Genomic DNA, 144,179 nt, shown 5'->3' with positions numbered 1-144,179 from the left:
TTACTTGATATGAGCAGGTGTGTTCACAAATTTATTTTTCCTACACATTTTGGAGTAATGATCTTTATTTTTACAATACCTACACATCTGTCCAATAGCTGGACAAGATTTGTCATTCGCTAAATGACTAGGTATCCCACATTTGAAACAAATGTAATTGTTTCTTTTCGCATTTTGAGTACTAATCTTTGTTTTTTCCTTACAACTATCTTTTGATGATTTATTTTCTGCGTTATCATCATTCACCTTTTTCTTTACAATTTGAACTTCAGAAGTAGGTTTTTCGGCTAATTCTTTCATACCTAATTTCATATCTTCGAATCAACGACTAATGTCAATAGCTTTCTCTAAAGTAAGGTCTTTCGCAGCTAATAACTTCTCTTGTATTTTAGTATCCCCAATCTTGTGTACCAATTGATCATGCAACATTTGATCATGAAAATCTCCATACTTAAATTTTGCAGCAAGAATTATTAAACCATTGACAAATGATTCAACAGATTCATTGGGTAATTGGGCTCTACTTGAAAATGTATGTCTAGCAACCACTTCATTGACTTTTTTGATATACAATGTATCTAATTGAACATTTGCCATATCATATACATCAACATCATCATCATCTTCTTCATCAAGAAGAATAGGTGGTAGAAGACTTAACACACGTCTCCCTTCTGCACCTAAACAATGTTTAAGTATAGCAAGTTTACGCTTGTGCGTATATATTTCTCATCCAATAGACTCTAAATACGCTTCAAAGCCATCTTTCCACTGTTTCCAATCCAACACAGGATCACCTGGATTAGGTAAAAAAGATAACGGTGCAACAATACCTTCCATAGTAAATGCTTATACTTATTTAAAGAAACCACGATGTTGGGTGTCTGCAAAAAAAACATTTTGGTTAAAGAAAGTTAAATATGATGACTGGAGGTGGTGTGCAGATCACCGCAAAATTAATAAATTTCTAGTAGAGAATTTACACAGATGGTAGGCTATGTTGTGGACTGTATTTTAAAAACCACCACATACTTTCCATTTATTCAAAAATGGCCTCCGATATCCTTAGGGTTTGTTTCTGTGTCAGGTTGACGTTGCTCAGCCAGAAGAGAACAGGAAACACTTGAGCTAATCGTGTGATTGCACACGGAGCATATGCAGAGTGAGTTTTTCTTCATTCAATCACCAGACGGAGCACAAAATAGATGAAGCAGAATGCATGGAAGCAGAACGTGTGTGAATGACAGTGGCTTGCACGTGAAACAATGGAGCAGACTCGCGCTGTGACACTTCAGGAGGATGGCAAAACAACAGTAGCAGGTAAGCAACAGAGCCAAATCACAGCGCCACAGTACGCGCTCACCGAATCACAGTCTCAGGATAAATAAAGCACAAATGGTTTGCAGGTACTCACGACTGGAACCAATCGTCGGGTTTCCCTCTTGAAAACAATGTAGGCCCGCTTCCAATTAAGCGCCGAGTTCAACTTCTTGTCACAAAAGCAATGGAGACTCGTTTTAAACGCTGGATTTTCTTCTTGAAAACAGGGTAGGCCCTTTTTTTAAATACTCCTCTTGTCCTGATACCACAAAGACTCGTTTCTTCACACACGCCGAATTTTAAGTGCGTGTCATGAACCTCTTGATCTGCCACAATGTACTCTATGCGTCAGCAGCACTCCAGGCTTTTCCACAGGTTGAACCCGCTCGTCGCCAGTATAATGTTTCTCCTTCATGATGATGACAAGGCGTGGAGTATAAAGGAGGGATTTTCACGTTGCCGACAGCGGATCTCTATGACGTCCTGGTCAGGACCTGCTCATTGACACGCTACCGCACTTACATGCTGTGAACCACCCGGTGTGACGCACGCAACGTGCCGCCATCTTTTGGCTGCTTAACTTAGTTGTTTTTGCCAAACACATTTCCGTTATGAAGCTCATAGCATTTCGCCCTCCAGTAATTTTTCCTTCCTTTGTGTGTCAGTGACACGCACACTTTACCTTCACTACAGTTTCCACCTCTAGTTCAAAAATATTGAAGTAACCATTTCCTACAGCATGTCTGTGATGCGCTCACTTTTGTTGTAGTTACATGTATTATCAACAAGTTGGTGCGTGTTCGGTGATGCGCACACCATTTTTACTACTTTTTTTCTTTTCCTGTTGGTTGTTTCTCCATTGGATTAAGCCTCAGGTACTGTGTTCTCTTTGTTACAGATATCTGCACAAGTTGAAGATCCTCATTTCAGACATTCATATTTGGCTTTTATTTTTTCTCTATTGTTAATTAAGAACTGTTTGCGGTAAATTGTGCATTTATACTTCTAACTGTCCTTATTTCTACATGTACACTTATTTGTTGTGTTTTCTCCAACATGGCTTCTTCTAGCATGTCTCAACCTCCGCAATTTCTCTCAGGTATAGGTGATCCCATCTTGCCCTGGAAGAGATGGAAGCCTTTATTTGATTCATATTTATTAGCTATTGGGGGAGAAAACGTTCAGCCTTAAGGAAGCAAGCTACATTATTACACAACTTGGGGGTTGAAGGTAGACATTTGTACGACAGTTTGGATGAGATTGTTTTGGGGCGTGAAGAGGGTGAGCCTGAAAATGTTTACGACATGTTTCTTATGATGCTTGAAGAACATTTTGGGTCTAAAATTAACGTGGTTTTAGAGCTTCACAAATTCTTTTCTAGGGTCCAAGGTAAGCAAGAGAAGATTGGAGGTTATGTAGCTACCTTGAAGACGTTGGCTTGTACTTGCGAGTTTGAACAACTCACTGATTCTCTTATTAGGGACCAGATTGTGAGGTGCACCAATGGCACAAAAGTTCAGCAGAAGCTCCTTGCTAAGAACCCAGATCTCAAAGACACTTTGGCTATTGTGGAAAGTGTGGAGAATACTAATATGTGGGTGCGAGAGATGAAAGTAGAGAAAAACAGTGATATTTCAGTTGACGATAAATCAATTCATGAGATTAAGAAGGATGATCCCAAAAGGGCATTGAAGGGGACCCATGGTGAGAAGGATAAGAAACTTTCTGATTCAGAACAGGCCTGGTCTAGGAACAGCAGGCCTGGTTTTAAATGTTTCAGGTGTGGGAGTGAGAGGCATTTACCTAACAGCCCCAATTGTTTTGCAAGATCTGTCACTTGCAATAAATGTGGAAAAAAGGGTCATTCCGCACGTGTGTGCCGGAATAGCAGGAATCAAATGGTGCATTGTATTTAGGAGGAGAAAAAGTTTGTGTTTAGTGTCAGAGAGGATGGAAATGTGGATGGTGATAAGTTGGACATGCCTGAGTGTGCGGTATTGATTGGTGGGGAACAATTTCCTGTCTTTGCTGATTCGGGTTCACCTTACGCTATGGTGGGTGATGCTAATTGGGACACTGTTTTTGGTCTTGACAAACTTGAGCTATCTCCTCCAGACATCCACTCTGTTGGTTATGGTGGTGTCAAAATTGATGTTTTAGGATATGTAGTCAAAACAATTCAGTTCAAGGACAGAGAGACTGTTGGAAAGGTATATGTGGCAAAGAGGGGAGATAATCTTCTTGGGTGGAGACACCAGAGGGATATGGGGATCAATTTGGATCCCAATTCACCAGAGAAAGTGTTGCTTCTGTCTTCTAGTTCGTTATCTGATGATGTGTGTTCACAGTTCTCCAAGGTTTCCAGGGATGGTTTGGGTTTGCTCAAGCATTTTGAGCATACAATTATTCTGAAACAGAACGCCCAACCATTTGTTGGCAAAGTTAGGAAAGTTCCTCATATGATGATGGGTACTTTAGATCAGGAGCTTAAGAGACTGTTGGCTGCAGGTGTCATTGAAGAAATCGAATGTTCTGAGTGGTTGGCCCCAATTGTTTTGGTACCCAAAGATGGGGGCAAAGGGATTTGCATGTGAGAGGACTTACGCAGTTTAAACAAACATATTTGGGTTGACAGACAACCTTTGCCAAACATCTCAGAGACTGTTGCCCTGATCAAAGATGCAAAATGTTTCAGTGTTATGAACTTGTCTTCTGCTTACCACCAGGTTCTACTTCATCCGGACTCCAGACATTTGACATCATTTGTGACACCTCTGGGGGCTTTCAGATTCATTTGTATGCCTTTTGGCCTGGCATCTGCTGCGGACTGCTTCCAGAGGGTCATGAATAAAGTTCCTGAAGGGTTACCCAAGGTTCTCATTTCCCAAGATTACATTCTTGTTTATGGGAAGAATCAACAAGAACATGACAGACAGTGGTGTAAGGTTCTACAGCGACTCCAAGATGCAGGTCTGGTTATAAAAAAAGAAAACTGCAAATTTCGTGTGTCTTCTGTAAACTATTTAGAACATACTATCTCTGGTGAAGGGATCAGTCCTAAATTGGACCTTGCAGAAAGCATTGTTAAAGCTCCTGACAAAGATCAAGCTCAATCATTTTTAGGGTTGGCAGAATTCTGCTCCAAGTTTGTTCCGAATTTTGCTTGTGTTTCTTCACCCCTCAGGTTGCTGCTCAAGAAAGGAGCTCAATTGTCATGGTCTGATGATTGCTCCTCTGCTTTCAACTCCATTAAGAATGTAATTGGTTGTATGCCTACGTTAGGGCATTTTTATGCCTGCAAGAAAACTGTATTGTCCACAGATGCCAGCATGCTCGGGTTGGGGGCGGTCTTGTCACAGGTTGTGGATAGAGAATCCAGGATTGTGGCTTTTGCTTCTCGCTCACTCAGGGGTGCCGAAGAGCACTACTCAGTGATTGAGAGTGAGGCATTGGCGGTTTTCTGGGCTTTCCGTCATTTTAAATTTTATCTTTGGGGTTTACCTCTGGTTTCAGAACTGACCATCGCCCCCTGTGTCAAATTTTCACTTGCAGGGAAGATGACAATATTTCTCCCAGAATTGAGCATTGGGTAGAAGGGTTATCTGAGTTCAATTTTGTGGTTGAGTATGTGCCGGGACCGAAATATGCCATTGCAGACTGTTTTTCCAGGTTACCCTTGGATCAATCTGGTGTGGAGGTGGAGAATTCTCTTGTGGTATGGGTGCATGAGTCTGCTGTCAATTCTGATGAGTGGTCTTTTACTTCTCGCGACGACAATGATTTGGAAATGGTCAAAGATTTTTCAGTTAAGGGTTGGCCTGTGGACAAGGATGTACCTGAATCCCTGAAATGCTTCCTCAATGTTAAAGATGAACTGTGTGTTTTTGATGGGAAACTGTTGAGGGGTAATAGTGTTATACCTCCTCGCGATCTTAGGTCCAAGATTATCAATTTAGCCCACACGGGACATCTAGGGAGGAATCTGACCAAGGCCATGCTTTGTGAGTGGTACTGGTGGCCGACCATGGATCGGCAGATAGAGGAAGTTGTCAAAGACTGCTGGGAGTGTGCCAATAGCGACAAGAGCAAAAAGACTCGCACTGCACCTCTCTCACCTGTGGAAGTTCCCTCTGAGCCCTGGTCCAAGTTGGGTTTGGACATTGCTGGGCCTTTTGAGTTGTTTGCTCATGACGAGCGCTATGTGCTTTTGTTGGTGGACTACACCTCCAAGTGGGTGGTTACCAAATGTGTGCCTATTGTCAACTCTAGAACTGTTATTGAATTTCTCTCTGAGGAGTTTTCTAGAGAAGGTATTCCCAAGCACCTCATCACTGATAATGGCTTCCAATTTGTCTCCCATGAGATGAACACTTTCCTGAAAGAATTGTCCGTCACTCACTTTAAGACGGCCTTCTACTCGCCGCAAGCCAATGGCCTGTCTGAAAGTATGAATAGGTTGGTCAAGTGTTGTGCTCAGAGAGCTTTGCAGACTAGATCTTCTCTTTAAAAGATGCTCAGAGAGACATGGTGGGCTCATCGCAATACTCCCAAATGTTTGACGTCAGTTTCTCCGTTTTCAATTCTGAGAGGAAGGAAACCTCATGACAAGTTGAGTCCTGCTTGGTTGAAATTGGATGTGAATGATGTGGAGATGAATGAGCGAACTGGTTCTAGACGGAGACAATATCAAGAAAGATACAAAAGCTGGCTTGATCAGAAAAATTCCTCTTTGCTCAAACACTGGTGTGTTGGTGGTGAAGTGTTGATCAGGAATCCTGTTTTTTTGAGGAAGGGTCGCTCACGGTTTATGGGGCCCGTTATCATCAAGGTGGCCAGAAAGAATGTTGTTGTTTTGGATTCTGGTGAGGTATGGAGCATGTCTAGGTTAGTTAAATGTCAACCTGGTTCCAATGCTCATGGACGTGGTCGGGGCTAGGGCACAAGTAGGTCTGAGGGTTCTCGATATGCTTTTGATGACCCTGTTTCCGATGTTCCTGATTTTGGAAGTTACCGGAGATTGAAATGCAAGCCTACCTGGCACAAAGACTATCACATTTCCTAGATTCATGTGTTTGCTGTCCTGTGTTTTTTTTATGCTCTCTTTATAGTTCAATAAGGACATTTTTCCAAGCATTTTATGACTGTAATATTGTGCATTTTGGTTCTCTGCAGTTTCAATTTAGTTTACTGTAATTTTGCATTATTTTTATTTTGTTGTATCGGAGGGAAATGTGTTGTGGCCTACTTTACTAACCTCTCTCTTTTCCCTTTCCTCTACATCTCTGCCGTGTCTTTCTTTCTTTTCTATCCCTGTTGTTGGGATGTGTCATTACATGACAACAGAATGTTCTTGTTTTTGGTCTTGAGCTCTGGCAGTTGGAACTGAGCTGCTGTCTGAGCTGGTGGTTTCTTTATGTATTCCTGAATAAATCTGGTTGAGACTTCCAGATTGTCTCTTGAACTCTCTTACAGCCTCCCACACAAGTGAGATACCATCTTTCTCAGAAGACTTTGGGGGACACAGGCTGGGTGGAATATTGTTAATCCACGCAGGTTCCAGAACTTTCCACCACAGAAATGTGAGGAAAATGTGTTTTTTGGGACAATTTGTTAGGTATGCAAGGGATTCTGGGTAACAGAACCTGGTGAAAGTCAGCCAAGTCACCCCATCCTAGATTTCCCTGGGTGTCTAGTTTTCAAAAATGCATGGGTTTGATAGGTTTCCCTAGGTGTCGGCAGAGCTAGGGTTCAAAATCTACACCTAGGCACTTTGCAAAAAGAGGGTCAGTTTTCACTGTGAAAATGTGGTGTGTCCACGTTGTGTTTTGGGCCGTTTGCTGACGTGGGTACTTGGGCCTCCCACACAAGTGAGGTGCCATTTTCCTCAGTAGACTTTGGGGAAAGCGGGGTGGATGGAATTTTGTGGATCCATGCAGGTTCCAGAACTTTCCACCACTGAAATGTGAGGAAAATATAGTTTTTGGGACAATTTTTTAGGTTTGCAAGGGATTCTGGGTAACAGAACCTGGTGAGAGCCAGCCAAGTCACCCCATCTTGGTTCCCTTGGGTGTCTAGTTTTCCAAACTTTATTGGTTTGATAGGTTTCCCTAGGTGCCGGCAGAGCTAGGGTTCAAAATCTACAGGTAGGCACTTTGCAAAAAAAGTGTTCGTTTTCATTGTGAAAATGTGGTGTGTCCATGTTGCGTTTCGGGCCTTTCCTGTCGCAGGTACTTGGGCCTCCCACACAAGTGAGGTGCCATTTTTCTCGGAAGACTTTGGGGGACGCGGCGTAGGTGGAATTTTATGGATCCACGCTGAATCCAGAACTTTCCACCACAGAAATGTGAGGAAAATGTGGGTTTTTTGAAAATTATTTAGGTTTGCAAGGGATTCTGGGTAACAGAACCGGGTGAGAGCCAGCCAGGTCACCCCATCCTGTATTTCCCTGGGTGTCTAGTTTTCAAAAATGTATAGGTTTGATAGGTTGCCCTAGGTGTCGGCAGAGCTAGGGTTCAAAATCTACAGCTAGGCACGTTGCAAAAAAAGGGTCTGTTTTCACTGTGAAAATGTGGTGTGTCCATGTTGCGTTTTGGGTCGTTTCCTGTCGCAGCACTTGGCCTATCCACACAAGTGAGGTACCATTTTTCTCTGAAGACTTTGGGGAATGCGGGGTGGGTGGAATTTTGTGAATCCACACAGATTCCAGAACTTTCCACCACAGAAATGTGAGGAAAATGTGTTTTTTTGGACAAAGTTTTAGGTTTGCAAGGGATTCTGGGTAAAAGAACCTGGTGAGAGCCAGCCAAGTTACCCCATCCTGGATTCCCCTGGGTGTCGTGTTTTTAAAAATATATAGGTTTGATAGGTTTCCCTAGGTGCCGGCAGAGCTAGGGTTCAAAATCTACAGCTAGGCACTTTACAAAAAAAGGGTCAGTTTTCACTGTAAAAATAAAGTGTGTCCACGATGAGTTTTGAGCCGTTTCCTGTTGCGGGCACTAGGCCTACCCACACAAGTGAGGTACTATTTTTATTAGGAGACTTAGGGTAACACAGAATTGTAGAGCAACTGTTATTACCTATTGACTTTCAATGCATTTCTGCCTTCCAAATGAAAGACAATGTGTAAAAGAGAAAGTCATTAAAAAAAATTACCTAGAATTCTCATGCTAGTATGGGTACTTCCAATTTCGGAAATGTGCAAATATCTACTGTTTCTAAACTCTATATTTTTTTCTCATTTCAGAAATACATAGGTGTCTTTCATACCTATTTTTCCATGTATACATTTTCCCAGAATAAGTGCTATATACCCGGTACAAAATAAAAAACCATTGCAAGACGCTGCTTAGTTATTGGCTCTGGCTTCGTCAGGTTCTTGACAAACCTACAAGTCCTGTATATCCCTACAACCAGAAAGGTCTAGCGGATGTAATGGTATATTGCTTTCAAACAGCTGTCGTAATTAGAAGAAGTTACAGGTGAAAACGTTGACACAAATTTTTGTTTTTTTCAACTAATTTTCAATTTGTCCTATATTCAACGGTTAGTTTCTATAAAGAAACCTTGAAGGATCTACACAAATGACCCCTTGATGAATTTAGAATTTTGTCTACTTTTTAAAAATGTATAGGTTTCTATGATCTATGATTGCTTTCATACCCATTTCTACCATTAACTGGAAAGAGTTTGAAAACACAAAAAATAGCAAAAATAGGCTATGTCACAGAAAAATGCCAAAATTGTGTAAAACATTTTGGTTTTCTGAGAAAAGTCTGCTTGTCCCTGAAAGCGGGGAAGACAGTGATGTCAGCACCACAACCCCTTTTTTTATACCATTTGCAGGGGAAAAAGCAGACACTTTCATCTGTAGCCATGTTTTCCAATTATTCAAATAAAAAAAAATATACCTATATTGTGGGTCCCCTCCAGGGAAATCCACAAACCCTGGATACCTTTAGAATTCCAATGATGTTGGAAGAAAAGGACGCAAATTTAGCATGGATACCTAATGTGGTCAAAAAGTTACAGAGGCCTAATCGCGAACTACCCCAAATAGCCAAAAAAGGACTCAGCACTGGACGGGAAAAGGCCCAGCAGTTAAGGGGTTAAATTGAGAAGAACTGTCATTAACAAACACTTGATTAAATTAGAAAGATGCACGCTTTTGGGAGCGCAAAAGATAATGTCACTGGCCTAACATCTACGACAATCCGCATCCCCTTCTGTGCCAAAATGCTCTTGGTGCCACTGCAGAAAGACTGCATGAGCGACTTTGGTCTCGTATGATTTCGTGCTTTCCTACACTAATTAGTGTCTTTTTACTAGTGTCTGGATTTGGCTCTTAAATGCCATGAGATTAAAATTCCAAATACATTCATAATCTTTAGCAGTGTTTCGATTTTTGTCTACGCCTTGAAGCTTTCTGAACACGAATCTTGCAAAAACGAGCATCGGAGGTTCTGTGAGTCAGTAAATGATTGAAAGACGGGCAAATAAACCAAGGACTGTCCTGGTTTTTGATTGGTTACTGCATAAGTGCGCATGCTAATGTCTTGTGTACCACAAGGTTGCCTATAATACCCAGCCTGCTAGAGCTGAATGCCGCCTCTGTATTGGTCACATTTTAACACCTGTATTGTATTTTGTGGACTAAAATGTAAGTTCTGAGGACTGTTTTCCAGGTAGGTGGGGCTGTATATTGTAGAGAACCGATAGCATCCCTCCTGTAATCTGGCGAGACCGGTCGTTGTTCACTTTGTGAAGATGGCACATCACTTGAAGTGCAATTAGAAGTTATCAGCTACAAATTGTGCTCTGGCAAGCCTTCACTCCAGAAGATCCTGTGTCACATATTTCAGCACATATTCCCTTCTTGAGGCAGACAGATTTATTGTTTTCTTTTGGGTTTAATTGCTTCCCTTCATTGCGTTCTTTGTGTCTCCGCCGTCATGTGTCATAATGCTTTTATTGCACTCTTGATAGACGGCACAAAGAAGCAGCGGCGTGGAGGCACCGGCTTTCCGCCGACTTCTTCCTTGTATTCGGTTTATTTATTAAATTATTGACAGATTGTTCTTTACCTTGGAGTGATATGTTCAAAATATTCTCTAGCTGGTGAATATGCGATCCGCTGTCTGGATAAGAAGAAAATACGTTTTTTTTAACCTTATCTCTTAGTAGAACAATTATGGCATGTTTATTGGGCATTGAAAACGGAAATGCCTAAACAAACCTTCGGGAATACAGCACTGCTCATGGCTCTGATGTATAATAAACAAAATAATGCTTGTAACTGGAATATGCAGAGCCTAAATAACTACGATTTTGCAATAGCACCAATGATTAGTTTATAAGATGCTGTCTTCAGATGAATGCCTGTATCCACATCGAGCTGATGACTCTGAACTGAGGCTTACAACAAACAGTGGCAGCCCTGTAGCCCAAAGCTGGGGCTAATGAACAGTGTGAATGCTACAGTGGTTCAGTTTCCTAATTCAAAAACACCACATTAGCGACTTCAAATGGTTCGAAAAGATCCCATTCGGAGAAATCATGAAACTATTCTGTACCCTTAAACACTTATTATCAAAAATTATGTATTTTTCATTAATGGAAAATTCAAACGTACAATAATACAGAGGGTGCTCAAAAGGTTACACAAACATATGTCAATAACAAAGGACAAACTAAAGTGTAAAAACAAATAATATTCATGGCAAAAAAGGGAACAAAAGGAAAAATTTGTATACAAAAACGGGTTTGTAGGGTAACAAAAACAAACAACACTCAATGCTTCCTCTTATGTTTGCCAAGGAAGGCATCGACGGCGTTTCGGCCCCATTCTATTATCTGGTCATCATCAGGACAAAACAATTAAGGAGCAACCATCAGTTCTTCAACCAAGGCTGGTTCATCCCAAACAGCAGGAAAGTACAATTAATGTGCTGCGAGTCATTCAAATTATAGATCATTTGAGGGCAGGAGAAATTTGACGTGACTCTGGGAATCATAAAGTATTACGTTACATGGTCCCTCCGAGATCCAATCCATATAAATGAAGTTGTTTAAGAGAAAGTATCCACTCCTGAAATCAGTGTACTTTAATATATAATTTTTTTCCTTTTTTGCCATGATTATTATTTGTGTTTACACTTTAGTTTGTCGTTTGTTATTGACATATGACGCCTCTCTTGATGTCCCTGCACTGGCTCCCGATGCGAAAACGGGTGATTTTTAGGGCCTGGTACTAGTCTTCAAAGTCTTTCACAGTGTCGGAGCCCCCTACATTAGGAGCAGAATCAAGACCTATGCCCCTATCAGAACCTTGCGATCTTCAACCCAGAGGCTGTCGGTTGTGCCAAAATTCACCTGCTCTCGGTTGGACGGACGCTCGTTCCAGGTGACCGTTGCTAGGCTTTCGAATAGCCTGCTGAGACAGGAACAAGTTCTCCTCAGCTTTAGGAGAAAGCTAAAAACCTGGCTGTTTCAATTATAGTCGAGGCACCCGTAGACACTTCCTGCTGTTAGTCCTAGGGTTAAGTCAGCGCCGGCAAACTCTCAGGAGTAGCTGTGCGCTTTACAAATACCCTATAAGATAAGATAACATAACATATGTTTGTGTAACCTTTTGAGCACCCTCTGTATTATTATACATTTGAATTTTCCATTAATGAAAAATATAAAATTTTTGATAATAAGTGTTTAAGGGTGCTGAATTATTTAATGATTTCTCTGAATGGGATCTTTTTTAACCATTTGAAGTTGCTAATGTCGTGTTTTTGAACTAGGAACCTGAACCACTGTAGCATTCACTCAACTCTGAACTGACGTCACAATGGCAGGTGAAAATACAAAAAAATGAAAACGTACATATAGTATAAATTTTAGTTTGCTTATATGTGCAAAAACAAATCACACTGCTCAGCTGTTCTTGCTGCACTGGGGAAATGTAGAACTCTGCAAACATGAGGTTGTGCGAAGATGTGAAGAAAGGTAAGTATGTATGTATGTGTTATCTGTGTAGTGAAAACTTAGCCAAAAGACACTGGAGTGCTGGACAGGTGACTTGCACATTCATGCACTCATTAAAGCAACCTGGACACAATAATTGATTGTCCAGCCAGTGTTCTTTCTTTAAATAGGGAAAGTATTTTTATTCACCCACAGCTAAGAGGCCTATTACGATGTTGGGCGGAAACCGGCCGCAGCACAGACTCCCATAGAGATATGGGAGTTTCTGTGAATCCAGATATACAGGGGGGCGCTCCCATGGCAGGGATAAGGGCCCTGCTCTGGGCCCTGCTATTAGCCCCCTAAATCGCTTCCCGACAGTCTTTCCATGTCAGAAAGCCCAACATGGAAAGCCTTTCTGAAACCGACATCATAATCCTGACGGCGTAAACGCAGTTCTAAAGGGATTATGAGCGTCCTCTGACTGGCCAACAGGGTCCTTGAGCCTGTTGGAAGCCAGCCGGAATGACCAGCCGGTTAAACTACGACTGCCTTCTTTGTAGGAAGGTGGTCGGAGTTTAAGCAAAGGATGTCGGTCAGAAAGCCTCCGACCTGCAGTCAGATGCTTTCCAACCGACATCCTAATCGGCCCATTAATATTATAATCAAGATGACAAATGTTTGCTAGCTTTAAGGGAGAATTACAAACTGGAATTATTTCACAACAGGGGCCTTTCAGATTGACTAGTGGGCAAATCACATACCCAAAGACAATATCACAGTGGGCAACTAGCCCTGTAAATGTAGTTTTCGCCAGTTATCTTTGAGGTACTGTGCAAAATACCCATCTACTGGGACTAAAAACATAGATAATATTGACAACAAATGATAAATGTTTGTAAAAATGTAACACATAAGTTAGAAAAAGCATTCTGATTAAGGCCCAAAGTCTAATGGTGGTAAAAAGTGATTGTAGACAATATTAACAAAACTTATGCTACACAGTGACATGCATGTCATAGAAAAGTCAAAATGGAATAAATGCAGTAAGTACAAGGCTATGCCAGGTCTCCACTTGTGGAGACGAGGGCATATCAGGTAGGCTTGTTAAAAAATCAGAGACATGAAATTAATTGACAACTCCCAGAGGGGCTCGAGGAGACTACCTAAAACATGGGGAAGCAGAAGAAAATACACCTGCATAATGTACATAGGTTGTGCATGCTTTATTGAACATGACTGGGCACAGCTCTACTACATCAATGGATAGAAAATAAGAGCATGTTGTACACATTACATATAATATGAGGTGATCTAAGATAAGGCACAATTGAGCAAATACATCTCAAAGTGACATTTGTGCATAGAAAACATGTATTGTTGGACTTAAACTTCCCACTCAATAGTACAAATCGAATGCTAGGGGCCCAAATAACAAAAGTTTCTTATCTGTGTTCCTTCACCAAGGTGAACATCAGAAAAAAGAGGTAAGTGGCTCTGACCAAAAGGCTTCACTACATCTCTGGCTGATATTCCCTTCCTTTCCAACTACTATTAAAAGAAAAAAATATACAAACCAAAATACAGTGATGGACTATTGTAAATATACTTATTATACAGTTATTCATCACCCTGATGGACTTTAAGTTCTTCTCCTGTGTTTCATAGCAATGGACCCTTGGTTTCAAAGTTAATAATATACTTAGATTATTTTCTCCACAATAACTGGGTTCTGTTACTGCCTCTAAAATCATGTGGAATTTGTTCAATAGCAGAAGAAGAGAGAATATTTCTGTTACTGTAATGCATTTCATTGAAATCTCTGGCACTAGACTTGTGGGGGTCATTATTGTCAATAGTTCTCATATGTTCAGGAATTTATTTCTTATCCTGATGTATTCTACTTCCCATATATCTCTTTTGGCACAGGCACTCAAGTATATACACCCATACTGGTAGGTGCAGTTTAGGAATTGTGTAAATTATTTCATACCTCTCCCATCTGGGAATGGAAATTCCCTCCTACTTCTGCTTTTTTAGCAGGCTTCACATGTTCCCCAAAGAAAGAAGCCTCTGAGTTGACTGTGATCATATATTTTCATCACAGTAATATTACTACGGACCAGTATATCTCCAAGGGAACATCCCCTCCCATGGGTCATATTGTGTCTATCATCAATTGTCCTGTCCAGTATGGAATCACTTTTGCAGATGGGCCAGTTCTTTTGTGATATATTACTGATTATCCCTATCCCTGAGTTTCACCTGTAGGGCTTTCTTCAGGTTTCTATTTGTCACCGCACATTCATTGTCATATTATCTCTTGCCCTTATTCTTTCTATTTATATTTCTTGATCTCAGCTTGCCTGCTATTTCTGTCATTGTCCTAAAGAATGAACCCATAATAGAATGCGGGGCGGAATTCCAATCCTTACATGTATTAAAATCATTACGGTTTTCTTTTATAACTTTACCTATAGTAGCAGTATCGATTAAGTTTGACCGTTTAAGGCTGATGCCATTTGGGCCAAGGTGTCTAAATTATCTGTAAATTGTGGACCATTAGCACAGGAAGATTTGATTTTAAAGACTGCTGTCAAGGGGTAATGATCACTAAAGTAACTCCTGGTAACCATAAAGAATTTCAAGAGATTCTCTCCATGTTCAGAAACTAGGATATGGTCAATGGTGGACCTACAACCATTCCATTGGAAAGTGGGTACGAGTGGCAGCGCCAATACCCCCTCATTATGCTTGAAGTAAACACAGATTTTGGACACTATTTTATCACATTTACCTATATTAAAATCCCCAGCCCAAATTAAAATATAGTTACCTTTAATGTAGCTTATAAAAATTCCAGCTCTTTATCAAGATTAAGAATAAATCTAAATTTGTTGTTATCAAAGATGTTATTATAATGATTAACCAGGACAATATTACATTGTTCATCAGTTTGCAAGTGGAAGATGTGGAAGTAACGAGGATTAATGTAAAAACATTTTAATTTCAACTAATCAGTTATAGATATTAAAAGTGCAAGCCCCTCCTTGGCCCATCCCATTACTGAGGAAGTGACTGAGGTAAAAATGATTATAATGATTAACCAGGACAATATTACATTGTTCATCAGTTTGCAAGTGGAAGATGTGGAAGTAACGAGAATTAATGTAAAAACATTTTAATTTCAACTAATCAGTTATAGATATTAAAAGTGCAAGCCCCTCCTTGGCCCATCCCATTACTGAGGAAGTGACTGAGGTAAAAAAGGAAGAATATCCTTCCACCGCCCATGTTTCCTGTAGGAAAATTAGATGTGATGTTTTGATTATATCTTGCCATTCTGAGTTTCCCAATTTATTTGTTATCCCGCCATATTCCAGGATTTGACTACAAGATTAATATTATCAGAATTATTGTCGAGTGGAACCCCTCTATCATATTTTCAGCATTATCAGGTAGCACTCCACTATGCATCTTATTAACAAAATTACTGTTTAATAATGTCCCACTATCCATCCTCATTTGATCCTTATCTAGATGTTGCACATCCCTTGAGGTAATCTCATCGATTTTATCAAAATTTTGATCACAATCCTCTTTGTCGGAGTTAGAAAGGGGGGCAAATCGATTTGGAGTTGGAACTGTAAAAAAATATTAGGTTTGGATATAAGGTCAAGTCGATGTGAATGCTGTCTAAAGGGGGCTCCTGAATGGGTTGGACCCACCCGCATGTTAGGTAACATATCTGGTCTATAGAAGATGCCAAGTGATTCAGCTATGATACTCCCTTGTGTAGTCTCCTGATGGTTATTCCTATGTTTTAGTTCCCGAAGGAGGGATTTAACCACCATGGGGGAGTGCCAATTCACCTCAACACATTTACCCTGCCCGATATTCTTAGAGGAACCGGTCCAGTCTATCCTTCTTACCATAATTATTTCTTGATACAGGGGAGTAATATCCCCTGACTGTTTAGCCAACCAATGTACCACCTTAAAACAATAACATACGGGGTAGCCTCTGGTGGGAGGTGCAAAGTAGCAACAGGACAAGCTACAATATTCAAAAGAGTTATACTGTCTACGGGTCTTAAGGGTAGGTGCGGAAGGGTCAGACTAGGTGTATGGGGTAGTTACGATTTATTTATACTTGGACTACCCGCTTTGGATAAAACAACCCCAGAAGTTTCTGGTCTCTTTAAAAATGTTAAAACCTCTTTCACCAAAGTCTCCAAAGCAGCTTTCTTTTCCTTTAGTTCTTTCAGATCACTTGAGAGTTTTTCCTCCAAATCCCCCATCTTAGCATGTAAGATCTTAAGTGTCACTTCTAGGGATTTTTTTATGCTAGATGTCTTGTGCTTACGGCAGAGTCTGAGTATACCACTGATCTGGCTGGGTAGGTATTTCCCCACCTTAGGCCCAAGGACCGGCCTACCAGGTGGCTGTCAGCTTTTCTTTGCCGGGTGTGAATTTAGCTCACCGGCTATGGATTCTTCAGTAATAGAGGGGAGATCATTGGTGATGCAGGGGCCCTGGAACGGGTCAAAAATGCTTTTTATTATCTGTCTCGAGGATCCCATGGTTAGAAAAACAGTTTAGTTATTTGCCTTTTTCATTGCACTACGCAAAGCAGTCTTGTTTGCTGCCAGTCTCTCCTCAGCACTGATGATTTCACTGTTAAGTACACCCATGGCGTTAGTTAGATCATTTTTAATGGCATTGACTGGCTCAGTTGTATTTAAATCCTTCATTCCTTGATCTTGGGTAAGCTTGTGTTTCCCCATAATTGTTGCTAAGTGATCAGATGACAAAGTCTTATTAAGGATAAACAGGAAAGTGTTTACCAAATCCCAAATCCTATTAATTATATCCAAGATCACTGAGTTACAAGGCTAAAGAGGGTGGGCCCAGCACAGTCTCGTCCGGCTGCAGATGGGCGCAGATGGGCCTGCTCTTCGCCCGGTCTTCGCCTGGGCCATGCCTGTGCTGTCGGACGCGTCTGGAAGATTTATGGCACTCGAGCGCCTCTAATCACTGCTGCGGACTGAAAATACTGAAGGATGCTGAGGGGGAGTAGTCTCACCTCCCCTCCACTAGCAGGAAACCAAGATCCATGACTGCAGCAGGCAGCGAGCAGGGTTTTCTTTACGAGGGACAGAGTTTTGGCACAAATGGCCCCATTCACTGTTATGTGTCTGAGGTAGGCCCACATAGAACTGACTTCATCTTTTATACTGGGCACGCTTTCGTAAGTTGCTTTCCCCTTTATACAATAACCTTTTTATGCACATTTGCATGCGTGACAATGTTGGATTAGTTTCTCGGAAACTGCTGCGCTTACAGATCCTGCTTTGCCTAACATTATCACAATATGAACACCACGTAAAAGCTATCGGCACACATTGTGCAAATGTCATTCTGTTTTTCATCCGTGGAGCAACATGGCTATCTATAGACCAAAACAATGCTGGCTTACACAGAACTTGCAAGGATGCTTTTATTTGTGAATAAACAAGGATTTCCGAGTTTAGGCAGAGGAGCGCTTTGCTGACAAGGTCTCTACACCCTGATGCTTTGGCCCAGCAGCTTGCTGTCTTCTTCTTGCAAGGATGTCCAGCTCTGACCAAGATGGGGAGTTACATTGTTTCCCATCAGGTAAGCGAGGTTGGATCATCCAGTACGGGGATTCTTGACTGTACATGCACACACTCACCCTAGACACTTAGGGGCCGATTCCGATCCGGGTCGGAAAGCACTCCGACCGAGTCGAATCCGGAATGTTTTCCGACCGAGCCAGACCCCTACAGTCCGACCGAGCGAGTACGATGCACACGTATGCTGTTGGACTCGGTTCGGTTGGACTCCCATAGAAGCCAATGGGAGCCAGTTGTACGACGCGTACATGCGCTCCCATTGACTGAATGGGTACGTCTCGAACAAGTGCGCCCCCTACAGTGGGTATGCGTCGGTGCCATCCGCACCGTACATGCCTGTGTGCGGAAGGCCGATATGTCTCCCCCTGTGTGCGAGTCGTACGGCTGTGGGTATCGGGGGTCCGACGCGGACCCCCGAAGTCCAACTCCGGGAGCTTTTGCGAGCCGGACACTCTGGCTCGCACAGGCTGTCTGACGCATACATCGTACTGGCTCAGTCGTGAATCGCATCCATTGCATGCCACGGTTAGCTTACGACCGAGACGTACGGAGCGGTTCAGACCTGGAAACGACTCGATCGGTGAATTTCATGTAGCCCGCATCGTACTGGCTCGCTCGTACAACTGTATGAGTAGGGCAGAAAACACGCGTACGGCTCGTAGTTTTTCCGGCCGGATCGCGTTCGGTGCCCTTCCGACCCAGATCAGAATCGGCCCTTCAGGGTAGGGACTGCATAGTAGGAGTACCACCAATTCTCTATATTTTATTTTATGCATACATATATAAATTTTTTTACCAACATGGTGAAGCTTTTTATTATGTATGCAGTTCTAGTGCTTTTAGTAACATTCATTTGCTTCTGTCTATTGATCGTTGCAGCACACATATTTTATACAAGAATCAAACTGTTTCAATAAATATTGACAAACGTCCCTCTGTGTATTCCTTGTATGTTTCTCTGAGAGTACTAGAGAACGAGTGTCTAATCAAAAGAGTTCTAGATCTGTTATCACGCTTCCTGGGGGACCCAGGTTGTCATGTTAAGTGGTTGCCAGAAGCCATTTGCTGCCCGATTGGGGGACTTATGATAGCACTGGGAGCTAGCTGGTCTGTAGGACAACATATTCACACAGTTCCTACCGTGAGGTAGAAACTACATGACACCACATTCACTAGAAGCTCAAACTTGAGGATTTTCAACTTTTCTTTAGGAGCAGTGCACTATGATGGGGCTCAGGGACTCACTCCAGCAGAGGTCAGCAGGGTTCAGGTAGGTCCAGTTGCAGCAGGTCAGCTGGGCAGTTGATGGACAGCCTCTTTAGCTCACACAGAAGGTCAGTCAACTGACCCTTGGAGTCTCTCTGGTTAGCCTGGGATGAAGGCAAGCAGGCCCAATCATCCATCTCAGATGGCAAGGCTGGTGCCAGCCTTTGTGTGGGGGGAGTCTCGTTGCTACCCCCACCTCTGGTTCTGGACAGTTCTTCACCTGCCAAAGCTCCAAACTGTCTAGGGCAGACAAAGGGCAGGCCTGATGTTATATTCCTTTATGTATGCAGGAGGCAAAACCCTTTCAAAGTATAAGTGAGGCTGGGCACAGCTCCTCCAGATGGCCAATCCTTTCCACACTAAGCCCCTTTTGTGTTACTGTCTGGAAGTAATACAGAAACATCAACAGCAGAGGCATTCACCGTAATGCAACTCAGGACAACGTCAGAAGGTATAGATGGTTGGGACAAGAGCATGCCTACTTTAAAAAAATGTGAGATAATATTTTGTATAAGGGGTACATTTATGAGTGTATTTAAACTAAACTAGTCCAATATTGTCACGATGACCCACATCCACAATAAATGAAAAACACAATAGTCAATTGCCATTTAGAGATAAAGAAGAGATCAATACAATCAGGGTGCATTATTTAAAATCAATTGTATTTGAAACATGAAAATTGCAAAGGAAATTACGAGAGGTATAGGTACTTCAAAGGTATTGATGATAGGAACAATAGGTAAATAAAATTAACATTTCACTTATTATCAGAACTCAAAAACGCATTTCCTATACACCAGCACAAAGACAGACTGTCCTAAAGATAGGAACAAGGTCTCCTGAATTTGATTTAGACCTTAAAGATCTTAAAGAAACTTCCTACCTTCCAACCACTGTGGATGCCACACGGGGACCGCTGAGTTTTCCTGCGGCCATTGCCTTTTTTCAGATTACAACAAAGATTATTTCAACTGCGTCGGGCAAATTTAATTAAGTTTTCACTGATGGTCCCCTTTCCCCTTTTTGTCCAAGGCGCCGTCCCTTTGTTTAATAACACTGACCCAAATAACTTTGCATGTAAAACAAGCCTTGTGAGATCGGCAATTCAATTGTCCTTTCCCACCATATATTTTTCCTGATCATTTTATTTAGAGGTCTTGGATTTTCTTTAAGATCTTGTCCTGATGATGGTCACGTACACTCATCTGAACAGAGTCAGAAACGTCGACGCTCTCACCCATTTTTCCTTTAGCTCATGTTAAAATCAAAATTCAGGAGCTCCTGTGCTGGGAAGTCCTATTACTGCCAGTGCAAATGGACAGGAAAGCCATTTTAAAACATGTGCTGGACACTGGGGAAAACAAGTTCCCCAGCTACATGATGGTTCACTGGCTTCACTGATTGTAGGGATGCTTGGTATCAAACATCTTGTATTGATAAACCCACACTGATACTGATTCCAGCAATGGATTTACCAATACATGGACTCAGAGGGGCCCCTTAGAGGTGCCCCCTGAAATCCTAGCAGCCTCTGGTGCGATTCTTAACTGGTTTCTGTGAGCTTGCCATGTGATACAGTGTTCTGATCTCCTAGGGCGAGAGCCTCTGCTCTCAGGATGCCCAGAACAAAAACTTGTCCTGGAAGAGGGTGTAACACCCCCCACCACAGAATGAGCTGCTGATTAGCCTTCCTAGGCTGGCAAGCTTCAGAGAGTTGCCACCTTTAAAATGCAAATCTGGCTCCCCCTCACAGGAGAGAAAGCTGAATCTCATGTCCTGAGCACCCGGACAGGTAGGAAAATTAGCTAGTCAGTTAGACGTGCCCCCCAGGCTAGTAACACCCCTAATGTGGGCAGAACAGAGGTGGGCACGATTTTCAGAAGTAGCCATCTTTGTGATGGCATACTTAGGAATTCTGGGACACGATTATGCCCACTTCCATGAGGAAGTGGTCATATTGGGCCGAGGTGACCCCAAGGGTCAGTAGCCCCTTGGCTACTTCCCCACACACCCCTATTGTCCCAAAAGTGAGTATTTAGTAGAGCCCCTGGCATCAAAAGAGCAGATCCTGACAACCTACAAAGAAGAAGGACACGAAGAGCAGCAGTAGACTGAAGAGAGCACCTGACTTGGCCAATGGTGTCATCTGGGACCTCCAGCTATCCAGACCCCTAGTTCATTGTCGTTTTCCTTCCATCGGATAACACTATCAAACTCAAAAATTGCACTGTGTCCAGTTTTTGAACTGAAAAGAATGTATATTTAAAAACATACTTCCCTGAATTATTTCTCTGTGATGCCTAAACATATATAAATATACTTACTATTTTTATAAATTTGTCTGGGTCCCTTTCTCGAGTCATGTGTGTCATTTATTAATCATTGTGTGTATTTGCAGATGTCTTGCACTCCTCTTGGTTAAGCCTAAGGCTGCTCGACCACACTACCATTAAAAGTGCACCTTGGGATTGCTAAAGAAAGCCCATGTCCAATCATGAGGGAACCCATGGACTCTTTACATGGTGTATCATATTATCGATATATCACATACAGAGCCAGCTTCCTACACAGTCTGTGTGTGATTTCAATGGGTACAAGAGTTTATCCTCTGTACCCAGAATGACATATGCCGGGAATCTCAACATTTGAATCCTGAATTTGTTTAAGACCTCCACCTAGTATCTCAGAATTTTGGGCTAGGGCCAGAATAAATGCTGTAGTGTTCCAGTATTTCCACAATTCCTCCTGCAGAGATCATTCTTCCAGGGCACCTACATACGAACACTGCTAGGGGTAAATTACCAATAATGCACAATTTTGGTCAGGGTTTCTCTCACTGAAGCACTGGCTGCACTTAATCTGGACCTCACTAGTATCTCAGCTGATTCCTTGTGTATGGTGACCTTCCAATCTCAGCCTAACATCATAGCCGATCTGCTGCCCGGGTCGGATAGTATTAGAATCCAGGGCATTGCAGATTTCAGATATCAGTTTTGTGATTGAAGTGACAACATCAGATATTTCAATTGGTTTATCCAGAGCCTGTCTCTGAGAGAGTCGGATATAAGTAAGTGAAATATCCAGGAGGTAGTCCTCCATGTTATCATTCTCTACTCTTGCATAGGAGTTGTGTAGCTCTGTACAGATGTTCGGATCGAACTAAGCAGTGCTCCTGTCACCATCTCACTCTGATCCATCTGGGGCATGAAGGTTCAGGCAAATAGATATGAGAGCTTGATTGGATAACAACCTAGTTCTGATTGATGCTGCCACCACCTGTTCCGCTATACTCTGGGTTCCCATTAGGTAATCTCTCCTAGCATATGTTTTATGGGCTGCAAACATTTTTTTATAATCACGCCCCATTGGGTGTTTTTCCCTCCAGATGTCCCATATACCTAGGTCCACCAGCCATAGCTTAGTGTCCCTAGATTATTCCCCAGATTGGCCTGATCAAAGTGAGGAGCTGCCTACAGCATTGCCCATGACTATGTTGAAATCTCCAGGATGATGAGAACTCTGTCAGGTGTTTGAAATATTGTTGGGATTGTGCTTTTAAGGAAAGGTCCCTGTTTGTTGTTAGGGGTGTACAAAGAGGCTAGGTTTAAGAGCGGGCGCATCCTACCTGCAATCTGAGTGATAATGCCCTTCCATCTATATCCATTATTGTTTGTTAAACCGTCACTGTGAAGGAGGCAGAGCAAAGGATAGCCACCCCTTCTTTTTAGTGCTGTCTAAGGAGAAATATTGATGGGAGAACTACATAGAGTGATGTCTCTGTCAGTCACATGGCTGTATCTGTGTTTCCTACAGTAGGCAGATGTAAGCTCATGAATCCCTCAGGAAAGACAGAACAGCCCACGTCTTCACAGGGCCATTAAGGCCCCTCACACTGAGGCACAATACATAAATGGGAGGTGCCCTGGTGGTCATGTCTCACTGGGATGGTGGAGGCCAGCTGCTACAATGAGTGTTAAGACCAGGGCCACCCTACTAGGGGCAAGACATCTATGTGCAACACCAAGAGCTGGAGCATATATCTGGGGGGCACACAGAACACAGAATCCCAACAACAACGTAGAGCCAGAAAACAAGAAAGCAAACAAACCAGCAACCCTTCCCTGTGGAACCAGGGCTCCGACAACCCAGACTTTGTCTCTGAAGGGTGAGAAGTCTCTTCTCCATCCTTCAAGGGGTGCCCACTCTCCACCTGGGGCTGTGGGCCTCCAGCAGCACTCTTATGCCCTTGACAGTAGAGACCTTCTTGGTCTTCTTAGCTGACATGTCTTGAGAGGCTAAAAGATGGCCCTGGCAAGTGGAGGTGCCAGCCAGGATCAGGCACCATCAGTTCACCCTCCTGGTGAAACCACAAGCAGATCCCATGGTGAGATGGTCACCTCTCTCAGCTCCAGGAGGAGCCCCAATGATCAGGGTGCTGTCCATCCCACAAGTATGGCAGAGGGATTGGGCTAGTCTATGACCCATCATAGCCTTCTGCTTTTGAGCCCGGCTTTAAGCACTTGCCACAGCAATTGTTAAGAAAACCTGGGGAGGTCAAAGCATACCTCAGCTGCGGCCAGTAATGAGTTGGGCCTCCAACTACAGATCTCTGCCCCCCATGGTGCAACCTCCTCAGGTTGCTGGAATTGTCCAGCTTTTTGCATTGGGGATGTCAACGCCCTGCCCAAGGCCCACTTCAAAGGGAGTCTATGCTCCTCATTTATTTCCCTTGTCACTTTTCATGTGGGTATGTAATCTTATATGGCAGAGATGTTCCAGGGGTAGCCCGGAGTTACCTACCTCATGCCAAGTGTGGTCCCGTATACAGACTTGTCTGTTCAGTGGTGGTGGTACTCTGTCCCCCCACCACTCACCATAGTACCTTCTGAGCGGTGGCCTCCTGTAGTCCAAGGAGTCGCAGTCACTCTTGTGCTAACAGGTCTCCACAAAGGGCCTGGTGTCAGCATCCCCTGGGCCCCCACCAGGCTACCCCTTGTGCTCTGCTTGGCAGTGAAGTGTTTGAACCACATGCAGCTCTTGCATGCTAGGAAATAGACTTTCAGGCTGTGGCCACAGTGTTTTGGTAGTGGACAGATCTTGTCCCCTGGGAGCGATCTCCTCCTCAGCCGCTATACCTCCACAGCTCCCCAGCCAGGCACTCCTAACTGTCCTGCCCCAGGGGTGGGTCACTCCAGTGAGGCCAATGGTTCATTATTATTATTAATGCAATTTGTAGAGCGCACGGCTACCCCAAATAGGGGTGTCCCGGCGCTAGAGATAGGTGAGTGGTGACCCGAGAAAGCCAAAGGGACCTAAAAAAGCCATGTTTTCAATGATTTTCTGAAGCTAGATTCAGTATTAACCTTCCGCAAGGGCTCTGGAAGGTTGTTCCACAGTGATGCAGCTCCCACTGTGAAAGTCCTTCCACCCAAACGAGCCTTCGCAAAGCGCGGGGCTTGCAACAGCGTCTGAGAGTTTGAGCGTAACACCCGATTTTGTTTCTATATGCTCAGTCTTTGTTTCAGATATTTAGGACAATACCCATTTAAGGCCCGATACGCCAGAATCATGGCCTTAAATTGGATTCGCTTCTCCACTTTCAACCAGTGGAGCTTCTGTAAATACGGAGAGACATGTTGTTTAAAAGGTATTCGTAACACCAGTCTCGCAGCCGCATTCTGAATCATCTGGAGACGTCCTATGGCATATTTGGGTAGGCCTAAATAGAGACTATTCGCATAGTCTAACCTGGACGTGACTGTAGCGTGTACTATGGTTTTTCGACAGTCCTCCGGTACAAAGTGCAACATTTTTCGTAAATTTTTCAGGGTGCTAAAACAACTAGCAGACACCTGCTTAATTTGAGCAGAAAAGGAGAGATTTGCCTCCCATTTCACACCCAAATTCCTAGTACAGGAACCAGGTATTGGTGGTGTCCCCATCTCTGATGGCCACCACAGTGCTGGATCAGGAGCTAAGCCCTTGCCAAAAAACAAAACTTCAGTTTTTCCGGCATTGAGCTTTAGTTTATTAGCATTCATCCAGCATGCTATATCTTGAAGGCAGCCCTTAAAATTCTTGAAGGTATCTACCGACCGCTCCTTAAATGGAAAAACCAACTGGGTGTCATCAGCGTACGAAATCGCCTTGACCCCCCAGTTGGCAATAAGAGTGAAAAGCGGAGCTAGGTAGACATTAAACAACAGGGGGCTAAGGGCTGAGCCCTGGGGGACGCCACGTTTAATTGGCTTAGGTCTAGAAACAAATGATTGTTGAACAACTTTCTGGGAGCGCCCACTTAGGTAAGATTGAACCCAAGCTAGCACCGTCCCACCAAGACCCGCATTTTGTAGTCTCTGGATCAGGATGTCATGGTCTACCGTATCAAAAGCCGCGGACAGGTCCAGGAGCACCAGGAGTGCCGATGCTCCTGAATCCAGTGTCCATTTTACCGACTCTGCCACCTCGAGAAGAGCTGTCTCGGTACTAAAACCTGCCCGAAAACCCGATTGCGTGTCATGAAGAGCACGGTTCTGCTCTAAGAACGGGGTCAATTGGCGTTGAACCATTTTCTCCAGCATCTTGCCCGGGGCAGGAAGCAAAGATATGGGCCTCAAATTGCTAAGGTCACCCGGGTCGCCATTAACTTTCTTCCTCAGAGGGAGGAGAGATGCGTGTTTCCAAGAATCGGGAAAGATACCTGTCTCTAAGGAGGTATTCCAGATATGGCGAAGTCCCTCAATCAAAGATGGAGCTAACATTTTCCAAAACTTTGAAGGGCAGGGGTCATCTGGTGCGCCCGACCTACATTTCAATATTTCTGCTAATGCCTCCTGGTGCGATAGCTGGGTAAAGTTTAAAAGTGTTTCCCTCCCGCCACCATCTGCAGCTGTTTCCAGTTTTACCGTGGCCTCGGAGGGAGTAAAAGAGTCATAGACTTTAGAGATTTTATCGTCGAAGTAGTCAGCGATTTTTTCGCACCCTTCTGCAGAGGCTGTAACCTCGAGTTCACTAGCCTTGGGTTTAAAAAAGGATTTAACTACTTTAAAAACTTCTGTGCCAGAGTGGTTCGCATTCTGAATGCGTGCTACAAGGTAGTCTCGTCTAGCAGTTTTCAAAGCCTTATGGAGTTCTTTTGTCGCTTTTTTATAAACCACTTTGGCTAGATCACAATAGGCTACTCTCCATTGGCGTTCCAATTTTTTACAATGACTTTTTTGCTCTTTCAGGGACGCGGAGAACCATGGCGCCGAGGGAGAGCATCTATCTGGTTTCCTCATTCTAATTGGTGCGACAGCTTCCATTGCGTCCCCAATCCAATTCATGAGCCTTGGGAACCGCCACTGCAGTTTCAGCCAAGTGGAGAAAGGATCAAGCACATCTTGGCTCTGCCCCCAAAATGCTACTTATAGAATGTTGGCATTCCTGTGCTCAAAACAACAGTACCTTTCTGCCAGTAGCCAGGGTCACATGACTCTGGCTGTCTTTTCTGTAATGGGTTGTTCATTCCTTCCAGAAATGGAGCCATAGGGGATTTAGATGTTATAGGATGAGCCATTCTGGCAGGATGGCTGTGGGAGGAGATGTACCCAGCCCTGATTACATTTCAAAAAGGTTTGCCTGCAGCACACTCAAGGGACCTGACACCAGCCTTACAAGCTGTGGTTTATTCAGTATCAGCTTCGATGCATTTCAGCCTCAGTAGCCTTGATCAAATGACCAGCAGAGCATCCACCCACATATAAAGTGCATATAAAAGAAAACTGACTACAAAACCAAACTGGGTGCTATCTCAAACATGGTATTCCAACGTATTGAGACTAAATATAAATACACAGAAAATATTGTCATCAAATGATACTTTTGTGTAAAAATTGATTGCCTGATGTTTGTAAAAAGTGATTTCAGACAGTATTAACAAAACCTGTGAATTAAATAAGTGCAGCAATTATGAGGCTACGCCAGGTCACCACATGTGGAGAGGAGGGCATATCAGGAAGGAATGTTGGAAAATTATAGAAAAAAGTTGACAAGTTCCAGAATGGGGCTTGAGCAGGCCACCTAAAACATAGGGAATGACAAGAAAATACATCTGTGTAAAGCACATGAATTGTGCATACCTAATTGAACATGACTGGGCGCAGTTCTAATAGGTCAATGAATACAAAATAAGGGCATAATGCATGTAGTACATATAAGATGGTGTGTATGAATTCATTTTGTATTATACATTTTAGTATTTTCCTCTAACATCACTTTTTATAACCATCAAGTTGGAGCTTGGTCAGGATAGTGATTCTAATGTACTTGTTAAATTTCTACACAAATGTATCATTTGGTAACAGTATGAGTTTTAAATATGTTATAGCTGATATTCAATAAACCATGTTGTTGTAACAGCAAGTCTCCAGAGTGAGCACTGATTCCATTGTTTGATATATATATATGTATATATATATATTACCTACTGGCGGTCACCAGTAGGTAGTTATATTTAGGACTAAGTTTCCATAGGAAGAGCATTTTTTGTTTTGCTTATAACTTTGACGTTGTTTGATGAATCTTCATGAAATTTTCCAAACTAATTTTTTGTTCATATCATCTCCTTTGTTGAAAGTTTGGGGGTGATTCGTCAAGGGGCCGAGAAAAAGGGGGGTCCCAAAACATGTTTTCTCCATGCAATTTCCATAGGAAACTTTAGACAAGGCTACAGGTCGAACGGGTGAACGGGTGAATGGAATTACCCCAAATTTGGCAGGGAGAAGGGTCTTGGTCTAGAAAGCACGATTTTGTTTATTTGGTGTAAATCCATTCAGTAGTTTTGGAGAAATATCACAATTTACAGATATCGATATTTGGGAATTCTGTCATCTGATTGGCTGAGGCGATACAAGCACGAGCTTGCTGGTTATTGGCTGCGAACGGTTGCAACTCGGAAGTATTGGCAGCCATTTTGTGAATCCGTTGAAGCGAGTAAGGGGAAAAAGGGGCGAAAAAAGTTCAGGTGAAGCGAGTAAGGGGAAAACAGGGTGAAAAAAGTAGGAAAGAGGAGGGTAGGAGCGCTGTGAGCTCTGTTGGGTGGTTAGGATGTGCTGTACAGGGAGTGTGAAGCGAAGAATTCACCCCTACTGGTGTGAAAGTGCTGTTTTGTCTAGAGTGAGATGGTGCTGAGGTGAGGTGCCGGTACACTCGGGGATGAAACCGTAAACTGATGTGCTCTGGGCGCTGTAGCATAGCTGTGCAAGTGATGTTAGCATGTGTTTAGACTATAGCGGGAGTGGGAAGCAAACTACTCACTCCTACCGGTCTGAAGACTCGGGGATCAAAGCTGTGAGCTAATTGCTGTAAAGTGATGTGCTGTGGGTGCTGTGGGCGCTGCAGGATACTGGCCACTGTAGCATACCTATGTAAGTAGTGTTAGTATGCGTTTATACTATACAGGGAGTGGGAAGCAAACTACTCACCCCTACCGGTGTGAAGACTCGAATGCAGTGTTTTAGCAAGCAGGAATAAAGAAATAATCATGAAGAATATAATGCAGAATGTTGCAATGCCACAGAAGACAAATGGTGAAATCAGGTGTATCTAAGAAAGTGGCTGTGTGTAATAAAGCGATGGAGTCTGCAAGTTATATAAAAAGTGCCTTTATTTAAGTGACATAAATGGACCCACTGGTGCAAGAGCTAAGGCATCCAGCTGAGGCAAACTCCAACCGCTTCTGCTGTATTCAAACCTAAGCTCCTGCATCAGTGAATTCCACATTACATGTTACAGTTCCATGTGACATAAACAATACCTATTAGACATGAATGACTCTAAATTATATAATGAAAATAAATGTAAGATACGATTACCACATGTATCCTTTAAGAAAACAAAAAAAATACAAAAATAAATATTCCAAAATGTAATCATCAACCTTCTTAGGTACCCTGGTACTCCTTTTTTTGTAACACAAAATTATCAACAGCAGAACAGTCAGCAATCTCTTCTATAGTAGATTCAATCTGGTGCGTGTCAGAATTGGTAATAGTTCTTCGCACATCGGAAGTTTGAGGAGTAACACAAACATTGCGCTTCTCAGAAGCACATTTGGTACCCTTCTCATCAAACCATACATTATTGTCTTCAGCCCTTTCAAAAAAACATTCTTATGCAAGAGCTAAGGCATCGAGCTGAGGCAAACTCCAACCGCTTCTGCTGTATTCAAACCTAAGCTGCTGCATCAGTGAATTGCACATTACATGTTACAGTTCCACATGACATAAACAATAGCTATTAGACGTGAATGAGTAAATTCTATAATGAAAATAAAGGTAGGATACGATTACCAGACTGTGCCAACTAGTTCCTAAACAATGTTGTGTTTTTTGATCTTGATCGCTAGCTTGTGAGCAGAGCCTTGGATGAGCTAATTTGTGTGAAAGGGCTTCGTGGATAACAGGCAGGCAGAGAGACGTGTGCACAAAGAATAGACATGGTTTCAAAATGGATGTCGGGTTTAGGCTAATTCAGCAAGTAAATAGCGTATTTGCATAGGCCATACATCACCCATCCCTGGTTAGGCTGGAGACGTAAGGGGCAATAATGAAAACAGAGTTCAAATGCCTGAGTATACTTAGAAAGTTATTATATGAAAATAGTTCAATTGAAGTGTATTAAAACACTTTATAGGAAAAAGTAAAAATAGTTTGAAAAAATAAATCCAAGGATAACGTGAATTTCTTACAAGTCTTGGAGATTGCAGTCCGGATGTTCTTCAGCGGCTTGAGATGCGTAATGTTCCAAGAGGCAATTGTTGCCATCATGTGCGAAAAGCAAAGCAATCCAATTCATATCCTCGAAGGGACACTAATGTTCCTCGAATGTTGGAGCCGCAATTTGAATTGGCAGGCAATCTGCGATGTTGTCAAGGGTCGCATGTTGCAGGAGATCTTTCGCGGCTGTGCAGAAATCCCATTCCACCAGGATACATTTTTGCGTTGCATCCGCCATTGCTCCACTGCCCGAACAATCAAGTTCATGGTTTTCAAGATACTCCATTGCCTGCTGGATATCGGGAGCGATTGTTGGGATGTTGGCAAGGCATAGATCTGTTCGCCAGTCGAATGGGCAAGTTTTGTAATAAAAAGATTGTTGCACTCAGATTGCATATGTGTAAATAAATGTCATGTTGTAGCTGGCTCCGATAATAGATAGAGGCAGGCAGCCGAAAAGTTGTTCAATTGTTTCACGGTATTGATGTAGCTTCACGTAAAGGCGTATTCTGTCAGACATGATTGTTACCACAGAGAGCGCAGCCATGTTTTACAAGCAAAAATGGTAGTAGGATGGTCGCAAACAGAGCGAGAATTATGGGCACTCTTCCTGTTATTCCAGAGATGATCGAATGAATGAAGTCTAGTATTATACCAAAAACAGTTTGAAAGCCTGTGACAAGGCCGGAGGATACAGTGTTAAAAAAATGTGCCAGACCTTGAGTGTCAGATGTGTTTATAAATTGTGTAACAATTCACAAAGTGTAATGGGAGGTTTGTATTTAAAAGGGAGTGTATTTTACTTGAAGTTCGTGCTATCTGCAGTCGATAAATTTCTTTTGCAGTAGTGAGGGACACTTCTGTTTGAAACAAAAGTGCTTTCAGTTTGCTCAGTTTAATTAAATCCGTTTTCAAAGTAGGTATTGAAGGCCAAGTTGAACTGTGGGAGTAACTTTGTGTAGGTGGGAATAGACATTGCCACTGGAAGTTACTTGATTTGAAACAGTAAGGACATACGGTATGCCAGCTCACATTCCGTAGCAGTCCATGTTATTAAGAAGCAGATAACTGCTGTTAGAAAGCTGTGTGAATGTTGGTCTGATTGTGGGAGTTGGCATGCTTTTAAGGAAGCATGCAAGATTGGGGGCTGTAAGCTTAGAAGCGCTGTGCAGTTGGACATTCTTGCATAGTAATGAATGACTGCCATTGTGGTCGCACTTTTCACCTGTGAGAAAAACTTCTGTATCCTCTTTAAGACAACAATCTGTAAATGGGATAAACCACTGCTCGTGAGTAAACGCGCTACCTTATAAAACCACATACAACATGACAAACAACATGTACACCTGGCAGACACAATGACAATACGTACTGTGGGAACTGTGGCTAGCCATGTACACAAACCAAACATGGCATGGCACCCCTGCCACACAATGCAGAATGCGGGGAGAGATGGGAGCAAAGTATGTGCAAAGGTGGCAAGTGATCCTCGATTATAAAAGTATACAATGCAAAGTCTTGAGGGGATGTGCCGGAGAGACTTGAGTTTGCAGAGCACAGACATGTACATGTCAACATACACTGCTGGTCTATTGAGTGAAGTGGACAGTGGACGCAACCATGATAGTACAGTCAGTAGGGAAGATTATGAAAACATAGCGTGTACGTGCCCCCTCCCCCCCAAATTCTTTAGCGTAGTGGGCTGGCTCGGCGTATGCAAGGCTAGCGTAGGGGTATGAATAAAAGGCATGTTTCTCTGGGTGTGGTTCTCTTCCAGAATGGCAAACGTGTCTGCCAGGTCTGCGCAGCTTACACCGCCACAAGGATGACGCCATGAGCGAAGGAGGGTGCGTGAATGATGCTCTCAGCCTGCTGGTACCCAGAAACCGTCATGGCCGCTGCGACGCACATATGCCCCACAGTTCACCTTTCGACACCGTCGTATGTAAAAGAGGGCCCACCACGTGCTGGCCGAAGCTCCTGGGATGAGGTCTCCAAACTGGGAAGGCTTCTGAGATCAATGCTGGCTACCGCGACACAGGCACACAGCGCCCAGCCTGAGGTCCAGCACCGTTGAGTGCTCTGTATACTACTAAGACAGTAGTCCAATGGGTACCAACAGTGGAACGGTGTCTTGATCCCACAATGGACGATGTTAGAACTGCATCTGAGAGTGGAGATGAAGGTACTCCTTTCGACCAGGTACAACCAACTCTAGGTCCCAACAGTGGAATGGTGTCTTGATCCCACAATGGACGATGTCTGATATTACCTGCTGCTTGGTTTTCACAGAACTCCCTCTGTTGAGGTGCATCACATTCTGTGCTTCCGTAGCTAACTGCTGCACATGATTATTGGGCTTGGTTGACTGTAGTCGGTGGACTACACCGTGGTACAGCAGGTCCGAACAGTGAAACGGGGTCTTGATTCTATGATTGAGGATATCAGAAGTTAAAGTCTGTGATGATTTCTGTGTACCCCCTCTGATCAGGTGCAACCAACTCTGTGCTTCCGAATCCAACGGCACGTGGCTGTGAGGCATTAATGACCACTGCCTCTGGCCTACACTGTGGTCAGCAGGGCTCACAATTCAGATCGAGTGGTGATTGTTAAATTACGGAATCCAGTAGGCGACTAACTACAACGTCTATTGAAATATACACAACATCCTTTTAGTATACTTGCTTGAAGAACTTTTTTTAGATGAGGTGTAGGTTTAGTACAATGACCAAATTCTTCTTGGTAGTGGAAAAGAACACTGAATAACACTCTACACTGTGGACAGCAGAGATCGCAATTCAAATTGTTTTGATTTATTTGTTGCAGAGTTTTTAGTAAGTTATGTTGTTGTATTTTGTCAAGAGGAAGTGAGAAAAAGTATTCATGGATATCTGTGCTGACTACTGCCTTCAATTTACACTACAGACAGCAGTGTTCACAATTCAGATCGAGTCGCTATTGTAGATGACGCAGTCCTGTAGGCAAAATACATTGCTCCAGTGCGCTCTGTCCGCAATACGCATACGCATCATCGCAGGCTCTGCATACACTTTTTGTTGCTTCGTGTACTGCAAACAGGACAGCTCAAGTCAATGCCAAGTGGCTGTGGGCCCTTGCTGGCCTACACTGTAGACAGCAGTGTTCACAATTCAGATTGGGTTGCTATTGCAGATGATACAGTCCTGTAGGCAACAGACATTGCTCCTAGTACGGCCCGCCTGCAGCACGGATCATCGCTGGCTGTGCACATGCTGGATGCTTTTGATGTGGCTACCTGAGTGCACTAGAAATGATGGACCCTTTATGATACAATCTTTTTGTGTATTATTTCAGATCTACTGCCTGTATCTCAGTATGCCACAAGTTATGGTTCTTTTACAATAGAATCTTTTGTGTATTATTACACATCTACTGTCCCTACCTTACTGCAGCACAAACATTTGACCCTTTTATTATTGAATCTCTGTGTGTGATCCACTGATTACTGTTGAAGTTGATGCTAGCAGCAACCATTCCCTGAGGGCTGGTTTACACTCACCCCACACGCATTCAGCACAGACGTCACTGGATATTTGACCCTGGTAATAAAAAGGAGTCAAGCACATGTGCCTGTACCCACCTCCACTATCTAACTGTGTCCGTGTGTTCATTATCTATGCATGATGCTGCCCCTGGGCCGTTCCAAATTACATTGTGCTGTGGACACCGTATGCAACCATGTTACCTCTGGCAGTGGGGAAAACTTTGGTTATGTAACTTTTAGGTGCATGGCTATCACAGGTGGAAGGCTACTTTACAGATCATGAATATTGATGAAGATGATGGTTGCATGTTGTGTGTAGTGTAAGATATGTGTACATAGCAAAAATGTTTCAAAAAAACTCTCTAAGCAGAAGAGGTGTGTCTCATCAAATGCTGTAGAGAGAATGACTAAAATGGGTGGCGTTCTCCAACTGCTACAATGGGAAATGTTATGAACTAATCAAATGCTTTTTTTTAAGGTCACATGGCAATCGCGCACCCAGCGCACAAGGAGACTGCACCTGACGCGATTTTGAGAAAATATATTTACCATAATATAAGTTTATTACAGTTAGAAATACATAAATATATCAATGTATGGAAGGAGCGGGCAAGTACTCAGTCAACAATAAATTATTGTAGTCCAAAGAAATTATTTTCTGAAGTCCAAGAAATTTCTTCCAAAAAGATTCTTTTATTCTTTCAAATTATTTTCAAGTTGGTGCTCCAACACATTCTTAGAAGTCCAAACACAATCTTAGTTACATATAAACACAGCCAACGCGTTTGGTCCCCCTTGGGACCTCATCAGGGCTGCAAGAATAAAAAAGAAATTATCACTAATGAGTAAATCATACGTCTCTATAACCCAATTCCTGCTTACAGTCAAATTAATGTTATCAAGTACATCCATAACCTATACATCCTGCCTATATGACAATCTTAAATTTGAAGAATTTACCTCTACATCCTGCCTAAATGACAATCTTATTCTTGAAGAATTTACCCAAAACCATAATCACATAATATTGAAAAGAATAACATGTTAATTTGATTTAGATCACACAAAATGATCTGATAGAAGATTCAGAACACATCATTGAAATCATTGCTCATGTACTTTATTACAATTCTCTATCCAATTTTGATTATAATAATCTCTCATTGTCGTTTCAATATATTGACCTGTCACATACCTCCTAAATAATGACACGACGGCTTTAAATACCAATCTTGGAAGGATATCAGTATCATCCATGTCTGTTATTTAGTTCTCATCAAATTAAACGTTATCTAAATAAGATAAAATATGATTGTCAATTTTCTAATTGCAATTTATTTTAATATAATTCATTATTCCTAGACTTTATTATAATTGGCTGTCCCATTTCATCCTTAGTATCGTTAATTCTTTTTTCGCATACCTCCTAAATATTACCGCAGTGGTGTGAAATTTTAGTTCTGGATTAGTGCCAGTATCATTCCAGTCTTTGTTTTTCCATCAATTTAAAAGCTTTCTAAATAAGAAAAAACATAATAATCATATTATTCCCATATTACTATTTACTACAGTAGCCTCCGTTTCCCATCCTTAATCCTCACCTCATTCTATGTCCGTTCTAGTTAAATTGAGGGTATTCTCCACATATCGAGTCCTATAACAACATGACACAGAAGGACCAAATCAGTATTCCTTTCTGAATTTAATTAGACAGAGCATTATCCTGAAACAACCAAATCTTCAGTTATATCCTCATACCTTCTATTCTGGCATTGGGTTCCTCGTGGCCTCCACCTCCTTTCGAATAACACCGCTATTACCTTGTGTCTTTTACTTTTCCTTTATATACTATTATTCAGCCAATCACGTGTCCCGCCATTCCCCTCCTTAATTAACATAAACAGTTTCCTCTCTGGTCCGTACGTTGTCAACCAATCAAATTCATTATTCAGCCTTCTCCATTGAACCACTATAGTGGTGCGTAGAACGTTCCCCACAAATATCGTTGACCAATCATATTTCCCACTCTCTAAGCCTGCAATTTGCATAACACAAGAGTGCTTCCTACTCGGTCCTCATACCATTGGCCAATCAGATCCGGCTTCCCGTATCCTTACTATTCTCAAGCATTCTCACAATCCATCATGATCGTAGTGCGCTGTGTCTTTAACTTAATGAATCCATTAGAGCTTCCTGCCCGGTCCGCATGGGAGCGGCCGCGCAAATCCAGCGTATTCCCATATATTTATTTCAACAGAACAATAATATTATCCAATAACTTTTACAGTTCAGCGCCACTAATTGCGAGTTCGTCAAGGCTTTACACTAATCCACGAGTGCTTCCTAATGCCGGTGGCCCATCAAATCAGGCATATATAATACTTGCTACCCTTGGGAACAGTGATCCTGCGTGCTTAGTTTTTTAACCTCAATTGATAAATCCAGTACTAAGACCACTGCAGTTGTATACAATTAGTCAATTGCAGATGCTTTCAAAGTATAAACAACTAATCTTATTCTCTAAATAAATAACTCATCGAGAATACTGAATGGTCCAAGCTAATTAAAATGCACCTTCTTACTGTATGCGTATCCCAGGTTGCTATCACTTACAAATTTAAAGTATACACTGTCTTATTTGACACATGAACAAAATCCACAAATGATGGTACGAAGTAACCCTATGTCCAAACCGTCATACAAATACAGGCCCACATTTATGTATATACTATTGATTCCATCATTCCAAAAAGTAGTGGAGCTCTGTATCACTGTTAAGCCCCAGCTCCACCGATCTACAACGACTTATCCATCTAGCTTCATTTTGTCTAATCCTGAGTTCCCAATTACCTCCTCTTTTTCCTGGTAAAATTCTCTGCATACCATGGAACTTAATACTGTTCTCCCCCGGATGTTTCTCTTTAATATGCAAATACAGAGGGGATCTGTTATCATGATTCATTATGGATCTTCTATGTTCCTGTATCCTAAGCTTTAAACTACGCTTAGTACTACCGATATAGATCTTTCCAGAAGCGCATATTGTGGCATAGATAACGCCCATGCTGTTGCAATTGATGAATTCCTTAATATTATATCTTTTCATAGTGTTATACATGAAATTTTTAATCTTATTGATGCCCATATCACACACATTACAAGATCCACAAGTAAAGAAACCATTCGGTGGTTTAGGCAACCAATTTAATTTCACATTTACTACAGGTTCAATATAATTCCTTGTGATCATTTCTCTTATAGTTGGACTACGTTTGTATACCACCCCAGGTTTATCTCCAATAACATTGATTAAACCCGGTACACCTCTTAATAGACCCCAATTTCTTCTCAGAGCCTTAAAAATGTCATTTTTTTGTGAACAATAGGTTGTCACAAATGATATTCACTCGGCAGAGCTGCTTCTGTCTTTCTGTACTAAAGTAGTATTTCTCTCAACCTTCATTATCCTGCTCCTGGCTTTATGGAGAATATTTTTGGAATATCCTCTCTGTGATAATCGTTTGTGGAGATTGTCCAACTCCTTAATGAAATCCGTTTGTAAAGTACAATTCCTGCGTATCCTCACCATCTCCCCATAAGGGATCCTCCAATCACTGAAACTCGATGGGCACTTACAGCCCTCAGTATAGAATTAGTAGCAGTGCTTTTTCTGAATAATTTACTATTGATGGAGTCCCCATCAATGAATAATTCCACATCCAGAAAATGTATCCTTTCTGAGCTGCATCCCACCGTAAAAGTGATATTAAAATTATTACAATTGAGATATAGCAAATACTCATTCAGTTTCTCAGTGTTTCCCCTCCAAATCATTAAAACATCATCAATAAAGCGGACCTAAAACAGAATATAATCTGTCCATTCTGAAGCATTCCGACCCCAGGCATGCTCCCTCTCATACCAACCCATAAAGAGGTTGGCATAAGAGGGAGCAAATCTGGAACCCATCGCTGCCCCCCTAATCTGATGAAACCACTCATCCTCAAAAAGAAAAAAAATTATTGTTCAATATTAATTGACTCATTTCCACTAGCATCATAGAGTGGTCCCTCAAACTTGCACTGCGACTGCTTAGAAAATAATTCAATGCCTCCACACCTCTCACAAGATCAGTGTAGAGTCCGACCACATCTAGTGTGACTAGACTCATACCCTGTTCCCATTTAATATCTTGCAATTTGTTTAGAACATCCATAGTGTCCCTTATGTGAGACTGTAAGTTAGTCACCAATGGTTTTAAAAACATATCAACGAACTCTGACAAATGTTCAGTCATACTTCCAATACCCGATACTATCGGTCTCCCTGGTGGATCTGTTCTGGATTTATGCACCTTAGGCAGAGTATATATAAACAGAAAGGTGGGGTTCTTTATGTATAAATATTTGAATTCCGCCTCATCTATCATGCCCTCTTCCTTCCAAACAAAAAGCCTTTCTAAGATACGCTTATTGGCTTGCTCAATAGGGTTAACATGCATTTTCACATAACAGCTACTATCATTCAATTGTCTACGTATCTCACAAATGTAATTCATTCTTTCCATGATGACAATATTACCGCCCTTATCGGCTTCTCGAATAACTATACTGTCATCCGATCTTAGACTTTTAAGGGCTATTCTTTGATCATATGTCAAATGATCCTTCACTTTGAATTGCCATTTACCTTTGTCATCGTGATCCTCCAATTTGTGAAATTCTTTAATAGTACGTTTAACATACATATCAATAGCAGCAAATTGTATTCCCTGTGGTGTGAATTTAGATTGAGGCTTCAAACCACTTGTGCAGCTATAATCTGTTGTTACATTCAGTAATGAGGCAATGTCACCCTCCCCAAATCTCTCACCCTCAGTCAGTGACATAAGTAATTGAACATCTCGTAACTCTGCAATTGTCATATCAGATCTTTTAATTTTAGAGCTTACATTTACATTTTTTTACATTTTTATCCACTGTTGAGAACAAACTCTTCAATTTCAGTATTCTTGAAAATTTAAACAAATCAATCTCAAGTTCCGTGAAATTACAATGATTTACAGGGCAAAAGGATAATCCTTTTTTAAGAACATTTAACTCCTCTAGGCTCAAAATTCTATTAGAGAGATTAATGACTTCCAATTCATTCTCCAAATTGTCATTAATGACCAAACCCTCTTCAACAATAGTACCTACTTCTTGACTTTGTCCTGACTGCGGATTCCTATCCTTGTATTTCCTATGTTTCCTCCCCCTTCTTGTTCTGCGGAACCCGCAGTCAGGACAAAGTCAAGAAGTAGATATATAGAAGGTTATATTAGGGTGAGAGGAGGTCTGCCACTCTATCATAAGGATGATGTCATCAGTGATATCATGAGTGATGTCACTGACCATGTCATGAGTGATATAATATGTGACTTCATCAGCAGTGCATTGGTGGCGCACGAGTTATAGTTAGCTGAACTAACTATAACAGGGGAATTTCTATGGTTTTGTAGGAGTGAAATGTCCAAATAACTATAACGCCCATGAAACCTATGTTTTTTTCAGTGAATTTCTAAGGTTTTTTAAATGCTAATTTCTAACTATAACATGCCTGAAACCTATGGTTTTTTCAGTGAATTTTAAAGGTTTTTTAAATGCTAATTTCTAACTATAACGTGCCTGAAACCTATGGTTTTTTAAGTGAATTTCTAAGGTTTTTTATATGCTAGTTTGTAACTAAAGAAGAAAAAAGCACAGAAAGAAGCAAAAGAAATGCAGAAAGAAGCAACAGAAGTCTCAAAGACGAAGAAAAGTGCAGGAAGAAGCAAGACATGTGCAGAAAGAACCAACAGAGGAGCAGAAAGAGGCCTTGTTACAAAATCATCTTGTGCCCATAACTTTTCAGATGGGTACTGGTGTTAACTGACTCTGACTAACCAGGCCTAGAGCCAGTGGGATGCTAAAAGACACTTAGAATACAGTGAAAACACCTACATACACTAGGTAACACTATGCGTTGGGGTACCCCTGTTATTAGCATAACCTCCTCTGTAAGCCTCTAGTACATAATAGGGCATGTGTATTAAAACTATCTCCCCTTGAATCCTGAGGGTCCCTGGGGTCCAACTAGCCCACTAGGTACCTCCAGTAAGCGTCACAGAGCTGCGTTGCAGAGAGGTGTAAAAAGGGGCACTGTGTAGACCACCTCTCTGCAACACAGCGCAGTGGCGTTTACTGGAAGCACGTGGTGGGCTAGTTGGCCCCCAGGAGCCCTCAGGATTGAAGGGGAATTATTTCCCCAACTTAAAACACGCCACAGGGCATGTTTGCACACGTCACCTCAGGCACCGTCCCCTCCCTTTACCACTGTGTAAACACACCCTGTGGCAGTTTTAAGTTGGGAGATTAAGTCCCCTTGAATCCTGAGGGTCCCTAGGGTCCAACTAGCCCACTAGGTACCTCCAGTAAGTGCCACAGAGCTGCGTTGCAGAGAGGTGTAAAAAGGGGCACGGCCTAGACCACCTCTCTGCAACGCAGCACAGTGGCGCTTACTGGAAGCACCTGGTGGGCTAGTTGGCACCCAGAAGCCCTCAGGATTGAAGGGGAATTATTTCCACAACTGAAAACGTGCCACAGGACGTGTTTGCACACGTCACCTCAGGCCCCGTCCCCTCCCTTCACCACTGTGTAAACACGCCCTGTGGCTATTTTAAGTTGGGAGATTAAGACACCTTGAATCCTGAGGGTCCCTAGGGTCCAACCAGCCCACTAGGTACCTCTAGTAAGCACCACAGAGCTGCGTTGCAGAGAGGTGTAAAAAGCGGCATGGCCTCTGAACACCTCTCTGCAGCGCAGCTCTCTGGCGCATACTGGAGGTACCTGGTGGGCTAGTTGGCCCCTAGGGACCCTCAGTATTGAAGGGGAATTAATTCCTCAGCTTACATCTCGCCAGGGGGGAGCCTTTGCACAGTGGTGAAGGAAGGGGGTGGGGCCTGAGGTGACATGTGTGCAAACACGCCCTGTGGTGCGATATAAGTTGGAGAATTAATTCCTCTTCAATCCTGAGGGTCCATGGGGGCCAACTAGCCCACCAGGTACCTCCAGTATGCGCCAGGGAGCTGCGTTGCAGAGAGGTGTTCATAGGCCATGCCCCTTTTTACAACACTCTGCAACACAGCTCTGTGGCGCTTATTGGAGGTACCTGGTGGGCTAGTTGGTCCCCAGGGGACCTCAGGTTTGAAGAGGAATTAATTCCCGAACTTAAAACTTTGCACACATGTCACCTCAGGCCCCGCCCCCTCCCTTCACCACTGTGCAAACGCGCCCCGTGGCGCATTTTAAGTTAGGGGATTAAGTCCCCTTGAATCCAGAGGGTCCCTGGGGTGCAACTAGCCCACCAGGTACCTCCATTAAGCGCCACAGAGCTGCCATAGATATCACTATCTTTATTTCTTAATTTCTCAGAAACTGCTGAACGGATTTACACCATTTTTTAAAAGGTTGCTTTCTGAGCCAAGCAGTACCTTTCTACAAAACTTGGTGTAATTCCGTTGATCAGTTTTCGCTATAACTGTGTCTAAAGTTTCCTATGGGAAATTGATTTTTTTACCTCTATTTTTTTAATTTCTCAGGAACTACTGAACGGATTCACACCATTCGAAAAAAAGGTCTCTTTCTGAACCAAGGGCTACCTTTTTGCTAAATTTGGTGTAGTTTAATTCAGCAGTTCGGGCTGTAGCCTGTTCCAAAATTTCCTATGGGAAATAACATGGAGAAAACGCGTTTTGGGACCCCCATTTTTTCTTGGACCCTACTTAACAAATCACCCTGAAACTTTCAGGATAGGAGCTGACCGTAGCGCCCCACCAGTTTTGAAAATTTTGCGATCATTCGTCATCCGGTGCCAAAGTTATTGGGAAAAGAATGTTACGATTTTCCTATGGTAACTAGGTCCTAACTATAACTACCTACTGGGGACCGCCAGTAGGTAATACATATGTATAAATACATATAGCTATAGATATAGATAGATATATAGATATATATATATTTTTTAGATAGATAGCTATATTTATATATATCCTCTCCATAGTTATAGTTAGGATACCCAGAGTTATGAATTCCTCAGATTTTTGATTGGTAATAACGTTGTCACAGTTTGATGATTCTCCAGGGAACCTTGCAGGCCTATCCTTTTCTTTACATTGTTTGATGATGCAGAGCTTTGTGGTGATAAGTTAAGGGGGTCCAAAACAAAAAGCGAGGGTCTCAAAATACGGTTTTCCACCAATGCATTTTCCATAGACGTTTTAGTCAGTCTGTGAAGCAAAATGGATGAATAGATTTACATGACAGTTGCAGGAATATAGATTATAGTGGAGAAAGGATCCTTTTCCTTATCTGAAATTCTTCAGTGTGTTTAAATAAAAAGGGACAATATCTTAGCAATATATAGAGCTGCTGCAAGCAATTGGATTGTTGGTTGACTGGGGTATGAGCCCAGATCACGCAACAACCACAATCCTTGTCAGGGTAAGGCAACAGCAAACTTAGCAGAACCAGAGAAATATATATTTTTTTTAATTTAGTGAAAATAGCACCCAAAAGCATAAAGTGGCAACTTGGGATATCTGGTTGCACCGGACCATGTGAAAGTCACACTTTTAAGCTGACCGCGATTGAGCGCAAGTCGGATACAATCCCCAGGTTAGGCCCGCTGAAGTTTTCCTCCTGAAGTTCATACCAAGAGTCCCATTTGCATTGAAATGGAGCGGGACAAGCAGGGAGAACGTCACTGGAAGCTGTCAGCGGAGCATAAAGAGCCAGCCAGCTTTGCAGGCGGGCCCTTCTGGAGCTTTGTGTTGGCGGTCCCCACTGGCGAGAAGAGTCAGACTGATGGAGGTTTGCACAGAATTGTGGTGCAAGCGAAGAGGTCTCGGTGTGAACACGTCCGTTCATGGTTGCTAAGAGCCCAAAAGTTTGATTGCAGCACATTTGAGCCACACTAGGTGTCCAGGACCAGAGAGGTACCACTTGCGGTTCAGGAACTCACTGCAGCTAGGTCCAGGAGCTGGTGCAGGATGTTGGGGAGCCTTTTTTGTCCCTGAGACTCCGATCAGGAGGCTAACAAAATAGCCCTTGGAGTCACTCTGGGGTTCGGGATCAAGATGAAGTTACAGGTCCAGTTCGTCTTCCCCAGGAAGGAGGGCAGTAGGTCAGCAAAGCAGAGCAGCAGCAGTAGTCCAGCAAAGTGGCAGTCCTTTCAGCAGCATAGTAGTCCATCTTCCTGATAGTGTGTCCACAGATCCAGAAGCGTACTGAAGTGGTGGTGGTGTCTGTGGACCACTATTTATAGCCAGTTGCACCTTTGAAGAGAGGGAGAAGCTTCTAGAGGTTTACCTTTGAAGTCCCCAGGCATCCTGCCTTCCCTGTCCTGGCTCCAGACTAACTACAGGGGGTATGCAGTCCTTTGTTAGGAGGCAGGACACAGCCTATTCAGGTGTAAGTCGGGCTGTGCCCAGCTCCTCCCTCCCATCAGGCCAGTGATGGCCCATTGAGGAATACCTAAGCTCCCTATTGTGTGTGGCTGTCTAGGAAGGATGCAAAAAGCCCAGCTGCCAGCTACACCCAGTCATGTGACCAAAGAAAGGTTACATGCACTTAATGGCTAAGGCAAGAAAAGTTGTAATTTAATCTCTGACTCCAGCATAAATTCAGATTTAAAATTATGATTCTAGAGACAACAAACATTTTGGTAACCTATCAGAAATTACACTTATAAAATGTAATAAGGTAACTCCAATGTTAGCCTATGGAAGAGGTAGACCTTGAATTATCCAAAAATGAATTTAAGAGTTTTTGACTACCAGGAGGACATAATAAACATAAATGTACATATCTTATTTTTTAAATACATTAAACCCTGCCCTCTCAGCTGTCCTGGGTCTACACTAGGGGTGACCTATATGTATTAAAAAGGAAGAATTGGACCTAGCAAAAGGTTTACTTTGCCAGGCTGAAATGGCAATTAAAACTGAACACACAGAGGCTGCAACAGCAGACCTGAGACATGTTCAAAGTGCTACTTGAGTGGGTGGCACAATCAGAGCTGCAAGCATACTAGTAGCATTTAATTTGCAGACCCTGGGCACAGATAGTGCCACTTTACTGGGATCATATGAGTAAATGAAATATGCCAATTGGGGTATAAGCAAGCGAATATCTTTTAAGGAGGGAGCACCATCCCTTTAGCACTAGTTAGCAGTGATAAAGAGCACAGAGTCCTACTCTTTTTGTAATGTTCAGGGAGAAACGAGGACAATTAGCAAAGTCTGTAGAATTAGGGAAAAGTATGTTATTATTGATTTATATATATTTTTTAAATGTTTATGATGTACCATGGTACTGTCACTAAAATGATCTAGAAACAAACGTAGTACCTATTGAAAACGTATTTATATGACAAAGTAAAATTAGACATAATATAGAGTGGCTCTTAACCTTTTTCGTGCGTGGGATGGTCGGGAGCCGTCCCACATCATGGTGGGGGTGTGTGTCGGATGGCTCCTGTCCATTGTAGCACCCACCCACAGGGGAAGCGCTGGCGCTACCCCGTGGGCTGCCCTTCCTGTTGCCTCCACCGGGGAGGGCAGCAGACGCCCTTCCACTGCCCCCCGCTCCACATCCACGTCATCTAATGATGTCAGCGTGAACTGCATGCCGACGTCATTAGGAGATACCGGACGCGCTGGAAGTCATTTGCTAACAGCGCGACCAGGAGGAGTAGGTGAATTTCTCCCTGGGGAGGGTGGGGGGATGTAAAAAAGAGGCATTGGAGGAAAGGAAAGGGATTTTTCTTTCCTCTGATGTCTCTTTTCAGCATTCCTGCTGCACGACCGCGACTGGGGCACGATCGTGCAGCAGGAATGCCCACTAGACACCAGGGATTTTTATTTATTTATTTATTTAATGGGTAGGAAAACTTTGGGGGTCCATGCAAGCCATACCTCCCTTGACTGCCTAGGGTGTCTAGTTTTCAGAAATGTTTGGGCTTAGTACATTTCCATACATGGACTCCGAGCCTGGGGACAAAAACCCAGGTGACTCCACTTCCAAAACCAGGTCGTTTTGTGATAGGTAATTTTGATGTCTCCGCAATCTGTTTTGGGCCATTCCCTGGCACGCGCACTTGGCTCACCCACACAAATGAGGTACAATTTTATCAGAAAACTTTGGAGAATGCGGGGTGGAAGTTTGTGGATCCACGCAGATTCCAGAACTTTCCATCACAGAAATGTGAGGAAAATTTGTTTTTTGTTTACAAAGTTTGAGGTTGGCAAGGGATTCTGAGGAACAGAACGTGGTGGGAGACACACAAGTCACCCCATCTTGGATTCCTCTCGGAGTCTAGTTTTAAAAAATGTGTAGGTTTGCTAGGTGTCCTTAGGTGCCAGCTGAGCTAGGGTACCAAATCCACGGCTAGGCAATTTGCAAAAACAAAGGTCCCTTTTCACTGGAAATATGCGATGTGTCCACCTTGCATTGTGGGCTGTTTCGTGTCATGGGCACTAGGCCTACCAACACAAGTGAGGTACCATTTTTATCAGGAGGCTTTGGGGAATGTGGGGTGGATAGAAGTTTGTGGATCCATGCAGATTCCAAAACTTTCCATCACACAAATGTGGGGAAAATGTGATTTTCTTTTTTGAAAGTTTGAGGTTTGCAAGGAATTCTGAGTAACAGAACCTGGTGAGAGCCACACAAGTCACCCCATCCTGGATTTCCCTGGGTTTCTAGTTTTAAAAAATGAATAGGTTTACTAGGTTTCCCTTGGTGCCGGCATTGCTAGGGTTCGAAATCCACAGCTAGGCACTTTGCAAAAAAAGAGTCAGTTTTCACTGTAAAAATGTGGTGTGTACACATTGCGTTTTGGCACATTTTCTTTCACGGGCACTAGGCCTAGCCACACAATTGAGGTACCATTTTTATCAGGAGACTTTGGGAAATGCGGGTGGGTAGAAGTTTGTGGATTCCATGCAGATTCCAGAACTTTCCATCACAGAAATGTGAGGAAAGTGTGATTTGTTATTAGAAAATTTGAGGTTTGCAAGGGATTCTTGGAACAGAACCTGGTGAGAGCCACACAAGTCACCCCATCCTGTATTCCCCTGGGTGTCTACCTCTCAAAAATGTATAGGGTTGCTAGGTTTCCCTATGTGCCGGCAGACCTACGGTTCAAAATTCACAGTTAGGCACTTTGCAAAAAAAAGGGTCAGTTTTCACTGTAAAAATGTGGTGAGTCCATGTTGTGTTTTGGCCGGTTTCCTGTCACGGGCACTAGGCCTACCCACACAAGTGAGGTACCATTTTTATCAGAGACTTTGGGTAATACGGGGTGATTGGAATTTTGTGGCTCCACACAGATTCCAGAACTTTCCATCTCAGAAATCTGAGGAAAATGTGTTTTGTTTGACAAAGTTTGAGGTTTGCAAGGGATTCCGGGTAACAGAACCTGGTGGGAGCCACACAAGTCATCCCGTCCTGGATTTCCCTGGGTGTCTAGTTTTCAAAAATGTATAGGTTTGCTAGGTTTCCCTAGGTGCCGGCAGAGCTAGGGTTCAAAATCCACAGCTAGGCACTTTGCAAAAAAGGGTCTGTTTTCACTGTAAAAATGTGGTGTGTCAACGTTATGTTTTGGACCATTTCCTGTTGTGGACACTAGGCTTACTCACACAAGTGAGGTACCATTTTTATTGGGAGACTTTGGGTAGGGTGAGGTGTGGTATGTGGATCCACGCAGATTCCAGAACTTTCCATCACAGAAATGTGAGGAAAATGTGTTGTTTTGACAACGTTTGAGATTTGTAAGGGATTCTGGGTAACAGAACTTAGTGAGAGCAATACAAGTCACCCCATCTTCTATTCCCCTGGGTGTCTACTTTTCAAAAATGTATATGGTTGCCATGTTTCCCTAGGTGCCGGCAGAGCTAGGGTTCAAAATCCACAGCTAGGCACTTTGCAAAAAAAGGGTCAGTTTTCACTGTGAAAATGTGGTGTGTCCATGTTGCGCTTTGGCCCATTTCCTGTCGCTGGCACTAGGCCTACCTACACAAGTGAGGTACCATTTTTATCGGATACTTTGGGTAATGAGGGGTGGGTAGAATTTTGTGGATCCACGCAGATACCAGAACGTTCTGTTACAGAAATGTAAGGACATTTTTTTTTTTTTTTTTTTTTACAAATTTGAGGTTTGCAAGGGATTCTGTGTAACAGAACCTGCTGGTAGCCACACAAGTTACACCGTCCTGGATTTCCCTGGATGTCTAGTTTTCAAAAATGTATAGGTTTGCTAGGTTTCCCTAGGTGCCGAAAGAACTAGGGTTAAAAATCCACAGATAGCCACTTTGCAAAAAGGGTCTGTTTTCACTGTAAAAATATGATGTGTCAACCTTGTGTTTTGAGCCTTTTCCTGTGGTGGGCACTAGGCCTACTCACACAATTGAGGTACCATTTTTATTGGGAGACTTTGGGTAATGTGGGGTGGGTGGAAGTTTTTGAATCCACACAGATTCCAGATCTTTCCATCACAGAAATATTGAGGAAAATGTGTTTTTTTGTTTTTACAAGGGTTGATGTTTGCAAGGGTTTCTGGGTAACAGAACCTGGTGAGAACCCCACAAGTCACCCCATCCTGGATTTCCCCGGGTGTCTAGTTTTCAAAAATGTATAGGTTTGCTAGTTTTCCCTTGGTGTCGGCTGAGCTAGGGTTCAAAATCCACCACTAGGCCATTTGCATAAAAGGGTCAGTTTTCATTCTACAAATGTGGGTGTCCACGTTGCGTTTTGGGCAATTTCCTGTCACGGGGACTAGGCCAACCCACACATGTGAGGTACCATTTTTATCAAGAGACTTTGGGGATTGCTGTGTGGGTGTACGTTTGTGGATCAGTGCAGATTCCAGAACTTTCCATCACAGAAATGTGAGGAAAATGTGTTTTTTTGACAAATTTTGAGATTTGCTAAGATTTCTGAATAACAGAACCTAATGAGAGCCACACAAGTCACCACATCCTGGCTTCCCATGGGTGTCTAGTTTTGAAAAATATATTGGTGTGCTAGGTTTCCTTAAGTGCCGGCAGAGCTAGGGTTCAAAATCCACAGCTAGGCACATTGCGAAAAAAGCGGTCCGTTTTCACTGTAAGAATTTGATGTGTCCACATTGCGTTTTGGGCCATTTCCTGTTGTAGACACTAGGCCTGCCCACACAATTGAAGTAGCGTTTTTATTGGGAGACTTAGAGGTACACAGAATAGTAGAACAAGTGTTCCTACCAATTGACTTTCTTTGCATTTCTGCCTTCCAAATGTAAGACAATTTGTAAAAAAAGAACTCATTTTGAAAAATGACCTCTAATTCACATTCTTGTATGGGTACCCACAATTTTGGAGATGTGAAAAAAACCACTGCTTTTAAACTCTATATTTTGTTCCCATTTCGGCAATATATTGGATTCCCTGGTACCTATTTTTCACTCTTTATATTTTACCAAATGAATTGTTGTATACCCGGTACGCAACGTAAAAACATTCCATGAAGCAGCTCAGTTATTGGCTCTGGGTTCCTCTGGTTCTTGGTGAACCTACAAGTCCTATATATCTCCACAACCTGAAGGGTCCTGCAGAGGTAACGGTATATTGCTTTTATAAAAATCTGTCATATTTAGAAGAAGTTACAGGTGAAAACGTTGGCACAAATGGCTGTTTTTTAGGCAACTCAATTTCAATATTTTCTATTTTCAACTGTTAGTTTCTATAAAAAAAACCTTGAAGGATCTACACAAATGACTCCTTACTAAATTCAGAATTTTGTCTACTTTTCAGTGTATAGCATTCTAGGATCTATTATTTCTACCATTAACTGAAAGGAGGTTGAAAGCACACAAAATAGGAAAAATAGGCTATGCCCCAGTCAAATTTCAAAACTGTTTAGAAAATGTTGGTTTTCTAACAAAAGTCTGCCTGTCCCTGAAAGCTGAGACGATGGTGATCTCAGCACCAGAACCCCTTTTTTGCTGCTATTTACAGGGAACACAACTGACGCTTTCTTCTGCAGCAATTGTTTCCCATTAAAAAAAACAATTAGATGTATTTTGGCAAATTTCTGGGTCCCCACCACGGGAATCCACAAACCCTGGGTACCTTTAGAATCCTCAGGCTGTTGGTAAAAAAGAGCACAAATTTGACATAGATACCTTATGTAGACAAAAAGTTACAGGGGCCTAAGCGTGAACTTCCCCAAATAGGCAAAAAAAAGGCTTAGCATAAGGGGGAAAAGGCCTGGCAGCAAAAACTTTAAAAGAGCCATTTTTTTAAAACATGTTTATATCAGGTTTTAGGTTTAAAATGAAAATATGGTTTCCATAAGTAAGAAAAATGAGCACCATCAAGGGGATCCAGTTCTGCATTGCCATATTTCATATTTAAAGGAAAAATGGAAGACATTTATGATCATTAACGAATGCTGACACAGTCTTGTTCACACGTCTTCAATTCTTTTCAAATGTAGCAGAATTTTAGTAGACCACTTCCATTTTTGTCTCTGCAAAATATTTGTGAACACATAATGTGTGGTCTGAAACAAAGACATCAAGATTTAAAATGTCTCCTACATATCAGTTCCCAATCTCACTCAGGTTAAGTGTCCTCTATCATTGACACCACAATGGATAACCATGAAGTGGGGATACGTCACAATTATTAACAGAGGGATATAGAGGGAGTATCTGATTCAATTTCAAACCTTTTTCACCAATCCATGTTAGAAACCTAAATCTTTTTCAACAACCACATTCCTTGCATGGCGTCTGGCCTAAAAATGTAAGTGCGCCCAACCAACCAAACCTTAACCATCTTGCACATACACTCACATGCACGAATAAGGAACACAGCGACAGACAAAAAATATATAAAGAGTTAGATGATTGGCCATTAGGAAACTACATATACCAACAAATTAATTTTTAAAGGAGGAAAATTATTTAGACTACTAATTTAGTACAATACTACCAAGAAAACGAAATAAGGTAAGAAAATAACTGTCTACAGCAATGACATTTAACAAGTATTAGAAAGGCATTTGAAACACACGTCTGGTTACATGACAATATAAATGAATAGAAAACTAGATGAGAAAACAAAATTAAGAAGTAAAACATTATATGATTGGTTAATAACACAAAATGGGCTATAAGCACAGGCCAGTAATACAAAATATCAGAAACAAACATAGAGACTCGGCTGATTATTGTAAAGCAAAAGAGCTCTATTTCTTCGACAAAGACATAACAGAGAATTTGAAAATTAACGTCATCACCTCCATTTATATATGTCTACATAAAACAGGTAAATTTCAATATGGATCTGCATGGCTGCTCTAGGAAATGGTACTTATGAGCAGCAGTTAATTAATACAGCAGATTTGTAATTATGTGACTTGGCATGGGTGATGATATTTGTATAAATATGCTCTAAGCATTGATGTCTTTTATGTTTTCACATATATCAATTTACTTACCAAGCTATATTGACAACTGGACATGCACAACATCTATGGGGGGTTTTCACAATCCAATTGATTCATTTTTCCTCAGTGTGTCATGATGTCTATTACAGTATGATCATCTTGAAATATCTAAATGTTCTAAATGATGGTATAGTAGTGTAGCAGCAATGATATTTTTGTCTGAAAACAGAAAAAAGGAAATCAATGATGGATTGATTTTGTGTTATGTTTATTAAATACAATCATATATCACTGTAGTAGTCTATTATTAACTTATCATCCACTATGAAGCCACCAGAAGGAACATGTTTAACTTACCTTACACTTACCATTTATCTCTATATTAATTGCAATTTACTACTACTAATGCACTTTATCTTTTGAGATATTTGGTTAATTTCAAAAAGATCTAAAAAAAATAAGACTGTGGGGGAGGACACTGGTGAGCCTTGACAAGCTCACAATGGATGAGTATATCTCTCTCTTTCACAATAATGACAGCATGGCAGAGTATGTCGCTGTACTACCATTAGGCCTGGGCGGTGAATTCCGTTCCGCTCGCGGAATTTGCGTAATTTGCGTAATTTCGCGTTCCGCGGAAAACGCGAAATTGCTCTAAAGTCTGCTTTCCGTGATTTCGCGAAATTTTTGCTTGTACGCGTTCTCAAAATGCGTGTTCGCGAGATATTTCTCCCCGAGCACGCAAACAGCAATTGTGAACAGGAAAAAAGCATCGCGAACAAGCAATCCGCGTGTTCGCGGAATTTCTGCGTGTTCGCGGAGATTTTTTACCGTTTCGCGGAGATTTGCGTAACACAATTACGCAAATTCCGCCCACCCCTAACTACCATATTGCTCTACTGTAGTGTGATTCTGCCTCAAAAGATGTATTTGCACTGCAGTAGTAGGAGTAGGTACTGCTGGAGGGACAGATGCACCAGGTGTTGGTGAATATGTTGATGGAATAGAAGAAGTAGAAACAGCTACTGAAGGGACTGATGCAGCAGGCAGTGGTGGAGTTGCTAATGAACAAGAAGAAGTCAAATGTGTTGCAGTAACCGAAGAAGTGGATACTGCTGATCTTCATGCTCCAGGCTCGTCTATCTCTTTTTGACTCTGCATTAGTGCATGTGCCAACTTGGTGGAATGGATTGCCTGCCGGTGTTTTCTCATTCCCTTGATACTGAAGGAGCATTGTTTAATGTTCTATGGGAAATAACTTTCTTACATAAATTGCATGTAACAGGTTTGAAATAAACTTTTTTCTCTACATGTGTTAAAGAAAATTATTCCCATATTATGGAGTCTTTCAATTTCTTCCTCCATGCCACTCGGCCCTCTGCCATGCACATCTTTCTCATAAATGATGTCATTTGACATGTCATGATTCTTGTTAAGAATGCTATTATTTAACTTGCTATAAGTGATATAATATGAATGGTATAATCAATGCATGGGGAAGGCTCAAATTAGAGTTAATTTAGTCTGGCTAGAAAGTTGACACCACTGCGTAAGGTGGTTGCAGGGGTTTTGCTTAGGTCATGAATTATAACTTTCAAGTTATAACTATAAAGCTATAACAATGACTTTCGAATTTCTAAGATTTGTGTAAGTTTAACTTGGTTTTCTATAGAAAAAAGAAATTAAGTTTTCCTAGCTGTGACTAGTCTTCACCCTTTGTTTTTTCAATGAGTGTGTGTATATATATATATATATTGTTCATTCGTTTCCCCGTAGGGCTGGGTTCTCGCGCACTCACAAAAAAAGTTTGAGCAAAGACCAGTCTCGTGAACAAGGTCCCTGGTGGGACTGAAACGCGTAGAGCTTTTTCTAACTGGCATGCTGTAAATAAAGAAAGAAACTTGACGACATGATTTGGTGACGATCTATTCCTTCCGTGAGTGCGCGAGAACCCAGCCCTACGGGGAAACGAATGAACAATTTAACCACGGCTTGACCCTGCCGTCTCTGAACGCACCGCCTGAGAGCGCCCTGTGATTTCCGAAGTGGGTCGCTCTGCAGAAATATATATATATATATATATATATATATATATATATCCAACATCAAGTTGCCTGCTGTAAGGAAGCCCATCACAGGTAAGTTCAATTCTTGCCATATTGTATTTGCTGGAGGACATACAGTGTTCAAACAAACGGCAGTGTCTCACAGAAATGAAATGTCCTGCCCGACGCGTTTCGTGACACCAATCACTTCATCAAGGGCTGCGGGCATTTTGTGAAGGAGGAATCACAGTTTAAATTATTTCTCCCGCCCATGTGGGCGTGGCCACTCCCGTGGCTTGCTGGTCTTTGGAGTTTTCGTCTTTTTACTCACAGTGGAGCACTGTGGTTCTTACTTCAAATAAAGCGCTGATAAAATCCCAAGTGGGTTGGTAAACACTGGAGATGCCTGTCATGCCTTTACAGTCCTCCCTCGGGCAAACCTGTTCCTCATGCCCCAGCGTAGGTTGACACTGAAGCGGAACTGCACGAGGTGCAGCGGGGCAATCCTCGCGGCTCAGGCGGGGCCGCAAACACATCCAACATCAAGTTGCCTGCTGTAAGGAAGCCCATCACAGGTAAGTTCAATTCTTGCCATAATTTATTTGCTGGAGGACATACAGTGTTCAAACAAACGGCAGTGTCTCACAGAAATGAAATGTCCTGCCCGACGCGTTTCGTGACACCAATCACTTCATCAAGGGCTGCGGGCATTTTGTGAAGGAGAATTCACAGTTTAAATTATTTCTCCTGCCCATGTGGGCGTGGCCACTCCCGTGGCTTGCTGGTCTTTGGAGTTTTCGTCTTTTTACTCACAGTGGAGCGCTGTGGTTCTTACTTCAAATAAAGCGCTGATAAAATCCCAAGTGGGTTGGTAAACACTGGAGATGCCTGTCATGCCTTTACAGTCCTCCCTCGGGCAAACCTGTTCCTCATGCCCCAGCGTAGGTTGACACTGAAGCGGAACTGCACGAGGTGCAGCGGGGCAATCCTCGCGGCTCAGGCGGGGCCGCAAACACATCCAACATCAAGTTGCCTGCTGTAAGGAAGCCCATCACAGGTAAGTTCAATTCTTGCCATAATTTATTTGCTGGAGGACATACAGTGTTCAAACAAACGGCAGTGTCTCACAGAAATGAAATGTCCTGCCCGACGCGTTTCGTGACACCAATCACTTCATCAAGGGCTGCGGGCATTTTGTGAAGGAGAATTCACAGTTTAAATTATTTCTCCTGCCCATGTGGGCGTGGCCACTCCCGTGGCTTGCTGGTCTTTGGAGTTTTCGTCTTTTTACTCACAGTGGAGCGCTGTGGTTCTTACTTCAAATAAAGCGCTGATAAAATCCCAAGTGGGTTGGTAAACACTGGAGATGCCTGTCATGCCTTTACAGTCCTCCCTCGGCCAAACCTGTTCCTCATGCCCCAGCGTAGGTTGACACTGAAGCGGAACTGCACGAGGTGCAGCGGGACAATCCTCGCGGCTCAGGCGGGGCCGCAAACACATCCAACATCAAGTTGCCTGCTGTAAGGAGGCCCATCACAGGTAAGTTCAATTCTTGCCATAATTTATTTGCTGGAGGACATACAGTGTTCAAACAAACGGCAGTGTCTCACAGAAATGAAATGTCCTGCCCGACGCGTTTCGTGACACCAATCACTTCATCAAGGGCTGCGGGCATTTTGTGAAGGAGGAATCACAGTTTAAATTATTTCTCCTGCCCATGTGGGCGTGGCCACTCCCGTGGCTTGCTGGTCTTTGGAGTTTTCGTCTTTTTACTCACAGTGGAGCGCTGTGGTTCTTACTTCAAATAAAGCGCTGATAAAATCCCAAGTGGGTTGGTAAACACTGGAGATGCCTGTCATGCCTTTACAGTCCTCCCTCGGCCAAACCTGTTCCTCATGCCCCAGCGTAGGTTGACACTGAAGCAGAACTGCACGAGGTGCAGCGGGGCAATCCTCGCGGCTCAGGCGGGGCCGCAAACACATCCAACATCAAGTTGCCTGCTGTAAGGAAGCCCATCACAGGTAAGTTCAATTCTTGCCATAATTTATTTGCTGGAGGACATACAGTGTTCAAACAAACGGCAGTGTCTCACAGAAATGAAATGTCCTGCCCGACGCGTTTCGTGACACCAATCACTTCATCAAGGGCTGCGGGCATTTTGTGAAGGAGGAATCACAGTTTAAATTATTTCTCCCGCCCATGTGGGCGTGGCCACTCCCGTGGCTTGCTGGTCTTTGGAGTTTTCGTCTTTTTACTCACAGTGGAGCGCTGTGGTTCTTACTTCAAATAAAGCGCTGATAAAATCCCAAGTGGGTTGGTAAACACTGGAGATGCCTGTCATGCCTTTACAGTCCTCCCTCGGCCAAACCTGTTCCTCATGCCCCAGCGTAGGTTGACACTGAAGCGGAACTGCACGAGGTGCAGCGGGGCAATCCTCGCGGCTCAGGCGGGGCCGCAAACACATCCAACATCAAGTTGCCTGCTGTAAGGAAGCCCATCACAGGTAAGTTCAATTCTTGCCATAATTTATTTGCTGGAGGACATACAGTGTTCAAACAAACGGCAGTGTCTCACAGAAATGAAATGTCCTGCCCGATGCGTTTCGTGACACCAATCACTTCATCAAGGGCTGCGGGCATTTTGTGAAGGAGGAATCACAGTTTAAATTATTTCTCCCGCCCATGTGGGCGTGGCCACTCCCGTGGCTTGCTGGTCTTTGGAGTTTTCGTCTTTTTACTCACAGTGGAGCGCTGTGGTTCTTACTTCAAATAAAGAGCTGATAAAATCCCAAGTGGGTTGGTAAACACTGGAGATGCCTGTCATGCCTTTACAGTCCTCCCTCGGCCAAACCTGTTCCTCATGCCCCAGCGTAGGTTGACACTGAAGCGGAACTGCACGAGGTGCAGCGGGGCAATCCTCGCGGCTCAGGCGGGGCCGCAAACACATCCAACATCAAGTTGCCTGCTGTAAGGAAGCCCATCACAGGTAAGTTCAATTCTTGCCATAATTTATTTGCTGGAGGACATACAGTGTTCAAACAAACGGCAGTGTCTCACAGAAATGAAATGTCCTGCCCGACGCGTTTCGTGACACCAATCACTTCATCAAGGGCTGCGGGCATTTTGTGAAGGAGGAATCACAGTTTAAATTATTTCTCCCGCCCATGTGGGCGTGGCCACTCCCGTGGCTTGCTGGTCTTTGGAGTTTTCGTCTTTTTACTCACAGTGGAGCGCTGTGGTTCTTACTTCAAATAAAGCGCTGATAAAATCCCAAGTGGGTTGGTAAACACTGGAGATGCCTGTCATGCCTTTACAGTCCTCCCTCGGGCAAACCTGTTCCTCATGCCCCAGCGTAGGTTGACACTGAAGCGGAACTGCACGAGGTGCAGCGGGGCAATCCTCGCGGCTCAGGCGGGGCCGCAAACACATCCAACATCAAGTTGCCTGCTGTAAGGAAGCCCATCACAGGTAAGTTCAATTCTTGCCATAATTTATTTGCTGGAGGACATACAGTGTTCAAACAAACGGCAGTGTCTCACAGAAATGAAATGTCCTGCCCGACGCGTTTCGTGACACCAATCACTTCATCAAAGGCTGCGGGCATTTTGTGAAGGAGGAATCACAGTTTAAATTATTTCTCCCGCCCATGTGGGCGTGGCCACTCCCGTGGCTTGCTGGTCTTTGGAGTTTTCGTCTTTTTACTCACAGTGGAGCGCTGTGGTTCTTACTTCAAATAAAGCGCTGATAAAATCCCAAGTGGGTTGGTAAACACTGGAGATGCCTGTCATGCCTTTACAGTCCTCCCTCGGCCAAACCTGTTCCTCATGCCCCAGCGTAGGTTGACACTGAAGCGGAACTGCACGAGGTGCAGCGGGGCAATCCTCGCGGCTCAGGCGGGGCCGCAAACACATCCAACATCAAGTTGCCTGCTGTAAGGAAGCCCATCACAGGTAAGTTCAATTCTTGCCATAATTTATTTGCTGGAGGACATACAGTGTTCAAACAAACGGCAGTGTCTCACAGAAATGAAATGTCCTGCCCGACGCGTTTCGTGACACCAATCACTTCATCAAGGGCTGCGGGCATTTTGTGAAGGAGGAATCACAGTTTAAATTATTTCTCCCGCCCATGTGGGCGTGGCCACTCCCGTGGCTTGCTGGTCTTTGGAGTTTTCGTCTTTTTACTCACAGTGGAGCGCTGTGGTTCTTACTTCAAATAAAGCGCTGATAAAATCCTAAGTGGGTTGGTAAACACTGGAGATGCCTGTCATGCCTTTACAGTCCTCCCTCGGCCAAACCTGTTCCTCATGCCCCAGCGTAGGTTGACACTGAAGCGGAACTGCACGAGGTGCAGCGGGGCAATCCTCGCGGCTCAGGCGGGGCCGCAAACACATCCAACATCAAGTTGCCTGCTGTAAGGAAGCCCATCACATGTAAGTTCAATTCTTGCCATAATTTATTTGCTGGAGGACATACAGTGTTCAAACAAACGGCAGTGTCTCACAGAAATGAAATGTCCTGCCCGACGCGTTTCGTGACACCAATCATTTCATCAAGGGCTGCGGGCATTTTGTGAAGGAGGAATCACAGTTTAAATTATTTCTCCCGCCCATGTGGGCGTGGCCACTCCCGTGGCTTGCTGGTCTTTGGAGTTTTCGTCTTTTTACTCACAGTGGAGCGCTGTGGTTCTTACTTCAAATAAAGTGCTGATAAAATCCCAAGTGGGTTGGTAAACACTGGAGATGCCTGTCATGCCTTTACAGTCCTCCCTCGGCCAAACCTGTTCCTCATGCCCCAGCGTAGGTTGACACTGAAGCAGAACTGCACGAGGTGCAGCGGGGCAATCCTCGCGGCTCAGGCGGGGCCGCAAACACATCCAACATCAAGTTGCCTGCTGTAAGGAAGCCCATCACAGGTAAGTTCAATTCTTGCCATAATTTATTTGCTGGAGGACATACAGTGTTCAAACAAACGGCAGTGTCTCACAGAAATGAAATGTCCTGCCCGACGCGTTTCGTGACACCAATCACTTCATCAAGGGCTGCGGGCATTTTGTGAAGGAGGAATCACAGTTTAAATTATTTCTCCCGCCCATGTGGGCGTGGCCACTCCCGTGGCTTGCTGGTCTTTGGAGTTTTCGTCTTTTTACTCACAGTGGAGCGCTGTGGTTCTTACTTCAAATAAAGCGCTGATAAAATCCCAAGTGGGTTGGTAAACACTGGAGATGCCTGTCATGCCTTTACAGTCCTCCCTCGGCCAAACCTGTTCCTCATGCCCCAGCGTAGGTTGACACTGAAGCGGAACTGCACGAGGTGCAGCGGGGCAATCCTCGCGGCTCAGGCGGGGCCGCAAACACATCCAACATCAAGTTGCCTGCTGTAAGGAAGCCCATCACAGGTAAGTTCAATTCTTGCCATAATTTATTTGCTGGAGGACATACAGTGTTCAAACAAACGGCAGTGTCTCACAGAAATGAAATGTCCTGCCCGACGCGTTTCGTGACACCAATCACTTCATCAAGGGCTGCGGGCATTTTGTGAAGGAGGAATCACAGTTTAAATTATTTCTCCCGCCCATGTGGGCGTGGCCACTCCCGTGGCTTGCTGGTCTTTGGAGTTTTCGTCTTTTTACTCACAGTGGAGCGCTGTGGTTCTTACTTCAAATAAAGCGCTGATAAAATCCCAAGTGGGTTGGTAAACACTGGAGATGCCTGTCATGCCTTTACAGTCCTCCCTCGGCCAAACCTGTTCCTCATGCCCCAGCGTAGGTTGACACTGAAGCGGAACTGCACGAGGTGCAGCGGGGCAATCCTCGCGGCTCAGGCGGGGCCGCAAACACATCCAACATCAAGTTGCCTGCTGTAAGGAAGCCCATCACAGGTAAGTTCAATTCTTGCCATAATTTATTTGCTGGAGGACATACAGTGTTCAAACAAACGGCAGTGTCTCACAGAAATGAAATGTCCTGCCCGACGCGTTTCGTGACACCAATCACTTCATCAAGGGCTGCGGGCATTTTGTGAAGGAGGAATCACAGTTTAAATTATTTCTCCCGCCCATGTGGGCGTGGCCACTCCCGTGGCTTGCTGGTCTTTGGAGTTTTCGTCTTTTTACTCACAGTGGAGCGCTGTGGTTCTTACTTCAAATAAAGCGCTGATAAAATCCCAAGTGGGTTGGTAAACACTGGAGATGCCTGTCATGCCTTTACAGTCCTCCCTCGGCCAAACCTGTTCCTCATGCCCCAGCGTAGGTTGACACTGAAGCGGAACTGCACGAGGTGCAACGGGGCAATCCTCGCGGCTCAGGCGGGGCCGCAAACACATCCAACATCAAGTTGCCTGCTGTAAGGAAGCCCATCACAGGTAAGTTCAATTTTTGCCATAATTTATTTGCTGGAGGACATACAGTGTTCAAACAAACGGCAGTGTCTCACAGAAATGAAATGTCCTGCCCGACGCGTTTCGTGACACCAATCACTTCATCAAGGGCTGCGGGCATTTTGTGAAGGAGGAATCACAGTTTAAATTATTTCTCCCGCCCATGTGGGCGTGGCCACTCCCGTGGCTTGCTGGTCTTTGGAGTTTTCGTCTTTTTACTCACAGTGGAGCGCTGTGGTTCTTACTTCAAATAAAGCGCTGATAAAATCCCAAGTGGGTTGGTAAACACTGGAGATGCCTGTCATGCCTTTACAGTCCTCCCTCGGCCAAACCTGTTCCTCATGCCCCAGCGTAGGTTGACACTGAAGCGGAACCACACGAGGTGCAGCGGGGCAATCCTCGCGGCTCAGGCGGGGCCGCAAACACATCCAACATCAAGTTGCCTGCTGTAAGGAAGCCCATCACAGGTAAGTTCAATTCTTGCCATAATTTATTTGCTGGAGGACATACAGTGTTCAAACAAACGGCAGTGTCTCACAGAAATGAAATGTCCTGCCCGACGCGTTTCGTGACACCAATCACTTCATCAAGGGCTGCGGGCATTTTGTGAAGGAGGAATCACAGTTTAAATTATTTCTCCCACCCATGTGGGCGTGGCCACTCCCGTGGCTTGCTGGTCTTTGGAGTTTTCGTCTTTTTACTCACAGTGGAGCGCTGTGGTTCTTACTTCAAATAAAGCGCTGATAAAATCCTAAGTGGGTTGGTAAACACTGGAGATGCCTGTCATGCCTTTACAGTCCTCCCTCGGCCAAACCTGTTCCTCATGCCCCAGCGTAGGTTGACACTGAAGCGGAACTGCACGAGGTGCAGTGGGGCAATCCTCGCGGCTCAGGCGGGGCCGCAAACACATCCAACATCAAGTTGCCTGCTGTAAGGAAGCCCATCACAGGTAAGTTCAATTCTTGCCATAATTTATTTGCTGGAGGACATACAGTGTTCAAACAAACGGCAGTGTCTCACAGAAATGAAATGTCCTGCCCGACGCGTTTCGTGACACCAATCACTTCATCAAGGGCTGCGGGCATTTTGTGAAGGAGGAATCACAGTTTAAATTATTTCTCCCGCCCATGTGGGCGTGGCCACTCCCGTGGCTTGCTGGTCTTTGGAGTTTTCGTCTTTTTACTCACAGTGGAGCGCTGTGGTTCTTACTTCAAATAAAGCGCTGATAAAATCCCAAGTGGGTTGGTAAACACTGGAGATGCCTGTCATGCCTTTACAGTCCTCCCTCGGCCAAACCTGTTCCTCATGCCCCAGCGTAGGTTGACACTGAAGCAGAACTGCACGAGGTGCAGCGGGGCAATCCTCGCGGCTCAGGCGGGGCCGCAAACACATCCAACATCAAGTTGCCTGCTGTAAGGAAGCCCATCACAGGTAAGTTCAATTCTTGCCATAATTTATTTGCTGGAGGACATACAGTGTTCAAACAAACGGCAGTGTCTCACAGAAATGAAATGTCCTGCCCGACGCGTTTCGTGACACCAATCACTTCATCAAGGGCTGCGGGCATTTTGTGAAGGAGGAATCACAGTTTAAATTATTTCTCCCGCCCATGTGGGCGTGGCCACTCCCGTGGCTTGCTGGTCTTTGGAGTTTTCGTCTTTTTACTCACAGTGGAGCGCTGTGGTTCTTACTTCAAATAAAGCGCTGATAAAATCCCAAGTGGGTTGGTAAACACTGGAGATGCCTGTCATGCCTTTACAGTCCTCCCTCGGCCAAACCTGTTCCTCATGCCCCAGCGTAGGTTGACACTGAAGCGGAACTGCACGAGGTGCAGCGGGGCAATCCTCGCGGCTCAGGCGGGGCCGCAAACACATCCAACATCAAGTTGCCTGCTGTAAGGAAGCCCATCACAGGTAAGTTCAATTCTTGCCATAATTTATTTGCTGGAGGACATACAGTGTTCAAACAAACGGCAGTGTCTCACAGAAATGAAATGTCCTGCCCGACGCGTTTCGTGACACCAATCACTTCATCAAGGGCTGCGGGCATTTTGTGAAGGAGGAATCACAGTTTAAATTATTTCTCCCGCCCATGTGGGCGTGTCCACTCCCGTGGCTTGCTGGTCTTTGGAGTTTTCGTCTTTTTACTCACAGTGGAGCGCTGTGGTTCTTACTTCAAATAAAGCGCTGATAAAATCCCAAGTGGGTTGGTAAACACTGGAGATGCCTGTCATGCCTTTACAGTCCTCCCTCGGCCAAACCTGTTCCTCATGCCCCAGCGTAGGTTGACACTGAAGCGGAACTGCACGAGGTGCAGCGGGGCAATCCTCGCGGGTCAGGCGGGGCCGCAAACACATCCAACATCAAGTTGCCTGCTGTAAGGAAGCCCATCACAGGTAAGTTCAATTCTTGCCATAATTTATTTGCTGGAGGACATACAGTGTTCAAACAAACGGCAGTGTCTCACAGAAATGAAATGTCCTGCCCGACGCGTTTCGTGACACCAATCACTTCATCAAGGGCTGCGGGCATTTTGTGAAGGAGGAATCACAGTTTAAATTATTTCTCCCGCCCATGTGGGCGTGGCCACTCCCGTGGCTTGCTGGTCTTTGGAGTTTACGTCTTTTTACTCACAGTGGAACGCTGTGGTTCTTACTTCAAATAAAGCGCTGATAAAATCCCAAGTGGGTTGGTAAACACTGGAGATGCCTGTCATGCCTTTACAGTCCTCCCTCGGCCAAACCTGTTCCTCATGCCCCAGCGTAGGTTGACACTGAAGCAGAACTGCACGAGGTGCAGCGGGGCAATCCTCGCGGCTCAGGCGGGGCCGCAAACACATCCAACATCAAGTTGCCTGCTGTAAGGAAGCCCATCACAGGTAAGTTCAATTCTTGCCATAATTTATTTGCTGGAGGACATACAGTGTTCAAACAAACGGCAGTGTCTCACAGAAATGAAATGTCCTGCCCGACGCGTTTCGTGACACCAATCACTTCATCAAGGGCTGCGGGCATTTTGTGAAGGAGGAATCACAGTTTAAATTATTTCTCCCGCCCATGTGGGTGTGGCCACTCCCGTGGCTTGCTGGTCTTTGGAGTTTTCGTCTTTTTACTCACAGTGGAGCGCTGTGGTTCTTACTTCAAATAAAGCGCTGATAAAATCCCAAGTGGGTTGGTAAACACTGGAGATGCCTGTCATGCCTTTACAGTCCTCCCTCGGTCAAACCTGTTCCTCATGCCCCAGCGTAGGTTGACACTGAAGCAGAACTGCACGAGGTGCAGCGGGGCAATCCTCGCGGCTCAGGCGGGGCCGCAAACACATCCAACATCAAGTTGCCTGCTGTAAGGAAGCCCATCACAGGTAAGTTCAATTCTTGCCATAATTTATTTGCTGGAGGACATACAGTGTTCAAACAAACGGCAGTGTCTCACAGAAATGAAATGTCCTGCCCGACGCGTTTCGTGACACCAATCACTTCATCAAGGGCTGCGGGCATTTTGTGAAGGAGGAATCACAGTTTAAATTATTTCTCCCGCCCATGTGGGCGTGGCCACTCCCGTGACTTGCTGGTCTTTGGAGTTTTCGTCTTTTTACTCACAGTGGAGCGCTGTGGTTCTTACTTCAAATAAAGCGCTGATAAAATCCCAAGTGGGTTGGTAAACACTGGAGATGCCTGTCATGCCTTTACAGTCCTCCCTCGGGCAAATCTGTTCCTCATGCCCCAGCGTAGGTTGACACTGAAGCGGAACTGCACGAGGTGCAGCGGGGCAATCCTCGCGGCTCAGGCGGGGCCGCAAACACATCCAACATCAAGTTGCCTGCTGTAAGGAAGCCCATCACAGGTAAGTTCAATTCTTGCCATAATTTATTTGCTGGAGGACATACAGTGTTCAAACAAACGGCAGTGTCTCACAGAAATGAAATGTCCTGCCCGACGCGTTTCGTGACACCAATCACTTCATCAAGGGCTGCGGGCATTTTGTGAAGGAGGAATCACAGTTTAAATTATTTCTCCCGCCCATGTGGGCGTGGCCACTCCCGTGGCTTGCTGGTCTTTGGAGTTTTCGTCTTTTTACTCACAGTGGAGCGCTGTGGTTCTTACTTCGTGCAGTTCCGCTTCAGTGTCAACCTACGCTGGGGCATGAGGAACAGGTTTGGCCGAGGGAGGACTGTAAAGGCATGACAGGCATCTCCAGTGTTTACCAACCCACTTGGGATTTTATCAGCGTTTTATTTGAAGTAAGAACCACAGCGCTCCACTGTGAGTAAAAAGACGAAAACTCCAACGACCAGCAAGCCACGGGAGTGGCCACGCCCACATGGGCGGGAGAAATAATTTAAACTGTGATTCCTCCTTCACAAAATGCCCGCAGCCCTTGATGAAGTGATTGGTGTCACGAAACGCGTCGGGCAGGACATTTCATTTCTGTGAGACACTGCCGTTTGTTTGAACACTGTATGTCCTCCAGCAAATAAATTATGGCAAGAATTGAACTTACCTGTGATGGGCTTCCTTACAGCAGGCAACTTGATGTTGGATATATATATATATATATATATATATATATATATATATATATATATATATATATATATATATATATATATATATATTTATTAATTACCTACTGGCAGTCACCAGTAGGTAGTTATAGTTAGGACATAGTTTCCATAGGAAAAGGGTTTTTTGTTTTCCCAATAACTTTGGCGTCGTTTGACGTATCTTCGCAAAATTTTCAAAAGTAGTGGGGCGCTCCGGTCAGCTCCTGTCTTGAACGTTTCGGGATGATTTGTCAAGCGGGGGCTGAGAAAAAGGGGGGTTTCCAAAATGCGTTTTCCCCATGTACATTTTCATAGGAAACTTTAGACACAGCTACAGCCCGAACTGCTGAACGGAACTACACCAAATGTGGCAAAAAGGTTCAGGTTCAGAAATTGCCCTTTTTGTTAAAAGGCGTAAATCCGTTCAATAGTTTTTGGAGATATTAGAAAAAAGAAAAATATCAAAATCTGAGCACCGAGGAGGGTTTCTCAAACCCTTCCGGGCACGAGCTTCACTCTGATTGGCTGCCAACACTCCAAACCAGGAAGTGTTGGCAGCCATCTTAGTTACAATAAATCAGAAAAAAACATGTGGGGGGCTCCTGCCCCTCCCCACACTGTCCCGGGGACCCCCACCTCCCCGGGGTATTAAATATTTAAATGCCCACCAGCCCACCAGGTACCTCCATTAACCGCCACTGGGCTGCGTTGCAGGGAGGTGTAAAAAGGGACGTGGCCTTGGACCGGCTCTCTGCAACACAGCTCTGTGGTGCTTACTGGGGGTACTTGGTGGGCTAGTTGACCCCCAGGGACCCTGAGGATTGAAGGGGACTTAATCCCCCAATTTACAATGTGCCTGGGGGCGTGTTTACACAGTGGTGCAGCGAGGTGGCGTGGCCTGAAACAACAAGTGTGCAAATGGGCCCCCTGGCACGTTGTAAATTGGGGGATTTACTCCCCTTCAATCCTGAGGGTCCCTGGGGGCCAACTAGCCCACCAAGTACCTCCAGGAAGGACCACAGAGCTGTGTTGCAGAGAGGAGGTCCAAGGCCACGTTACTTTTTACACCTCTCTGCAACCAGCCCTGTGGCAGTTACTGGAGGTACATGGTGGGTTACTTGGCCCCCAGGGACCCTCAGGATTGAAGGGGACTTAATCTCCCAACTTACAACTCGCCAGGGGGCCACACCCCTTTTTACACCACTCAGCAAACGTGGCTTCTGGTGCACTGCTGGTGGGGCGATGAGGCCCTCTTATGTTCTGAGAACCTCAGGATACAAGTGGACTTCATCCTACGAGCAGCAATGCGCCACAACCCCTGTGGTGTGAAAAGGGGCGTGACCTCGGAACACCTCTCCACAATGCAGCTCTGTGGCGCTTACTGGATGTACATGGTGGGCTAATTGGCCCCTACAGACCCTCAGGAGTCAAGGGGATTTAATAGGGATGTTATAGTTAGAATTTAGAATTTAAAATACCTTTGAAATTCACTGAAAAAAACCAAAGGTTTCAGGGACGTTATAGTTAGAAATTAGCATTTAAAAAACCCTAGAAATTCACTGAAAAAAACCAAAGGTATCAGGGACGTTATAGTTAGTTGGACATTTCACTCGTACAAAACCAGAGAAATTCCACCGTTATAGTTAGTTCAGCTAACTATAACTCCCGCCCCAGCTATGCACTGCTGATAATGTCACATATTACATCACTCATGACATGGTCATTGACATCACTCATGACATCATTGATGACATCACAAATGACATCACTGATGACATCACTATTGACATCATCTACGTGAAAATCTGATGCACCTCCTCACACCCTAATATAACCTTTGATACACCCACTCTAAAATACAGACTACCATTTAAGAAACCTTAGACACACCAATACCAGTTACAACATACGCACACTCTGATTCCTAGGTCTACACACACATCCACTCATTCACCCATACAGTCACTCATACATGCAGTCACTCATCAATACAACACTATCATATGCACTCATACACCTATACAGACACTCACACACCACCACTCATCCAAAGTTACTCACACACCTTGTCAGTAATGCAAAGAATCAATCACACTTCCATTTACCCCCAATATATAGTTATACACACACCACCTCACTTATTCATACAGATGCTAACGCATACTTAATATCTTATACAATCACTTATAAAGTACACACTCATCCATACAGCCACTCTCACAATCACTGACTCTCATGTATAGTCATTTATATATTCCAACTCTCACATACACTGTCTTTTACATATGTAGTTACTTGGACATCCCATCACTCACCAACACACCCATACGCGCACTCACCCACCCACCCACCCATACAGCTGCACTCTTGAACCCATACACCAAGTGAATCAACCACTCACACATCTATGCACAGAGTCACACACCTCCCACCCACCCACCCACCCACCCACCCACACACTCAGGCACCCATACAAACACTCAGGCAACCAATCAATAACCCATATACACACTCATGTAGATACTAACCAACCCATGCAGCAGCTTACACAACAACAGACAGACTGATACAGACATTCGCACAGTTTAGTCACTAACCCATTCATTCAGTAAAACACATTTAATCACTCACTCATACAGTCAGTCACACACCTACTAAATCCTCCATCCAGACACTTATACACACACTCATTCATAAATACACCTTGGCATATATATAAAACATAAAGAAACTTTATAGAAACACACAGTCACTGGATGATGTCATTAGTGATTTCATCAGTGATGTCATTTGAGATGTCATTTGAGATGTCATCAGTGATGTCACTGACCATGTCATGAATGATGCAATATGTGACTTCATCACCAGTGTATTGCTGGGGCTTGAGTTATAGTTACCTGAACTAACTATAATGGTGGAATTTCTCTGGTTTTGTACGAGTGAAATGTCCAACTAACTATAACGTCCCGGAAACCTATGTTTTTTTCTGCGAAAATAATATGGTGAAATTTAGCAGCACGATTTTAATCTAATGTTTTTAGGCACAAATCTCTGAGCAATTGACGGCCCTGTGTTTATATATTTCAAATGTTCCCATTTAGGCAGGTGAAATTGACATGGTTTTTTTCATGCATGTGTTTAAATATACGACACAGAGAGAGGCAGGCTGCTTCGCAATAGATTCCAATTTGCAGATATTTAGTCATTTTATCTATTGTGCAGATACTGTAAACAGTGCAAATGTCGGATCTGTTTTAATGATGCCAGCGTGATAATGCCTATGCGTATACTTAGAGAACAGTTACACTTTACAAACAGAGCTAAATCATTGCATTTCACTATCAAAGGAGTATTTCTTCTATGTCTACCCTGCACTTGTTGTTTAAGTGCTATATATACTCACTCAGTTTGCCAATTTGATTGACAAAGGCTTCTGCGAAACCGAAACGCGTCTCTTTGAGCTCAGGGTCGAGGGAGACTCAGGAAAATAAAGGTGCCATATTCCAGCAGCCTTGTGCACATGCCTTCTTCTTTGGGAGCAGGATTGGATGTTTATATATGTATGTATGTATGTATATATATATGTATATATATGTATATATTATCTACTGGCGGTCGCCAGTAGATAGTTATAGTTACAACCTAGTTTCCATAGGAAATCTCAAAATTCTATTTTGAATAACTTTGGCGCCGGTTGACGAATCCTCGCAAAATTTTCAAAACTAATGGGGCGCTCCGTTCAGCTCCTACCCTGAAAGTCTCGGGTTGATTCGTCAAGCGGGGGCCGAGAAAAAGGGGGGGACCCAAAACGCGTTTTCCCCATGCATTTTTCCATAGGACCTTTAGTCGCAGCTACAGCCCGAACGGCTGAACAGAATTACGTGAAATTTGGCAGAGAGGTAGCCATAAGGTCAAGGAAGTGTTCAGTATTTCCTGAGAAAATAGCATTTAAAAGCATATCAATATCTATACGCGCGCACCGTGCGTGCACTGTGCGCGCACCATGCCGTGCGCAAGCGCAATTCTGATTGGTTGTTAGATGTCGGTAAACATTCGAATCGGTCGAAACCAGGAAGTGTCGGCCGCCATTTTGTCTCTCGCAGTCTGAGGGGGTGAAAAAAAAGGTGGAGAATGTGAAAAGGGGGCAGAGTGGACAGTTCCTGACCCCCTAGCCTTGGTCAGGGGGTCACAGAAGGACCCCCAAAGGCGAAAAAAAAATGTATATATTTTTTTTTAAATCGCGAGGTGCGCGCACGGTGCGCGCACGGCGAAACGTGGGTGCTCGGTGCGCGAAGGGCACCGCGCGCCCACAGCGCGCGCACGGTGCGCGCACGGTGAAAAATCTGAAAAAAAATAAATAATAAATACATAACTTAGCATTTAAAAAAACGTACAAATTCACTAAAAAAAACATAGGTTTCACACACGTTATAGGTACGAATTAGCATTTAAAAAACCTTGCAAATTCACTTAAAAAACCATAGGTTTCACACATGTTATAGTTAGCTGGACATTTTACTCGTAAAAAACCAATTAAATTCCCCCGTTATAGTTAGTGCAGGCAACTATAACTCACGCGACCGCAATCCTCTGCTGATGACGTCAGATATTACATCACTGATGACATATGTGTCTTTATGAAAAATAAATATTTGTAATATATGTATAGCTAAAGATTAATGGAAGAAGACATGGGTAAATAAGTGTCTAAATACAGTGATGTAATATCTGACGTCATCAGCAGAGGATTGCGGTCGCGTGAGTTATAGTTGCCTGCACTAACTATAACGGGGGAATTTCATTGGTTTTTTACGAGTGAAATTACCAGCTAACTATAATATGTGTGAAACCTATGGTTTTTTAAGTGAATATATATATATATATATATATATATATATATATATATATATATATATATATCAACCAAACCCGACTTCTTTTGAAAAAATCGGACACCGACACTGGAAATGCTTTCAGCCATCCGGCTTGGGTATTTATTCTTTTCCCTTACGCGTTTCGGCACAACTGCCTTGCTCACACAGTTTAACGCGAACAGATCAATTTCATTTAAACCTAAGTCACAGAGTCACATGGTTAGTTTCCTCACTGAACATGGAAAACAGACTATTACTACTTTCATGTAATGCCGATTTAACACTCAATTGCTTGTTTCTTGGCATAGTGCCTGATTCTCTCTATTCATGATTTGCTTTGATTCAAGAAAATCAAATGGATTAGATTTTAAAAAGTACATAATATTTCATATATTTACAAATTAATCGAGGCATCCATTTAGAGAAAATTTAGAGAGAAAGACATTATTTAAAACACAATTGGAAAAACTTTATATATTAATTCAGCAGTGCAAAGTTCTTATAATTCCATGCTCACAATTATTGCAAAATCATTGTAGAATATCCTTTGGCGAGTGCCCCTATCCCGAATTTGATTTTGTCCATCTTTCATTGTTATGGTCTGGCAACCCGCAACGGCTATTTCATGTCAATCCACTGTTGGGACCTTGACATCCAAAGGCGAAGAAGAAAAAGAGGGGGAGACACATAATAATGTCTTTGTAGGACACATATTTCATAATAAAAATGAGTTTCATTTCAATAGTGATAAAGTGCTAGTGCTCAGTGCAAACATACGTGCAAACAATGCTAAATAAAGTGCTAATGCCTCCTTATGTGCAAAGACCGCAGTATCATAACAACAAAGTGCTAGTGCATTACAGTACTTTACTTTAAAGAAATCCATAATAAATTTATCATTTGTGTCCTATCAATGTTTAAAACTCTCCTTAAAACAATGATTTTCCAAAATAATAGATAGAGGGAACAAACTATTCATTTGTGACTTGGTACAGATTAAAATAAAAATAAAAAAGCTTAAAAAAAGCCAAAAATGGTTGAGATGGATACCTCTATTTCAAATGTACATGTAGATCTTCTTCAACATTCATGCCATGCGGGCTTTTAGTGTTAAACATCAGTATATATTTGGACTCCAGTTTCCTTAATTTCCTTTCTCTATCACCCCCTCTTTGATCCTTGGGGATTTGGTCAATAGCAAAATATACTATTTCACTAGTATTGCCTTTATGGAATTCGTTCATGTGGCGAGCAACTACATAATTTTTGTCATTGTTGCCTATTGCCCTAAGATGTTGCAAGATACGTACATGAACCATATGAATGGTACTACCTACATACATCTTAGGGCAAGGACATTTTAAAACGTAAACAACAAAGTCACTCCTACAGTTTAGAGGTTTTCTTAATTTCCAAGGGCTGTTCAAAAGAGGAGAGATTACTTGTTGTGTGTTCTTGCCATGCCTGCAGGCCTTACACTTAAAACATTTATGAAAACCTGGGCTTACTTTGAGCCAACCACCTCCTTTTTTGGTTTCCAAGTTAGTTTTAAACAAATCATCTCTCATGGATTTGGCACGATTGAAAGTCACCAATGGCCTTCGTGAGATTTTCCCTTGTAGGATTGGATCCTGTCTGACAAGGTGCCAGTGTCTACTCAGGCTGTCTCTCACCCTAGCCTGGTATGCACTGAAACCAGTAATCATACGGATCTGACTCTGAGTGTGCTTCCTCTTTTCTTCAGCTTTTTTAGTGTCTGGTTTTAATAATACACTTCTTTCCATGCTCTCTACTTTCAATTTTGCCTGATTTAGTGTTTCCATCTTGTATCCTCTTTGAAGGAATCTGTGTGTTAAAGCTCCCTGGGCCTGCCCCAGAGCAGCCATTTCACTACAGTTTCGTTTCATTCTTAGATTCTCTGCGTAAGGGATACTCATTTTTAGTTTAGTCGGATGGAAACTAGCCGCGTGCAAAATTGAATTTCCAGCGGTTGGTTTCCTGTAGGTACAAGTTTGGATTGAATTCTGTGCAATATAAACCTCTAAATCTAAGTAGGTTACTCTCTCTGTACTTATTTGCTCAGTAAATTTTAGATTTAACTTGTTTACGTTAATGCTTTCAATGAACTTTTGTGCTGATTCTCTAGATCCGTTCCATATGATGAATAAATCATCAATGAATCGGATCCATTTGATGACATGGTCTCTCCATTCACTGATATATTCAACTCTGAGCACCTGCTCCTCCCACCAGCCCATGTGTAGGTTGGCATAGCTGGGGGCGAAGCAGGTGCCCATCGCCGTGCCCTTAAGTTGTCTGTAGGTGTCACCTCCAAATAGAAAATGATTATTGTTGAGACACAGCCTACACATCTCCAACAGCATGTTAGTATGTTGGTAGAGGTTGATCAGTCTCAAGTTTAAGAAGTGCCTCATTGCCCTTAACCCATCCTCATGGGCAATGCTGGTATACAGGCTCACGACGTCTAGTGTTATGAGGAGATAAGAATCTTCCCATCTTACGTTTTCCAGTTTGTTCAAAAAGTCCCCTGAGTCCTGAATATATGCTGGTAATGCTCTCACATACTGTTGTAGGAATGAATCCAGATATTTGGAGGTTGGTTCAAAGAGACTCCCTATGGCAGAGATAATAGGTCGCCCTGGTGGTTTTTCCTTGTGCTTATGGATTTTTGATATCAGGTATAATATAGGTACCACTGGTTTATCCACTCTCAAGAACGAATATTCTAATTGATTAATTAAACCAATTCCTCGCCATCTTGCAAGATCCTTTTCATATTTAAGTTTAACTTCAACTAGATTACTATGAGGAACCAATGCATAACAATCTTTGTCTCTCAATTGTGAGGCTGCCTCACAGTTGTATGCTTCAAGAGACCACAACACCAAATTACCTCCTTTATCTGCCTGCCTTACTACTATATCTTGTCTACTTTGAATTTTACCCATCACAGATTGGTATTTTTTGTCAAAACCTGTTTCATTTTTCAAAAATTCTTTACTAGAACTTAGAGATATTTCCTTCAAGTCCTTAATTACCAGGTCAGAATACATGTCTAACGCATCTTTAGGGGTGTTTGGTGTAAAGGTCGATTTTGGTCTGAACATGGTGGCTGAACTATCAAAGACATCTAGACAAAAAAGTTCATCTGCCTGACTAATTTGATCTACCACACTCCCACCATCCCCTTCTCTTATAAGCTGCTGACAGTCAAACAGTACCTGCATATCACCAACATCAGGTTCTTCACTGACCACTTGTTTCATCTCCTTTCGGTTGGTGGTTTTCATATCAAAGAATTTTTTTAAATTTAAGTTTCCTCACAAATTTGAAGAAGTCAATACGCGTTTGCGTGTAGTTGAAATTTGTGCGCTTACAAAAAGAGAGGCCAAGTGAAAGGATTCTCGTATCTTCATCTGTTAATATGAGATCCGTTAGATTTATCACCGTTGGTGCTACTTCTTCCATCCCTTGCGTTGGAACTGCTTCTTCTTCCCTGATCGCAGTTCCATGCCTACCCCGTCGTTTTTTTCGTTTGCGTAATTTTCTTTTCTTTGAGTTTGAAACGATGGGCGTAGGTTTTGAGTCCGGTCCTGATATAAAAAACCAAATTCTTCAATTACAGACGGGGGGTTTGTCATTACCAATGGTTGTGATGCTCCATCTTCAGAGAGTGAGTCTACATCAGAGCTTGCTAATGAGCTTAGATCGGAAACTTCACCTGGGATATTAGACGACATGTTAGTCGTTACTTGCTTGTTTACTGGTGCATTCACCTTGGAAAGACGTTGTTTACGAATGGTATCAAAACGACGTGCAAATGTATAGATTTGGCCAAGCATATAATCTTGTCTGTCCCGGTGAAATTTAGTAGCTTTTCGTGCTGTTATTATTTGCTCATATTTAGTAAGGCGGGTGTTGAGGTCAGACTTGAATTTGTTTGTACCCTCCTCTCCCAGGCTTTTTAGTAAGTCCGCTTCCAATGTAGCAATTTCAGCTAATATTTTTTCCCGATCTTTCGCGGCATATTTAATCAGAATTTTCATCATGTTCTCCGATGCATGCGCGTTATTTGCAGCCCAATCCTTAAGCATCTCAGGATCAGGGTTTTCATACGTGGGGGCTGTCAGCACTCGCAGTCCTCGGGGAACCCTCCCCACATCCAGGTATCTGCGTAATGACTTTACCTCCCACCACTTTGAGATCTCGTTACGATGTAGTTTCTCAATCTTTTTCTTTAACGCTTGAATGTTATCATTTGACTCCTTCACTGCTGAGTCCACTCCTAATTTTGGATCTACCGCTGTGTCACTCCTTTCACTGAATACGGAGTCAGCGGTTACCTCACGTTGCTGGATTAAGGTATCCATTCTCAAGCACTCGTTAAAATAAAAGCGTTCGCTTGTTAAATAAATATTACGCTGAATATAGCCTTCGCCTGCTTAGCATATTCCGCCGGGCTTTTTAAGCCCTAGCTCCTCTCCCCGCTGCCTGAAATCACTGACCGTTGCTTCCTTAGCGTTTTCCTTCAGCAAACTGCTTCCGTAGATGCTCGCCGCTTTCAGCAAACGTCACTCGGCACACCGGTCACAAATTCAAAAGTGCGGCTTAGCGGGGGCTTCCTCGTAGTGTTAACAACACTCCATACCAAATTTAGCCAGAACGTCGAGGATGCACCTGAACGAGGTCGCGTCGGTTTCTCCGCTGTTCCAGCAATTCAACGGCTTAGTATTCCAACCAAACCCGACTTCTTTTGAAAAAATCGGACACCGACACTGGAAATGCTTTCAGCCATCCGGCTTGGGTATTTATTCTTTTCGCTTACGTGTTTCGGCACAACTGCCTTGCTCACACAGTTTAACGCGAACAGATCAATTTCATTTAAACCTAAGTCACAGAGTCACATGGTTAGTTTCCTCAATGAATATGGAAAACAGACTATTACTACTTTCATGTAATGCCGATTTAACACTCAATTGCTTGTTATATATGTATAGCTGAAGATTAATGGAAGAAGACATGGGTAAATAAGTGTCTAAATACAGTGATGTAATATCTGACGTCATCAGCAGAGGATTGCGGTCGCGTCAGTTATAGTTGCCTGCACTAACTATAACGGGGGAATTTCATTGGTTTTTTACGAGTGAAATGTCCAGCTAACTATAACATGTGTGAAACCTATGGTTTTGTAAGTGAATATATATATATATATATATATATATATATATATATATATATATATATATATATATATATATTCAGTGAAAAAACCATAGGTTTCACACACGTTATAGTTAGGAATTAGCATTTAAAAAACCTTAGAAATTCAGTGAAAAAAACATAGGTTTCACACATGTTATAGTTAGCTGGACATTTTACTCGTAAAAAACCAATGAAATTCCCCCGTTATAGTTAGTTCAGCTAACTATAACTCGCGCGCCCGCAATGCACTGCTGATGACGTCACATATTACATCACTCATGACATGGTCAGTGACATCACTCATGACATCACTGATGACATCTCAAATGACATCACTGATGACCTCACTGATGACATCATCCAGTGAATGTGTGTTTTTCTGAAAATTAAATATGTTTTATATATGTATATCTCAAGGTCGATGGAAGAATAAATGGGTATATTACTGTCTAAATGGATGATTTCTTTTTGAAAAATTGATTGTGTAACTGACTGATTAAGTGTATCATAGTGAATACATGGCTTAGTGAGTAATGTTTAAATATATAAATATCTGTATCAGTCTCTCACTTTGTGTATAAGTGGCTGCATGGGTTGGAGAGTAGCTACATGGGTGTCTATATAGGTTATTAGTTGTTTTTTTGAGTATCAGTATGAGTGTCTGCATGGTTCGGTGGGGGGTATGACGTAGTGCATAGGTGCATGAATGAGTGACTCGCTGTTTGTATGTGTTGAACAGAGCATGTGTGCAGGACTGCATGGGTGGATGAGTATGTGTATGGGTGTGTTAGTGAGTGAATGACTGTCTCAATAGTGTCTTTATGAGTAACTACATATGTTTAAAACTAGTATATGTGACTATTGGTTTATATATGTGAGTATATGTGAGAGTGAGAGATTGAAAGAGTTCCTGTATGAATAAGTATGTATTTCTATAAGTAATTGTTTAAAAGACTAAGTATGTGTAAGTTTCCGTAGAAGTAAGTGTGGTGGTGTGTGTATAACTGTATATGCAAGTAAATGTATGTTTGATTCTTTATTGGCATGAGTGACTATGTGTGTGAGTAGCTCTATGGATGAGTGGCATTGTGTAACAGGATGTATAGGTGTATGAGTACATATGATAAGTGAGTACATGTATGAGTGACTGTATTGGACTGTTGGTGAATGAGTGGATGTGTATGTGGATCTTAGAATTACTGAAGAGGTTGTTGTAACTGTTATTGGTATGTCCATTGTTTTGTAAATTTTAGTCTCTATTTTTGAATGTGTGTATCAAAGGTTTTATTAGGGGAAGAGGAGGTCTGCCACTCTATCACAAGGATGATGTCATCAGTGAGGTCATCAGTGATGTCATTTGAGATGTCATCAGTGATGTCATGAGTGATGTCACTGACCATGTCATGAGTGATGTAATATGTGACGTCATCAGCAGTTCATTGCGGGCGCGCGAGTTATAGTTAGCTGAACTAACTATAACGGGGGAATTTCATTGGTTTTTTACGAGTAAAATGTCCAGCTAACTATAACATGTGTGAAACCTATGGTTTTTTCACTGAATTTCTAAGGTTTTTTAAATGCTAATTCCTAACTATAACGTGTGTGAAACCTATGGTTTTTTCACTGAATTTCTAAGGTTTTTTAAATGCTAATTCCTAACTATAACGTGTGTGAAACCCATGGTTTTTTCAGTGAATTTGCAAGGTTTTTTAAATGCTAATTGTTTTTTTTTTCTTCTATTTTTTTTAACATATTTTTATTTTAATTTTCTTACCTTTTATAAAGACTATGGTTACATTTTTAAAATTCGTTAATATGTTTTTTTTTAATATATTTTTTAAAATAAACATGTAAAATTTATTTGCAGTACTTTTTTTTTATTTTTTATTATTTTTTTAGTACGCGTACCGTAAGCTTACGGTAAGCGTACGGTTTACGCAACGCCCGTAATTTTTCTACGCTGCTTGCGTATAGTTACGCAATTTGCGTAGCCGCGCGTACTCCGCGTGGGACGCGTGCGCGCGTACGCTACACGCGCACGTTACGCGGAAGTGTCGGGTAGTGTCTGTTATGCGCATGCGCGCAAGCGCGTGTCTTTTTTACGCGCATGCGCACTTTTGACGTAAGCGTACCGTAAGCGTACGGTAGGTCATGTGATCATGAAACACAACTTTTGATTGGTTGAAACTACTTTCAGTTCTAGAACTCTCCTACACCACACCCATTCCTCTCATTTCTGCTTGTGATCCCTTAGGAGAAGGAGCTGGGTTGTCTTTGTGATACGATGGCAGAACAGCAGAGCTCTTCTGAGAGTGAGGCTAGCACTAGCAGCACTGTTTTGAGGCAGAGAGCGAGGAAACAAAAGCCCTCTTATGTATGGGATTATTTTACTTTTCCTGAAGGCCAGCAAAAGGTGAATGCACCCTTAGTAACTTGCAAGCTGTGTCAGCGTGTACTTTCAAGAGGTAATCCTGACAGGAAGTATTCCTTTGGGAATCATACCATGAAGAGACACCTCAAGGATGTACACAGAAGGACACATGGTCATCTTTTTGGAGGTAACTCTTCAGAAAGACAAGCAAGTACATCCACAGCAGCTCAGCCTGGACCATCATCTGCAGAGCTGACTCCTTCTTCTGCAGGTCAGGTGAGCCCTTCATCTGTGGGGGGAGCATCTCCTTTTGCTGGCCCTCTGGAAATGAACCCTCGATTTCGGAGGGTTGATATTCGATGCGCCTTTTGTCAAGATCTAATTTGCCATAGGGAGACCAGTGTTTCCCTAGTGAACAACAAAATAGATCAGCACACTTGTCGCTTTGAATAATTTTCCCATTCTTTCTTTCCTCTGTCCCTGCATGAACACAACGGTTCTTTTAAGAGCCAACCTTATCTTTCATCTTTTTTTTACATATGTTTTTAAAAACTTTTTTTTTTTTTTTTTTACCGTACGCGTACGGTGCGCGTACTTTTTTTTTTTTTTTTTTTTTAAAAACACTAAAAATCAATTATCACATTACAAGGTCCTTGAGAGACTACAATTATTATTATTGACTTACCATACCCACTCAAAAAAATATTTATTCATTTGTTTTTTTTAAAAATAGCTTTAAAAATGGTTCTAGTTTTCGAAATTTTTCTATATCAATCTGAAAAAAAAGAAAAAAGTATTAATATTTTTAAAACATTTTATAATACAGTACACATATTTACATATTTATCAAAAAATATTTTTGCCTTATTTTTGCTGTTTTCAGAATATATTGCATTTCACTATAAATTGTGAAAGCAATTGCATTCATCATTTTACAGCGGGCAAAAAAAAATAACAATCACAAAGATTGTATTAAAAAAGCCCAGAATCTCTTTTTACTTAAACTTAACATTATAGAAATGCATAATATTCTAAAAAAATATCATCTAATACCAATACTTATTTCTTTAAAATACCGTCTGATATGTTTGTTTCAGAAGTATAATCACAATATTATATCTCAAATAACTCCACAATACATCTGATTCCATTTCCTTTAGGCCAAATAGTAATTTTAAAATTTTTTTGGGAATAAATTTCCAACGGTAATCCAATAAAATTCTAAAGTTTAATTTGTCCAGATCTCACCGATTCTCTGTAACATTTTGGTTCACGAAAATTTTTTTAATAATTTATTAAGTCCACAATAGAATTGGTTACTTTTCCACATGGCCAAATAGTAATTTTTTAAATCATTTTTGAAAAAATTTCCAATGACAGTCCAATAACATTCCAAAATTTAAATTGTGCAGATGTTACCGATTATCTCTAAATTATTGGTTTTTGAAAGTTTCATTAAAAATTAAAAAAGTCCACATTACAATTGGTTATCTTTCCATTAGGCCAAATGATAATTTAAAAAATCTTTTTTTTACAAAATTGCAATGGTAATCCAGTAAAATGGTAAAATTATTTTGTCCAGATCTTGCCAAATCTCTCTAAAATTTAGGTTTCAGGAAGATTAGATAGGAATTTGCTAAATCAAAAGGCAAACGTTGTTTGAAAATCAATTGGGAATCATTACACAGTGTCCAGCCTTTTTCACATTTAAGATAAACTGTGTAATGTCCAGAAGTAACAGTAGGTCCATCATGGAAAATTATTGCAACAGTTACAAAAGTTTTTCCTGAAATTGATAATTGCTGTCCTGTAAACTTCTTTATTAAAGTATCCAATTTTGAACCATCAGCTCTACATCGTTGCATCATTAAAATTACATACTGTCCGTATTCCTTTAAAATTAATGTTGAAAACATGTCAGATTTACACTCACCACATTTCATGCTATGATTAGCATCTTTAACTAATTTTGCAAAAGTGACTGTTTCACTCTCTGGCAATGTCAAATAAATAAACCTTTCATTATCAACATTAGAGCCACATATATTATAACAATTTTCACAACTATGTTCCCATTTATAAGAGAGACCAAAAAAAATTTCAATGGGAACTCCTTCTTCTTCCACTACCTGAAGAAAATACATCAAAAATTCGTGTGCATCTTGCTGTTCATTTTGAGAAAACTGTGTTCGTCCTGAACATATATCTAAAAGTTTTCTAATTTCAGTAGCACTTTCTATTTGAGTTTTATCTTTACTCAGCTTTTGAAAAAGGAGACTCAGCTCTGAACAGAATCTTTTTCCCTGATTTACTATTATCTGCTCTTGCAAACTTTACAGATAAAATGCAACATTCAGCACTACATTTGCGTAGCAGTTGACACCAGAGCTATTTTCAAAATGACATCCTACAACCTGTTCTTCATTTTCCTTTTTCTTTTTGCTTGCAATTACATCACTCCTCTTTTTTTTCCTCTTCTCTACATCTTCATTACAGATATTCTCATTTTTTCTTTTACGAGAAACTACACGTTTCTCCTCCACAGGATACTGACCTAAATGAGGAGCATAGCTTCTTCTTAATCTATTATACTCCTTTACACAGTTTGTATCAGCACTAACTTTTGAATCATCAAAGTCTATCATGAATAAACCTGATAATGTTTTCACTCGTGACAAAGCAACATATGCCATACCTTCTTTGAACACAGTTGAACCAATGTTCACAAAAGCACAATCTACAGTCAATCCTTGAGACTTGTGAATAGTTACAGCATATGCTAGAGAAAACGGAAACTGCTTCCTACGTACATATAATTCTTTCACAAGCATGAAACGAACTGTACAACGACAAATATCTTTAACTTCTTCTATCTGATCAAATTTTATTTTTAAACATTCAATTCCTTCTTTTTTCTGATAATTAATAAAACCCACAACTCTTCCCATAGCTCCATTAACTAAACCTTTTTCAACATCCAAATTTCTTCTTAAAAATACTCTACAGTTCATGCAAACATATAGATTTTTTTCTAATCCAGCTGTTTTGGAGATGTTCTTCTCTAGTGAGTCCAATTTATTTTTCAGTTTGCCTGTTACTGTGACAGTAATTCTTCCATCCTCAATTTTGTCCACTGCTTCCAATTTCCTGATCTCTTCCTTTTCCAATTTCAAAAGCTCCTCATTAAATATTGAGCATTCACGTAGAGTTGGCATTAAGCAGATGACACTTTTGTTTTCTGCAATATTCTTGTATATTTTCTCTGCAACTATTTCTTCCTTTGGAAATAAATTATGTAGCAGCCGACTCTGTAATGCTTTTTTGCCAACTTCTGTGAGTAGTCCAATTCTGATATCTTTCAGAATACTTCCATATTCTTCATCGCTTGCTTGCCTCATATTAGTAGTAAGTTCCTTGTACTCAAAGAAGGACCAAATATTTGTATTTCCGATGCTTCCCAATGACTTCTTCGTGTCTTCATGTGTGACAGTATTAAATACTGGTTGTCCTTTAACTGGAGTAAGCTGCAGAAGATCTCCAAAAACTATGACGTGTTTTCCACCAAATAACATGTCATAGTCTGTCTTCAAAATTTGCTGCATTCTTAAATGCACAAAGGCAAGCATTAAGTTTGATACCATGCTCACCTCATCAATAATGAGAACTTGCATCTTCTTCAATACTCTTGAAACTTCCAAGGATGCTTCTCCAGTTAGCTTGTTGTATTGTATTTTGTTCTCATGCTCCACTGGTAACATTAGCAAACGATGTAAAGTGATTCCTTTTATGTTATATGCTGCTAACCCAGTTGGAGCAGTAACCACACAAGACAAAGTAGAATCCGTTTTTTGCTGTAGGTAGCTTCTGATGACTTTTATTAGGAAACTTTTTCCAGTTCCAGCTTGTCCGCTTACATACATCCTGATTGGATGAAATGATGTGCATGAGCACTCTTTTTTTTCATGTAGAAATCCGTGATCAATTTTGTTTTTGATCTCTTCATAAATTTGTTGCTGCTCTTGATTCAGTTGTCTTTCCAAATTTTCTAAGTCTATAAATTCTTCTTGAGCTTGATTCATAGCCGTTTCCACTTCATTCATGGCTATTGATGCTTCATTTTCAACGATTGGTTGTCCTAGGGGATCTTGACTGAGTGTTCCTGAACTTTGGCTGTCCTGAGAACTGTCTCTAGCTATTTCTGCTGCAATTGTAGTTTCCTGTTCAATTTCTTCATTTAACATTTGCAGATAAGTTGAGAATGTACTGCATTGTATGCTGTCTTTGCAAGCATTAAAAGAATCTTCATAGCTTTGAAATTCTCCCAGTAGTTCATCCTCTGTACGCCATGGTTTAAACAACTGTAAAAGAGCCAAGTAGTAAAATTCCTTCTTGTCAGTAGTGTCACAACTCAGCTTCCGGTGATTTATCAAACTTCCTTTTGTTTGCTTCACCAAACATCCTTCTTCACCAACGACTTTATATTTTCCATTGTTGATGTCTTCTGCGGCTTTCCGTGAATAAATGTAGTTCTGCAGCACTTCATAGAGACACATGTTCTCCAGATGATGACTTCTCTTGGGATAATAAGTGTCCAACATGTGTGATTTCAAAATATCTGTACTTTCTGGGTCATTCTCGGCCAAATATTCAATTTCTCCTACAGATTTCAGTACCCGATTTCTCATTGCTGCAAGGCCTAAACTTGCCCAAATTATTCTTCTTGACTTCGAGTAGAGACTTGCAGAAGATAACCTATCTGAACATTCGTAGGATCCAATTTCTCGATGCGATAACATCTTCAAACTGAAACTGTACAGCTTCTTACTGACAGTCTTCTCGTGAGAAATCTCTTCCCACATTTCCTTCAATTCAGTTTTTTCAGATTTCGTATTGTAAGACGTTACATATCGAGCAACAGCAATGGAATTGTCAGCTACATACTGTATATCCATGTTAGCGTTCCACATGGATAAAATGACTGGGTTGTAGTCATTTATATTTTTTGATTCTTCTTTTCTTTTAAGGTTGTAGGTATTCTTAGGTGATTTTCTTGTGATAGTATGTCTCACAGCTGACATAAAACTGTTAACTCTTCCATTTGAAAGAACAGGTCTAGGAAATCCAAATCGACATTTAGTGTAGTATTTTTCTTTGCTCTTGTATTTCCGTCGACAGTATTTTCCACACCGATGACTTTGGAAACGTAAAACTTGCTCCTTTAACTTTTTCTCTTCTGTGCTTTTTGGTATAGCACATGTTGCATATTCTTCAATGTAAGATAACACTGCTTCATCAGTATCTGTTCCAAACTTTGGGGCATCCTTGATCCACAACAGCATATGAATATGAGGAGCACCTCTTGCCTGGTACTCTTTTCTCCAAAAGAAATCCACTACTTCTCCAAGAGGTGGATTTTTTTTATTGCAGATGAAGGACATCATAGCCTCAAATCTATGATTGAAATATCTGCAAACATTAACCGGATCCAATGAGCACAGTTCTCCTGCTGTCTTGTATTCGATGTTTTTAATGTTTGAATTTGCCTCTCGTAGAAAATCCAGTAAATCATCCCAAGCGTACTCGGCACAGCTTAGGGTAAGGAACCATGTTGGAGTTCCTAAATTCCGTAACATGCATTTTAATTCACCATGGCGTCGGTACCAATATTCATTTGTCCCACGCTGACAAGCCATCAGATTGATCAGTTGTGTTTCCAAATGATCATCTCGGTGCTGCACTTTCTCCATAAAATCCTTAGCAGACACATTTTGTAAATGTACTCCACTTTTTAAAATGTGATTTACTGCATAAGACAGTGCAGACAAGTCGCTTTCAAATAAAAGATGGAACAAATAAGGAATACTTTGTCGAAATCTGGGATCTTCAGCATATAGTCTTGTAGTCCGATACTCAGAAGCTGGAATCTGTTCTGGACGTTCATCGTATCGTCCTCCTTTTCCTTTAGGAAACAGCTGGGGAAAACATCGAGCTTCCAAGCTCTCCTCCCATACACTCACGGGAGTTCCTTTTGCTTTCTTCATCTGAAAGAGATCAATATTGTCTCCCATAACTTCTTTTGAATGAAGAGGATGTATGCTAAAATGTTCATAAATTTCTTCTTCCTTTGACTTGTCCACTTTTTCAATTTGTCCAGTTGGTGTTTCTGTGTCTTCTTGTAAATCTTCTTCTTCTTCTATATAAATTGATTCATACCATTTGTTATTCCTTTTCAAATACAAATTTGCTCTTTGTACTTTCCGTACATCTACCAGCTCCTGCCAAATCTTCTTATTCTTTGTAGGTACACCATTAACCAGAATAACTAATGGTTCAGTTTCCAAAGTATCCGCATCAATAGTTTCCATATTTTTTTTCAAATCCAAGGGCAAATACACCACTCTACATTTTAAACCTCTCAGTAAATCAGAAGGAGGTAATTTACCAGTTTTGGGCTCCATACGTACTATGGTCTGGAACGGATGAACACATTGAATGAGTATAGACTCATAAGTATTTAATTCAGAAAGTTCAGCAGGAATAGCATCCAATTCTAAATTATTATGTACAGCTCTGGTCGGCATTCTATTTTCCTCTAACTTGTTGTAACAGTATTTACAAATACGCTGAACTTCACCCAATTCAAAACAATTTTCAAGAAATATATATGTGGCAAAATCCTTCCACTTATAATTATCTTCATTTTCACTCTTTCTGTACAGATCAACATACCTAGTTTGTTTTCTATAATGAGTTCTGCGGCAACAAATACAAGTAATATTTGGTCTTTCATTAGCGATTTTTTCAAATTTTGTTATGTGATCATTAAATGTCTTACTTACAAATGGTTCTACATTCTCTTCCACTTCTTCCTCATTTAGTGTGTCCTTCTCTGCACTGTTTTGTTCAGGACCAAAGTAACAAAACTGAATTTCATCAACAACCTTCTCTACATCTGATACCGTTCCTCGGAACAGAGCCCTATTCAATTCATCTAACTTTATTGCTGGACTTTTAGCAAAATACAACCGTCTCACAAACTTTCTCATTTCAGTATGATGAACAGCCAGCATCCTAAAATGATGGAAAACACTATTGCACACTTTTCTAGATAGACAAGCCAGAGAATGACCCTGCAAACCAGTATTCTCTCTCACTCTGCATGGATCCAGACTTTGAAGCACCTTAATCTTCTGTTTTATACTTTTTTTACTATATTCTCTTAGAAACTCTCGAAATTTGTCAATAGATTCCTGACGCACAGTGCAAATACTACTACAATTCCAAGTGTACACTGGGGCTTTAGGACGTCTCCCCATAGCCTCATCTGCCATCACTTGTACCTCATCTCTTGGAACCATTATCTCCTTCTCCATTATGCAACCATTTTTTACTTCGTATGAACGACCTCTGGTGTCAACTGCATGCAGCAAACTATTACTTTGAAAATAGCTTTCTTCATTAAAAAAAGGTTCACTACTTGAACTATGCATCCACTTGCCTAAAAACACTTTACAAAAGTTTGTTCTGTTCACTACTCTTTTCCTTTTGCTATGTGATTTCAGTACATTAACCATTTTGTCTAATGTACGCATCCTATTCAAAATTAATATGAATAGTTTCCTTTTTAATTCTAATGCCTTTGCTGCAATGGCTTCTATTTCTTTTTTTCTTTTATAAAACTTTGTCTTTTTCTTATATTTCTTCACATCCTTCATCAAATTAGACATAACTCTTCTCTGAAACATTTTTCTACGTATCTCTTTAAACGCTGTTTTTCTATTTATATAAATCTTTTCAGTTGCTGAAGGTATATTTGCATTAACTAAATTGTCAATTTTTTCCTCTCCTTTTTTTTTAAAAACATCCTTTCGAGTACAGACATTTTGTACATTTTTCATTCTTTTGAATATATTTTTAAGAAATTGTTTTTTGTGCTTACCAGAAGATTTTTTCTTTTTCCCAACATCAGCATCTTCTACTAACTTTGGTCCTCTAGTTGTCTTCAAATATAGGGTTTTTTTTAGCGTTTTTTGAACTCTGGATTTTGTAGGCATCTTAAATTTTGTTCACTGCTCTTCAGCAATACCTGAAAAAAACTAAAAAAAAATTCCTTTATTTTATTTAAATATATTACTACATTTCTTTTCACAATAGTCACAAAACGAAATTTCTTTGCCAATTTGAATGCACACTTACTGCTCTTTTTTTTTGGCAAGTGAAAATCACTTTTACAGACTGACACATTATGAAACCACTTTTCAGATTTTTTAAAAAGCCCATGTCCAGACTGCTACACTCCAGCAAGGGCAACCTGCCTTAGTGATGCTGAATGTATTTGCATTACAGACTGAAACCTGAAAACCCCACTCGCTTGTAAATACTGTGCATGATTATACATGGCAAGCAGCTGGGTGTGTGCTAAGAGTCTGCTTCTGCACCAAAAAAATCGCTCCCCCTTTTTCCTACTAATGCAACTGTGAAATCACCAGAAAAAAACGCAATAAATCTCTGCCTGTAATTCCTATTTGCACACAGAGTCATGTTTTCACATTAGTCCCAAAACGATATTTCTTTGCCAATTTGAATGCACACTTACTACTCTTTTTTTTTGGCAAGTGAAAATCACTTTTACAGACTGACACATTATGAAACCACTTTTCAGTTTTTTTAAAAAGCCCATGTCCAGACTGCTTTTTCAGACCACCACCATGTGTATCCTCGGTGACTACCTACACTCCAGCAAGGGCAACCAGCCTTAGTGATGCTGAATGTATTTGCATTACAGACTGAAACCTGAAAACCCCACTCGCTTCTAAATACTGTGCATGATTATACATGGAAAGGAGCTGGGTGTGTGCTAAGAGTCTGCTTCTTCCCCCAAAAAATCGCTCCCCCTTTTTCCTACTAATGCAACTGTGAAATCACCAGAGCAAAACGCAATAAATCTCTGCCTGTAATTCCTATTTCCACACAGAGTCATGTTTTCACATTAGTCCCAAAACGAAATTTCTTTGCCAATTTGAATGCACACTTACTGCTCTTTTTTTTTGGCAAGTGAAAATCACTTTTACAGACTGACACATTATGAAACCACTTTTTTGATTTTTTTAAATGCACATGTCCAAACTGCTTTTTCAGACCACCACCATGTGTAACCTGGGTGGCTGCCTACATTCCAGCAAGGGCAACCAGCCTTAGTGATGCTGAATGTATTTGCATTACAGACTGAAACCTGAAAACCCCACTCGCTTGTAAATACTGTGCATGATTATACATGGCAAGCAGATGGGTGTGTGCTAAGAGTCTGCTTCTTCCCCCAAAAAATCGCTCCCCCTTTTTCCTACTAATGCAACTGTGAAATCACCAGAAAAAAACGCAATAAATCTCTGCCTGTAATTCCTATTTCCACACAGAGTCATGTTTTCACATTAGTCCCAAAACGAAATTTCTTTGCCAATTTGAAAGCACACTTACTGCTCTTTTTTTTTGGCAAGTGAAAATCACTTTTACAGACTGACACATTATGAAACCACTTTTTTGATTTTTTTAAATGCACATGTCCAAACTGCTTTTTCAGACCACCACCATGTGTAACCTGGGTGGCTGCCTACATTCCAGCAAGGGCAACCAGCCTTAGTGATGCTGAATGTATTTGAATTACTGAGTCCAACCTCAAACCCTTAAACTATTCTTTTTTTTTCCAGTACACCTTAATTTATCGTGAAAACATAGTCCATATTATTTTACATGTTCCTCACATTTAAATTTCTCCCAAAACAGAAAATGATAAACGCAACTTCAACAAAAAGAATTTCCATTTCTATTATTCATTTCTTAATTTACCATATACATCCCCTCTCAAACTCTAAACTCACCTTTAAAATTAGTTAGTTGTGAAAGAAATGTGGCACTCAAACAGCAGATTATCAGAGCCAGGATCTCTGTTCTCTACAATTCTCTCCTCTCAGCAGAACCAGATAATGGCAAACTTTCCCTCTATTTTTCCACACATATACATGTAAGTTTCAAATCTCAGTGCTTCCCCCTTTTTTTCAAATGTAATCACACATTTCTATTGGTTGAAAACCAACCCTTTTCCAAAAGTACCCTGCCCCCAACTTGACTTCTGCCTAGTACCCTTCCCCCAACTTGACTTCTGCCTGCTACCATAGCAACAGCTCATGGAACACTGCTGTGTGGAGTTAGGTCAGAAGTTCGCCACACAATGTTTCAATTCCACAGAGCAAGAGTGCTTGACTTTTTAAACCTAACAGCAAATCCATACTACTGTTCTTTGGTACCAATACAAAACATGCTTCTATTAATTTACACATACAGCCTAGTTTTTATTCTAGAATGGTATGAAACAGGCAATCAGTTCTTTTTGTTTTGAAAAAAATATGTATGCCTCCATTTCCAAACTGTCTTTCTTTTCATATTGCCATTCTACTTAAAGACACCTCCTGAGTGCATCCAGTTCTCCTTTGAAGATGTTCACAGTGTGGATTGTAGGGCACAGCTATGTCTTCTGGAGTGAAAAGTTTGCAGAGAAAACAGATATGGTGAGAGACCTTGCTTTGCCAAATGTAGACATTAAATGGATTGGTCAGAGAGGGTTAAAGTGGCACCAATTGATGCCATTGGTGAAATCCTTCATGCAAATCCAACACCCTGACCTCATAATAGTGCACTGTGGTGGCAATGACCTAGGCACTTTGACTGGGGTAGGTCTGGAAATGCTTATGAAGGACACCTTTGCACAACTGTTTTCACTTTTCCCTAAAACTGCCTTTGTGTTTTCCAACATATGCCAAAGGCAAAAATGGAACTGGTCCAATCATTTCTGTCCGCAGATTGACAAAGCAAGAAAGCACGTCAACAAATCTGTTTCTGCTTTCCTCCGTGACTATGGTATGGGTGCCATTTACCACAACAACTTGCGTTATGACATGCAAGACATTTATAGAGGAGATGGTGTGCACTTCAATGATGAAGGGAACAGAGTCTTCCTCTTGAACCTTAGACTCTGCATCGGTACTTACTTGTAGGTACCACTAAAAAATCATTTCATAAACACAACGGCTCTTTTTAGAGCCCCCTAATATCTAAACACTTAAATCTGAATTTCATTTATTTTTTTATTTATTTTTTCTACCGTATGCTTACCGTAAGCTTACCGTACGCGTACCCCGTGTTTTTTTAAAAAATCAATAAATGTTTTCTTTGTACTTTACAGTCCTTCTTTGACCCCCTCACACATGTAAGGGGGTCTGTAACTCTCCTCATTGCCCCCTTTTCTTGTTTTCACTCTTTTTTTTCTGAGTGAAACACACAAAATGGCGGCCGCCGCTTCTTGGTTTCGGCCGATTCGAATGTTTACTAAGATCTAAGAGCCAATCAGAATCGCGCTCGCGCACGCCACCGTACGCGTACGGTAAGCGTACCGTAAGCGTACCGTAAGCGGGCTCAGATATATATATTGATTTAAAGGCTATTTTCTCAGAATCTACTGAACAGATTTACACCAAACCTACAAAAGGCACTTCCTTGACATAGGGACTACCTCTCTGCCAAATTTCTAGTAATTCTGTTCAGCCGTTCGGGCTGTAGCTCGTTCTAAAGGTCCTATGGAAAAATGCATGGGAAAAACGCGTTTTGGGACCCCCCTTTTATCTCAGCCCCCGCTTGACGTATCCCCCCGAGACTTTCAGGGTAGGAGCGGAGCGTAGCGCCCCACCTATTTTGGGAAATTCGCGAGGATTCATCGACCGGCGCCAAAGTTATTCAAAATAGAATGTTGCGGATTTCCTATGGAAAAGGGGTCCTAACTATAACTACCTACTGGCGACCGCCAGTAGGTAATATATATATATATATATATATATATATATATATATATATATATATATATATATATTTATATATATATATATAGCCCTGTCATCCTTAGGGTGATCTTCCCCCAAATCTTTGCCTGGTGACTTTGGTGTATACCTCATTGCCATATTCAGTTTACTTATATGTGCCTTGTAAAGTGGTATACCATATATCCAGAGCCTGTAACCTTAATGCTACTGGTGCCCCCATACAGGTAGCCTTTCAATCCTGTCTCAGGCCCGTCATTGCAAGCCCTGTGTATGCAGTTTGCCACCACTTCGACTTGGCATGCTTAAGCTTCAACTTAAAACCGCTTGCCAAGCCTTAGACTCCCATTTTATTACACATTGGTCACCCTTAATCTAGGCCCTAGGGAGCCCTATGGGCAGGGTGCTGTGTAACTAAAAGGTAGGACATGGACATTTTTTAGTTTTACATATCCTGATAACGACAAACAGCTAAATGTGTTTTTCACTACTGTGAGGCCTACTCCTCTCATAGGCTAGCATTGGGAATGTTTTAAAAACTATATAAATCTGTAATTCCTGATAGAAAGGAGTAGCTAAATCATGTTTTACATCTTTGGAATGGTAATGATAGTTTTAGTTGTAAAGTTGAACTTGACATTACTATTTTAGAAATGCTACTTTTAGAAGATGGACATTTCTCTGCTCTTAAGTTTGCTCTGTATGCCTGCAGCCTGTCTCCAATACATGTCTGGGCTGGATGACAGCTACTGTTTTTCATTCCTCACGACAGCCACAAATACATTTTCTGAGTAACTTCTTATATGCTTTGCTGAGCTGCCCTGCTGCCTGCTGATATATATATATCTACTGGCGGTCGCCAGTAGATGGTTATAGTTAGGACCGACTTCCCATAGGAAATCTGAAAATTCTATTTTGAATAACTTTGGCGCTGGTTGACTTATCTTCGCGCAATTTTCAAAACTAATGGGGCGCTCCGCTCAGCTCCTACCCTGAAAGTCTCGGGGTGATTCGTCAAGCGGGGGCTGAGAAAAAAGGGGGGTCCCAAAACGCGTTTTCCCCATGCATTTTCCCGTAGGACCTTTAGTCGAAGGTACAGCCCGAACGGCTGAACAGAATTACTTAAAATTTGGCAAAGAGGTAGTCCTCAGGTCAGGCATGTGCCTTTTGCTTAAATGGTGTAAATCCGTTCAGTAGTTCCTGAGAAATCAAAAGTAAAATCACATATATATCTGGGCGGAGCCTAACCACACATCTCATCGTGAGATCTGATTGGCTGTCAGCACTTCATCCAAGAAGTGTTGGCAGCCATCTTGGGACCAATATACATGATAGCACCTCATTAAAAAGCATTGCAGTTAATAGAAGATTTTAAGACTTTATTTACATTATAAATCATTTGTTGATGGTACCATACTCATTTTAGGAATTGTGGTGTGTTCTAAGGTGATTTTACCATGTGAAAAAACCTTCTGCTGTGATATCATGAATCATGTTTGAGAGAAAACTATTTTCTCATGCTTTTCCCACAGAGGTTTGGAAGGTGATCTATAAGCTAACTGAGAGCATATTTTCTGTAAATTAACATTATCTTTCTCAGTCATGTGAGAATGAAGTCTGACATTCTCAGTAAAACATGTACATCCAACAAGGGCAGAGACTGTCAGTTGATTCCTTTGTGTTCTACTGCAGCTTCCCAGAGTGTTCTAAAGAACAACTAGAGCGCTAACAGTCCTACATATGACAAACGTATGGCACACCTGAAGCCATCTTGGTTGGAATAAAGTGGTAATTCTTAAAACATTTAATTTAAAAAGGAACAAAATGAGGGGGTTCATTTTGCCATAGAAAGTATGATTAGTGCTGCAGAAAGAAAAATTAGGGTACATTTTGAGTGACTTCTCAAATCCTCTTCTATTTCATTAAAAAATTCTGACATGCAGACTGAAACATGCACTTTCAATACCAGCAGCAGACTTCCCTGGTGAGCAGTAGCTTTACTACAGTGATCTAATAAGCAACTAGAGTGCTAGCATTCTGAATTTATGGCAAATTTGTGACACATCTGAATGCCTTCTTGATGGAATCAAAGTAAAAAACTGAAATAATTTCCTACTGAGGAGACTGTAGTAAATGAGGAAATTAGGAAACATCATAACAAATAAGTCTCCCAAAATGGCCAAAAGAGACAAAAGAGCCCAAATGTAGCCCAAATATCACCCAGATGTAACCCAAGTATAGCCCAATTACAGAATGTCCCAGAGTGTTCTAACGAACAACTAGAGCGCTAACAGTCTTACTTATGACACAAGTATGGCACACCTGAAGCCATCTTGAATGGAATAAAGTGGTAACACTTAAAACATTTAATTTACAAAGGAACACAATGAGGGGATTCATTTTGCCATAGAAAGTATGATTAGTGCTGCAGAAAGAAAAATTAGGGCACATTTTGACTTCTCGAATCCTCTTCTATGTCATAAAAAAATTCTGACATGCAGACTGAAACATGCACTTTGAATACCAGCAGCAGACTTCCCTGGTGAGCAGTAGCTTTACTACAGTGATCTAATGAGCAACTAGAGTGCTAACATTCAGAATTTATGGCAAATGTGTGACACATCTGAATGCCTTCTTAATGGAACCAAGTAAAAAACTGAAAGTATTTCCTACTGAGGAGACTGCAGTAAATGAGGAAATTAGGAAACTTCATAACAAATAAATCTCCCAAGATGGCCACCAGAGACAAAAGAGCCCAAATGTAGCCCAAATATCACCCAGATGTAGCCCAAGTATAGCCCAATGACAGAATGTCCCAGAGTGTTCTAACGAACAACTAGAGCGCTAACAGTCTTACTTATGACAAAAGTATGGCACACCTGAAGCCATCTTGATTGGAATAAAGTGGTAACACTTAAAACATTTAATTTACAAAGGAACAAAATGAGGGGGTTCATTTTTCCATAGAAATTATGATTAGTTCTGCAGAAAGAAAAATTAGGGCACATTTTTACTTCTCAAATCCTCTTCTATTTCATAAACAAATTCTGACATGCAGACTGAAACATGCACTTTGAATACCAGCAGCAGACTTCCCTGGTGAGCAGTAGTTTTACTACAGTCAGAGACGTTTTAATGCATGGGCAAAGTGGGCTCTGGCCCAGGGCCCCAGCCTTTCAGGGGGCCCCCCTGACAGAGTCAGCTCCATTCTCCAGTGTTTTGCTTTAATGACCTTGAATATTTCTTAAACAGATTGTTTTAAAGACTGTTTTCATTTAATTATTTTTTTTATGTACCCTATGTGTGAGAGTCTAGTCTAGTACAGCCATTTTGCAGAGAAATGTTTTGTTTATGTTTCATGCAATATACATAAAAAAGTTTCTTTTACATCAAAACAAGGCCTAACATATAAGAAATGGGAGGGCGTCACAAAGATTATTTGCAGTAATATTGGTGAGCTGCTGCTGTGTTATAATATTGAAAACACACATAACTATCCCTGAATATTCGATGTAAACACATTTAGGGCCTTATTTATGAGAAGTGATGCATCGCTGTGTGAAAACAGGGATGTGTCACTTCTTAGTGCGCCCTCCTTGCGACATGATGGATGCGTCATATTTACTGTATGACGCATCATGTCGCAAGGAGTTACAGATACGTCAGTATTTCTGACGTATCTGTAAGCGCAAAAGTAATGCATTGCTGGGGTGTGTCTGAAAATAGACACAACTCCAGCAATGTGTCCTTTCACATGGGGCAAGCCCCATGTGAAAGGGCCTGCATCAGTCTTACGCCTGCTGTGAGGCAGGTGTAAGATATTGACATAATGGTGTCCTAGAAGTGGCGCACTGAGTTCTCATAGATTTCTACGAGGCTTTTTGCGGGGCAACACCCACCCAGCATACATTATACCTGGTGTAGGTATAATGTGGTGCAGAGGTTTACAAAGTGACGCATCCGTCCAGATGCAACACTTTGTAAATAGGGCGCAACATGGCACATTTATCACGCTGCCGGTGCGTCACAAAAAGTGACGCACCAGCAGCATAAAAGTGAAGCAAGGCCTCATAAATAAGGCCCTTAGAATTTGGACTGTCAGGGACCTAATGAAATTAAATAGTGTATTTAATAAAGTGAGCAGCTACTCAGACTAGAGTGTCCTGACGCGTGAAAGCGGGTGGAAAATGTGCGTAAATGACCCATCAGTTATTAAAAAGCCAGGTTTTTAAGTTCTACCTGAAAGAGAATAGGTCTGTGGTTAGTTTCAAAGGCTCAGGGAGGCTATTCCACAATTTTGCGCCTAGAAAGCCGAGGGATCTGCCTCCAATGCGGGCACAGCATATTTTAGGCATGATGGCCAGGTTGACATTGCAAGATCTTAGGGGTCTAGATGCTGTGTAGCGATTAACGTGCTAATTTAGGTAGCCGGCTCCTAAGCCCTGGAAAGCTTTAAAGAAAATGGTCATCGCTTTAAAGTCGATCCGTTCTTTTATGCAGAGCCAGTGTAGAGACTTAAGAATAAGGGTCATACTAGATCTGGGTTTAGGTCTCAGGATGGCTCTGGCCACCACGTTTTGTACCACTTGTAGGCGCTGGATAAGGGATTTGGGAAGACTGAGGTACAAGCTGTTGACATAGTCAAGCCTTGATGTCACCAGAGCCTGTACCACAGTCTTTCTGTTCTCAAGCATTAACAGTGGCAGGATTTTTTTTTAGCATCCAGAGTATGCCAAAGCAAACGCCAGTTAGATTTTGGATTTGAAAGCGCATGGAGAGTGTATTTTCTATGACAATTCCTTATGGCCACCAAAAGCTCCAGTCAGGCGTTTCTGGATTACCAAACAAAACAACTTCAGTTTTGTCAGGATTGCACTTCAGCTGATTGGTCTTAAGCCAGTTAAAAACTTTTGTGAGGCAAGACCTAATCTTTGCCCCGTCAAAGTTGGTTCCTTTCTCACACGTAAAAATCAGCTGAGTGTCATCAGATTAGGAAACAATTTTGGTGCCCTCTTCCTCTACCAGAAATGCAAGGGGGGATAGATATATATTACAAAAGGTAGGACTGAGAATGGAGCCCGGAGGGACACCTACATTCATGGCCGGAACCAGGGATAAGAAAGGGGGGAGACAGATGTCCTGAGATCTATTTGCCAAGAAGGATGACATCCATGTTAAGGCGGTGTCCCCCAGGCCGATGTTAGCATGTCTGTCCAGGAGCCTTTCATGTGGGACCGTATCGTAGGCCGCCGACAGATCGAGCAGCATCAAAACAGCCTTGCCTCCCTGGTCCAGCTTACCCTTGAGAAATTCAGTCACTTCCAGCAGAGCGGACTCCGTACTGTGCTAGCCCTAAAACCGGATTGGGACTCATAAAGGAGCTTCCCATCTTCAATGTGTTTTTGAAGGGCCTTGTTTACATGCTTCTCTAATACTTTGGAGATGGCCAGAAGAAGGGAAATTGGCCTGTAGTTGGGAGGGTCCGTCGGTTTGGCATTAGCCTTTATTATCAGTGGAATAATCTTAGCATTCTTCCATATTTCGGCATGTTGCCTGAGGAGAGGGAAGCATTAAAGAGCTGGTTTACCATGGAGTTTTTGGTGGGAGCGAATAGGTTCAGGATATTCGCTGGACATGGGTCCGTAGGAGAGCCAGACATAATGCTTTGGAGGAGGGTCAGTGACTCTTCAAGCTGAAACTCATGGAAAGCTAGTAGAGATGGAGGATCCAAGAGGTGAAATTTGCTATTAGAACTAAGGTAGAAGGTCAGTTCTTCCTCTGAGATGTTAGTGAAGGCTTGTTGGATCACGGAGATCTTTTTGTGGAAGAATTGAGCTATTTGCTTAGACCATTCTTCCGTGCATGGCCCTTCCTTTGTGCTGGCTTTCGGGGCAGTAAAGGATTTAACTATGCTAAAGATTTCCTTACTCTTATTTTGGGCATTTTCTATCTTGGTTTGAAAGAAGTTTTACTTGGCTGCTTTCACGAGAATGTAATGAGCTTTTAATGTATCGATATACACCTTCCTGTCCTCAGGTAGATAGGATTTATGCCATTTCCATTCCATTTTTCTACAATTTATTTTGTTAGATCGGAGGGAATCATTATACCATGGAGCTGGGGGGGCCAACCTCTTTGAGGAGTTGAAAACAACCGGTACCGCTGCATCAATGTTGGTTCGGAGCCATGAATCTATTGAGAGGGCGTCTGAGTCAGGGCAGCCAGACAGCTCCGGTGAGGAACGACCGAGCGTGTCTGCTAACATCGGGATAGATATTTTGTGGAACATTGTGTAATTAGGGACCCTCTGCCCTGCGTTAGCCCGAGGGGCTATGGCAGAGTTGGGAATGGCGAATTTTAATAGGAGGTGGTCAGACCAGGTAATGGGAAGAGGTAAGCGTACTGATATGTCAAAGTTGTGAAAGATTTGGTCTAGGGTATGGCCCTTCTCATGGGTGGCCGAAGAAATAGATGGAACATGTTGCAGGCCTGCAGCGTTTCCGAAAAGGAATTTGTTTGAGGGTCTTTTCCATTGTCCATATGTATATTGAAATCTCCCAGAATGAAGCAGTTGTTGTAATTTAAGGCCCGGGAGGTGGTGGCTGTATTAAGCGTAGTAATACAATTTCCAATTGCACTGGGAGGTCTGTAAATCAGAAAACCAGCTATGCTATGATGGGGGATAAGGTACAGCGGAAGACTAAGGACTCTGCGCCCTCAATGTTTTCCATTGGGATGAAAGAGCAGTCTAGTTTTTTAAATTATGGCGGCACCGCCCCCTTCCCACTCGGTCGGTGCCTCCTAAGGATTTAATCACCCGTAGGGATGGCGGAGGTGATAGTAGGGTTGGAGGCTTCAGACAGTCAGGTCTCAGTGAGAAATAAAAGATCAGGCTGTTCGTCTAAAAGTAGGTGATAAATGTGTGGTTCATGCTTTTGCTTAGAGCGACAACTTAAAAGGGTGGCCTCTAAGTCCTCTGTTTTCTTATTATTTTTACACTTATTGTTGTGTGTGAGGATTTTGGGTATGAGTTTCCTGGGCTGGAGGAGAGACCAGTTTCACTTCTTACATCAAAAGAGTCTACCTCCAAGCTCGGATCAGCCGCTGTACACTGACATAATGGTAGCCGCCTAAGGCTAAGCAGTTTTTCCTTATTGTAATATAGTGGAAGAAACTCACCGGAGGGGAACTGAACAGCATGGCCGGCACCAGACACCTCCGGGCGCAGACAGGCTTGCCTTTGGCAAGCGTTCGGCGTACCAGCAGCACGCCCGCTGCGCGCGTCCGTTTGCATCGGGAATAAATAGGTTACTGCCTATGATGCAAACTGGATTGCTAACGCAGCTGAGCAAGTGGAAACTGCGTGGGCAGAAGTGAGGAGCCCAATAGTAGCCCCAGCCCTCCACACAATCGGCATATCAGCCGCGGCGGATCAGGACTGGAGGAAAAGCGAGATGCAAATCAAAGCAGCTAAGGAGGTGTAGGCAAGCAGAATCAAGCAAAGTGCAAGTGCGCATAGGTAGGAGAAATTGTTAAAAAGCACAGAGTAATTCAGCCACACATATACAGTTTAAAAAGTATTAAAAACCTAGTTGCAGGGCAAGAAATTCTAAATCCTTCCGCTGTCAGCTGCATGCATCCATTTGCATCGGGAATATATAGGCTAATGCATATGATGCAAACTGGATCGCTAACACAGTTGAGGAAGTGGAAACTGGGTGGGCGAAAGTAAGAAGCCCGATAGTAGCCCCAGCCCTCCGCAAAATCGGCGTATCAGCTGCGGCGGACCAGGACTGGAGGAAAAGCGAGATGCAAATTGGAGCAGCTAAGGAGGTGTATGCAAGCAGAATCAAGTAAAGTGCAAGTGCGCGTAGGTAGGAGAAATTGTTAATAAGCACAGAGTAATTCAGCCACACATATACAATTTAAAAAGTATTAAAAACCTAGTAGCAGGGCAGGAAACACTAAATCTTACCGCTGTCAGCTGTGTGCGTCCATTTACATCAGGAATATATAGGCTAATGCCTACGATGCAAACTGGATCGCTAACGCAACTGAGGAAACAGAAACTGCGTGGGGAAGAGTGGCTCAAATAGGATCATAAATTCAAAGCTGTTCTGAACAGGGGCCCCCAAAATATGTTTGGCCCAGGGCCCCTAAAATCCTTAAGATGTCCCTGACTACAGTGATCTAATGAGCAACTAGAGTGCTAACATTCAGAATTTATGGCACATGCGTGACACATTTGAATGCCTTCTTGATGGAACCAATATAAAAAACTGAAAGTATTCCCGTTGAGGAGACTGCAGTAAATGAGGAAATTAGGAAACTTCATAACAAATAAATCTCCCAAGATGGCCACCAGAGACAAAAGAGCCCAAATGTAGCCCAAATATCACCCAGATGTGGCCCAAGTATAGCCTAATGACAGAATGTCCCAGAGTGTTCTTAAGAACAACTAGAGCGCTTACTGTCTTACTTATGACAAAAGTATGGCACACCTGAAGCCATCTTGATTGGAATAAACTGGTAACACGTAAAACATTTAATTTAAAAAGGAACACAATGAGGGGGTTCATTTTGCCATAGAAATTATGATTAGTGCTGAAGAAAGAAAAATTAGGGCACATTTTGAGTGACTTCTCAAATCCTCTTCTATTTCATTAAAAAATTCTGATATGCGGACTGAAACATGCACTTTTAATACCAGCAGCAGACTTCCGTGGTGAGCTGTAGCTTTACTACAGTGATCTAATGAGCAACTAGAGTGCGAACATTCAGAATTTATGGCAAATGTGTGACATATCTGAATACCTTCTTGATGGAATCAAAGTAAAAAACTGAAAGCATTTCCTACTGAGGAGACTGCAGTAAATGAGGAAATTAGGAAACTTCATAACAAATAAATCTCCCAAGATGGCCACCAGAAACAAAAGAGCCTGAATGCATCACAAATATCACCCAGATGTAGCCCACATGTAGCCCAATGACAGAAGTGTGCAAAACACTTATTTTTTGAGTATTTGCAGTTTTATATAGTGCAGCCTTGTCAGGTATTGGAGTGCTTTACATGAGCATTGGTTACATCACACAAGACCAAATTCATTTTGGTTGTAGACATAGGGAGATTAAGTGATTTGACCAGAATCACAGAATGTTGAGCTGAAGCAGAAACTCCAACCTGGTTCCCCAGTTGCAAAGTCTGCAGCTCTGGAAGTAACACCACATCCTCTCCCCTAGGTGCAACATTTAATCAAGTGGTCAACTGGATAAAAAAACAGAAAGATTACAAATAATTTAAAAGTTCTTTGTCGCTATTTGAAAACTCAGAAAATATGTCCTCATTTTAGTTTTTTAGAGCACTAACCATAATTTTGATGCAAATAAGACCCTCTCATATATGTAATTTCTAAAGGAAATACTCTAGGTATTACAGTTTTGATTACATCAAGATGACGTCAGGCGTTCCACACTTTTGTAATAAATATAGAATGTTAGCAATCTAGTTGTTCATTGGGATACTGTTGAGAGGCAGAGGCCAGGGCCACGGACTCTGAAAATTGAAGGCAGGTAGGAGAGTGCAGAGGCAACAATTTGACCACACTGGGCAGGCAGGAAGGGCAGTGGCAGCACAACAGACTATGGAGGGCAGTGGAAAGGGGGTGGGGGCAACAAACCAACAATACAGGACTGGCAAGAGAGGCTGTGGCAATATAATAGACCATTGTGGGCAGAAGGAAGAGGCAGTGGTAGTACAACCATATATGCCAACAGACCCGTTTCAGCCAGGAAACGTCCAATGTTTTTAAGCTCAAATGGGCTTTATTTGATCTGTCTCCTGTCTACAATCTCCTCTTTTTCAATGCAACTCAAAGGGGAAAATCAATACCCAAGTTTTTTTTCAAAATCTCCCTCTTACCAAGTTCAAAATGTTCGCAAGTATGTTACATTAAATAATGGTAAGCAGGAGGAATTGGGGTAGGGACATGGACTCGGATAACAGAGGACAGGAGGGACATGGAGAGGTGCACCAAACTGACCCTACAGAGCAGGCATCAGGGTTTGCAGCAGCACAATACACCACACAGCACATGCGGGATGGGAGTGCAGCACAACAATCCATAGAAAGCAATAGGGAGGGGACAGGACCATGCACATGGACAACAGAGAACAGATGGGAAAGAGGCAATGGTAGCTAGCTGACCATAATGGACAGACAGGAGAGAAAGCTGCATCATAACAGACCATAAAGGGCAGGAGGGACAGATCAGGGGCATTAAAATGGAACAGACAAGCCAGGAGGGAGGGAATAGGGGGTCTGCACATGGAAACAGAGGGCTGGGGGTAAGGTGGCAGGGCAGGAGCAGCAAGATGACCATGGAGGTCAGGCAGGATGGGCACTAGAAAAAAGACACACCGTGGATAGCAACAATGAGACTATGGTGGCATACACACAGACCATAGAGGGAAGGTGGGAGGGGCCATGGCAGCACAGAAGACCATGCATGGCAAGCGGGAGGGTTAGTGGCAGCACAACGGCTATGATGGGCAAGAAGGAGGGTGCAGGGGCATGCACAAAGGACCATGGAGGATAGAAGGGAGGGTCAGGACCTGGGCACAGACAAGAGAGTTCAGGGGAAGGGGCCTCACAACAGACCGCGCGGGGCAGGCAGGAGGAGCAGTTGCAGCATAACAGATCAGGGGGGGCAGAAGGGTGTGGCAGTAAAATGGACCATGGAGGACAGGAGGAAGGGGATAGGGGCATGGCATGTGGACAGGCAGGGTGGAGGTGGCAGGGACAGGTTACAGTCATCTGACAATGCTAGGCAGGTGGGAGGGGAGTGGCAGCTCAACAGAACACTCAGAGTAGATAGGAGTGGCAGGTTCATGGAGCATAGTGGGCAAAATGGATGGAGCAGGGGCATGCACAAAGACATCAGAGGGCAGGGGGAAGGAGAATAGGGGCAGCAAGCTAAGCACAGAGGCTAAGCAGGAGGTCAATGATGGGCCATAGAATTGGGCAATGGAGGGCAGGAGGAGTGGACTGGTACATCATGCTAAATGGAGGGCAGTGGCAGCACATCAGACCATGCATGGCAGGAGGCAGGAGGCTAGTCCATGGATTCAGACAACAGAGGATAGGGAGGAGGTGGATGGGGCAGCAAGCTAACTGTTCAGAGAAAGTGGGTATTAGGAACTTTATTGTTTTTAAAATGTGTGTCTGTGTGAACTACTTAAAATATGAACAAGTATGCAGCATAATCTCACTTTTATTCAGGAAGAAGAGGACGTTTGTGACTGTGACTCCGGGCTCACTTGGCAGAAACACCCCCATTGCAAAATATAATGCCCGTGAAAAGGGTAGGTGGATGCAGTGTTATATAGAACATAGTCCTGAGAGCACGATTGAAAATGAAAACTAGATGTAGTATATGGTATAAACTATGCACCAAAAAGTGTGATATAAGATGAACCGGGGCGTGAAATATAATATGCAATACATTGTGCGCAATGACAGATTCATTGGAGAGCGTGAGATAGCACTGGCACTAGCGCGTGCTATGCGATATGCGCCTTGGAGTGTACCATGCACAGGGCAGTGTTGTGTAACATAACTAGTCTCTAAAGTTGTAATATAAAATATGTGCTGGGGAGTGTGACGTTGCATATGCACTTTGACAAAGATATGGATCCCAGATTGTAATATGTATGGCATAGTGCTGTGGGTTATAACATACACATCGAGGAAGGCATGTTAGATGGGGCAATATAACCCGTGCCAAGGCAAGTGTGGCATGACATATTCACGGGGTGGTGTTACAGTGCACATGGGCTAGAGAGTGTCATAGCATACGCACTAGCTGGTGGAATACAACACAGCATTGGGCTCAGCCAGGAGCACGCTGTGACTCTCAAGTGAGGTTCGTCTCCTTTCCAGAGAGTAAAACAAAAAGTATTACACATCTGGCGGTGGATGTGTTTTTTATTAACGTGAGGGGGGTTTCTTGCATAGTTTGGTCGAATTTTTGTCGAATCCCCTTTGAATGGCTTGGTGTGCGTGTATATTAAATGTGCCCGTCAATAGCTACCCATGTTTGTATAAATAAACGACAAGGGTGTCTACTTGGAGAGTACCCACCGGCGGGGGCGCCGGGATTAGGCACGGTAGGGCGTTAGACACGTCAGAGCTTCACTAGCGGTGTAAATACATTCCATGTGGATTCATTCTATGCATAGTCGCCACTTAATGAATATCACGCAAATCGTCATGGTGATAGGTACATACGGTTTGTCCTATAAATATATATATTTAAAATAATAAAAAACAAAGGCCGGCCCCGAGGGATGGGGTCCCGGAGCCATAACTGGCCTGAGGAGGGGGGCAACGCAGCCCAATCCTAAAGAATTTAAATAAAAAAAAGGCCATGACCCGGGGGTTGGGGTCCCCGGGGCCGATTAAGGCCTTGGGAGGGCCAAATTTATTTAAAAAAAAATTAGGGTGCAGGCCCTGGGGGATGGGGTCCCCAGGGCCAGTAAATTAGAAAAAGAAGGGGGGCCACACAGCCCTCCTTCTTAAAAAATAAAATAAATAAAAGACCGGCATCGCGCTGGAGGCCACGCCCCCTCCTTGCAGCACTCTGCAAACGCGCCCCCTGGCCAGTTGTAAGTTGGGGAATTAATTCCCCTTCAATACTGAGGGTCCCTGAGGGCCAACTAGCCCAACAGGTATCTCCAGTGTGCGCCAGGGAGCTGCGTTGCAGACAGGTGTTCTGAGTCCACGCCCCTTTTTACACCTCTGTGCAACGCAGCTCTGTGGCGCTTACTGGAGGTACCTAGTGGGCTAGTTAGACCCTAGGGACCCTTAGGATTCAAGGGGACTTAATCTCTCAACTCAGAACGGCCACAGGGCGCGTTTACACAGTGGTGAAGGGAGGGGACGGGGCCTGAGGTGACGTGTGCAAACATGCCCTGTGGCGCGTTTAAAGTTGGGGAAATAATTCCCTTTCAATCCTGAGGGACCCTGGGGGCCAACTAGCCCACCAGGTGCTTCCAGTAAGTGCCACTGCTCTGCGTTGCAGAGAGGTGGTGCAGGCCGTGCCCCTTTTTACACCTCTCTGCAATGGCGCTTACTGGACGTACCTAGTGGGCTATTGTGACCCTAGGGATCCTCAGGATTCAAGGGGACTTAGTCTCCCAACTTAAAAAACGGCCACAGGGCATGTTAACACAGTGGGGAAGGAAGGGGACGGGGCCTGGGGTGACGTGTGCAAACACGCCCTATGGCGCGTTTTAAGTTGGGGAAATAATTCCACTTCAATCCTGAGGGCCCCTGGGGGCTAACTAGCCCACCAGGTGCTTCCAGTAAGCGCCACTGAGCTGCGTTGCAGAGAGGTGGTCCAGGCCGTGCCACTTTTTACACCTCTCTGCAACGCAGCTCTGTGGCGCATACTGGAGGTACCTAGTGGGCTAGTTGGACCCTAGGGACCCTCAGGATTCAAATTAACTTAATCTCCCAACAAAAAACGGCGACAGGGCGTATTTACACAGTGGTGAAGGGAGGGGACGTGGCCTGAGTTAACGTGTGCAAACAAGCCCTGTGGCGCGTTTTAAGTTGGGGAAATAATTCCCCTTCAATCCTGAGGGCCCCTGGGGGCTAACTAGCCCACCAGGTGCTTCCAGTAAGCGCCACTGAGCTGCGTTGCAGAGAGGTGGTCCAGGCCGTGCCACTTTTTACACCTCTCTGCAACGCAGCTCTGTGGCACATACTGGAGGTACCTAGTGGGCTAGTTGGACCCTAGGGACCCTCAGGATTCAAATGAACTTAATCTCCCAGCTAAAAATGGCCACAGGGCGTGTTTACACAGTGGTGAATGGAGGGGACGGGGCCTGAGTTAACGTGTGCAAACAAGCCCTGTGGCGCATTTTAAGTTGGGGAAATAATTCCCCTTCAATCCTGAGGGACCCTGGGGGCCAACTAGCCCACCAGGTGCTTCCAGTAAGCACCACTCCGCTGCGTTGCAGAGAGGTGGTCTAGGCCGTGCCCCTTTTTACATCTCTCTGCAACGCAGCTCTGTGGCGCTTACTGGAGGTACCTAGTGGTTTAGTTGGACCCTAGGGACCCTCAGGATTCAAGGGGACTTAATCTCCCAACTTAAAACAGCCACAGGGCATGTTTACACAGTGGGGAAGTGAGGGGACGGGGCCTGAGGTGACGTGTGCAAACACGCCCTGTGGCACGTTTTAAGAGGTAGTTTTAATCCCCTGCCCTATTATATACTAGGGTCTTACAGAGGAGGTCATGCTGATCACAGGGGGACCCCAATGCATAGTGTTCCCTAGTGTATGTAGGTGTTTTCACTGTATTCTGAGTGTCTTTTATCATAACACTGGCTCTAGGACTGGTTAGTCAGACTCAGTTACCACCAGTATCCGTCTGAAAAAGTTGAGGGTACAGGATGATTTTGCAACAAGGCTTCTTTCTGCTCTTCTGTTTGTTCTTTCTGCACGTTATCCGTCTTCCTGCACTTTTCTTCGTCTTTGAGGACTTCTGTTGCTTCTTTCTGCATTTCTTTTTTTTCTTTCTGTGCGTTTTTTCTTCTTTCTTCACATGTCCTATCTCTGTAGGCATAGTTAGAAATTAGCATTTAAAAAACCTTTGAAATTCACTGAAAAAAACATAGGTTTCAGGCACGTTATAGTTAGGAATTAGCATTTAAAAAACCATAGAAATTCACTGAAAAAAACATAGGTTTCAGGGGCGTTATTGTTTGCTGGACTTTTCACTTGTACAAAACCATTGAAATTCCCCTGTTATAGTTAGTTCAGCTAACTATAACTCGCGCGCCCGCAATGCACTGCTGATGACGTCACATATTACATCACTCATGACATGGTCAGTGACATCACTCATGACATCACTGATGACATCTCAAATGATATCACTAATGACATCACTGATGACATCATCCTTGTGATAGAGTGGCAGACCTCCTCTTCCCCTAATATAACCTTTGATACACACATTCAAAAATAAAAACTACAATGTTCAAAACAATGGACATACCAATACCAGTTACAACAACCTATTCAGTAATTCTAAGATCCACATACACATCCACTCATTCACCAACAGTCCTATACAGTCACTCATACATGTACTCACTCCTCATATGTACTCACACACCTATACATCCTGTTACACAACGCCACTCATCCATAGAGTTACTCACACACATAGTCACTCATGCTAATAAAGAATCAAACATCCATTTACTTGCATATACAGTTATACACACACCACCACACTTACTTCTACAGAAACTTACACATACTTAGTCTTTTTAACAATCACTTATAGAAACACATACTTATTCTTACAGGAACTCTTTCAATCTCTCACTCTCACATATACTCACTTATATACACCAATAGTCACATATACTAGTTTAAAACATATGTAGTTACTTATAAAGACACTATTGAGACAGTCTATCACTCACTAACACACCCATGCACACACTCATCCACCCATACAGTCCTGCACACATGCTGTCTTCAACACATACAAACAGTGAGTCACTCATTCATGCACCTATGCACTACGAAATACCCCCCACCGAACCATACAGACACTCAGACACTCATACTGATACTCAAAAAACCAACTAATAACCTATATAGACACTCATGTAGCTACTCACCAACCCATGCAACCACTTATACACAAAGTGAGAGACTGATACAGATATTTACACATTTAAACATTACTCACTAAGCCATGTATTCACTAAGATACACTTAATCAGTCAGTTATACAATCAATTTTTCAAAAACAAATCATCCATTTAGACACTTATATACCCATTTATTCTTCCTTGAGATATACATATATAAAACATATGTAATTTTCAAAAAAACACACATTCACTGGATGATGTCATCAGTGATGTCATTTGAGATGTCATTAGTGATATCATGAGTGATGTCACTGGCCATGTCATGAGTGATGTAATATGTGACGTCATCAGCAGTGCATTGCGGGCGCGCGAGTGATAGTTAGCTGAACTAACTATAACGGGGGAATTTCAATGGTTTTGTACGAGTGAAAAGTCCAGCTAACTATAACGCCCCTGAAACCTATGGTTTTTTCAGTGAATTTCTAAGGTATTTTAAATGCTAATTCCTAACTATAACGTGCCTGAAACCTATGTTTTTTTCAGTGAATATATATATATATATATATATATATATGTATTTCATATATATATATATATGAAAAAACTAGGAAATGAAACAAATTAACTAATGAAGCAAATTGTGTAATCAGGAATTCTGATACTGGAGGAAATTTAGTCCTGTGGCCTATGAATGAATATATGGATGAGGCATATTTGCAATTGAATGATGATCTTTGTAATCTAAGAGTGTCACAGGACATGGTGAGAGTAGCTAAGATACAATATAATGATGAATTGATGAATTGGAGGGATCAAAGCTTACTAAGCCGTCACGAGTATCTGTTTTTACAGATTGATAAACCTAGTCTCTGTGTTTTATTCAATTCCTAAAATACACAAAGACGAAACAAAGCCTCCAGGGCGCCCCATAATTTCTGTGCTAGGGAGCACAATTGAGAAAACATCTAATTTTGCAGACCTTTTCTTAAAAGATTTTGTGAGCAATCTTCCCTCGTATTTAAAAAGTTACAGGGGATTTTCTAAAAAAGGTGTTTGATATCCCTTGGAAAAATGATGATGTGCTGATGACCACTGCTGTGTAATCACTTTATACCAGCATACAGCATAAAGATGGTTTAAAAGCAGAAGAACACGTTTTGTGGTCTAGGCCTCTTAATCTATGGAACCATTAAAAAAATGATCCGGATGATGATCAAACGATGTTTAGAATACAATATATTTTTATTCAGTAAAGAAATGTTTCATCAAGTCAGAGGAACTGCGATGTGTGCCTGCTTCGTCCCCAGCTATGCAAATTTTCGTATGGGCTGGCGGGAGGAGCAGGTGCTACAAGCCAATTTTCAACAGGAGTGGTTTGATTCTGTGATTTTATGATGTGTTTTATAGATGACATTTTTGTCATTTGGAGGGGTTCAACAGCAAGTGCGAAACAGTTTGTAGAAAATATAAACACAAATGATTTAAATTTACAATTTACCAGCACAATAAGTGAAAACAATGTTGACTTTCTTGACTTAACAGTGTATGTTGAAACTGCAAACCAAACATTTCAGAAAATCCACGGCAAGAAATACACTACTGCATGCGGCAAGCTTTCATCCCCGTAATCTCGTAAAGAGTATTCCCTATGGTGAAAGCCTTAGAATAAGAAGGAATTGTAGTAATGTTCAGGATAGGACAAACCTTTGAAGAAAATGACTAGTAGGTTTCTAGACAGAGGCTATATCTGCAAAAACATTGAGGAAGCAAAGAGAAAGGCAAAAGTAATATTTAGAGAGCAGTTAGTCTTTCAGAGATCAACTAAGAAAAAAGAATCCACTAATTCGGGGCATTTTAGATTCATTACAACTTTTCATAAACTGGAGGGGGCAATAAGAAAAATCTTGCAAAAGCACTGGCATCTTGTAAAAAAGAAGCATTTGCAATGCAATAGGTCTTGCCTTTGCGAGAGTTTAAGCTATTAGTATTGTAAATGACAATTCCTTTTATTTATGTTTTAAAGCCCAAAACCTAAATAAAAGGCATTGTCATTTACAATGCCAATAACTCAAATTTCCGTGCATGCGAGACCTATTGCATTGCAAATACTTGTTTCTCTTGTGTATCAAATGCTCTTACGTTAACTGCAACAAAGAGTATGCAAGTCAACAACCTGACTAAGTCGGTGTGTGCTGATTTCTTTTGTAAACTTGTCTTCGTTTCTGTCTTCGAGGGCTCTCTAAATATGTAACAGAAAACTTTCTGAACACTTTGGCAAAATGGAGTTAAATTATTGTGTTACCTATTCTACATTTCCTGATACCGCCTAGCTGATATTTCATTTACAACATCATCCAAACATGCGATGCGTGCTTTCTTTGCTATAGACTGTGTTTTCTGTTGGCTGCTATTACAAAACCTAATTTGCTATGGGTTGTTTATTCGTCGGCTGTATTTTTGAGGGTTGATTTACGGTGGCATTTTTTGTTCATGACTGTTTTCGTGAAAGCTATTTTGTTGCAGTCTGGAGGGTGAGCCTGAACCACATCATTCTTCCTTGGTACCTTGAGGTGGAGATCCCACCTCCTCTCAGGTTGTCAGCCAATAAAAGCCAACGTCAGTGTCTGTGGCAGAAGTGGAAGGAAAAACATTTGAGAGAAGGGAGGACACTTTGTTACAGTTAAAGGTAAACTCTTCTACCACAGGAGCATCTGTGCCTCAAGAAGCATAAAGGCATCAGTCATCAGATAGTCCATGGTCAGAGTCTCCCCCATATCGGTCACAGCCTGCCCCATATGATGCTGTTATGGTGACGGGGATGACTGCTGCATAGTGTAATATGAAATTATGTAGCGACAGGCAATTGAAGAACTATAGGGTTATGATACTAAAAAGGCATAAGTAGAAAACATCAAAATGAATATGTTATTCTTTGAAAACGTTTCAATCATCTTGTCTTGTTTCTACTAATTTGTGTCCTCACTTTCTTTGTTCAATCAGACATATTATTTGGAACCAGCAGCAACATAACGTACTTGAAGCTGCACAAAACCCTGCTTTAAAGCTGAAGGACTATTACTCTGCCTAAGGAAGGCACTGTATTGTATTGTATTGTAATTGCATTTGTATAGCGCTTACTACCCCTGACGAGGCATCGAAGCGCTTTTTTCGGCGAGTAGCACACTACTCCAGGACCCATAGAGGATTAGTGTTGAATTAGTATAGTGAAACATGGAAGTAAAATTTTAAGTGGTGGATAGGTTAGTCAGTTATTTGGATTAAGAAGGATAGCAGAAGGATAGAAGAGGAAAAAAGGTTTGTATTTATATAGTGTTTGTCACCCTTGATGGGGTGTTGAAGCACGCTACTCCGGAAACCCATAAAGGATTAGTGGTGAATTAGTATGGTGAAATATGAAAGTGATTTGAGTCGTGGATATTAGTCAGTTATTTGGAGTGAGAAGGATAGCGGAGGGATAGAAGGGGAAGAAAGGTTCACATTCATATAGCACCTGTTACCCCTGATGGGTGTTGAAGCGCTTTTCTGGCAAGTAGCACGCTACACCGGAACCCATAAAGGATTAGTGTTGAAAATTAGTATAGTGAAATATGAAGTAATTTGAGTGGTGGATATGTTATTCAGTTATTTGGATAGAGAAGGGTAGGTGGTGGCATAGAAGAGGAAAAGAGGTTTGTATTTATATAGCGCTTGCTACCCATAGCGCTTTTTGGGTGAGTAGCACGCTACTCTGGAACCCATAAGGATTAGAGTTGAATTAGTATGGTGAAACATGAAATTAATTTGAGTGGTGGATATGTTAGTCTGTTATTTGGATTGAGAAAGGTTGGGGAGGGGTAGAAAAGGGAAAAAAGGTTTGCATTTATATAGCGCTTGTAACCCTGATGGGGTGTTGAAACGCTTTATTGGCGCGTAGCACACTACTCTGGAACCCATAAAGGATTAGTGGTGGCCAATGGGCATAAGTCCAAAGAGTTTCCACTGAACTGAGGTACGAGACAGGGTTGCCCGTTGTCACCACTTCTTTTCGCCCTTATATTAGAGCCCTTGGCGGCCTGGATACGACAAGATCCAATCATTCGTGAGCTCCACTAGACTGAGGGGTGTGAAGATTGCATATCCCTATACACAGACGATGTTCTCCTCTATATGGCCTCCCCTAAATGCTACCTATCTAGAATATTGGATATATGTGGCTCCTACGGGAGACACTCAGGATACACGATAAATTGGACTAAATCCGTTTTGTATATTCTGGGAGGGCCGCCACCAATACTACCCGCCGGCTGTGATGTAACGATAGATGATAATAGTTTCAAGTACTTAGGAATCCATGTCACCCATGACCCGGAGGTCTTCATGACTATGAATCTTCAAGCTCCCCTGAAGCGGCTCCGAAGGGACACCAAATACTGGCATTCAGTGCCACTAACGCTACCAGGAAAAGTGCCACTTTTTAAAACGATGGCGCCCCCTAGGTTCCTGTTCTTGGTCCCCCAGTCCTATCTCCGAGCCATAGAGGCAGAAGTCACCAAACTCCTCTGGAATAACAAACCAGCTTGCATAGCTATGTCAAAACTGTTCAGAACTTGGTATGATGGTGGCATCGCACTCCCAAGTATACAGACGCACTACTGAGCGTCCCAATTGATAGTTGTTAATTACTGGTTGCATGTCCACCATGCAGACCGTGCTTACAGCTTCGATAGATTGGAGCTGGGAGAGGGAGGGCTGTATCGCGCACTCTATAATAAAACCCGGGCTCTGATGGTCCCAACGAAACACACACTCCAGGTGCGGAACATAGTACTCAAAAGGTTGGTATGGGACAACAAAATCACACAAGCGACGCCCCTCTGTGACACGGGCAGGCTAGGTAGACTGTGTAAGAGTAAAGGTTTCAAGCATTGGGACAACATAGGGATATCAAAAGTGGGAGATCTCTGGGTACAAGGAGAGGTGATCCCCTTTGCGCAACTCCAAGGCCAATATGAAATGGCTCCCACGGAACGATTCCGCTATCATCAGATCAAACACAATCCCCCCTGACACTAATCTCCCTGAGGCCTCACCACTAGAGGATAGATTGTTCACTGAATACATGGACACAAAAGCGATATCCATGACATATCATACAATCATCAATCACCTACCCGATCCCATGCAAAAGCTCCGAGATAAATGGCGGGATTTTCTGGGGGACCTAGATGATACCAATTGGCAGGAGGCTTTAGCATAACTTAGAGAAGTTGTGATCACACCCAAATTAAGCCTTGTACAGCTTAAGATCCTTCACAGAATCTACTACACTAGAACTACTCTCTACAAGATAGGGAAAACTGACAGCCAACCCTGCCTGTGACAGTGTGGGGCGCCCGGTACTTTCTTTCATACAATTTGGGATTATACCGCAATTGTGCCATATTGGAAATTAGTTATGTCCACCATCACGAGTGTGAGCGGGAGCCCAGTCCCATCATAGCCCAAACACTGCCTTCTGATTATCTGGGAGGCGACAGACCTTAATTCCATGGCACAGACTTGGGCGACACTAGGAATGATGTTAGCCAAGAGAAACATTGCTAAACACTGGGGCGCACTCACCACCCCCACAATCATGGAATGGGGTAAAGATATGGATATGGCTATGGTGGTGGAAAAAGACAGTATATATGTACGCAGGGGTTGCCCCAAAAAATGGATGCGATTATGGGGCAGTTGGAACACCTATATGGGGTATATGTACTTCCCAGTAGAAAACCGCAAAATAGAAACCAGTTAGGGGGATCTGGATACCACCGTATGTACCTATGTGGACTCAAGAAACTAAAACATGCTGTGTACTATAACAATGATATAAAATGACGTGATTTATACTGTATAAATGCATACTGATCTATATGTAAATCGGTGCTATCATTGTACCACTTAATGTTAATAAACAAAAAAAAGTTACAAAAAAAAGGGGTTTTGGAGGGGAAGAGACAGAGGGAAGTGTTTAGAGAGGTTTGTTTTTGGGGATTGGTATGGTAAAAGAGGTGTCAGATGATGCAAGGAGGGGTAGAGTAGGAAAGAGTCTAGAAAGGGTTATTTTGGGGATCATATTAGGGTATGGGGTTTGGGGTAAATGAGAGAGTGGAGGTAGAAGATATATTGATAGATGTATAGGGTGAGAGATAGGGTAGTGCATTGGAAAGAGTAGTAGAAAGTAGTTTGAGATGAGTCAGAAAGTTGTGCTAGAAGATATATTGAGAAAAGTATAGGCTGAGAAATAGGGTCGTGCATTGGAAATGTCAAATTAGAAGATGGTTATAAATATATAGATCCATAAGTACATTGAAAGTATGTAGATGCAAAAAGGAGGTAAGTATATGTAGAATAAAGATATTGATAGAGGTACAGTATGAGAAATAGGGTAGTGCATTGGAAATGCTTTTTCAGGAGACAAGTAACAGACACACAGATCCAAGTACATAGAGGTGCATGGATGTACAATGGAAGCAAGTAGATGTAGACCAAAGATGATTTTTTTTTTGCTTGTTGTTTTCTGTTTTGTTTTAACAACATAATTATTCATCATGTTTAAACAAAGCAATACACAAAGATAGGTACATATCTATAGTGAAAATAAATTGTGGGTTGGTATTACTGAATGGGAACATGGGCAGCATTTCTGGCCCAGGTCCTGACCAGTCTCAAACAGGCTCAAACAGGCAACTGCCCTTGTCCTCTCCTCTCTTAACAGGCTCAAACAGGCCACTGCCCTGGCCCTCTCCGCCCTTAACAGGCACAAACAGGCAATTGCCCTTGTCCTCTCTGCCCTTAGCCTCGATGCTTGGGCTGAGACGCCCTAACCCTGGCCTTTTATAGCCCTAGTAATCAGGTGACCCCTCCAGTCAATGGTAACCCTAGCCCTAACACTGTCCAATCACAACACTATTCCTAAAATCTGGAACCAGTAAGAGACTAGGACCTTACAGCCAATCTTAGCCCTAGTCCAAGCAACCAATCAGTTTAAAAAACCCTGATCTCTATGTCCAATAGAGGCCCTAGCCCTACCAGCCCAAGTCCAAGCAACCAATGGCACAGGAAGCCCTAGTCCCTACTTACAATAGAAAGCCTAACCCTACTCTTAGTCCCACACCTAGCCCAGCAACCAATCATACCAGAAGCCCTAATCGCTAATTCCAATGAAAGGCCTAACCCTAGCCCTAGTACCACTCTAGTCTCAACAACCAATAACACAGGAAGCCCTAGTCCCTACTTACAACAGAAATCCTAACCCTAGCCCTAGTCCAACCCTACATTGATTGAATCACAGAACCAGAAATAAAATCAGAACCCTCAAATACCCAACCAATGAGGACACTAACCCTAATCCAATAGAAACACCAGATACAACCACCAATCAGTGTACACATGTACCAAGCAATAGCAGACTATATAAGGTCCCAGCTACCTCAGACAAGGTTTGCTGGCCAGGGAGTTGGAAGCTGCTGCTCTATTCAGAAATCTTCTAGGAGACAGACAGGCTCAATCCACACTTTGGACTTCTGCAGGTAAGGGCCTAACAAACTTGTCCTTCAACAATACTGTTTGAATAAAACTTTACTCCCTCTCCTGGCCAAAAAACAAAGTGCACGGTCCCTATTAAAAACAGTTTAAACAGCACACAGCAGATTACTGCTGTCTCAGAGCACCCTCCAATGTAGAGTATCCCTGTTGCTGGGGGGGGGGGGGCTGGTTTCACTAACTTGTTAACACAAAATGGTGGCTGGGTGTGCACTGCTTAACATGCAGGTCTTAGCACAGACCAAAGAAGAAATTTGGAGGGAAAAACTGGTAGTCACGGGGAATGAGAGGGAAAAACTACAGAGTTTGGACTGCAAATCCCACAATTCAACAGGTTAAATGGAAGCAGTCGCAGGCAGGAAAAACCACAAAGTTTAAACACAAAACAGGTGATAAATTATGCAATCACGGGCAGGTTAAAACTACAATTTTAAACTGTAACAACCACAGGCAAAGACATTTAAAGAAATAAAAGAATTAAAAAGATGATGCAATCACAGGTAGGGAAAATCGTTTTTTTAGGGAAGAGACAGCACTAGTCTGCCTTCTTACCACTTCCTGGACTCTGCTCACTGCAATCTGGGGAACATGTAGGCTGCAGCTCACAAGATGGAGGAGAATGATTTGGGGTGCATCCAGCAAAGCCTTAAGGTGGCTGGGCAACTGTGAGAGGAGGGTTCAGATTTGCTTTGAGCTGGGAAAAATCAATCAGCAGTCCTAGGTCTGCTGGCCTGAGGGTGGGGCGGGGACTGGGGAGCTGCCCTATTCAGAAATCTCCTAAGAGACCAACAGGCTCAATCCACACTTTGGACTAATGCAGGTAAGGGCCTAACAAGCTTGTCCTTTAACAATACTGTTTGAATAACACTTTACTCCCTCTCCTGGCCAAAAAACTAAGTGCACAGTCCCTACTAAATACAGTTTAAAAAGCACACAGCAGATTACTGCTGTCTCAGAGCACCCTCTGATGTAGAATATCCCTGTTGCTGGGGGGTGGGGACAAGGGAGGGCTGGTTTCACTGACTTGTTAACACAGAAAGGTGGCTGGGGGTGCACTGCTTAACGTACGGGTCTTAGCACAGAGCAAAGTAGAAATTTGGAGAGAAAAACTAGTAGTCACGGGGAAGGAGAGGGAAAAACTACAGAGTCTGGACTGCAAATGCCACAATTCAACAGGTTAAATGGAAGCAATCACGGGCAGGAAAAACTACAAATTTAAACACAAACCAGGTGATAAATTATGCGATCACGGGCAGGTTAAAACCACAATTTTAAACTATAACAACCACAGGCAAAAACAGTTAAAGAAATTTAAAGAAAGAAAAGATGATGCAATCACGGGTAGGGAAAATCGTTTTTTTAGGGTAGAGACAGCACTAGTCTGCCTCCTTACCACTTCCTGGACTCACTGCAATCTGGGGCACATGTAGGCTGCAGCTCACAAGGAGTTCCATGAATATATAGAGGAACAAGTCCAAAATCGGAATATACTGATGTAACAGATGTAACAATGCCTTAGCCACACACCTCACTTGCTGTTAAGTGATGGCGTGTAGCACAAAGAAATGTATGTATACACCTATCCATGATGGTTACGCTAGCTGGAGTGTCCACTGTCACTGCCACACCATCTTATGTTTAATACATACTTGAAGCACTCTCAGCCTATTGTTGTCTTTATACAGAGTTCCTATACAAGTCCATGTAACTCAGAGGTGACTTACAATATCTTTTTAACATATGGCAGACGGTGGTTTATTCCTTATAATGCTTGGTGACACCCTCACCCTTCCCCTTCCCACAAACCACTGAAATCCTTGGTGTCTTGGAAATGGAAAGAATGTTTGCAGACATGGAGAATAAAAGAAGGATTTATAGTGCAAAATTAAACACACACCAAGCAGCAGTTAGTACTAAAAATACATTAGAATCAGTTTGATAAAGGTCAGATAAAAAATTTCTATAGCTCAGAATGTACGGAAACATGCAGAGAATAAATATTTCCGGTAATGACCTACACTATGGAAAAAGTGAAAACATTGCCACACCTCCATTCTGCTGCTCACTCTTCACTTTAGAAAAGTAGATAGAAAGAACGAAAAGGCAATTTTCATTATTATTTTTTGAACTGCAGTTGCAATGAAGCTTCGGGACCTGCCTTTGACCTGGGCTGCTGACTCTTTAAGTAGGCATTGTGATGTCAGAACTCCATATATTATTTAAAAAAATCTAGCTGAAGCCAGTATAAATATATGCTCCACCTAGCAGTAAAAGTCACAATAGAAAAATGAAGGGATGGGCTAAGAGTGAAGAGGTTAAGATAGGAGAGCGGAGTGGGCTCCGTATTATGGCCACAGGAGACGCAGGAGCAGGTAAAGATATTAGCGAATGATATTGGTGTTAGTGTATGATAAAAGAAGTTATATCTGTATGATGCTCAGTGAGATATAACTTATCTGAGAGTTTACATTGAGTAATTTTCGATATACAATGAAATCAGAATAAAATATTGTAAACAATATGTGTAACTAAATATTTACTGATACACACCACTGAAAGATGGCGCCTAAAATCTGGCGAAAGTCCTTCTTTTTTTTCATGACCCCTTATCGTAAGATTTAATATTGTGGCTCTCTGTTTGAAATGTAAACACTGTAGAAGGAACATTCCGAAACGCTTTTGTTTTTGTAGCGCTGAAATTAAAGAATGATTGCGAAGTCCAACCCCGTGAGTGCTATTACTTTTTTCTGGATGGGAGAGGAGATTGGAGCTGGTATATATATATATATTTTTTTTTTTACCTACTGGCGGTTGCCAGTAGGTAGTTATAGTTAGGACCAAGTTTCCATAGGAAGAGCATTTTTTGTTTTGCTTATAACTTTGGCGTCGCTTGATGAATCTTCATGAAATTTTCCAAACTCATTCTTTGCTCATATCAACTCCTATGTTGAAAGTGTAGGGGTGATTCGTCAAAGGCTGAGAAAAAAGGGGGGTCCAAAACATGTTTTCTCCATGTTAATTTCCATAGGAAACTTTAGACCAGGCTACAGGTCGAACGGGTGAACAGAATTACCCCAAATTTGGCAGGGAGAAGGGGCTTGTTCTAGAAAGAACGCTTTTGTTTATTTAATGTAAATCTGTTCAGTAATTTTGGAGAAATATCAAAATGTACAGATATCGATATTTGGGAATTCTGCCATCTGATTGGCTGAGGCGTTACGAGCACGAACTTGCTGCTTATTGGCTGCGAGCGGTGCGAGCCGTTGCAACTAGGAAGTGTTGGCAGCCATTTTGTGATTCTGTTGAAGTGAGTAAGGGGAAAAAAGGGCGAAAAAAGAAGGAAAGAGGAGGGTAGGAGCACTGTAACCTCTGTGGGGTGTTTAAGGTGTGCTATACAGGGGTGCGAAGTGAACTACTCATCCCTACCGGGCTGAAAGTGCTGCACTATGGAGATTAAGGGAGGTATTGTCTAGAGTCTGATGCTGCTAAGGTGAGCTGCTGAGGGACTCGGGGATTAAAGCGTGAGCCCAAACTGTGTGTCTTATGTTGTGAAGTCAGGTGCCCTCTCCGTTGCACCACACCTGTGGAAGTAGTGTCAGCATGTGTTTATACCTACTAGGATGAACTACTGACCCCTACTGGTCTGAAAGTGCTAGGGTACGGAAAATATGTGAGGTATTGTCTAAAGTCTGATGCTGCTAAGGTGAGCTGCTGAGGGACTCGGGGATTAAAGCGTGAGCCCAAACTGTGTGTCTTATGTTGTGAAGTCAGGTGCCCTCTCCCTTGCACCACACCTGTGGAAGTAGTGTCAGCATGTGTTTATACCTACTAGGATGAACTACTGACCCCTACTGGTCTGAAAGTGCTAGGGTACGGAAAATATGTGAGGTATTGTCTAGAGTCTCATGCTACTAAACTGAGCTGCTGCCGGACTCGGGGATGAAAGCGTGAGTCCAAACTGTGTGTCATATGCTGTGAAGTCATGTGCTCTGGCCGCTGTGCCACATCTGTGCAAGTAGTTTCAGCATGTAGTTATACCTACTGGGAGGAACTTTTGTTTCGAACATTGTAACTTGTGTAGGGTGCTTAGGGGGTGTTATACAGGGAGTGTGAAGGTAAATTTGCGCATATCAAATCAATTCGGTATTTGTAAAGTGCAAACTACTCTCTTGTACAGGTCTGATGGTGCTGGGGGCATAAGCTGAGCTGCTGTTGGACTTGAGGATAAAGTCGCTGAGCTACTGACCCCTACCAGTCAGAAAGTGCAGTGTACGGAAATTAAGTGAGGTATTGCCTAGAGTGTCATGCTGCTAAATTGAGCTGCTGCTGGACTCAGAGATGAAACCGTGAGCCCAAACTGTGTGTCCTATGCTGTGAAGTAATGTGCTCTGGGTGCTGTGCCACACCTGTCCAAGTAGTGTCAGTAATATTTTATCCATAGTAGGAGGAAGTTTTGTTTGCAACACTGTAATTTGTATATGGTGCTTAGGTGGTGTTATACAGGGAGTGCGAAGGTAAATCAATACGGTATTTGTAAAGTGCAAACTACTCACCGCTATGGGTCTGAAGGCCCTGAAGGCCGGCGTGGAAATTATGTGAGTTATTAAGTGAGCTATTGCCCAGAGTCACATGGTGCTGAGCTGCTGCCGGAGCAGGGGATTAAACCGTGCGCCCTGTGCTCTGAACTCATGTTTTCTGGCCGCTGCGGCACACCTGTCTAAGTAGTGTCAGCATTAGAGGTGGCCGGAATTTGCGTAGTCGCGTTACGCAAAGCTCCGCGAAATGGTGAAAAATCTCCGCGAACATGCAGCAAATTCCGCGAACACGCGGAATTGCTTGTTCGCGATGCTTTTTTCCTGTTCACTATGCTTTTTTCCTGTTCGCGATTGCGTTTAGCGTGCTCGGGGGGGAAATATCTCACGAACACGCATTTTGGGAATGCGAACAAGCAAAAAATTCTGAGAAGACGCGGAATGCGGAATTTTGGGTAATTCCGCGTTCTTCGCGGAATGCGAAATTACCCAAATTTCGCAAATTCCACGAGCGGAACGGAATTTACCACCCAGGCCTAGTCAGCACGTGTCCATACGTACTAGGAGGAAGTTTTGTTTTAAACAGTGTGACGTCTGTAGAGTGATTGGGTGGTGCTACAGAGGGAGTGTGAAGTTCAATTCTGCCATTTCCAATCAATCCGGTATTTGTAAAGTGCAAACTACTCACTCATATGGGTCTGCAGGCGCTGGGGGCAGGTGTGGAAATTATGTGAGCTATTGCTCAGAGTCACATGGTGCTATCCTGAGCTGTCGCTAGAGTCGGTGATCAAAGCGAGAGCTCTGTGCTCCAAAGTCAGATGGTCTGGCTGCTGCGCCACAGCTGTGTGGAAAATACATTTTGGTTAGAGTGCGGGAGTTGTACTCCATCACTTCTGTAGATATCAGCCATATCAAAACAAATGTTGTTGTTGTATATCGACCCCATTCTATGGTCTCTGAGGTATGCAGACACAGCTTTGTTGACATTCTTCCTAGATTTTTCAATCTGAGGACAAAATTGGTTTGACCATTTCCACTTCTGTCTTCGGCATATACTGGAATATACAAAGACAGTTTGAGGCAAAAGCAACATCAATTGTCGAAAGGTGTCCTTCATTAGCATTTCCAAACCTACCCCAGTCAATGTGCCTAGGTCGTTTCCACCACAATGCACAATCATGAGGTGAGGGTGTTGGAGATGCAAACAGGTTTTAACCAAAGGCAACAATTGGTGCCACTTCAATCCTCTCTGTGCAAACCATTTAATGTCCACATTTTGTAAACCTAGGTCTAAGTCAATACGTCTCTGTTCTGCATACCTCTTGCACCAGAAAGCATAGCTATGTCCTACGATCCACACTAGCATTTTGAAGGTATGGCTTGGAGGTATGGAAAGATGTCTGTAGTTCATGCAGTTCCTTCGTAGAGTATGAGATAGGTTTAAAGATGGGGAAAAATCTTTTTTTTTGCACAGAAAACGAGAATTGATTGGAAGATAAGAAGCATTGGGTAGTAAAAACTAGGGTGCATATTAGTTGTGTGAAAAAGCATGTTTGTCATTGGTTAATAAAGAGCAGTCTAAACGTGGAGTCCATACGATAGGATGAAAGGTGCTCAGCTCAACTAGACGTGCTACTTGCATTTGGAAGGTACATTTGGAACTTAAAAGAATGGTGAACTTTTAACCCACAGGTGCTGTTAAATGTTCGAGAATATGCTGAAAAAAAAACGTTACGTTTTAAAAAAACATGAACTTTTAACCTGTAGGTGTCATAGAATGTTCCAGAAAGTGTGGTGATAAAATAGGTTGAACTTCTGACCTGTATGTCTGAGCGGAATATTAAGTAGCTTTTCATATGGAAAATTCAAAAATAACCAATGGAGATAAGATTTGGAATGTCGATGAAGGAATGAAGTATTCTGATTTGTTCTTTACTTGTATTTATGTGTGGAGCGACAGACAAATTGTGCCATTACTGGTTCCATTCTTGATTAAAGCGGTGCATTACATGTACTGTGTGACAAAGAAAGAATTGCATGCTTGTGTGACATTTGAAATCTGCATGCCAACTACAAAGGTGAGGTAGAAATGAACAAGGTGTGTTATGTGTTCTGTAGTGATTAAGTATTTGAGGTGATATTTTTAAGTTTGAAAGTATTTTTTATTTCAAAATAATCTACTGTTAGTAAAGTGTGGTGTTTTATATTGGTTAGAAAATAGTTTGACCTGTTGTTAAATAAGTACGTTATATATGCTTAGGAATTTTTCACAAAGAAGAAATGTAGTTTTTCATCTTTAAAGGACTGTATGGTTTTGAAAATGAGGTACAGCGTTAACTTGGGTTTGCTAATGTATTCAGGCGAGATAAACAAAATGTCGCACGTTTGCAAATTAAACTTTTTGTGGAAATAGTGGGGAAGGGGGAGGGAGTAGGAGATGTATGTGTTATGAAGTTAAAAGCAATAAAACCAAACCCAGAAATGTTATGTGAACAGGTTGTGGTCTTATTTTTGACACTGAGAGGTAGATTTGAATATAAGTGTGGGTAGGTTGTTGTACTGTGAGGTCATCTACAGTGTTTGGAGATTACATGGAGAGGAGATGGAGATAGTAAAAGTGATACGTTCCTTTTATATGTACGTATAGTTTGAATCATTTGATCATAGGTTGAGATATAATATGAACATGGTTTTTGGTTTGCATTTGGGTATAGTTAATAGTTTTAGTAGTTTCTGACTAGTGAATAATAAAAAGGTAGATATACTAAAATATATGGTTGTAAACGTATTAATGATTGTCTGTTCTTATGAAATAGAAGTGGTTGGGGAATGTTTCTTTAGAAGAGACATTTTATAAATGTGTGAGGGATAAAAAAGAAATTAAAATGTTCGGTATATTTCCAATATGACTTTCTTGACATTAGTACTCTACATGTGATTATAAGTGATACTAATTGTCAGGCTGTGTCCCTGTGCTGAATATACGTAGGTGTTTAAGTGGTCCGGGTTTTACCGGTGCTCAGCTTCACTATCCCTTTTGAGACACTCGTCAATTTTTTCATTCCATTTAATGTCCTTAATATACATTCAGTAAAGGGACGGTATATCAAAAGTTTGGGAATTAGAACTTTGTTTACTCTCCCCATCCTCTGCTATACACTCTACAGAGTGTTTAAACAACTTTATTAACATACAGATGTCTAGCTAGTAAAGGTGGTGTAGTGCCAGTGGGCCCATTTATAAAACGTGCTATGGGATGGTTTATGTTTTACCCCCCAATTTGCATGTTTGAATACTTTTGGTGATAAGCGTTCCGGCAGACACGTGTTAAAATTAACCCAGTGTATGGGTATAGTGGCGCTACTAGGAATGGTGGGGGTTTCTGTTTGATTTCATATGGTTATGCAAGGGCGGGGGTGGGGTTGGGGGAGGTGGGTATGCTGGTTAATAAACACAGACTTTAGTAACGTGCAGATGTCTAGCTACTAAAGGTGATGTAGTACCACTGGGACCATTTAGAAAGTGCCGTATGGGATGATACATGTTTTACCCGCTGATTTTCATGTTTTAATATGTTTTGCGTTTCGGGAGACATCTGTTGAAATTAAGCCTCTGTATGGCTTTAGGGGCGCTTCCAGGTTTGCTGGGGCTCTTTGTTTTATTGCGTAAAGTTAAGCAAGGGCGGGTGTGGAGGTGGTGTAGTGGTACTGGGCCTATTTATAAACCGCCTTATGGTATGGTGTATGTTTTACTTGCAAAATTGCAGGTTTCACTACCTTTTGCTGATGAGCGTTCCGGCAGACATCTGTTGAAATTAAGTCTATGTATGGCTATAGCGGCGCTAACGGAAGTGCTGGGGCTCGTTGGTTGATTTCGTAAGGTTAAGCAAGGGCAGGGGTGGGGGTGGGAGAGGTGGGTATGTTGCTGATTATAACACGGACATTTGTAATGTGCACGTGTAGCTAGTACAGGTGATGTAGTGCCACTGGGTCCATTTATAAAGCGCTCTATGGCATGGTATATGTTTTATCCGGAAATGTGCATGTTTTAATACCTTTTGTTGCTGAGCGTTCCGGCAGACACTTTTGCAATTAATTAAGTCCCTGTATTGCTATAGTGGCTCTACCAGGTTTGCTGGGGCTCTTTCTTTTATTTTGTAAGGTTAAGCAAGGATGGGGATGAGGGTGGTGTAGTGGCACTGGGCCCATTTATGAACCGCTTTATGGTATGGTATATGTTTTACTCGCAAATTTGCATGTTTAAATACCTTTTGGTGATGAGTGTTCCAGCAGACCGCTTCGCACATCACACAACATTTCTGTGGATAACAAATCTTCGTGCTGATAGACACTGTGGTAGACGGCTGCTAGCGTTGATGGCAAATTATGAAACTTGGTGGCATTGTAGATTTAAATGGAAGTTTGGACCATTTCTGTGTTACTGTGGTGCAGACAGGGCTTTAAGTGGGAAAAAAAATTAGGGTGCTCTAAAAGGGGCAGGGCAAACCCCTTAAAGGGGTGTGGGCTATGCAAGCAGGGGCATGGTCTAAATCAAGATAGCTAGCATTGTGTGCTTAAGAAAATCCCCTCCAATTATACGACGTTCGGAAAATACAGTCTTTAAAGGATTTCCCTTCCTCCTACAACGTGGCTCACCTAGCATGATGTCTCCAGATATCAGTAGTGAGCAAAATGAGCATGTGCACATCGATGTGCATGCTGTCACTGCAGTCCAATAAAAAAAAAAGAAAACTCACTACCTTTGCAAGGGCCGAAAATAGAGCCTGATAGAGACCCGTTTTGAGGCCTCCTGAAAATTACTGCTGGTGCTCAGACTCGGCCCACTTAAAGCCCTGCATCCATCCATCCAAAGCACTGCACCATCCAACCATCTTTCAATTCATCCATACATTCCTACCTACATACATACATACATACATCTGTCCCTACACTTATCCTAAGCATCTATCAGCCCACTCGCCTATGGTAAGCACTGGGCCATCCATCCAGTCATACGCCCATATATCCATATATACATCTGTCCCAGAACCAATCCTAAGCATCTATCAACCCACCCGTCTATCCTAAGTACTAGTCCATGCATCCATTCATCCTTCCATCCATTCATACATCCTTACATCCATCCATCTAGCTATCCATTCATCCATCTGGCCATCCATCCACTCGCACTTTATTCAACTATCCGTCCTTATTTCCGAGCACCCTCCGACCCCGATCCCAAATGTCGTGTATTATACTCATCCACCCAGCCTCTTAAGGGGCCAGAAAGGCTGGCGATAAGCATTGACAGGCAGATGTTTCTGATAAAGAACAAGAAAGCTTTGAGTTGCTATCTGTGGACCATAGTTCACCACCCTTCTCTGGTGGTGTTTTCAGCAAAGGTTGATCCAGCGAAAGAAATGTAAAGCAGGTTTTTAGTGTAAGACGTTAATTTAGAAACATAATGTTTTGACCATTTCTATATAGGAACACTGCTTTAAACTGGCAGTGACTGACAGATAATGAATACCTGTAGTTGTTACATTTGATGTTACATTTGAGAGAGTATACCAGACAGCTAATTTGGGGTGGTGAGAACCTGCACTTCTATATTTCCATGTGAAGCACAGTATAGGAATATAAAGGTAATTCTAAAGCTACTATCTTCGTATTTAAGAAGGGGTGTGAGAACAAAGGGGCATATTATCAAGAACGGTGTTCTGGTGTGAACCTGGGCTTCTATGGCAATTCACAAGGGCATATTATCAAGCTCATTATTGCCGCTTTAGTGGCAGTTTCCTGTCGCGAAAGCGGTGATAATTTTAACGTCGTTCTTGATAAAATGCAACTAAGTGAGCCAGGCAAAGCGTGTGTTTTCGTAGCACTAAAACAAGACACTGTGAAAGGTAAGAGCAGGGTCGTGCTGGAGTTGGCTGCGTGTGGTCGTCTCCAAAGGCGCAAGCAGAGCAAAATTTCGGGGAGGCTGATTGTTTCAGCAATAGGCAGAGTGGAGATGTAGGGGCTCTAAAAAGTGGTGAAAAAGAACAGAACCTCATTTGCAAGCAAATGGTCTTTTGAAGACCTGTGAAGTACTGGGTGGCAGCTCTGTGTGTGCGCCTGGGAAGCTGTCTCAGGGAGTCCGAGGCAATAGGCGTTGCGCGACTGGTGGTCTCTCTGCTAATCACGCCCCATGATGTTGCTCCTGTGCTGCAAAAAGAGAAGGGAAATCCTGAGAGAAAATGGCTCTCCTTAAAGGATTTCTTTTCTTCAACAATGCAACTCACCTGGCATGATGTTTCCACTTCTCAGTAGTGAGCAATGTGCATGCTCTCACGGCAGTCCAATAAAAAAAAAAAACTATGGACTACCTTTGCGAGGGGCGAAAATAGAGCCCCATAGAGATCCGTTTCGAGGCCCCCAAAAATAAACTGCCAGTGCTCATACACCCACAGACCGCCCCCCACTTAAAGCTTTGGGTGCAGTGTTATGTTTGCGAAGTTGTAGATAAAATTGTTAGGCTAATAATGGTCATTTTTCTGTGTGCCGTTTGGTTGATAATATCATCCTAAGTACATAGATTACAATTTTTTAAAATACTATCTATAAAGTTGTCTGCTGTGGGTTGCAGAGGGAGTGCTGTGGGGTGGTGGGGTGTGGCGGAGAGGTGAAAAGTAGGAGGTAGTGCACTTACACATAAATTGCAAAGGTGTATGTAAATAATTAAATAAATACTTGCTGTATGTTGTATGGCAGTACTCGTCATCGTAGTGCTCCCCTGCCCTGCTCCATCACGTTGCAGCAGTGCCTCTGGAAGCCGTCAGTAGAACTTATGTAATTCTATGTTATTATTTTAATATATTGAACAGATGTAAAAAATAATTGAATCTATTTTTTTTTCAGAAAATTATTTCATTTGGATTAAAATTTGAAAATGCCTAGAAGTACTGAAAAGAAAAGGAAATTGAAAAAAATATATATATTTGAAGAAAAGAAAAGATTTTCAATTAGAAAAAAATGAGAGTACTACACACAGTTTCTTCTGGTAAAAACACTAGACAATTTCTGAAAAAAATATTACAAACATTTAATGAAAATAACATCACACAAAGGAAAAAAAAAGAATTTTTCAAGTAAGGAGAAGCAGACTTCAATTTCATATACCAGGAGAAGAAAACATGATAAAGAAACAGTATCTGTTACCCGGAGACAAAAACAATTTCAAGAAATTCGTCAGAGACTTTTTCGAACTAGAGTGATTCAGAATTTAATGAAAACATGCTGCAAATATGAAAAGAAAGTACTGCAATTCAAGCAGAAGCAGCGTATTGAAAGTATAGTGGATACTGCTTTCACTTTAAATCAGAAGATATTCATTGTGATTTTGAGGAGGTTCAAAGTGTTGGATAAAATAATCAAAGTGTTGAAAGAGAAAAGTAGAAGAAAAAGACTTGTGAATAGAACCAACTTTTGCAAAATCTTTAGTGGACATTGGAAACATACTTCTACTAGTGAGCCTTTTTTTAATGAGGATAGTTACTTCCAGATAAATAGTTTACCATTTGCAGTTGATACTGGAGTTCGTTGCTACGAAGTTCAGGATGGTTATCCCCTTCCAAAAGAGGATTTTGTTGGTAAAAGTGCAGAAGAGTTAATAGCTGAAGAAGTGCAAGGGAAACATACACAAGCGCCTGTGTATAAGTGAGGTTGTAGCAGTATTTGTAGTATTCGACAGGAATCTATTGATATAGTGCGAAATTTGCTGCGAGAATATTCACAGAAAAGTATTAAACAGAAGATTAAGTTGTTACAAGGACTAGATCCATGTAATGTAAGAAAATATACTGAGAAGCATGGGCATTCTCTGGCTTGTCTTTCAAAAAAAGTGTGTAAAAGTGTTTTTCATCACTTGAGGATGTTAGCAGTACACCATTCAGAAATGTGGAAGTTTGTAAGGAAACTGTACTATGTAAAAAGTCCTGCATTATGTTTAAGTGAACTGAATACAGGTCTTTTACATGGTTCTTTATCAGATGTTCAAAAAAAGTGTGATGATATTGAAATGTGATATTTTGGTTCAGAAGAGCAGTCCATAGAAAGTGAAAGTTTGACAATTACAGATGTTGAGGGAGATGGGAAAGTGATTAGCACTGATCAGTTTGAAGAAGAAATTGGAAAGTTTAATGTAGTTTGCTCTGAAATACCAAACTATGTTTGTGTTTGTTGTCGACGTACTCATTATAAAAGTCAAACTAGGAATGTTGATTTTTATTTGAAAAGTGAAAAGGAGAACAATAGTAAGTGGGAAGAATTTGCAACTTACTTGTTGGTGGAAGGTCGATTTGAGTTAGGTAGTGATCAACGTATATGTAAATATTGTTACAACAAATTAGAAGAGAACAAAATACCTGCTAGAGCAGTATATAATAACTTAGAATTAGTAACTATTCCGGAGGAACTGGCAGAATTGAATACATATGAGTTGATTCTAATTCAATCTGTTCATCCTTTTCAAACTATAATTCGGATTTAGCCTAAAACAGGTAAACTGCCACCAACAGACTTGCAAAGAGGGCTGAAATGAAGAGTGGTGTACCTACCTTTGGATTTTACGAAAAATATTGAAACTATTGCTGGAGAGAAAGAGGAAAATGAGGCAGTAGTCATTCTAGTAAATGGTGTACCAACAAAGAGTCAGAAAATATGGCAAGAATTTGTGGATGTTAATAAAGTTGAAAAGGTTACCTTATATCTTATAGAGAACAATATTTATTACAAAACTGTAAATGTGGATGAACAGGTGATAAGTTTAGAAGATGAATGTGACATTTCAAGTGGTCAAATAGAGAAAGTGGACAAGTCAAGGACTGAAGAGATTTATGAACATTACACAATATGTCCTTTGCAGTCAAAAGAAGTAATAGGAAGCAGCATTGAGTTATTTCAAATGAAAAAAGCACAGGGAACTCCAATGAGTGTATGGGAGAAAAGCTTGAAAGCTCGTTGTTTTCCACAGCTGTTTCCTACTGGAGAAGGTGGACGATATGATGACCGACCTGTACGGATTCCAGCTTCAAAATATCGGTCAACAAGATTATATTCTGAAGATCCTAGATTTCGACAGTGCATTCCATACATATTTCACCTTTTGTTTGAAAGTGATCTATCTTCTCTGTCGTATGCAGTGAACCACATACTTAAAACTGGAGTTCATTAATGACTTCTTTCTGCAAAAGAATTTGTAGAGGAAGTTCAAGAAACAGATGAAAATTTAGAAGCACAGTTAATCAATTTGATGGCATGTCAACGTGGAACAAATGAGTATTGGTATCGTCGTCATGGAGAACTCAAGTATATGTTACGGAACTTAGGTACACCAACATGGTTTGTCACACTTAGCTGTGCACAGTATGCATGGGAAGATTTGCTTGAGTTTCCAAGAGAAGTGAATTCCAATATAAAAAAATTTGAAATAAAGACTCCTGGTGAACTGTGTTCATTGGATCCTGTTCATGTGTGCAGATATGTTAATCATAGGTTTCTAGCTATGATGTCTTTTATCTGCAATAAAAAGAATCCACCTCTTAGAGTAGTTACCGATTTCTTTTGGAGAAAGGAGTACCAAGCAAAAGGTGCACCTCATATACATATGCTACTACGAATCAAAGGTGCACCTAAATTTGGAAATGATTCTGATGAAACAGTATTGTCTTTCTTCGAACAGTATGTGACATGTGAGATTCCAAGAGAAGAAGGAGATAGAAGGTTGAGACAGCAAGTTTTATGTTTCCAAAGTCACCGTTGTGGAAAGTACTGCAGAAGAAAATACAGGTCTAAAGGAAAATTTTACACCAAATGTCGGTTTGGTTTTCCACTTCCAGTCATTTGTAAAGGAAGAGTAAATTCTTTTTTTTCTTCTGTAAGGCACACAATAACTCGGAAAACTCCAAAGAATACCTACAACTTAAAAAGAACAGAAGTGTCAACGTATATCAATGACTACAATCCAGTCATTTTAAAAATGTGGAATTCGAACATGGACATCCAGGGGCAGATTTACAAGCCCCTAGCGCCACTTTTGCGTCACTTTCCCCATGTTAAAAGTGGCGCAAAAGTGGTGCAAGGGGCTTGCAAATCTGCCCCCCCAGTATGTTGCAGATAACTCAATTGCTGTTGCACGTTATGTTACATCGTACATAGCAACATCAGAAAAAACAGAGATGAAACAAATGTGGGAAGAAATTGCACAAGATGAAAGCCTTAGCAAAACATTGTACAGCTTTACTTTGAAAATGCTTTCCCACTGAGAAATTGGATCCTATGGATGTTCAGACCGCTTGTGCTCTTCAAGTTTATATTCAAAGTCACGAGGAATAATTTGGGTAAGTTTATGTCTTGCCTGGGCACGGAATAGAGTGTTGAAATAATTAGAAGAAATTGAATACTTAGCAGCAAATGAACCAGACAGTACAGACATTCTTAAAAATAATATGTTGGACACATACTATCCGAAAAGGAGTCGACATCTGGAACAGCAATGTCTGTATGAAGTACTTCAACATTACAGCTTCAAAAGAAATGTTAAACAGAATTTAAAAGAAGGAAAATATGCAGTAGTTGGATGTCATGGTTGTTTAGTAAAACATGCAAAGGGTAATCTTATAAACCACAAGAAACTCAGTTGTGAATCTCCAGATAATCGAGAATTTTACTATTTAGCACTTCTCCAACTCTTTAAACCATGACGAAGCGAAAGTGAATCACTTGGAGACTTTAACTGCTATGAAGATTCTTTTAATGAATGTAAAGATGGCATTGCAGGTACAATTTTCCCTACATATTTAAAAATGTTGAATGATGAAGTTGAACAGGAAAAGACTATTACAGCTGAAATAGCTAATGAAAGTTCTCAAGATAGTCAAATTAGTGGTCAATGTAGTCAAGATCCTCTTGGACAACCAATACTGGAAAATGAAGCAGCGATTGCTATGCATGAAGTCGAAAATGCAATGCAACAAGCACACGAGGAGAATATTACATTGGAAAAGTTAGAAGAACAACTAATTGTTAAACAGAAAGAAACATTTGTACAAGTGAGAAAACAGATAGAACATGGTTTCTTGCATGAAAAAAAAATGTGTGTGTTCATCTTTTAAACCTCTTCTGATCTACAACAGTGGTCAAGCTGGGACAGGTAAAAGTTTTTTAATTAAAGTTTTGACCAGTTATCTTAAAAAAACTACTGGTTCACATTTATGTTTTGTGGTAAAAGCTCCAACTGGATTAGCTGCACACAACGTTAAAGGAGTTACTTTGCATAGATTACTGATGTTACCAGTTGAGCATGATAATACATTACAATATCAGAAGTTGTCTGGAGAAGCTTCTCATGAAGCGTCAAGAGTGTTGAAGAAAAGGAAAATATTAATTATTGATGAGGTGAGCATGGTCTCAAACTTAATGCTTGCTTTTGTACACTTAAGATTGCAACAGGTATAAAAAACAGATTACGACGTTCTCTTTGGAGGAAAACATTTAATTGTATTCGGAGATCTGCTACAACTAACCCCTGTAAAAGGAGAACCTGTGTTTAAAACTCTTCTACATGAGACACAAAGAACTCTTTGGGAAGTATTGGAAATGTGAATCTGTGGTTAAATTTTGAATATAAAGAACTTACTCAGAAGATGCGACAAGCAAGAGATGAAGATTATGCAAATATTCTAAAAGATGTAAGAATTGGCGTTCTAAGCAAACATGGTAAACAAGCTTTTCAAAGTCGTCTACTAAAGAACTTGTTTACAAATGAAAACACACCAGCAGATGTAATGTACAAGAAAATGAAAGAAAAAAAGTCTGTAGTTTGCTTAATGCCTACAGTGGAAGAGTGTTATACATTTAATAGAAAGCTTATGAAATTAGAAAATCAAGAAATAGTTCACATTGAAGCTATTGATAAAATCGAGCATCAAGGAATAACAATTCTTCTTTCAGAAAAACTACAGACTAAATTGGATTCTCTGGAAAAGTCTGTATCAAAAACTGCTGGCTTAGAATTTTTTTTAGATGTATTTAAACTGTCGGATAATGTTGAGGTGCAATCTGAATGTAGAAGAAGGTTTAGTGAATAGAGCAATGGGGAAAGTTGTTGATTTTGTGAAATATCAAAATAGAAATGGAATTGAATTCTTGAAAGTTAAATTTGATCAGGTTACAGAGGTAAGACAGATTGTGCATTATGCTGTACGTTTTTTGCTTGTAAAAGACTTGTATGTTCATAGAAAACAGTTTCCCTTCTGTTTAGCATATGCAATAACTATTCAGAAATCTCAAGGTTTAAGTGTAGATAATACTTTGGTAAATGTAGAAAGAATAGTGTTTAAAAAGGGAATGGTATATGTTGCATTATCTCGAGTTAGAACGTTGTCTGGTTTGTATTTAATTGATTTTGATGAGAACAAGGTTAGTGCTGATGTTAATTGTGTACGAGAATATAATCGTTTGAGAAGGCTTTATGCTCCAAGTTTAGGTGAATATCCTATTTATGAGAAACGTGTTGTGTGTTCAAAACGCAAACATGTTGAAGAATCAACTATGGTTGGAAAGCAGAAACAAAATCAAGAGAAAAAAAGATGTAAAGAAACAGAAAATACAAACAAGTGATGATATTATCGGATACCAATTAGAAAATGCTTCTGTTGGATACATGTACTGTATCTTTAACGTTCATTGCTAATATACAACAAGATGCACAAGAAATTCTGATGGTTATGCTTGGAGTACTAGAAGATGAAGGAATTCAGATTGAGAGTTATTTTGGACTCAGTTAAAAATGGGAACATAAATGTAAACAGTGTTCATTAACTTCAAACACTATAGTTGACAGAGAACGATTTCTATATTTGACAATACCTGACTGCAAATCTGCACCATTTTCCAAATTAGTAAAAGAAGCTGATCACGAGATGATCTTTTCTCATTGTAAATCAACAATGCTATCTACATTATGACTACAGAGATATGGAAAATTTTTGATTATAATACTGCAATGCTGTAGACCAAATGGAAGAAAAGTGGAAACCAAAATTAAAACTTTTGTTGCTAGTCAAGTATCTATTTCTGGAAGAACTTTTGCAACAGTTGCTGTTGTTTTCCATGCTGGAAGTACTACCACAAGTGGACATTATACAGTTTATTTAAAGTGTAATAATGGTTGGAGTCACTGCAACTATACACACCTGGAAAAGAAACCGAGATTGCCTTATGAATTACCCAACTCACACTTGATATTTCTGAAACATAGATTTTAGATTCATCATTCGGCCTAGTGGGAAGGTATAAAGATACTTTAAGGAATTCATACTGGATGACTTCAAAGCGAAATGTTTGATACAATATTTGGCGTATTGGAAAATGTGAACAGGAACTACAAAGTAAAGGTAAGATTTGAAGATTGGAAATATTATTAGATGTGGTATTTGTGTTGATTTTGTATTATATTTGTGAGAATTAGGGATTTGTTTTTTTCAACAATCTTGTTGATTGTTTTTTTTCCCCTGCTGTTTATAATGAAACTACACTGACATCACTGTGAATAGCGAAGTTAAGTAGAAGCTGATGACAGCACAAAAAGGGAGAAAAATTGTTTTGTGAATGTTCATTTATTTTGTATTATTTGAAAACTCACTGTAATCTGAAAAATATATTCCATTACATAGCAGTTTTGCAGTTTATTTTATGTAGTTGAAAAGTTAGGAAAAACAGTAGTAATGACAAATAGCACAACAGTAGTTCGATATTTAAAAAGCATTGAAATTCACTGAAAAAACCATAGGTTTTACAGACGTTATAATTAGGAATTAGCATTTAAAAAACCTTTGAAATTTACTGAAAAAACCATAGGTTTTACAGATGTTATAGTTAGGAATTAGCATTTAAAAAAACTTTGAAATTCACTGAAAAAACCACAGGTTTCAGGGACATTATAGTTAGGAATTAGCATTTAAAAAACCTTGGAAATTCACTGAAAAAACAATAGGTTTTAGAGACGTTATAGTTAGTTGGACATTTCACTCATACAAAACCACAGAAATTCCCCCGTTATAGTTAATTCAGCTAACTATAACTCGCGCGCCTGCAATGCGCTGCTGATGATGTCACATATTACATCACTCATGACATGGTCAGTGACATCACTCATGACATCACTGATGACATCTCAAATGACATCACTGATGACATCACTGATGACATCATCCTTGTGCTAGAGTGGCAGACCTCCTCTCACCCTAATATAACCTTTGATACACACACTCAAAAATACAAACTAACATTATCAAAACAATGGACATACCAATACCAGTTACAAAACACCTATTCAGAAATTCCAAGATCTAAACACACATCCACTCATTCACCAACAGTCTCTATACAGTCACTCATACATGTGCTCACTCATCATATGTACTCATACACCTCTACATCCTGTTACACACCGCCACTCATCCATAGAGTTACTCACACACATAGTCACACATGCAAACAAAGTATCAAACATCCATTTACTTGCATATACAGTTATACACACACTACCACTTTTACTTCTACAGAAACTTACACACACTTACTCTCTTAAACAATCACTTATAGAAACACCTACTTATTTGTACAGGAACTCTTCCAATCTCTCACTCTAACATATACTCACTTATATACACCGATACTCACATACACTGTTTTAAAACATATGTAGTTACTCATAAAGACACTATTGAGACAGTCATTCACTCACTAACACACCCATACACACACTCATCCACCTATACAGTCCTGCACACATGCTGTCTTCAATACATACAAACAGTGAGTCACTCATTCATGCATCTATGCACTATGTAATACCCCCCACTGAATCATACGGACACTCAGACACTCATACTGATACTCAAGAAACCAACTAATAACCCATTTAGACACTCATGTAGCTACTCACCAACCCATGCAGCCACTTATACAAAAAATGAGAGACTGATACAGATATTTACATATTTAAACATTACTCTCTAACCCATGTATTCACTAAGATACACTTAACCCCTTGAGTGCCCCGCCCTTTCCCCCTCCTGTGCCGGCCCTTTCATTAGCGGGCGGGGTCCATGACGAGATAGTCTCGTCATGGGCACAGCGCAACCGCGCTCCATGACGAGTGTTGGACCTGGCCCTTTTTGAAGGGTCATCCCTAAACTTTTTGCCTTCCTCCTGTATTTTTTCTGACCTGGTGTTGGCTGATTTATGACTCTGGGCACCTTACCACTGCTGACCAGTGCTAAGGTGCATATGCTCTCCCTATGGTAAAATGTATACATTGATTGGTGTCCATGATTGGTTTATTTGGTTTACTGTCAGCCCCTAGTAAAGTGCACCAGGAGTGCCAGGGCTTGTAAATACAAATGCTGCTGGTGGGCTTGCAGCACTGGTTGTGCCACCCACAGAAGCGGCCTAGTAAAATGTGTCTAGGATCTGCCACTGCAGAACCTGCGCGCAGTCTGATACTGTCGCGCTGACTGCGCAAGTGCACCCACTTGCCAGTCCCTAAACCTTCCCTTAACTACATATTAGTCACCCCTCTGGTAGGCCCAAGGGCAGGGTGCATTGTAGGCATAAGGTAGGACATGCCCTGATGTGTGTGGCATGTCTTAATAGTGAATTACAGCCATTTTCGTTTTTCACTATTGAAGGCTACCTGCTCTCCATAGGCCAGAATGGGCTACTGGAATTACTACACCCTGTAATCCCAGTGGACTCATAGAGCATGGTAGACAATTATGTTTAGTATGCCTGAACTCAGAATAATAAAATACTTCTTTTAGTAAAGTTTATTTTAATATCCTGTGTTTGTAAATACTACTTTTAGAAAGTTAGTATTTACTGATCTGGCCATTCAGTCCGCCTCTGCGCTGTGTGTGTGTGTGTTCTGCCTAGCAACAGTAAGGAGCAGGGCTGGGGAATTCCAGGAGACAGGCTGGCTGCCAGGTGGTGGGTAGAGAGATTACACCAGGATGGGTGGGAGGAGTACACCCCGACTCTTGAATAGACCTGTGCTCTGCCAGCACAAAGCCGGCGCCGCCCCCTGTGGAGCGGCTGATGTCTCTGCCCTGCTGCTGAAAGGAAAGCGCAGAGTCACCACAACAAAGTGCTCCAAAAACTGGACTGAGCCAGGCCCAGGCCCCCTGGCGCTAAAGAACAAAAGAATTGGTGTATAAAAGTAGGAGCCTGGCTCCTAAGAAATCAGATCCTGTTTACGCAACGACGAACCTCTGCCTGAAGGAGAAGGACCTGGAGAAGCTGAAGGAGGAATACTGTCTCTCTGCCTGAGAGACTGGCCTGCAGTGGGTGCCTGTCTGCTGGAAGGAGAGGAAAAGACTGAAGGAAAAGACTTTGAATCAACTTGTGCTGAACAATCTCCAAGGGCTTGCTTGTGAACTTGCCCCCTGATCTGCGCCCCAGGAACAGTGGGCGCAACCTACCCCCAGAAGAGGAGAAGTAGCTGGACGCAATTCCGTGACGCTGATCCCCAGAGAACCTGTTTGCCTCTCCCCCTTTCTCCACACCGCGACATCTGCCACCTGGGACTACCACGAGCACCGCAAGGACCTGCCTCCCTGGTCCAAGCACCGCAAGTACCAGCCCCTCCGAGCCATAGCTCGCAACGCGGAGAAAGGCACCTGAAGGCCTGCGCACCGAGCCCTGGCGACCCTGTGCCGTCAAGATCACCGCGAGGCCCTGTGCACACTTGTGATCCCCTGAAAAGCTGATCGCGCTGCAACAGCGCTGTGGATTGCCCTGGAGCTGCTTCCCCCTCCTCTGCCCTTGGTCGTGTGGCTGGGACCTTCTTCGGGTGCCCCACGAAGCACCGCCGCCCTCTGACTGCGAGGGACGACACCGCGACGTGAGACACCGTGCCGTGGAAACCCGAGGCCGCCGCCGTGACCAACCCCGTGAAAAGAAGGTATTTGTGACCATCGCGCGAAAAGTACGGCTGTAACTGCCTACGTACGGTCCGTACTTCCATCTGAACTCATTGCGCTTTGAAAACGTACTGCCTTGCCTGGTAGTTCGAGTCGTACTGTTCGTACTTCCATCTGAATTCATGGCGCTTGGAAAACGTACTGCCTTGCCCCGTAGTTCGAGCCGTACTGTGGGTACGTCCATCTGAAATAATTGTGCGTAAATACGGCCCGTACTTGCCTTTGTACGGACCGTACTGACCCCTGAAGTATCCTGTTTTGAACCTTAGCAACCTTGGTTCGACTCGTACCAGCCTTGGTCTGAACCGTACTGGCCTCGGGAGCAGCATAGTTCGAACCGTACCTGCTTTGAGCCGAACTACATTGAAAAGCATTACCGGTGCTCACTCGAGAAGGGTGAGATTCGGCAAGCGTACTCGTGCTCACGCGAGAGGCGTGAGAAACGGCAAGGCCCTTTAAAAACCTTGCCCAAAGCCTAACAACGGTACTACGAAGTGCGCAGAACCCCTAAGAAGCTTATTTTAATCAGAACTTTGCCATTATTAAGACCTGTGGACTACCTTTGAGCATTTAAAGAGTAACTGGATTATTTCCCCAAGAGAACTGTATTTATGCAACCTGCCTGAAAGAAAACCTTTTATATAAAGAAATATATTTTACTATAAATACAGCCTTATGTCTTTGTGTGGTGGGGAGGTGATTATTGTGTGGGACAACTTGAACGCTTTACCTTATGCCCTCTGGAAATTTAGCCTGACTGCTCGCGCCACGTTACCTAGAGGGTGAGCAGGGGTTATTTTTAAAGAGGTGATCCTTTGCCCTGACTTAGAGGAAAGGGTCCCTGCTTGTCGCAAGTGCATACCTGCGCCAACCAGAGACCCCGGATTCTAACATTGGTGGCAGCGGTGAGGATTTACGGATTTGCGTTCTTGGTGTCTGCACAGTGATTACTAACCATTGCACAGTAGACAGTCCAGTAGCTTGAGCCACAGAACTTTTTATTTTTGCTTGCCAAGAGAAGACGATCCCTTGTGTTTGGAGTCATGCCGGGCCCAAACAGCATAGAGAAAACCGCGCTGAAAGCCTGGATTGAATCAAGGGGTGCAACCAAGGAAGTTACACCATTGAAACCAGCGGGAAGTGTTCGCAGTTTTGGTAGAGGCCTGTCGCCAGAGGAGCTGGCAGACAGACAGGCCACCAGGGATCACGAAGTATTGTTGGCAAAGCTGGAAGTAAATGCCCAACTGGAGCTAGAGAGCAAGAAGCTGGCTCTGGAAGAAAAGAAAATGCAAATGGAGCATGACTTCCTAATGAAGAAATATGATATGGAGCTCGAGAGGCTTGAGGCCATGAGTGTCTCAGCCCAGCAACAAGAAAGGTGCGTAGCTCAGAGATTGAGCTTTTCTGAGTGGGAGGAGGAATCCAGCTCAGATGGTGGCAGCAGTATTGAATTCTCTAGTGTTGAAAGAGTAGTACGCACACCCAGAGATGTGGCGCCTGACTTGAAGGAGGGGGTTAACACACACCAGGAGGTTCAAGGGCATGAGGTAGCTCCAGTAGTGCGCAGTATCCCTGAAGGGAATAGGGTAACTGGCGCAGGGGTTCATAGTCCTAGTGGCGGGAGGGACACTCTACTGGCTCTAGATGAGAGGCGCAGGGAGAGGGGTTCCCCCAACATTGAAGTCCTGGTAGGTGAGTGTGAAGACCGCCCAGAAGAGTGTGGGTTGTGTGACAGAGACAGTCAGATACTGTCTTGCCAGTCTCAGGAGAGTGGTGTGGAGTACGTGTGTGAGGCACTGGATGGTAAGGTGATGGCTAGTTTGGTTAAAACTGCTAGGGGGCTGTGTGATCCAATGGTGGGAGAGCATATTTTAAGTCCCTGTTTTCCAGAGCTACGTCAACACCTGCTGGAGAGTGAGTTCTCTGACCGCAGAGAACTCACATTGGAGGCAGACCTTTTGGTGGATTCCAGAGGGTCTGGAGAGGCATTGGGGAGTGACCCTGTGGGGAGTGGCTCAGGTATCTTCCAACCCAGAGTGGTGGAAGTGGTGCAGAGTAGCCCAGCTAGGTCCCATGGTAGTGGGAGGGGTGTAGGGGCTCACGTCCTGTCTCAGTGGAGAAGGAGTGAGTGTGGGGCTGCGTGCCCCCAGGTGCCCGAAACCCAGTCTCAGAGCCTGGATGGTTCTTTAAGGGAACACCAGGCGGGGAGCCTAGGCTGTCCTGATGGGCCGCCCGTTGAGGGGGATCCCCTAGTGTCTGGTGAGCTGGGAGTGTCTGTAAGCAGGCCTCCATCAGTTCTGGTGTCTGGCAGTACCGCTCCAGTTGGGAGGGTGCAGAGGTCCAGATTGAGGGGTGAGAGGGGGAAAGAGTCCCCAGTGGAAGAACCAGTGGGTCAGGGGCCAGCCAGAAGGGCTGCGTCCCCCGTGAGTGACCATGGTGACACCACTTCTGTCCTGGGGGATCTTCAGGCACTGTCAGATGGACAGGGGTCGGGAGATCAGCGCCAGGCAGACTGTCACACGACACATGAGTTATGTGTCACCCTCAGGGGGGGCATGCGTGCTCCCCGGGAAGTCCTGGTGCGCCAGGCGAGCGTTCAACCGCATGGGTTGGACCCAGGGTTGGGAAGCCAGGTTCAGGTGTTGTCTGACCTGGAGGGTGGGACCACTGTAATCAGTGTCCTGACCCATGTTGCTTCTAGGGGTACCACGCCAGTTGGGAGTGGGCAGTACTCTGGAAGGGGGTGCAGAGGGAGGGAGTCCTCGCCTCTGACCCCGGCTCAACTAAAGGGTTTAGACCCTAGGTTGAAGGGCCAGGTTCAGGGTGTCCCCCCTGACCTGGGCACCCAGTTGCAGGATAGAACCCCTGAACTGGTGGGCGAATCGCGCAGGACACCTGCCACAGGTGCCGTGGCAATTCTGGAAGGGGGTGCCACTCCAGGTGGGAGGGTACAGAGCCCCAAGGAGGAGGACCGGGAGTGGGAGAGCCCACCCCAGTCTTTGGTCCAGCCGCTGGGTACAGTCCCGGGGCTGGTGGGTCAGTGCCAGGATGTCATACCTGACCTGACAAGGGGGAGAATGGACAAAGGGTGCCAAGCACCTGGGGCTACTGCCCCCCGCTCCCTGGCGCCACAGAGGATTGAGAGCCCTGAGAGGCATACGGCCTGGGTCTCATCCCTGACTACTGTCAGTGGCCACTGTAGCATTTTGCTGTCTCTCTGGTTGGACACACCTGTGGGCCAGTTAAGGTTAGGTGCTGCACAGGTGGTGTCCACAGGCGAGGAGAAGGGTTCCCCATGGATTAGCTTGGTGGGCCCTGAGAGTATGGACAGAGGGAGTCCGATAGGTTCAGATTGGCGTAGAAATGGAGTCTGCCCCTGCAGTTGCGGGCCAGGTCCTTGTTCTATCGCCCCAAGCAGGGAAGACCATCACGGTGGTGATTGGTCTACCCTGCGTTTTGGCTGGAAGGGGGTTGTGTTGGACCTGGCCCTTTTTGAAGGGTCATCCCTAAACTTTTTGCCTTCCTCCTGTATTTTTTCTGACCTGGTGTTGGCTGATTTATGACTCTGGGCACCTTACCACTGCTGACCAGTGCTAAGGTGCATATGCTCTCCCTATGGTAAAATGTATACATTGATTGGTGTCCATGATTGGTTTATTTGGTTTACTGTCAGCCCCTAGTAAAGTGCACCAGGAGTGCCAGGGCTTGTAAATACAAATGCTGCTGGTGGGCTTGCAGCACTGGTTGTGCCACCCACAGAAGCGGCCTAGTAAAATGTGTCTAGGATCTGCCACTGCAGAACCTGCGCGCAGTCTGATACTGTCGCGCTGACTGCGCAAGTGCACCCACTTGCCAGTCCCTAAACCTTCCCTTAACTACATATTAGTCACCCCTCTGGTAGGCCCAAGGGCAGGGTGCATTGTAGGCATAAGGTAGGACATGCCCTGATGTGTGTGGCATGTCTTAATAGTGAATTACAGCCATTTTCGTTTTTCACTATTGAAGGCTACCTGCTCTCCATAGGCCAGAATGGGCTACTGGAATTACTACACCCTGTAATCCCAGTGGACTCATAGAGCATGGTAGACAATTATGTTTAGTATGCCTGAACTCAGAATAATAAAATACTTCTTTTAGTAAAGTTTATTTTAATATCCTGTGTTTGTAAATACTACTTTTAGAAAGTTAGTATTTACTGATCTGGCCATTCAGTCCGCCTCTGCGCTGTGTGTGTGTGTGTTCTGCCTAGCAACAGTAAGGAGCAGGGCTGGGGAATTCCAGGAGACAGGCTGGCTGCCAGGTGGTGGGTAGAGAGATTACACCAGGATGGGTGGGAGGAGTACACCCCGACTCTTGAATAGACCTGTGCTCTGCCAGCACAAAGCCGGCGCCGCCCCCTGTGGAGCGGCTGATGTCTCTGCCCTGCTGCTGAAAGGAAAGCGCAGAGTCACCACAACAAAGTGCTCCAAAAACTGGACTGAGCCAGGCCCAGGCCCCCTGGCGCTAAAGAACAAAAGAATTGGTGTATAAAAGTAGGAGCCTGGCTCCTAAGAAATCAGATCCTGTTTACGCAACGACGAACCTCTGCCTGAAGGAGAAGGACCTGGAGAAGCTGAAGGAGGAATACTGTCTCTCTGCCTGAGAGACTGGCCTGCAGTGGGTGCCTGTCTGCTGGAAGGAGAGGAAAAGACTGAAGGAAAAGACTTTGAATCAACTTGTGCTGAACAATCTCCAAGGGCTTGCTTGTGAACTTGCCCCCTGATCTGCGCCCCAGGAACAGTGGGCGCAACCTACCCCCAGAAGAGGAGAAGTAGCTGGACGCAATTCCGTGACGCTGATCCCCAGAGAACCTGTTTGCCTCTCCCCCTTTCTCCACACCGCGACATCTGCCACCTGGGACTACCACGAGCACCGCAAGGACCTGCCTCCCTGGTCCAAGCACCGCAAGTACCAGCCCCTCCGAGCCATAGCTCGCAACGCGGAGAAAGGCACCTGAAGGCCTGCGCACCGAGCCCTGGCGACCCTGTGCCGTCAAGATCACCGCGAGGCCCTGTGCACACTTGTGATCCCCTGAAAAGCTGATCGCGCTGCAACAGCGCTGTGGATTGCCCTGGAGCTGCTTCCCCCTCCTCTGCCCTTGGTCGTGTGGCTGGGACCTTCTTCGGGTGCCCCACGAAGCACCGCCGCCCTCTGACTGCGAGGGACGACACCGCGACGTGAGACACCGTGCCGTGGAAACCCGAGGCCGCCGCCGTGACCAACCCCGTGAAAAGAAGGTATTTGTGACCATCGCGCGAAAAGTACGGCTGTAACTGCCTACGTACGGTCCGTACTTCCATCTGAACTCATTGCGCTTTGAAAACGTACTGCCTTGCCTGGTAGTTCGAGTCGTACTGTTCGTACTTCCATCTGAATTCATGGCGCTTGGAAAACGTACTGCCTTGCCCCGTAGTTCGAGCCGTACTGTGGGTACGTCCATCTGAAATAATTGTGCGTAAATACGGCCCGTACTTGCCTTTGTACGGACCGTACTGACCCCTGAAGTATCCTGTTTTGAACCTTGGCAACCTTGGTTCGACTCGTACCAGCCTTGGTCTGAACCGTACTGGCCTCGGGAGCAGCATAGTTCGAACCGTACCTGCTTTGAGCCGAACTACATTGAAAAGCATTACCGGTGCTCACTCGAGAAGAGTGAGATTCGGCAAGCGTACTCGTGCTCACGCGAGAGGCGTGAGAAACGGCAAGGCCCTTTAAAAACCTTGCCCAAAGCCTAACAACGGTACTACGAAGTGCGCAGAACCCCTAAGAAGCTTATTTTAATCAGAACTTTGCCATTATTAAGACCTGTGGACTACCTTTGAGCATTTAAAGAGTAACTGGATTATTTCCCCAAGAGAACTGTATTTATGCAACCTGCCTGAAAGAAAACCTTTTATATAAAGAAATATATTTTACTATAAATACAGCCTTATGTCTTTGTGTGGTGGGGAGGTGATTATTGTGTGGGACAACTTGAACGCTTTACCTTATGCCCTCTGGAAATTTAGCCTGACTGCTCGTGCCACGTTACCTAGAGGGTGAGCAGGGGTTATTTTTAAAGAGGTGATCCTTTGCCCTGACTTAGAGGAAAGGGTCCCTGCTTGTCGCAAGTGCATACCTGCGCCAACCAGAGACCCCGGATTCTAACAACGAGACTATCTCGTCATGGGCAAAGAAGGGGTTAATCAGTCAGTTATACAATTAATTTTACAAAAAAAGTCATCCATTTAGACACTTATATACCCATTTATTCTTCCATCGACCTTGAGATATACATATATAAAACATATTTAATTTTCAGAAAAACACACATTCACTGGATGATGTCATCAGTAATGTAATTTGAGATGTCATCAGTGATGTCATGAGTGATGTCACTGACCATGTCATGAGTGATGTAATATGTGACATCATCAGCAGTGCATTGTGAGCGCGCGAGTTATAGTTAGCTGAACTAACTATAACGGGGGAATTTCTATGGTTTTGCATGAGTGAAACTATAACACCCCTGAAACCTATGTTTTTTTTGTAAATTTCTAAGGTTTTTTAAATGCTAATTTCTAACTATAACGTGCCTGAAACCTATGGTTTGTTCAGTGAATATATATATATATATATTTATTATACTATGTATACATGTGAAAATGCCTCGGTCCGCCCGTTTGCCTCGGTGGCACAGAAAAAATGGGTGGAACTGACGTCAGCATGCCGACGAGGTCCTCTTATGGCTCCAATGACGTCATACAGTGTCGCAAGCGGAGCCGTGCTATTATGACGTCCTCGTCGATGTGGGAGAGCTAGGAAAGAATTTCCGTGGAATGCTGGTGCAGGGGATATTCACCTAAGTGTTCAGGCTAGTCCTTTGGGAGCAACTGTTTATGTTGCCACTCCAGAAACCGAAAACACTGATCCGAGGGCAGAGGCCCTGCAGATAGCACACGAGGTGGGGTGCCCAGTCATGTGCATCGGCGGGGCAGCGAAGTGACAAGCACCACAACCCACAAAAAAGGTAATGAGGGCACTGAATAACACAGGATCTTCTTTTTGTATCTGGCAGGAACAACAAAGTTAAAATGCCCTCGTACCAAAATGTAGAATTAGTGCTATAACGGTCTTCTAGAGGACCTACGATGCCGATTCTGCCTCCCTAATAAAAATTATGAAAAATACAATGTTAAGTGTCACTGTTGTGAGTAAATGTATTAAATAACCATAGAAGGATCAAGTTTTGATGCCAAGAACAGATAGGCTATGAGGGAGCATAGTAAGTTGTTTGTAGGTTTTATTCCCCCTCTTCTCCCTAGCCTGAAAAGTATAATTCATAGAGGGGGTCCCCTATTTTTGCAGTAGCTTCTGCCTCCCGTACCTTGGAGGCGGCACATGGGTCACGCGGAACGGTCATACTGCGGTGAGACGCACACTTGTTGACCTCTCATGGCACTGCTCCACACTTCGGGGAGGACGCTTTACATTAGGTATGTTTTCTGACGTGTCGTGAAGGCCCCATCAACAACAGAACTCCTTTATATCCAAACAGACTCTTCCACTTTCTCACCGGAAGTGAAACCAGGCCACGCGGACACTTTCACAATACAACAGCTGAGAATGCACTTTTCGCTAAAAAAACTACATTCCTTCCTCCTAATTAATCAAATAAACATCTCACTGAAGAACAGGGGCCAGCTTCAATCGGTAAACAGCCATTACAACAACTTTTTTACTTCGCGATACCATTACAACGCCATTACTACACATTTTTTTTAAGCGCATGGGCATTTACCACGCATGCCTTCATGACAAATTTTGTTGTAAAGGTATGTATGGTAAATGACCATGCGTTTTAAAAACATGTAGATGATCCACGTTGTTGTAAGGAAACAGAGGCTGTTCCGTTTCCTCACAACAACGTGCACCACCCCTCAGAGACGACGTGAAGCAGGAACCACGAGGAGAGAGGAACCAGGAGGAGTGAGAGGTAAGGGGGATTGGGCATGGGGTGTTTTTTTTTTCTAGGGTTTAGGGTAGTGCAATGGTGTTTGGGTAGTGTAGGGGGTCGTGCTGGGGTAGTGTTTTAGGGTTTAGGGTAGTGCAGTGGTGTTTGGGTAGTGTAGGGGGTCGTGCTGGGGGTAGTGTTTTAGGGTTTAGGGTAGTACAGTGGTGTAGGGGGTCGTGCTCGGGTAGTGTTTTAGGGTTTAGGGTAGTGCAGTGGTGTATGAGTAGTGTAGGGGGTCATGCTGGTGGTAGTGTTTCAGGGTTTAGGGTAGTGCAGTGGTGTTTGTGTAGTGTAAGGGGTCATGCTGGTGGTAGTGTTTTTTGGTTTAGGGTAGTGCAGTGGTGTTTGGGTAGTGTAGGGGGTCATGCTGGGGGCAGATTTAGGGTTTAGGGTACTGCAGTGGTGTTTGGGTAGTGTAGGAAGTCGTGCTGGGGGAGTGGTTTAGGGTAGTGCAGTGGTGTTTGTGTAGTGTAGGGGGTTGTGCTGGGGTAGTGTTTTAGGGTTTATGGTAGTGCAGTGGTGTTTGGGTAGTGTAGGGGGTAGTGCTGGGGTAGTGTTTTAGGGTTTAGGGTAGTGCAGTGGTGTTTGTGTAGTGTAGGAGGTAGTGCTGGGGGTAGTGTTTTAGGGTTTAGGGTAGTGCAGTGGTGTTTGTGTAGTGTAGGGGGTAGTGTTTTATGGTTTAGGGTAGTGCAGTGGTGTTTGTGTACTGTATGGGGTCATGTTGGATTCTAGTGTTTTAGGGTTTAGGGTAGTGCAGTGGTGTTTGTGTAGTGTAGGGGTCGTGTTTTAGGGTTTAGGGTTGTGCAGTGTTGTTTGGGTAGTGAAGGGGGTCGTGCTGGGGGTAGTGATTTAGGGTTTAGGGTAGTGCAGTGGTTTTTGTGTAGTGTAGGGGTCGTGTTTTAGGGTTTAGGGTTGTGCAGTGGTGTTTGGGTAGTGAAGGGGGTCGTGCTGGGGGTAGTGTTTTAGGGTTTAGGGTAGTGCAGTGGTGTTAGTGTAGTGTAGGGGTCATGCTGGGGGTAGATTTAGTGTTTAGGGTAGTGCAGTGGTGTTTGTGTAGTGTAGGGGGTCGTGCTGGGGTAGTGTTTTAGGGTTTAAGGCAGTGGAGTGGTGTTTGTGTAGTGCAGGGGGTCATGTGTTAGGGTTTAGGGTCATGCAGTGGTGTTTGGGTAGTGAAGGGGATCGTGCTGGGGTAGTGTTTTAGGGTTTAGGGTAGTGCAGTTGTGTTTAGGTAGTGAAGGGGGTCATGCTGGGGGTGGTGTTTTAGGGTTTAGGGTAGTGCAGTGGTGTTTGTGTAGTGTAGGGGTCATGCTGGGGGTAGATTAGTATTTAGGGTAGTGCAGTGGTGTTTGTGTAGTGTAGGGGGTCGTGCTGGGGTAGTGTTTTAGGGTTTAAGGCAGTGCAGTGGTGTTTGTGTAGTGAAGGGGGTCGTGCTGGGGTTAGTGTTTTAGGGTTTAGGGTAGTGCAGTGGTGTTTGTGTAGTTTAGGGAGTCGTGCTGGTGGTAGTGTTTTAGGGTTTAGGGTAGTGGAGTTATGTTTGGGTAGTGTAGGGTGTCGTGCTGGGGGTAGTGTTTTAGGGTTTAGGGTAGTGAACTGGTGTATGTGTAGTGTAGGGGGTCATGTTGAGGGTAGTCTTTTTTGGTTTAGGGTAGTGCAGTGGTGTTTGGGTAGTGTAGGGGGTCATGCTGGGGGTAGATTTAGGGTTTAGGGTAGTGCAGTGGTGTTTGGGTAGTGTAGGGAGTCGTGCTGGGGTAGTGTTTTAGGCTTTATGGTAGTGCAGTGGTGTTTGGGTAGTGTAGGGGGTAGTGCTGGGGTAGTGTTTTAGGGTTTAGGTAGTGCAGTGGTGTATGAGTAGTATAGGGGGTCGTGCTGGGATAGTGTTTTAGGGTTTAGGGTAGTGCGGTGGTGTTTGAGTAGTGTAGGGGGTCATGCTGGTGGTAGTGTTTCAGGGTTTAGGGTAGTGCAGTGGTGTTTGTGTAGTGTAAGGGGTCATGCTGGTGGTAGTGTTTTTTGGTTTAGGGTAGTGCAGTGGTGTTTGGGTAGTGTAGGGGGTCATGCTGGGGGCAGATTTAGGGTTTAGGGTAGTGCAGTGGTGTTTGGGTAGTGTAGGAAGTCGTGCTGGGGGTAGTGGTTTAGGGTAGTGCAGTGGTGTTTGTGTAGTGTAGGGGGTTGTGCTGGGGTAGTGTTTTAGGGTTTATGGTAGTGCAGTGGTGTTTGGGTAGTGTATGGGGTAGTGCTGGGGTAGTGTTTTAGGGTTTAGGGTAGTGCAGTGGTGTTTGTGTACTGTATGGGGTCGTGCTGGGTTCTAGTCTTTTAGGGTTTAGGGTAGTGCAGTGGTGTTTGTGTAGTGTAGGGGTCGTGTTTTAGGGTTTAGGGTTGTGCAGTGTTGTTTGGGTAGTGAAGGGAGTCATGCTGGGGGTAGTGTTTTAGGGTTTAGGGTAGTGCAGTGGTGTTTGTGTAGTGTAGGGGTCGTGTTTTAGGGTTTAGGGTTGTGCAGTGGTGTTTGGGTAGTGAAGGGGGTCGTGCTGGGGGTAGTGTTTTAGGGTTTAGGGTAGTTCAGTGGTGTTAGTGTAGTGTAGGGGTCATGCTGGGGGTAGATTTAGTGTTTAGGGTAGTGCAGTGGTGTTTGTGTAGTGTAGGGGGTCGTGCTGGGGTAGTGTTTTAGGGTTTAAGGCAGTGGAGTGGTGTTTGTGTAGTGCAGGGGGTCATGTGTTAGGGTTTAGGGTCATGCAGTGGTGTTTGGGTAGTGAAGGGGATCGTGCTGGGGGTAGTGTTTTAGGGTTTAGGGTAGTGCAGTTGTGTTTAGGTAGTGAAGGGGGTCATGCGAGGGGTAGTGTTTTAGGGTAGTGCAGTGGTGTTTGTGTAGTGTAGGGGGTCGTGCTGGGGTTAGTGTTTTAGCTTTTAGGGTAGTGCAGTGGTGTTTGTGTAGTTTAGGGAGTCGTGCTGGTGGTAGTGTTTTAGGGTTTAGGGTAGTGGAGTTATGTTTGGGTAGTGTAGGGTGTCGTGCTAGGGTAGTGTTTTAGGGTTTAGGGTAGTGCACTGGTGTATGTGTAGTGTAGGGGGTCATGTTGAGGGTAGTGTTTTTTGGTTTAGGGTAGTGCAGTGGTGTTTGGGTAGTGTAGGGGGTCATGCTGGGGGTAGATTTAGGGTTTAGGGTAGTGCAGTGGTGTTTGGGTAGTGTAGGGAGTCGTGCTGGGGTAGTGTTTTAGGGTTTATGGTAGTGCAGTGGTGTTTGGGTAGTGTAGAGGGTAGTGCTGGGGGAGTGTTTTAGGGTTTAGGTAGTGCAGTGGTGTTTGTGTAGTGTAGGGGGTAGTACTGGGGGTAGTGTTTTAGGGTTTAGGGTAGTGCAGTGGTGTTTGTGTGGTGTAGGGGGTAGTGTTTTAGGGTTTAGGGTAGTGCAGTGGTGTATGTGTAGTGTAGGGGGTCATGTTGAGGGTAGTCTTTTTTGGTTTAGGGTAGTGCAGTGGTGTTTGGGTAGTGTAGGGGGTCATGCTGGGGGTAGATTTAGGGTTTAGGGTAGTGCAGTGGTGTTTGGGTAGTGTAGGGAGTCGTGCTGGGGTAGTGTTTTAGGCTTTATGGTAGTGCAGTGGTGTTTGGGTAGTGTAGGGGGTAGTGCTGGGGTAGTGTTTTAGGGTTTAGGTAGTGCAGTGGTGTATGAGTAGTATAGGGGGTCGTGCTGGGATAGTGTTTTAGGGTTTAGGGTAGTGCGGTGGTGTTTGAGTAGTGTAGGGGGTCATGCTGGTGGTAGTGTTTCAGGGTTTAGGGTAGTGCAGTGGTGTTTGTGTAGTGTAAGGGGTCATGCTGGTGGTAGTGTTTTTTGGTTTAGGGTAGTGCAGTGGTGTTTGGGTAGTGTAGGGGGTCATGCTGGGGGCAGATTTAGGGTTTAGGGTAGTGCAGTGGTGTTTGGGTAGTGTAGGAAGTCGTGCTGGGGGTAGTGGTTTAGGGTAGTGCAGTGGTGTTTGTGTAGTGTAGGGGGTTGTGCTGGGGTAGTGTTTTAGGGTTTATGGTAGTGCAGTGGTGTTTGGGTAGTGTATGGGGTAGTGCTGGGGTAGT

Source organism: Triturus cristatus, chromosome 4_1 (genome assembly GCF_964204655.1).
Source record: "Triturus cristatus chromosome 4_1, aTriCri1.1, whole genome shotgun sequence".
NCBI classification, from domain to species: Eukaryota; Metazoa; Chordata; class Amphibia; order Caudata; family Salamandridae; genus Triturus; species Triturus cristatus.
Note: the sequence above shows the minus strand (reverse complement) of the source record.